The sequence below is a fragment of the Carettochelys insculpta genome, chromosome 12, assembly GCF_033958435.1.
Source record: "Carettochelys insculpta isolate YL-2023 chromosome 12, ASM3395843v1, whole genome shotgun sequence".
In the NCBI taxonomy this organism is placed as follows: Eukaryota; Metazoa; Chordata; order Testudines; family Carettochelyidae; genus Carettochelys; species Carettochelys insculpta.
The window spans coordinates 42,752,447-42,882,478 of NC_134148.1; the positions used below are offsets into that span (position 1 = coordinate 42,752,447).

The 130,032-nt window shown below is 45.9% G+C and overlaps 1 protein-coding gene across 3 annotated transcripts; it reads left to right on the plus strand.

Moving 5' to 3' along the window:
- Positions 1-1,938: 1,938 nt before the first annotated feature.
- CORO2B (coronin 2B) lies at positions 1,939-119,451 on the plus strand. Of its 3 annotated transcripts, XM_075006823.1 has the most exons (13): positions 1,939-2,145; positions 35,847-35,955; positions 60,989-61,189; positions 94,302-94,418; positions 104,925-105,074; positions 106,473-106,637; positions 107,570-107,686; positions 109,856-109,960; positions 111,917-112,013; positions 112,814-112,926; positions 115,113-115,203; positions 116,616-116,755; positions 117,920-119,451. In XM_075006823.1, the coding sequence occupies exons 3-13, from the start codon at positions 60,989-60,991 to the stop codon at positions 118,049-118,051; spliced, it is 1,428 nt and encodes a 475-aa protein (XP_074862924.1). In that variant the 5' UTR covers positions 1,939-2,145; positions 35,847-35,955; the 3' UTR covers positions 118,052-119,451. The 3 variants fall into 3 exon arrangements, with proteins under 3 accessions (XP_074862924.1, XP_074862923.1, XP_074862925.1); XM_075006822.1 differs by lacking the exon at positions 35,847-35,955; XM_075006824.1 differs by lacking the exons at positions 1,939-2,145; positions 35,847-35,955 and adding an exon at positions 26,914-27,027.
- Positions 119,452-130,032: the final 10,581 nt, after the last annotated feature.

Sequence of the window (130,032 nt, forward strand, 5' to 3'; positions counted from 1 at the left end):
GCACATGTTCCCGTTTAGTTGATGGAATCAGATGTTCAAACCCTGGTCCCAATTCTTCCTCTAGCTTTCTTGTGTTCTTAGTCTGCTGAAGCCTCCTGCTTTGCTGCAATAATTGTCTTAAATAACTCCAAGTACCTCATCATCTTGATCAACAACCGTGGGCTCAGCGCCTGTTGGTGTCCGATGCCTCTCTCACTATTTCCTTCCATCTTTCCATGTCCAATGCGGATTGGCTTAGTTTCTGCAGACCAGCTCCGCATCAGTCTGCTATATCATCTACCCATTCTCTGTGGGGTCTGCCTCTCCTATGTGAACTAAGTACACACAGGAATCTTACTCATCACATCAAGTGACTTTTTAGAACCCTGTACTCTTTTCTCCTTTATACCAACTGCTCCTTGCACTGGGTTGTACAGAGTCCGGACATGAACCACTTTGCTAACTTTTTTGGGGAGGAAAAAGCAGTAGTATGACTTCCCCATGATGTCTAAAATACCAGCTCACCCCAGCAAACAAGTGAGCTTGGTGCTTCAGAAAAATCAGGCCACGAAGCTTTACTTCCAAGGGACGCTTGGAGATGCACGTAATTTGCAGAAATCATCCGGGTTCTTGTCATTTTCCCCTTGGGTCTTATAGGTTCTAACTTGAGAGTCTCTTCATTTTACCACAGGAGCTGCTTTGTAAATCTTCCCAATTCTGGCACAAACGCCCACGCCAATGGAACGTAGGCACCTACATATCTAGGTCAACCTCTGCTTACACCTCATATCTGATGATTGGAAGGGAGAAAGCATAATGACCATCAACATAATGACCATCCAGAACTACTTTGCAGACTCTTGAAACGCTACTCATGAGAGGTCTGGCTCTGTGAAGGATGTTCATGAACAAGCATTTTTGTTGTCAGAGTGGTTGTAGCTTCAAACTATAAGCCTCTCTCTTATTGATTATTATGAGGTCTGCATAAATCATGAGCCGCCGTTTAAGGTGGCCATGTGAGAGTTGACTGTCATAATTCACTACATCTGGTCACAGACATTGTTTACTGCTTTCATTTGTGTTCGGAATCAAATCTAACGAGCAAAACAGGGATACCTAAATGGTAAGTTGGGCAGAATTCAGGTGTTTGTCTATCTAATTTTGAGGGACGACAGATTTTTTTTAAGCACGATTACATTTTTATTAATTTAAATGGGGTTGTGGGTTGTTATGGGGGCAAACAATCACTACTGAGTGACAGCAGATTGAGCTTCAAAAAGTTAAAGGTTGTGTTTTGATAGCTACAAAATTGTCAGCCTCCCACAGCAAAGCAGAGTAAATATCTTAAAGTCCAACGTCTCAACCAACATTTTTCTTACTTTGCCTCATTGTAACTTTTGATCAGTAAGGGATGAAAATACTCAGCTGGGTTTGTATGTGAGGGATGAAATAGACATTTGCCAATTAAAATGGAATCCTTCCAAGCCTACTGACAGGCCATAAGACACCCCTGCATGAATAATAAAACAGCCACATGACTTTCTTTGCATCACTTTAGTGAGTCTGCTGCATGGGCCTGAATTACCCTTGCATGGCATCTATTGTCCCCTTCTCTTAGTGACCCAGTGGTGGGACTGCCACAATGGACACAAGCTTTAAGAAGTTCAGCAGGTGGCTTCCCCCTTCCTGTCCCCTGGCCTTGGCCAGCCTGTGCTCTCCCAAGAGTTAAAGAAATGGCCTTTTTCTCCTTGCAGCTCCCTTCCGGGCTGCACCACCACAATCAATAGCTCTGCTGCGCTCCCCACCCGCTCCAGTTTCCTTGGTTATATCCTCCCCCCCCCCCCCCCACCGGCACCCCCCCTCCTACTCTCCCGTCCTGCCTGCAGAGCAGGCGGCTCGTGCATTATAAATGCACATGCTGACATCACCGCAGCCATCAGCGCTAGGACAGCTCAAGCAGCTCGCCCGGGAGGGAGGAGGCGCAGGAGGAGGAGGAGGAGGGGTGGTCCCCGGCTCTTCCTGTAACCACTGACGCCGATTCCTCTGCAGGGGGAGAGGGGAAAAACCAAGCCCGCAGCAGCCTTCGTGCAGCCCAGCTGCTGCCAGCCCCGTCTCTCCCGGGGAGCGGCTCGCGCGGCCCACGGCTCCTGCATGACTGTCACAAAGGTAAGGGGGAGAGCCGCGCGCCAGCTGCTCCCCCCGCGGGCTGCCGGCTCCCGGGAGAGCCGCCCGCGGCGGAGGGCGGGAGCCGCGCTGCACTTGCCCGCCTCAGTTGCTCCGTCCTCGGCTGCTGAGCGCCCGCGCGTGCTGCATTTTTAACCCTCTGCCAGCCGGCGGGGGCGGCGGCCGCTTCCCTCCCGGGGGAGAGAGGGGCCGAGCGCCCCCGTGCGGCGAGGCTTGTCTCGCCCCCCCCCCCCCGAGCTCGTCCTGGCCGCAGGTCGTTGCAGGGGGGAGCCGGGCTTCCTGGCATGGGACGTGGGCCATCATCCAGAGAGCATGTGGGGTGGCATGGGCCCGGCTGGGCAGGAGGGAGCAAAGCCGCCAGGGGAAAGGGCAGGGAAACGCCGCCTGCAGGAGGGTCGTTTTCTTTAATATAAAGCTGGTTCCTGATTAAAATCCCTTTACCTGTGGTCCTCTCTGGTCCAGCAGCAGGGTCCTGCCTTCCTGTTGCTTTCTAGCAGGGGCCAGCGTGGCTTTCGCTACCACAATTTCACCTCTATGGTGAAAGCATCTGCAGTGTCTAAGCCCAGGGATCCACGTACTTTAGGGTCACCGCCTGTGACCTTTCGAAATAGGGGACCCCCCTGAGAGGGAGTGTGTCTGGGTCAGTATCTCCCCACTCACCCAGTATTAATGCATTGCAGTATACTGAATGTGAATGCATGGTGAGTGGGGAGACACTGGTCCAGATACACTCCTTCACAGGGGTATCCCCTTTTTTATATGGTAACCCTAAAGTACTTCTATTTCCCCTTCCAATCCCCTTGGCCTGGGATTGAGGAAATCAGCCAAACTGAGTTTCTGGAGGGAGGATTCAAGTGAGAAGATCTAGCTGGCGTGGCTGCTTTGTGTCCGATCAGCTTTTGTGTCCAGCGGTGTCAGCACAGGTCACCTTGCCCTCAAAGGCCATGACTCGACAAGTGATCAGCTGTGCATCACACAAGGTAGCGACTGACAAACCTGCTTGGCCCAGCTGCGCCAGGTTACATCTTGTTTTTGGTCTCAGGGTTGCCTGTGCTGACGCACGGGGGTTGAAAGAAACAGAAATCCTGTGCAGTGAAAAGTTTGAGCAGCTACCCCAAAGCTAGAAGAATCGGTAGTATGGGGAGATGGTTTTTAGCCATTGGGAGGAAGGAAGTAGCTTGGAAAGTGCAGAGGCATGTTAAAGTGGTTGTCTCTACGGAGCATTGCCAGTTGGAATCAAGCTGCAGGGTTCTGCTACGTGTTTTGTTTCATGGTATTGGTTTGTGCTCCATTATTCAAAAAGCTGTAATAGAGCAGAGTTGTCCAGGGTATTCTCTTGTGACTGGCAAATCAGGATACAGTCAGAGCAAGGATTTACAGTCTGCAGGTACAGACGCACCACCGGGCTTCTAGGAACTGCTAATTCAGGCGGTGTTAACTTGAGCTTTGAGCTGCCCAACTACATAAAGACTCTAGGGAGTAAAGAGGCAACAGATGAACAGTTCAGAGCAACATTTGCTTAACAGCCGAGGAACGAGCTGACTTTTTGATGGTGTGTGGGCAGGGGTCAGAGGCCAAGCAAGGCTGTTACCCTTTGTTCCCTTGGCGCGATGCAGGTTAGTGGAGCATGGCTCTGAATTAATGAATGGCCCGGGTAGTGACCGAGCTTCTTGAAGGCTGCTGCTTTTCTGCCCATGGAACAGAAGCAATAGGGATGGAGTGATTTCTTTGTGGTGAGAGCCTTGCCTGGAAGATTCAGTGAGTTCTTATTGCTATACTGCCAGAATGGTGCAGAATGCCACTGGCCCTTCCCTACAGAGAGATGGCACTGCGGATGGGTTTTATTTCTACAGCATAGTTGTATTTGGAGACGCACAGCTCCTGTCTCCAGCAGCTTACACTGTAAATCAGAAACTAACCACAACTTCCAGGACTGATGTGGGCCTAGATGCACTAGGTTGGACAGGCCAAACCACTTTCTCCTAACATAACAGGGAAGTTATGTGCTGGGAACTAGCTATTCTTCCAGAGTCTGAGAGTGTTTCCAACTGTTGCATGAATTTCTTGTGAGTCTCACAGTGTGATTCTTCAGGTCTCTGCTCCTGGAGACAAATGAATATGTCAGCATCTTAACATTCATTTGGAACCAAAAAAAAAAAAAAGTAAAAAAAGAGTTCAGTTTTTAGCTCTCATGGCTGTAGAGGAAAATTTGGAAATATGTACCTATAAGTTAAGTAAAAGGAGCACTGAACTTATTTCTTAAATGTTGCCATTTTAAAGCCAAGGACTTTTTCTCCGTGCATGCGTGCATGTGTGTGTGTGTGGCTTGTATAATGCTTTTGCTTGAGTGGAGTTAGCAAAACAGGTTCGCTCACACCTGAGTGGAGTGAAGGCCTGGGCATACTTATGTTCCTCACAAGTACAGAAAACAAAACTTCCAGCTCCATAGGAGAAACACTCCCTTGTTCATTTCTGCTGAAACATAAATGGTGAACTAGAAGGAAAATACTTTATTGAAAGTATTGCCAGCACTACTGTATCATATTAGAATGTGCCATATTTAGTTTGAGATTTTGTTGTTTTTTCCCTTTCTGTATCTTGTGTCCCTGAAACATGAAGGGCTATAACTCAAGCAAAGGAAAATTCCCAGCTCTAGCTCCGAACCTGCCATCTGATCTACACATGGAACTTTCCATGCAGATCACGGTGCAGAAACATACTCCGGGATTAGGCAAAGCCGGCAGCTGTGATAACCTGCAGAAATTGTATTTGGACAAGAAGCTGAGCAAAAATTTGTAGCTGAAAATTTTTCATCAAAATATGCAGGCGTGGGTTGGCCAAAATATTTTGTGCCTTTTGTGTTTATTTTTGCCATAATGGTTCTAGTTTTAAAAATTCTAAAAAAAACACAAAATGTTTTGTTCTGACGTTTTCAAATCAACATTTCGGGATTTGTTTTTTCAGTTAAGATACTTTCATAAATCTACTTTTTAGATTTTTTTTTAAAGTTCAAAACCATAATATTATTTGTCCCAAAATTGATCATCTGCCCCCACTGTGATCCCAACAATTTCTTTTCAGAACAACCTGAACTGAAATAAATAAAAAAAGAAATCAATGATTTGCCCAGCTCTAGCGAGGAGTTGGATTTTGCCCAGGCTGTGGGCCATCAGTGCAGTATTGGTGCGTGTATGTCAATACTATGTGTGCACACTGCTGAGACAGTCCAGGAATAGCTAGAATAGTGGCGTGATGCTGGAGAACGCTCCTGTGTTTGATTTTTCAAAACCACTTGCTTTTTACTTAAAAAAAAATCAACACAAAAGACTAAGCATAGAGGAGATCCCCTGTAAATGTACACGCTCCTCCCCTTCGTGGGGGCATGTTGCCATCTAACAAAGATATAAAGTGTGTAACTCTTTACAGCATTTGCTGTAAGGATGTCCTCTAGGCCCTTGTCGTGCTTCTTGTAGGAAAGATCTACGACGGAAGGGTGCATGATGGTGGCTTTTCTCAAAGGCGATGAACACTTCAATCTAAGCTGTCAGGCATTTGCTGGGGCTCGTGCCCCTGGAAAAGGCGAGGGTTGTTTTCGTTCCCATGGCAAAGGCCTGTGTTCCACCATACAAGGAGAGGAGGGATTGTTCCAACACCTTGGCATGCTCTCCTACAGCCAGGCAGCCCCTGGATGAGAGTCATTTGCTGCATTCCTTGTACTTCAGTGGCTGCTGAGGGTGATCATCAGCTTTTAAAATCCATCCACTTTCAATAGAATGCCTAAACGTGAACCAAGGAACCAAATTTTCAAAGGCCTTCGGTGCCTGGATACCTTTGAAAATCTGACTTCAAGTACCTAACTCAGCATCTGTTTGAATGTGTCGGTGAGAGTGTCCCAAACCCAGGTGGAGAACAAACTATCCCAGTACTAGTGCGAGTTTTGGTGCATTGTGGTGTTTGTGACATCTTAAAGCCAAATACTGTTCAATGAATTAGTCTAGCATGAAAAGCTTTTGATACGATGCAGTGATGTGCGTGTGTCTATGCTGTGCCTGAAACAAACTGGAGATCAGTTTTCTCCAAAACAACCTTCTGGTCAATAAAAAAGAGCAGCATGGCATGTAACTAGTTCTGACAAAGGCTTTTGCGCTCATCCTGCATGCTGTCTCTCTAGCCAAGGGGAACGTGATCAAATTGTACCAAAGGAAAGAAAGAACTGACTGAATGTAGAAAAAAACCAAGAATCACAACCAGCTATCTACCCCAACTCCAAGGAAACCATTTTGGGGGTGAGGGCTTGGAAAGCCTTCCACCTCTCTCCCACTTCCATTATCTCTCCCCCTCAACCCTTTATCACCATACTGAAAATTCCAGCTGGCAATGTTTGTCTTGTTCTAACTGCCATTAAGGCTTTAGAACACAGAATTCTGGCCCTAATGGTTCCTGTTGCTCCAGTAGAAGCCACCAGAGATCAATAGAAATCCAGAGAGATCAGATTGTAGTGGAAACTACTGCTAGGGATGAATCTCTGTCCTACCTGCTCCAGCCAGACCAGGAAAATGGTTTGCAAGTATATCCATAGCAAGGCTTTGTTCCTGGTATTCTGCAGGCCAGTGCGAGAAACTCAAGGGCTTGGTAAAAGTTTTGAACCCAAATCTCTGAACCTTTGATGTTTGCCCATCTCTAAAGTGTGAATTTTAGACCCCCATTTCTGAAGGGCTTATAACTTCATGAATGTTTCATAGAAACAGCTGACCTGGAATCATTGCTTTTTGAAAATGCTGTTTCATGCCCCAGGAATAAGATTCAATGAAGGAAAATCAGGGTAAATTAAAATATGCTATACAAATTCTTCCCTGGAGTAACCCCGTGGTGCGCTGATGATAACACACAATCTTACAAATTAGGTTTGAGTATTCCTATCTTTTAGACATGGCACATTTCCTGCTTTGTATTTTTGCAAAGTCTGATACAGATATTAACTGGTCAGCTTTTATCAGAACGATACCTCAGTGCTTCTAAAGAAGATGGAACAGACTGCTGTGTAATGGATTCCTCCCTGAAGGTAACCCAGAGGATTCCATCCTCTACATGTGTAGGGGGAGCTTCCCTCACTTCACACATACATTGACAGTTGCAGTTTGTTTAAAGAACTTTATCTTTTTTAAAAAGAGACTGAAATAAGAACCTTAATCTGGCCTGGTCTGTCACTGTTGCTTTGAAGTCTGGCGTCTGAATATTAAACATTAAAACAAGTAATTAACATAAATATCCTTAGCTTCATTTAACAGTTAAAACTGTCTCCCCTCCCTCCCTAATATGTGGAATCACATGGGTCTGTGACTCGAGAATTACATCCCGATAAAACAAATGCGGTCATCTGCTCAGTTTATATCATTACTCTTTCCACACAGGCTCAGCCTACCTGGATTCAGTCATGCAGACAAGCATCCAGGTCACTTATCCCAGGAAGGAGGCTATATCCCCAGTGGAGGTTTGGCTCAGCCTGGTGGGGTTTTGATGACTCCTCCACAGCCAAACCACTGCGCACCAAGGAATAGGCAGAAAAATTATTCTTCTTGCTATGGGTCAGGATGAAGAGGCATACGCACAAAGCCATGTTGTCCAGTTATCCGTGCATGTATCACAAGTGCTCCCTACTTGTTCTCATAACCATTATTTTGGGCAAATCCTCCCTTGTGTGGAGTTGGCCATTTCCCCCAGATAATGCATTAGAAGAGTGAGCATGCGGCTGACTGCTCGTCTGTTTTAAGTCAGGAAGTACCTTTCAAATATATTGGGTAGGTTGAGCCATTGTTCATCGTCAGTCTTCTGCTGCTTGCCTAGGAACAAATTAGTAGCTTTGTATTAAAATGGAACTACCCCGATGTTCATTCCAATTGTGAACTTCGGAACATCCAGAGGATCTTGTCTATATTGGATCTTATCTTTACAGATAAATTGATACAGACCTAAAAGTTATTGGATGATGAGGTGCAGGACCAGATTATATTGATTGTGTGCAAGCAGGGTGAAGTTGAGATCACTAATACAGTAAACCCTCAGTTTAACAGACCCTGATACAACCAACTTCGGAAATAACGGACGTTGTCTGCCAGCCTCCCTGCCCCCACCCAAATAAATGTTGGAGTCTCACCAGAGCCACCGCTGGGTCTGGAAGAGCTGCCGGAGTGACCAGGGCTGCCGGGGCTACTGCAGCAGCTGAGGCCACTACAGTCATAGGCACCTGGGAGGGCTGCAGCAGGGTGCAGGAGCTCCCCTCCCCCAGCCCCATGTGTGTGGAGCATGTCGGTACCCAGCCACCACTGTCTGCAATGGCGCTGAGCAGCAGCCATGGTGTCGGAGGAAGGGAAGGCGAGGGCAGAGGACAGGAGTGAGAGATGGGTTGGAAGGTCAGTACATCATCATCCAGTATAACCCTTTGACTATAACGGACTTTCAGTGTTAACAGACACCTCTTCACCCCATGAGTCCATTAAACGGAGGGTTTACTGTACCGTAGTTGGTACTTTAAAAGAGCTGTTTTCCCAAAGATGAGAACAATTAGGCCAAATAAGGTGGGAGGAAACACTTGAATACACAAGAGGAATGACTGGGAACTGCTTAAGAACATTTTTAAGTGCTCCAAAATTGTCACATTTTCTAGAAGACTATAGCAGTTAAAAATGAACTGGGGTTGGGGGGGAAATGTAAAGAGCATTTCATATAATAAATATTTAAACAAATGGGGGAAAAGGAGAACTTGATAGCAATGAATATAAATTATAAGATAGGAATTGTAGAAAATTGATAAGGGAAGCAAAAAGAAAGGAAAAAGCGATCAATGGCCGGGAGAGTTAAGTAAGATAAGGCCTTTCAGTACATGGAGAACAATGGGAGCCCTAACAATAGTATTCATCCATTACTAGATGGAAATCGTAGAACTGTCAGTGCAGAAAAGGAAGTCAATGAATTGTTTCTGAATTTGGGGAGAGTGGCTGTATGGCAGGGTCAGGCTAGAGGTCCACATCAGAGTGGGAGAAAGGCAGCCCAAAAACGGGGAAGGACCTACTAAACAGAAGCAGAGAGCAGCAGGGCAATTAGAAGCAGCTGGCAGGGAGCTGGCTCAGGCAAATTGGGGCCAGCTGGCTCCACTGCTCCACTGCTGGCTTGCTGAAGGCCTATCAAACCCCCCACAGTTGGAAGGTGGGAGAGAGTGGGAGAGAGTGGGTGGACGGGAAGAGAGGTGTTGGAAAGACAGAGAGCATAAGTCTGAGAGGGAGTCATACTAGCTCTAGCACAGAAACAGCAGGGGAAGGAGTCCATAGAATCATAGAATCTATGGGCTAGATGGGACCTCAGGAAGACGTCTAATTCAGCTCCCTGCTTCAAGTAGGATCAACCCCAACTGAGTCATCCCAGCCAGGACCTTATCAAGCCGGGACTTAAGAACCTCTAGGGATGGAGAATCCATGACCTCTTTAGGCAACACATTTCAGTCCAGGAGGAGTGGCTGAGCTTTCTACCACAGATACTCTTTGCAAGGCCCAGCCTCGGAGAAAGCAGTGGCCTGTGTAAGAGGGGCCTTTGCCACAGCTGATAATGTATCCCTAGAAAATGATGATGAAGTATCAGAGGGGTAGCCAAGTTAGTCTGTATCTACAAAATCAAGAAGTCCTGTGGTAATTTATAGACTAACAGATTTTCTTGGAGCATAAGCTTGTGTGGACAAAGAAGCATCTGACAAAGTGGGTCTTTGCCCACAAAGCTTATGCTCCAAAAAATCTGTTAGTCTATAAGGTGCCTCAGGACTTCTCGTTGTTTTGGATGATGATAAAATACTTTCCGTTCTGACAGTAACTCAGGAGGATGTTTAATATCTGTTAACTTAGACACTTTAAAATCTTGTTTAATCCATACCCAAGAACCTCAAAAATGCTGGCCAGGATGTTCTCGGGACAATGAATACTGATTTTTTTTTTCAGTAAATCTTGGAACACTGGGGAAGCACCCGAAGATTGGAAGCAGACTAGTGTACTGCTATTTTAGCAGGGTAAACAGAATAACTCCTGTCACTATAGGCCTCTCACCCTGACATTGAACTCCAAGCAAAATGGAGTAATTAATATGGGTAATAGAATTGGACCAACATGGATTTATAGAAAATGGAACATGTCAAGCTAACTTGGGGAAATCACACCTTTGATAATGATGTAATATATTGAGACTTTCTGTAAGGCTTTTGACTTGGGTATCAGCTAACATTTTATTTAAGAAAACAGGACGGTGCAAATTTAGCATAGCACATATTAAATGTGGTAAACTTCAATCAACTGATACACCTCAAAATGAATTGTAAAAGAGAATCATTGATGAGGTTTGTTTCTAGTCTTGTCCCTCAGGGATCAGTTATTGGCCCTGTTACGTCACATTTTTTAACAATGAAAGCATGAAATCGCCATCAGTAAAGTTTGCAGGTGAGCAGGTCTTTGGGGGAAGTGGTGCCAAATCTCTGCTGCACAGTTCCATGGCTTGCCGGCTAGTTTGGGCACAAGCAATGTGCATCTTAACGTGGCCAAACGTAAAACCCTGTATCAGGGGACAAAGACTGTTAGCCATAAGCATGGGGTTGGGGGTGGAGGGAGCCTGATCTGGGAAGCAGGAGGTTGAGTAAAGGCTTACAGGTCATGTTAACTGGCTGGAAAGGGCTTACGTGAGCCTTGGGTGTTTAAATGAGGGACTCTTGAAAGAATAGGGGGTTAAGTGACCACTACATTTGGCACTGGCGCGACTCCTACTGGAATACCCTGTCCAGTTCTGGTGCCAGTGTTTCAAGAAGGATGGGAAGAGTTTGGAGAGGATTCATCAGGGAAGATCCAAGAGAATGATTAAGGATTGGAATAAAGGTAAAGCAGAGGAACAGTGTTGCACAGACTGTAGTGGATTCTCCCTCGTGGGAGAGCTTTAAAGCAAGCTGGCTGTCCTGTCAGCACCTCGCCCCCACCCCCTGCCCAGCTGCCAAATGTGCCCTCGTTCAAACAGGAATTAATTCAAGGAAGTCCATGTCCTGTGTCATGTAGGAGGTCAGATCAGAATGGTCCCTCAGGTATTATAAACTACAAATCAGTATTATTCACATTAAGCTCTGCTTTGCCTGAACTTCCTTTTAAATCTAGGCTACGTCTACACGTGAAGCCTACATCGAAGTAGCCTATTTTGATGTGGCGACATCAAAATAGGCTATTTCGATGAATAACGTCTACACGTCCTCCAGGGCTGGCAACGTCGATGTTCAACATCGACGTTGCGCAGCACCACATCGAAATAGGCGCAGCGAGGGAACGTCTACACGCCACAGTAGCACACATCGAAATAAGGGTGCCAGGCACAGCTGCAGACAGGGTCACAGGGCGGACTCAACAGCAAGCCGCTCCCTTAAAGGGCCCCTCCCAGACACACTTGCACTAAACAGCACAAGATACACAGAGCCGACAACGAGTTGCAGACCCTGTGCATGCAGCATGAATCGCCTGCTGCAGCAGCAGCAGCCAGAAGCCCTGGGCTAAGGGCTGCTGCACACGGTGACCATAGAGCCCCGCACGGGCTGGAGAGACAGCGTCTCTCAACCCCCCAGCTGATGGCTGCCATGGAGGACCCGGCAATTTCGACGTTGCGGGACGCGGATCGTCTACACTGTCCCTACTTCGACGTTGAACGTCGAAGTAGGGCGCTATTCCTATCTCCTCATGAGGTTAGCGACTTCGACGTCTCGCCGCCTAACGTCGAAGTTAACTTCGAAATAGCGCCCGACGTGTGTAGACGTGACGGGCGCTATTTCGAAGTTGGTGCCGCTACTTCGAAGTAGCGTGCACGTGTAGACGCAGCTCTAATGACTAAGCTTAAGAAGAAAAACAACCGAATCCAAGGTTTCTTAGTAACTCTTTATTTTATGTTAACATGAAGGAGTCAAACATGCAGAATAAAAGATACGAGAGAGTATCTCGCTGTAGTCTTATATGGTCAAATATTACTTCAACGGCACGTGGGATACAATGAAGTTACTCTGGTAGTAGGAGCAGGAAGAGGCATCTCTAAAAGAGAATTAATTATGCTGTAGTTTGTAATCAAGTCAAAAGCAGTTTTAGAGTGACCGGGACAAAGTACAGTCTTATGGAAAATATAAGGGTTCAAATCAGTGAAAAGAACACAACTAATGCCAGTCAACCTGGCTTTATGAAAAATAGGTCTTGTCAACTTGATTCCAGTCTTTAGGCGATAAAGATGTTTGGTTTAGTATCTGCAACATTCTGGTTATTGATAGTGTATGCTGCTGTTCTTTTAAAGCACGTTCTGAACTGGTCACAAACTGGCAGAGTAGTTGTGTACAGGAAATCCTCATGAAATGGATGTGTGATTTTTGTTGTCTAACTCCTTATAAAGGCAAGGTTACATTAAGCTCTAGTAAGAAATCGGCTACTAAGGACTTTCCTTCAAGAGTGTCTCCTGTAAATAAATCATACTAGGAAAACGCTCTCTTATCAGTGAGCTGAACACCTTTTTCCTTTTTGTTGGTTTGTTCATCTCATTTATGTTAATGGTCAGGACATTAATTAGCTCACACACAGGAACCGTAACTCTCACCCAGTATATCACCCTGAAGATCTCCCCAACCAAATCCCACGTCTCCAGTACATTTGTGCCTCTTCCTGAAATCAGATGTTTAGGACAGAGTTTTTGTCACACTCACATTCATTTTAGAACTCCCTTATCTACTGCTTTTCCTCCTTAGCAATAATATTGCTAAAGGCTGATGTAATGTATGCTGTTAAAGTCTAAGCCCTAGCATTTTAATATAATCCTTTCTACTAAAGCATATAGCAATATTTAACATATGGTCCCTTCTTTTATCCCTGTGTCCTCCCACTGCTTTCCCTCACTGCTCCCTTCACCATGGGAAGAGGGCTCTCCCTATTTCCATCAGATCCTTGTCTTAATTCCCTGTGGGAGGATACAGAGATAAAACCACCTGCAGGGATTATTTATGTGTAAACTAGACTTTCACATTTCACAGTTCTTGTGAGAGTCATTACAGAAGGGTCATGATAATGGAAAACTTGGAAAATAAATGAATTCAAAAACTATATAATAATTTCATAATGTTAGCTTCTAAAAAAGACAATAAGGTTTGGTTCTTGTGTACATTTTAATATGAGCACTGGTTAATTTCTTATGGTGTAGCATGAGCTGCTAGGTTTGGCCTGCTATTTTACGTCCGCTAGCTGCATAATCCTTCTTTGCTCTGTTTTCTTAAAAGTGGGGATTTTGTACAGCAGTTGAAGAGTTAGATATCTTGGAAATAACAGTAGTAACCAAATGGCCCCTCAGATGGAGCTGCACAATCAGGGACTAATTCCAGCAAGGAACAAATTGCAGGCTGTACATTAAGGTTTTCTTGCCTGAGTATCTTCTACTCCATTACCCTTCTCAAATTTCTGTTCAATCTTCTCAGATACTCAGAGGGTATTTCTATGGACTTTTGAAAAGTCTCTGGGAATTTCGTATGCTTCATCACTGCCGGAAACACAGTCATTCTTCTTTTCCAGCTTTGTCAAGCATACCTTGTGGTGCAGGGTAGATTTCCCTCAGCTGAAAGCTTCATTCAAGGATGGAGGTGACAAGCTTCCTATTAACTTGTTTTGCCTTCCCTTGGAAAACAACTCAGGATCATCAAGTAGTGTATTTCTAGCTTCAAGGTGTCAGTCTACCTCACATTCCTACTGGGTTGTGGCAAACTATAGTTTGTAGTATATACATGATGGTGTAGGTGGCAACGCCCTCTGTAGATCTGACGACATGTTCTACCGCTACTTTATTGACCCCTTCTGGAACAGAGAATGTGGTGACTGAATGTATTTTAATTTCAGGAAGCAGAATGTTTACTTCTCTCTAGAAGCATAATGGTGTGAAAACTATGTACAGTATTACCTGTCTGGTTAGTATTAATTGCATTGCCCTCTGGAATCACTCCTGCTCTAGCAAGTTGTTCTCTTTTGAATGCCCAGCATCACAAATATGAGGGGAATTTTTTTCAACAGAATGGGAATCAGGTTCCATTTACCATTTAGTTTAACTGGTCTGCATTCTTTTCTTACCATTTGAGCTGCATACTTCTTATTGCATTCCCAGATTGCTGTAACTTGTGGGTACCTTGTCTTCTCTTAAATCTGGTTACTCTCCCAAAACCATAGCTCAGTTATTCATTTGTAACAGTAGGGTGAATCCTGTACAAAATAACTGAGCTGTCTGGATCAAGCAGATAAAGCTGACCACTGGTTACAACTACATATAATCTTGAGCCAGAGAATGTTGCTGTCCCTGTTTGGCCACCACTGTTTTTAAATGTATGTAACCTACTGCACTTTGACTACCCTAGTACTTGGTATAATTCAGTTTTTCCGAAGGAAAAGTGAGAAAGTTGTCTGGTTTGACAGAAGAAATCCCACCTGTGAATAAAAATACACGATGATGAGTATGCATATGTATAAATGCCCAAACCCTGAGTTGCTTCATTTGGAATAAGGACATTCCAATGTAGCAAATCAGCTCAAACTAAAAACCAAACTTTTTTAGAAGAGAACAATTTGAGCATTATCTAAGACTCCTCTAATCTTCATGCAATCTTACCATTACATCATACTACAAAAATAAACAAAAGAAAGGGAAAGCAGGTTGCTTTCTTTGCATCAGAGGGTACATAAGCCACAAATCCTGTGCATTTGAAACATGCGCTGAAAATTTGGTGCTAGAGTCACCGCGTAGTCCTGGGCTGAGCAAGCAGCAGGCACTCATTTCTTATGGTTAGCTGCTTGCTGTGGTTAGTAGAAGCCAGCCTGTGAGTACCAGCCCTGTGGGCAAAGTTCACCATCTTCATCTCTATGGCTCTCCCTGTGAGCCTGCTGGAACTCAGGCCTTGCCTGCGCTTACCTTTATGGTTGGTCTATTTCAGCTATGCAAATTGTGTAGCAGAAGTCATCGTCCCTTCAGCAGTGTCTTCCACATGGTAAGGTCGATGGGGGCTGCTTTCCCAGATTTCTTGTTGTGCTAGAGTACTGACGTAGATGGGAACATGTTCAGAGATGGATTTATTGCATCTTCAATGGTGTGGTAAATCAACACCTGGTGGATTGATCCCTGCTGGAGTGATTCCTGGCATAGTGAAGATGTACTCTATGGAAGAGTTTGGCTCCTATTTTTTCTTTACACTTGGGAGTGGAAATGCTTCTTTCTCCCCACCTTTGGAGATGCCCTACTGAGCATGCTCCAAGAGTTCATGTCCTTTTCTTCCTCCCACCCCCTTTGGTTTCCTGCTTGTCCCCAGACTAGCTGGAGACAGTGGACAGCTGCTCTAATCTTCTGGGGAGGGTGAGGGGAAACAAAACTAAAACAGAAATGACTACTAGTGTTTAACAGGAGCAGCCACTAAAGCACAGTTTACACAAAGACTGAGTGTTAAGTCAGACAAATTCAGTGGTAGCAATAAGGCCATCATCTGAACAATGAGGGTGATTATCCAGTAGAACAGACCCTCAGGGGAACTGGTGAGCTCTTGGTGTCTAGATAGCTTCAAAGCAAGACAGGCTGCCTTTCAGGAAGACATGTTTCAGCCTCACAGAAGTTATGGGGCTCAATCCAAGTGTAACTGGGTGAAAGTTAATGGCCTGTTAAACAGGAGCTCAGAGTGGATGAGCTGATGGTCTCTTCAGGCATTGAACTAAGAGTTTGTCTACACTGCTGGCTGGATAGACGGTCAGCAATCAATTGACTGGGATTGATTTATCGAGTCTAGTATAGACAAGATAAATCAACTGCCCATAGCACTCAGTGTCGACTTCGATACTTCACCTCAGTGAGAAGCACAAGGGCAGTTGACTGGATTGTGTGTCCCAGTGACCTACTGCAGTGATGAGATTGCAGGAAGTTGATCTAAGTACATCGACTTCAGCTACATTATTCTCATAGCTGAAGCTGTGTAATTTGGATCAATCAATAAATGTCAGATCTGTCCAAGTCCTGTGTGGCTTCCAAGGAATTCTTAAGGCCTACAAGCATCCATGACACTGGTATATCAGCCTCTCCATTTTAATATTTGTCTGGCTAAGCTCTTCAGCATTGAATATGTATCACTTAACTTAGATTCCACTCCCTGTTTTGGCTGATAGAAACATAACATATGTTGAAGTGAATAGCCAGGTGTTCTCACACAATGAGCGTTATTTGCAAAATGGAGTGGGGAATAATACACTTGTCTTTATTTTGCAGGTGTGGGAGGGATCAGTTGTCGTCACCAGTGTTAGCAATGCTGGTAGCAGTTGTTGGGCTGTCTCTGGGTTATGACAAAGCACTAATGTGGACAGGGTACCAGACAGACTGGGATTTTTGCCAACATGACATCCAGACCTGTTCTGAGTAGGTGTTTTCAACACCACTGCGTAGGACTCCAGGCACCTGCTGGTGTTTTGTTTGTGCTAGCTCCAGCTTAGCTGCAACAGGAGGATTCTTTTCCAGTACAAATGTTACTGCAGACAGAGCCAAAGTTTCTGTTTCAAGAGTGGGCCAGTTCTGTGTGTATTTGCTGTGTGGTTCTGTTTGCAGAACAGCCAAGGGCAGAGGTAGAATTCAGTTGTGCTGCTGAATGGTTTAACTACTCTTGAATGAATTGATTGGGCTGTTGTTTGACCAGACTTTGGTCATAAATTGTGCAAAGTGGATTGATTGTCATATCGGAACTGGGAATGACAGATACTGTGCATTTTAGTTTTTTGACTAGTTGTTTTGAGGCATATGACCTGCAGAGATCATATGAAAGGACATGTTGTTCCCAAAGGAAGGAGAGAAACAGATTTCTTTACTGAGCAGAATTATCAAGATGAAAACCAGAGCTTCTCTTTCAACTAAGAAATAGAAAATAAGAGATCTTCTCCTAACAGGTAAGGGCATCTAGTGCTCTCTGTTGCTTTGAAGTGCTCACAATCTTTCCGGTTCAGAGAATCAAAAACATAGAAGTGCGGGGGTTCAGAATGTTTGTCAAACTTTTATCTTCCCTGTCTTTGTGTAATGGGCTGTATTTCTGAACCAGTGAGGCATTAATCCTGTGCTTTAATATTCTAGGTTTGTAGTCAGCAGGCTCTGTCTGTACTGGGTGCAGTGCAGAATGCAACAGAAGGTGGGATTTTGATTTTTTTGGATTTTTTTTAACACAAAAGTGTTTCTGAGTGAATAACAGTTCACTTCATTATGCAGTCAGAGAATGTGACATAGAATTATGGATTCCTATCTTTCTAGTCAGTGTGTAATTACTGCAATCTGGCAGCAGGAAGAATCTACGTGATGGAGCCAGCTGCTGCATTCCCCCACAAATCTGTGAATCGGATCTTTCACTTACTGGAAATGTGCTAGGAGGCTGCTTCGTTCCAAGAAACCTTTTACTCCTTTGTTCCTCACAACACCATTAGGAAGCTTTTTCAGTGCTGCTTTCAATCAACAGCAACGAAAATATTCAATAGCGGGTTACAATTCTGACTATAGAATCTAGATTACAATTGTGAAAGTCTTGATGCAAGCTCTTCGCAGGGAGAAGCACTGATGGAGAGATGACTCTCAAAGTCCAGGGGCCCAGTGTGTCAGAAAAGGACTTACTGAGGTGTCTGGCTACTCCTCTTTCAGGACTCCAAGGACCACAGGATTAAAATAGAAATTAGACATCAGGACAAGCACTACATTTCAGACCTGCACTCCATTGGAAGGAGAGGTGTGGTTTTGAATCAGGAAGCCCAGGCTGCATCCAGTCTGTGGGTTCTGGACCTAGACTGCAGATCAAGTGTAGCTAAACAATATTTTCTGGTACTTAGAAATCTCTCAGAGCTAGTGAGATTCTGGATCCAGGCAAGGCAACATTACCGTGGACAGCAATGGCTTTAGGGTGCAGATCTGAAACCCAACCCAACTGTCTCTGAATAGGGCTCAAATGGACAGGCTGAGAGAAGAAAGGATGTCTGCTCCATTTTTAGCCGTCACTAGGGACCAGCATAGATCATATAGAATGGAGAAGACTTTGTATTTCCCAGATTCCAGACTGGGGGCAGACAGAGGGCTCCAGCAGAATCCAGACTTCTAGATCACAGTGCTGAGCCCTTGAAAAAAAATCTGTCAGGGATGGTGATAAGTCCTGCTGTGAGATCAGGGGACTGGGCTCCATGACCTCTTGAAGTCCCTTCAGTTCTATGAGATATATGTATTAACACAATATTATGCTGGGTCTGTTTTATGCAATGCCCTAACTGATTGCAATTCTGAAAGTGAAACCCACATCAATATTCGTAACCATGTGGTTCATCTCATGTACCATAAGAACGCCCATATTGGGTCCATACCAGAACAGACTCAATATATAAAGCACAGAGGTCCAAAAGTTATCAAGGTTGGCAAATCAGAAGAGCAGAGGGCGGTGGGAGGAGTGTGTGGGGTGGGGAAGTTAAGAGTTAGATAAAACATCAAAGTATGTAAAAGAGTCCTCTGCTCTTCTGATTTGCCAACCTTGATAACATTTTTTCTGATTTGTCAAACTTGATAACAATTTTTGGACCTCTGTGCTTTAGATATTGAGTCTCTTCTGGTAAGGCTATGATCTGAAGAAGTGGGTCTGTCCCATGAAAGCTCATCACGTAATAAATTATTTTGTTAGTCTTTAAAGTGCTACTGGACTGCTTTTTTGTTTTTCTATTGGAATATAGTTCCCTCCAGGAAGAGTAGTAAGCCTGTTGTGCTGTGTGGAATCCCTCAGCTTCCATCATTACAGGGAAAGCTCCATCCCAACCTGTCTGTTCTGCAAAGATGGATAATGATGCAGCCAAACTGCACAGAGCCGCATCAAGCAAAATCTCATCCATCTTCCAGGCCAAGAGAATCCCTGATACCAGCCAGTGTGACACAGGGCCAATAGCGTGAACTGCCAGTACAGGTGGGAAAGCCCTTGATGGAGATAAGCAGTGGAAAAGCTCCCAAGCTTTCATCACCACTGGCAGCAGCTCGCCTGCTGTTACTTGTCGTACCTGACTGTGCTTTTAGAAGACTGTACCGACAGCCACTGCTGTGCTAAGATTGAGATGAGTGGGAATGACTGCACCTGACAGTTGGTCTTCTAGCCAAAGGCTGCTGAGGTGGCCAGAGCCTCGTTTGATACTCGCTCATGTGAGACCTGTTGCCAGTAGGGAGGATTTAGAATCTCAGAACAGTGTATGTGACTTCCTGGTTAGCAGAGAGACAATAACAACGCGTGGACCAGTTCAGACAGCACTCTCATCTGTCTGTTACAGAGAACAGCCTCTCTGCTGCTGAAGGCGTCCTTGCTACAAAACATCCCTTTCTCCCTGAGGCAGGAAGCACAGAAGCTTCCCTGAATTTCTCAGCTGGGGGACTTTGCCATCTAGTAGGCTCCAGATCCTTCCACAGCTTTTTCTGGGCAGGCCAAGACATGCCGGCTCACTCAGCCAGCCGCGGCACTGTTCTAGCTAGGTGACTGAGGAGGCTAGTGTAAGCGAGGTTCCTTGGGGGTGCCATGGCAGGCCACCAGGTAACTGTTTCTGGTTAAGAGTAGTATTTAGAGCAGTTGGGGCTGGAAGTCAATGATCATTCTAGTTGGTGCTTGTATTTCCTCCTCCTTCTCTGCCCCCAAAAGTTACAACTTTCTGCAAATGAGGAGCTGAATGAACCATTGCTTTGCTCAGAAGACAGAGTCTCTGACAGTGCCACAAACTGTCTGTGGGACACTGGGGTACACAAGTCATGCTAGCCAGAGATCCGAATTTGTGCCTCGCTGTCCCTAGATACTGTAAGGCAAAGGTGAGCAAACTTAAATAGGGCCCCATTTTTCATCCCTGAAATTAGCAGGGCCCACCAGCCTGTCTAATGCAATCCAAACCAATGAAAATTTTAGTTAGGTTCATATGGAAAAAAAACCCCAAACACCTTTCGGCAGGTGTAAGATAGTACGTAGAAAGTAAAAACGTTATTAATTGGTATATAAATTTGAATACACATGCATAAAAGCAGCAATGCATTTCAATATTTTTAATGAGCCAGAGACCCAGCAGCCGATCGTGCTGTTCCCCCTTTATGAAATTTCACTCTTGCCCCCGTACTTTGCAAACCCCTGCTGTAAGGCACAAACAGGGACAGGCAGCAGCCACAACGTGTGGTGTGGTTTTTATAGCTCTGCAGTACAGCTTGCGGAGGGGTATGCTGTGAGCTAGGTGGGGGGACTCTTCTGTAGGTTTGTGTCAGAGGGGTAGCCCTGTTAGTCTGTATCTTCGAAAACAACACAAAGTCCTGTGGCACCTTATAGACTAACAGATATTTTGCAGCATAAGCTTTCATGGGCAAAGACCCGCTTTGGTAGATGCATGAATGGGCACTCATGCATCTGACGAAGCAGGTCTTTGCCCATGAAAGCTTATGTTTCAAAATGCCTGTTAGTCTATAAGGTGCCACAGGACTTCTTGTTGTTTCAGTAGGTTTGGTGTCTAATGCCGTGGGCCAGCAGTACTGCATCTGAGCACCCCTGACTCATTCTTACACACCCCTATGAGGTAGGGGAGGTCCACTGCCCCACGCTAAGTGAGAGATGTGTTATGCCTATGTTTCAAGTTGGAGGCGTAAGTTCCCACGCAACGAGCCACCTAAGGTAATGTGGGAAGGCTGTGGCGGAGTAGAGAGTGCACGTGGGGCTCCCCAGGCTAGCTCCTAACCACACGATCTTCCTTCTTCAAATGGCAGTCAGACTTGGGCTGCTCTGAAATGATCTATTCCGGTTCCTACAGTTGGCTGTAGGATTTGGCGGGCTGTGTTTCAGCTGGTTTATCTAGGCAGTCTGCATAATATGCAGAGGGCTGAGAGCATGATTTTAAAAAGCTATGAACTTAGGAAGCCAGAAGGCAGAATTGTGAGCTTACTTTTACTATATTCCTCTCCCCCACTCCCCATTGTTTTGACTTACAGCACCATTGATCCACTAACTTTATTGCTTTGTTGAGTGAAACACTAAGTCCGATTTACGTACAGCACTCCTACCAGTTCTGTGAGTTAACTCCCTAAAGTGGAGGCTGTTCCAGCCCTTCCTGCTAGTGGCAAATTTACCATGTAATCTGTATCACTTTGGCAGATGCAGGTTAAGCATAGAGTAGTGGACAGGCTGTCTAGCAGTTGCCAGTTGGTGGCACTCAACTGGCCAAGGAGACGTGAATTAAAGGGGAGAAACATTTTGAGAAGTTACAAAATCGACTTAATACAGATGTGTTTTGCTGTAGGGCCTACAGGCCTCAGTCAGTGGTCAGAGCATCCTCGTCCTAGGCCCAAGGCAAACGCCTGACAGAAAGCCAGTTTCTGCCCTAGAGAGCTTTCAGGACCCGATGAGACACCAGAGGGGCAGCAGACAGAAGGTAACTGTTTGGTTATAGTAAAGAGGTGTAGTTTTGTTTTGGAAAAGGTGGGTCAAAAATTGAGCAGTGGAGGAGGCTGGTGTAATGGATTTCTACAGGGAACTCTTCTGAGCTAAATTAAGCACAAGTAAGGCTGCTTCCTTACAGTCCAAAGCTGCAGTGCCCCTAAAAGCTGGATTTGAGGACTAGGTTGTGAGGGGAGGGTGAAATGAGTTGCTCTTAGTGCTGTTGTTTAACAGTATTTATTTCTATGGTATGCAAACTGCTGTAGTCTGTGTAAGAAGAGATTCTGTGAGGGCTGAAGACCCAAATGCAAATGGCCATTGTCATAAGCTAACCAGGGTACAAAGCCCATGAAGGGCAGATGGCTTTGTCACTAAAGCATTTTGCCTCTGTAGTGGTTTAAACCTGGCCAAAACCATCATCTTAATTAAACTGAGCTTGGCCCTTGACCGTAGACTCCAGCTCCTTCTGTATCTGTCTTTGTCACTGAAGGGCAGCTAGAAGCAACGTGGGCTTGTGTGGCACAATTTAGGAGGGCATCCCTGGGAGCTGTGGTGCACGGGAGCAGAACAACTGTTTCCAGCGGCTGATTCGGGACTACCTCTGTGAGCTCAGGGATTCAATACTGGAGTTTTTCCTAGAAGCTTGGGAAGGAAGAGTCTCAACTTGCACAAGGCCTGCATTTCTAGGAGTAGGAACTTCCTGAAAAATTAAGCTCCAGGAAAATTGCTGTAATTTCCTTCCAACGGTGGAGCTCTTTTGCAGCCAACACGGCAAGTGTCTTAAAAAAGTAAAAATAAAATCCAACCTGTTGTGTTGTTTTAATCTCTTTGCCTAGGCAATGTTAACAAAACTGAGCACTGTCAATCCAGGGGCTATTTAAAGAATTTCATTAGAATGCTTTATGAAATTGGATAAATTTTAGGTTTTCCGTGTCTCAGTTTTCTTATCTGCAAAATGGGGACAAGTGACCAGGACCATGCAACATTTAAATGGCAAAGTCTGGAGGAGAAATAAGGTCTGCATCGGTCTTGTGTGCTCTCTTGGGCTGTTGTGTACCTTCCACCTCGTAACTACTTGGGATGATCATGTTGCCCCTTAGTCCTTGCCTGATTATTGTAGTTGTGTGGTACTCCATCCTCTCACTTGGCCTACTGAGAGGGTCAGGTTGATCTGGAGATGGTCTTTATGGTTCATGCCCATGTCCTGTAATGGACCAAACCAGTACACTGGATAAAGACCCCCTCTGAACTTTTGTGGGTGTTCAGTCTTGGATTTCGGTCTGTCCTTTGCCACTTGGGCCAATATCTAGTTTTGTGTCTGCTTGCATAGAAACTTCCTGACTAAACAATGCAATGAGTGGTATCAGTCAGAATACATGGGCACAGTGGGTCTTGATCTTTGTAAAATATTCTCTCAAGGACCCATCTTAACTCTCCACCCCCAAGAGCATCTCACCCCCTCCCATACCTTCTTCCCCAGCTTGGTTCTCACTGTTTAGTTTTGTAAAACATTAGGTCACAGTTCGGGGACCATTACTTATGTCAAAGCATTGGCCTTTAGATGGCAGTCCCACTTTCACCTGCCCCTGTGTTTCTACCCTGTGCCTTGTTAGTGCCTATGGTTACACCTGCTTAGTAGTATTGTTCCATCACATGAGGGATTCCAGTTTTTCCTTCCAATTATCGCATCAGCTCTGCTGTGCTGTTGTAATAAACTGGAAGCATCTTAAACCTACTTTGTCCCTCTTCCTCAACGCACTAATCCCCAATCCAAGAAACAGAGCCTCCTCCAACCTTGTTACCTTCATGTTTGGCAGACGCAGCATGAATTTTCCTTTTCTTCCATTTAAAAAGAACTCTTACATCAGTGCCTTCAATGCACTCGTGGTATTGATCTACTGTAGCTCAATCTGCAACCACTAGAATTGCCCCCTCCTGAGTGAGCAGAAATTACACTGCGGGGCTGTGCATGCTGACTCAACACAAGTGTTTCTGTGGCCAAGCCATACTGGGAGAAACCTCACCTTGGGTTCTCACAGCAGACTGTCTTGGGGCGCTGCTCCAGAGGACACTGCTCAGCTGAACTACAAAACACACTGCAATACTTCGTTTCCCCTGCAGTAGGGTAAGTTACCCAATCTTCTTTCCGTCGCTGACAGGAATAACTGACTTCAGCAGAAGCTGCATGTTTTGTTTTGTTTTTTCCAGAGGGGGGCACAGGGATATTGTGTAGCAGTGTGTGTGTGGGTGTGTTTGCAGGTAAAATATTCTTCCTTACCATCCACCTTGTTTCCTGATGGATCGGGCTGAACAGGGGCAGGGTTAGTGATACCTTCAGTCTAGCTATAACTGCTAAGAATTGCACCTGGGCTCATCCCAACAAACCCTATTTAGGAAATCATTGTGGAAGTGTCATCTAAGTGTCAGGATGCTCCTGCCGGGGGTGGGGAGGCTGTGATATGGGGGGCCTCATTATGCACCATGTGGCAAATGCATCCTGCGCTAACTGTGCTCTAAGGCAGGCTGACAGCAAAATTAATTCATTGTTAGCTGTACATCTGTTTTATAGCATAACCATGGAAACCAGACTTCAGAGCATCCTGATTCACTGTCATTAACCTAATACAATAGGGTTAATCTAGTCGCCAGCTTCTGAAGAGCTCTCTGATGCTGAAACTTACTTAAGCAACTGGCTGAGGGGGAGAAGATCAACCAAGTGTAGGGATTGCAGGCTTTAATGGGACCCTCTCAGGCCCCATTTTATAATGAGAAGGTCACTTCTCTTCCCCCTTACAGCTAACGCTCATCTGTTCATTTGGATCTTGGCTGAGACCTTTGAAGCTCAGAACAGCTCTTCTTCTCGGAGAAGTACAATTGCATTGTGGACACATTTGAATTTCCTTTTGAGAGAGGACTCTTCCAGCCCTGCTTTGTCCCTTGGGATCTTTGGGATTCACAAGGTGTAGCAAAGCTTGCAGCTTGCCTGGGCATCTCCTCCTTTTTTCCACCAGCTGTAAAGCAGTTATGTGTCTCTGAGCCGGGCATGTGGAAAGCGCTGAGGATGCTGAAGCACTAACGGGGAGATGTGCTTATGGTTTTTCATGTGATAGCTGAATGTGCCAGTCGTTTGAAGTCAGTGCCCAATAGAAAAGACAGGCCTAAACTAGGCTATTAATGACACTTTTCCTTCACAAGACAATGAAAATCTATAAGCACATCAAGTAATCTAAATTACAGCAAACAGGCAGAAACAAAATAGCTTTGGAACAACACAGCCCAGTGACTTCCAGTTCTGAAACCAAGGTTTATTTTCCAGGTATCACATTTGTCTGACTCTAAACAGGCTCTCCTCTGTTTAAATGCCAAGGCAGATGATACCACAAGATTATAAATACTATGTACTCCATTGTATCTGCAAGTCTGTGTCTGCTAGGTCTTCAATAGAATTTACAGCTTTCTCACAAACTCTGAACAGTGTCTTACAATCAAAGCTAGAGATTTAATGGCAGGTAGGAGCCAGTATCTAAGCTGCAGACTAGCTGAAACTCTCTAGTCTGGAACTCTCTTGTCCAGCAACGTCTGTAACCTGGTGTGATTTTAGTTAGCCAGATGACCACATTTCATAGGTGTGGCCAAGTTTCCTGTGGTCCCATAAAGTTTGTTTCCAGCCACCAGTCCTGGCTGTCAGTGTTCTGTGCTGTTCTTTAGCTGTAGTTTAACCCAAAATGTCTTCTAAGAACACAATAAGCAGTGGGAGTGTTGGTAATGCTGCTAGACAATATTGATCTCTCGTCCTCTGGCAAATTCTCTCATCCAGCACCGGTCAGGTCCAGAGGGTGCCTGATGAGAGAGGTTCAACCTGTAGCAAAAACAACAAGAAGTCCTGTGGCACCTTTTAGACTAATGGATATTTTGGAGCATAAGGGTTGGTGGGCAAAGGCCCACGTCATTAGTTGCATCTGACAAAGCAGGACTTTGCCCACGAAAACTCATGCTCCAAAATATCCGTTAGTCTATAAGGTGCCACAGGACTTCTTGTTTCTGAAGATACAGACGAACTCGGCTACCCCTCTGAAACCTGTAGCAAGAAATCCACTTACTATCAGCAGACTGGAGACAAAGTAGGGCTTGACTGCAGCATGCTGCCGGGTAGGTTCTGAGCCAAAAAATTGTGTGTGGGTTTTTGGCTCTTTTCTTAAATGTACATAACCTGGTTTAGACTTGCTCTCCTCTTGTGTTTGTTCAAAGCCCTTTGGAATCTGCTCAGGGAATATTAAAGTTGCTATTTCAGTAGGAATGCAAGAGAAGGCTCAGCATGATGGAAGGGCTTAAGGCGGGGCAGTAAAGGATATTTTATACTAATGTGTTTTTGTTGGTTTTGTTTTACACAAGATAAAATAAACGGAGTCCCATGCGAAAGGTGAGGACTGTTTTCCTGAGTAGAAGTTGGGATTCCTTAGGGGAGGCCAGAGTGGTCCAGGGAGGTGCATAGGGATGGGGAGAGAGGTGCTAGGATAATTATGCCTTGTAACAAAGGCCATCATGACCTCCAAGTGAATTTTTTAAAACAGCGGCTCACTAGCTACTTTGCTTTAAAAATAAGGTAGTTCCAGGGGAAAGTGTCTCAGAGCTGTGGGCAAAGATGGGTGGAGGAGCAATCAAGTTGACTATGAGTTGGGCATCTCTTTGATATTCCTTCAGACAATATACATGGAACGCCAACGCTGCTAGCAAGCTATCCTCTTCCCCTGCAACACTCACAGCTGTCTCGCTTAGTTGTTTTAGGGCATTGTGGCTGTGTCAGTTCAAAAGGTGTTTCCTGTTGCTGCACTGTGACTTAAAAGCATTCATTGACCCGCAGTGCGTGGCCTCAGCTGCTGTGCCATCAGCCTGGTCTATAAATAATAAGACAGTTATTTTGGGCATTTTACTGTTTTTAGGCACAGCTTGGTTTGTGCTTTTGGTAAGAAGCTGGATGTTGGGATAGTAGGAAGTGGACCGTGAGATGTAGGGCTGCCAACTCTCCAAGACTGGCTGGGAGTCTCTCAGAATTTGCATCAATCGCTGGGTGATCAGAGGCAGTTGGTGAGGGGAACCCCGGGGAGTACACTGGCCAGAGGCCCCCCACCCCCAGGCCAGGGAAGGGCCAGAACAACCCACCTCTGCCCAAGGCCTGCTCCTCCCTACCCTTGCTCCACCCCTGCCCCGCCTCTTCCTTTTGCAGCACCACACACCTCTGGGAGAGGGGCGGGACTTCCCCAGGACTCACAGGAAGAGACGCGGTGCTTCCAGAAGAAGAGGTAGAGTGGGAGTGGTTCTGTCCCTCCCGCGGATCAGCGCAAGCAGAGATCAACACCACGTTGCCGACGGTGAGCGGGGGTGGGGGGGGCAGGTGGGCGCTGGGTGTGCATGTGACCCCTTGTGCACTCATGCCTCCCCTCTGCCTGTGGCTAGTGAAAGCAAACCTGGAGATTTTAAGAGGCTGTTTTAGAAAATGATATTACATCATGCTTGGAGGAAACAGTCTCTTGGTATAGCTTCAGTCAGAGATGGCAGTGGGGAAAACGAGTTGGGGTGCATCGCGTTTTTGTGGGGGAGGTTAATTCTCAAAGACACTATCCAATGACCATGATCCTTGGAGCACCGTGGGCTGGCCTGACAGGGATACGCAGATGAGGGCTCAGGTGCTGACAAAGATGGCTGTCTAGGCCCAGGGTGGTCCAAACCTAGGCAATTAAATATTTAACCTACCTCTCAAACTAACATTAACCCCCCGACCTGAAGTGATGGGGTGACATTCAGGACTTTCTTTGAAAGCTTCCGTTGTCTCACGCTGCTGACTTCGCCACAGAGGCCTGTAGGCCGGTGTCTATCTGCTTTGTGACGAAGGTTGCAGGTTTTTTCCAGCGAGGTGCATGTGGGTTGGGAGCAGGTTTGGGGAGGGGAGGGGAGTGGTGGGAGATTGGCACCATACAGTGAAGGCCATCACGACCTCTACGCCAGTCAGTTTTCAAAATCTGCTCACTTGCCTTTTCGACTAAAAACAAGGTGGCTCCAGGGGGTGGATTTTGGATGTACTGGAAACACCAGCTAGGCAACCCTGTAGGTAAAGGAGAGATTATTTGTACTGCATGGCCCAATGCTTCCTTAGTTCAGATCTACACTCACCCTCTTGACTGGTCCCAGACTCCTGAGACCCCAGCTGAAAAACTCAGAGAGCGGAGACTGGGGGAAGATGGATCTTTGCGACGGACGGAGCAGAGGTATAACTATGACAGCTTCTCTAACCTGCCTGCCTGCGGAGCGCCATCCTTTCCCCATGACTTCAGTGTGCTAAGAATGGTAGAAAATAATATTGGGGCTTCAGGCCGAATGGCATCACTTCAGATTACATGAAAGGAGCAATAATTCTATGACATGCGTAATCTGTCTCTCCTCGAATTAGACACTACAAAGGCAGGGTGTGGTATAGAGACATTAAAACAAAGCATGGATGTTCTGCAACTAGCCTCCCCTGGATCTTTTCAAAACATTCAGGACACAAGTTAGTGCAACCCACAACGGTGATTTCGACACATCCCTTTACCACTCACCCCCACCCAAAGCGTACAAGTGTTGTAGAAATAAACACTGGAGCTGGCCGGGGAGTTTATTAAAATCAGAATTTATTGTGGAAACGTGATATTTTGACACAGCTTTCTCAGGCCCAAGGGCTACATGAAAGAGGCACTTGGTGGGGATGTAAAAAATGGTTAACTAGTTAAACAGAGTGCTTAGTGGGTTAACCATTTTAACTCAGCTCCTGCTGGCTGGATGGCCATACAGCCCTGCTGTGGCCGCAACCGTGGGGTCCTGCCATTGCTGTGAGGTCCCTCTGCCAGGCCCACCAGTCCTCCATGGCTGGGGCAGCTCCAGCTCAGCATGGCTAGCCACTACCAGCCTCCTCTGCCAAGGTTTGATTAGCTGGTAAGCCTCATGCTTCCCCATATGCTTACTGGTTAATGGCTTACCATCCCTAGTGCTTGGTCACTTGCCACGCCCTGCCTGATTCAGAGCCTGGGGCTCTCAGCCCTAGTGAGTCCTATAGTGCTAGGTGAATGGCTGTCTTAGGGTGAGTCTCTTCTCTCTTTTCACGGGAGAAATCTCCACCAGGCCTCTCCTGTTGTTGCACATCAGAATGTGAACAAAGGCTGAAGCATTGGGATTTTTTCACAGAACCAGAGATGTTTTCACACCAGCCCTACTGACTAGTATTTCCTGGGCGCATGACTGATTGCCTGCCTAGCCAATAGGATGGTCTAGGTTTTCTGGCTTGGGAACAGCTGCCTATTGACCTGTGGATCCAGGGGGAGCTCCCCTCTGACTCTGATTGTGAGTTCCCCTCTAGACTGGCACTGTGTGGTTTGTGTGTGTTGTCCTCCACCAACACCCAGTGTACGACACAGCAGCTGGCCTGGTCTCCTCCATAAGTGCTATGCTGCACAGTGAGTCTGTTTGATGACATGATTATACGGAGCAGGGGGAAGAGAGATTGTGTCTGACGTGGGAAGTAGCTTGTTGCTCCGTAGCGACCTGTCTCTCCATCTTAGCGTTGAGACAAGGTGGCAATGATCACACTTACATTTAAAAGCTCCTCCTCAGCTGTCAGCCGGGTTTAAAGCATTAACTGTCCCTCCTTAGTAAGGCAGGAAGCCGACCCATTGTTCGGCAGCCGCTCACGGCTAGGGAGAACGCTTCTCCTTCCTCCCTTTTCTCCTTTACATCCTCCACTTCCTTTGGCACTTCCTCCCTGGAGAGCCCCATGGCACCTCCCTCAGCGGAGGTCTGCCTGTCTTTGTGGCCCCAGGGGTTCCTGAAGCAGGAGGGGGGCCCCTCCCCATCTCACACTCCCAGGGAAGGAGTGAAGGTGCCATCTCGGCAGTACTGGGCCCAGGCACAAAGCGAGCTTCCACCTGGAAATCAGGCCTTGGCCTCCTGGGTGGTACTGAAGAGAGTCTCTCAGGCACTGGGCTGGCGGGCTGTGGGCGTTGCTGTGTTCACAGCTGTATTGGTGCCAGGACGTTAGAGAGACAAGGGAGGGGGGTGAGGTAATATCTCTTATCCGGCCAACTTCTGTTGGTGAGGGAGACAAGCTGTTGGAGCTACACGGAGCCCAGCTTGGGATCTGGGAAAAGCCCTCCGAGCCCACAGCTCAAGACAAGGTGGAGCAGATTGTTTAGCAGAAGTCAATAGTGTCCCAGGTGCTGACTTGGTTTTGCTAGTGGGGTTCCTCTCCGCCCCCTGGCCTCCCTGTGTGAGCTGCTGGTGAGCTGCCGGGGAAGAGGCGGCATGGGAAGAGGGGGGCTTTTGAGGAAGAGGCCAAGCAGGGGCAGGGCCTTAGGGTGGAGCGCCCCATCTTTTTCAGCGAGTGTTCGAGCCCTGGAGCACCCCAGGGTCGGTGCCTCTGGGTAACAAGTTACAAGAGACCAGTGGCCTCTTACCACTTCTCCAGTCCATAAAGGCTCTTAAAAACAAACAAACAAAAAAAACTTCTTTGAATTAGTGTCAAAGCCAAAGCCTCCAGGGCCAACATTGTGTGTGAATGGTGGGTGTCGGCAGCCCCGGTGGGCTGAGGAGCTGGGCTACGTCTGCTGAACAGCACAGACTAACTCTGTTCTGCGGCCAGGCCTTCCCTAGCCTGATGAGTCCTTGCAACTGCATTTCCCTCGCTACTGAGGACAGGCCTTGTGGGCAACTGCCTGCTGTCGGCACGGGTAACCACATCTGGTCGAGAGTCATGTATTGTTGGGTACTTGGAAGGTCTGTTTGCTCATAAGGGACCTACACCCTGTCAAAGGGAAAGGTGGGGAGATTGAATATCTGGCCAGCTCTGGAAAAAGGAAACCCCACACCCCTGTGCCCACAGGCCTGCGGGTACGACACGGGCTTGCCAGGGAAGGGTCGCTAGACCACTGCATTCTGCAAACCAGGGTCCATCTCTGTCTCTTCCATCGACTAGGATGGGGACTCCCCTGTCTACCCACCACCTCCATTCTTGGAATCCTTTAAACTGTGGCAGAAAGGTGACCCCCAAATGTCTCAGGTTCAATTCTTCCCCCCCATGGCTCCAGGGAACACCCTGTCCTCCTGTCATCCCCCAGTGCCACCATTCCTCAGCAGGCTTTCTGTCCTACTGCCCCTTACTGAGGCAAAGCATCCAGTCCTCACAGTGTCATTGGATCTGCCCTTCCTTTCAGCCTGTTGACTGACACTGCCCCACTCCTGTGCAGCGCGTGAGCCTGGGTTCTGCGTGTGCAAGTGAGGGATTGTAGCTCACAGGGGATCCAGAGAAGACCATCAGACTGGCAGTCAGAAGTGGCTGGTGAAGCACTGAGGGTCAGTTCAGGGCAGATTGTGACAGATTGTGACAGATCTTACATGTGCTTTGTCCATGAGATTATTCCACTGCATGAGGCTTGCGTGGAAGGTTGACTGGAGAATGTTTTAAACAAGGCAGCAGGCAGCTGCAAATTGAGATGTGTCCGTGCTCAGGAATGCTGAGAAAACTGTTGTCAAATGATCTGCAGGCAAATCAGTGCCGGGCTGGACCTAACTACAGTATTAGCGAGGAGGTGCAGCCATGCTGTAGAGGATGTCCTCAGTCCGGCTTCTGTCATTGGTGGGGATTGTTTGCAAGACCTATCCTGCCAGATTCTCTTCTGTTACAGATGGCAGCATTGAAGGACACATACAGATCTGTGGTGGAGAGCCTGGACAAAGAAATGTCTTTCTGAGTCCCCGTGATGGCTGGGAAACAGGGTTCCCTCCAATTTTTTTCCACCCAGGTGCAGAATAAATGTTGTTATCTGCACAGAGGCGCGTGCAGATGCGCACCAGCAGTGGAGACACCCGCTGCCAGCTATGGCACTCTGCTAATCAGCTGAGTGGCTTTCAGATCTCTCCTGGGTGGCCACCCAAGCCTCAGCTTACAGGGAAAGCTGCTGGGAGAGCCTTCTGTAGCTGCAGAGCAATAGTTGGTTTGGGATGAGCTGTAGCTCGGATGTGCTGGGGTTTAAACGGGGTGTCCCGGGCACAGATGTGTGCCCCTTGGCCCTGCTGAGAGTCACAGGAGAGAGGTTAAAGACGGGCCATTTTACTCTGACTCTGCTAGACTTCTCTCCCGGGAAGGCTGCTCAGAGAACCTGCACGCTGACTCTCCTACAACAGCACTGTCGTCGCATTATGTCACCTTCTGGATAATAACCAGCCATAAAAGTCTGCTACTTAAGTGCTCTGTGGGAACCTGTCTGATGCACCATCTCTCTCACCCATTCCCCCAGCTCCTTTCTACACGGCACTTGCTTGTATAAATGCAAATCTGAAAAAATGCTTTGGGGTGGCAGGTGGGGGAGTAGAGAGAGCACATGATACAGGAAAGAGAAGCCCAGGCTGGAAGTCATGGCAAGAGACACATGCCATCTTTTTTGCAAGGTATAGCTTCCAACGTGCAAGTCATTCTGTTGGAACTGATAGGTCTCATATTACCACCTCTCTACTGGCTGGGTAACGAGGCCCCTCTTCTCCCAGGGCCCCACCCCTGCTCCCCCTATTTCCTCCCCCAATCAGAAAAATGGAAATGAGGCTTGTCAAGTGGCACCCAGACACACAATTGGAAAACTGATGGGGGCAACCTTAGGGGAATCACCTGGTGAATCACGGCCACCGTAAGCTGCGCTTGTAAAGATGAAACCTGGCTGATGTTACAGTTAATTACAGAGCACATCTCTTTTATTCCTCGGCATGGTGGGGGTAGAATAGATGTTGGGTAAGGTTCTCCAGCTCTGCCAACTGTTATACTTTCAACCCCAAGAAGAGATCTCCCCTGCAGCCTTCTACAGATAAGGCCTTAAGCCTCGGTATCTGATGCAATGCAGCGTCTGCATCTCTGATTTCTCAAGAGTGAAAGTGTCAGATCCCAGAACTGTAGTTCAGTGACGGTGCAATTGTGAGGAATCAGCAGAAGCCCTGAGCCCTGTTCCTGGCGAGCCTGCCCTGAATGAGCCGGGTGAAAAGTGGCTGCCTTGCTAATTACATGAGCTGTCCTACAAATGTCCTAGTGAAAGGCCAGCTCCTCTCCTCAGGGAGAACCTGTCTTGCTGTCACACACTGAGCTGTGCCTTTTGTCAAGGCCTCTGGGAACTTCCACAGCTGGTGAAAATCGCAATTGTCATCTTTACTAAAAGAGGTCTTCCCTTCCCTTCCATCGCTAGTTAGCAGGGGCAGATCAGCAGTGCATGTGAATTGGCCTGGTTGTATTGACCACAATGGAATCATGCCAAGTTACTTTCTGCTGCTTACTTGACATGAGTGTCTTGGATAGCATACTGCTTAGTATATCTGTATAGGCAGAACCTCCTCTGCCCCCGCCGTAGTTTTCTTCTGGGTTCTGCTCCTGACCTTTCTCATGCACTCGCTTAGCTCCATGGTTGTATTAAATTGCAGCTCTGATACTGCATTTTTGGCAGATAAGCGACTTGGTTTGCACAAGCTTTTTCCAGCAGCAGCCTCTCCATACTGCTCCGGTGCTGACACGTTGGTGGGGAAATAATCTGTCTGTAATGGTCCACTGGCTGTGTCAAGCCAAGTGAAATTTCTGCCTCCCCAAAGATTTTTTTGATCTGCTTATAATATAAACATAGAACCAAGTCAGCCAGAAGTGGCTTTTCATGGTTTGTTTTGAATGCATTTCCAGTCCATGGCAAGCAGTGAAGCTGACAAGCTCTATGCCCACTTGGCATGTGGACAAGACTACTGACTTGCTTTAGGCTTGAATATGGTCTGATACAAGTAGGAAGGGAAGGGTTTTGTTCAGCCTGCCTGTGACAAAGATTGCGCTCCAGTGGCTTTTGGCAGGCTGCTTTTCTGGGCTCTGTATGGTAGACAAAGCTATTGTGTCAACCATGGCTTAGATTCAGTTTAATAAAATAAGCTTTTATATGAAACATGACTTGATTTCTTCTCGCACTCTGGCTTTAAATGGGGATTAAACCCTGTCAGGAACAGGAAAATACTCTTCTTTCCCAAGAGATTTATTTTTCTTTACACACTCACCCAAATCTCTATCAGTTCCCATGCCCGAGAGTCTAGTTCTTTGTCTCATGGTCTTTCAGACTGTCCTTTTTAAAGCAGTTCCAGCTTGTCTTCATCACTTCGCTGCTGAAGTTAATTGCAGAATGCAAAACACCCTCAGGGTACTTGTGTGGTGTGTTGCCTGACTTAGGAGCACAGGGACCAGAGCTTCTGCGTGCAAGATGGTGACCATCCCTGCCATCTAACAGGTCTGAGAACATTCTTGGAATTTGACTGTTTATTCTTCTCTATCTTGCTTTCCTATAAAGTTTGCCGTGTCCTCAGTGTGGTTATTTTGTACCGAATTCCCCATGTTATGACATGATGAGTCAGGCTCCCCATAAGTTAGCTTGAAAACCAGGAGGTTTTTTTTGTAAGAAATTTAGGTTTTTTACATTTGCTGTCTGTTGGCTGAGCCTTCGGGGTGCCCTTGGGTCATGTTTTCAAGCTGTTCCCCACAGTCATGAAGGCTAGAAACACTTTTTCTTTTAATTGGTCATTGAGTTTTTCATGTAACTGGCTACAGAGACTGGGGAACCAAGTGAAATATCAAATATTAGCCGTGTCTACACGTGCACGCTACTTCGAAGTAGCGGCACTAACTTCGAAATAGCGCCCGTCACAGCTACACGTGCCGGGCGCTATTTCGAAGTTAACTTCGACGTTAGGCGGCGAGACGTCGAAGTCGCTAACCCCATGAGGGGATGGGAATAGCGCCCTACTTCGACGTTCAACGTCGAAGTAGGGACCGTGTAGTCGTTGCACGTCCCGCAACTTCGAAATAGCGGGGTCCGCCATGGCGGCCATCAGCTGAGGGGTTGAGAGACGCTCTCTCTCCAGCCCCTGCGGGGCTCTATGGTCACTGTGGGCAGCAGCCCTTAGCCCAGGGCTTCTGGCTGCTGCTGCGGCAGCTGGGGATCCATGCTGCAGGCACAGGGTCTGCAACCAGTTGTCGGCTCTGTGGATCTCGTGTTGTTTAGTGCAACTGTGTCTGGGAGGGGCCCTTTAAGGGAGCGGCTTGCTGTTGAGTCCGCCCTGTGACCCTGTCTGCAGCTGTGCCTGGCACCCTTATTTCGATGTGTGCTACTTTGGCGTGTAGACGTTCCCTCGCAACGCCTATTTCGATGTGGTGCCGCGCAACGTCGATGTTGAACGTCGACGTTGCCGGCCCTGGAGGACGTGTAGACGTTATTCATCAAAATAGCCTATTTCGATGTTGGCTTCACGTGTAGACGTAGCCATTGTGAGCTGCAATAGAGTCAAAGCACCGACAATGCTGCATTTGTAACTTCAAAGCCTGTATAGCTTGTCAGCAGGGCTGACAGCTGCTGGGAGCCCCAGAGCACAGGAGCACTGTCAGAAGGGGTGGAAATGGGTGGGGTCAAGGGCAGTCAGCCCTTAGCACTGTTCAGACTGCGGCACCAGAGGCCCTCCTCCTACAACCCCACAGCCGCATGGAGATGCACAGCAGTGCTACCATGGCACTTCAAAGGGGTCCGGAGCTCCAGCTGCTGCCACTGCCGGAGTAAGGGCAACAGTGTTGGAAGCTCCGGGCCCCTTTGAAACTCCAGGCCCTGGGGCAACTGCCCCCTTTGCCCTCTCCTGCTGCCATCAGCAGGCCCGTAGCTTCCACGCCGAATTGAACTGAAGTGAGCATTTATAATCTTCCACAGACGGTAGGTTGGGAACATAGTGCTCCATCTGCAAAAACGCACTAGGCCCTGGCTTCTTTTGAGTTTGAGTGTTTTGATTTGTCTCCTGATTTCATAACCTCTCTAAACTGAACTAAAATAACAAGGTGCCTGCCTGGTATGTTGCTCAGCTGGTGATACTAGGTCAATACAAGCTGGTTCCATGTTAAAACGCCGAGGAATTTTGTCAGCTCTCAAGCTTTTTGGCTAGGTTGGATTCAACTACTTCTTTTTTTGGGCATGGTCGTCTGTGGGATAATTTTTTATGGAAAAAAACTTGAGATTTTATATATAAGATTAGGAGGGCATTAAAACTTTAGCACAAAGTCTCTCTTCTCATCTGACTTGTAGGAATCCAAAAGATTGTCAAACTTAAAACTTTCTTTCAGATGTGTCTGACTTTGTGATATGAAAACAAGTGTGCCAGAGTTTTAGTCGTTCCCTCCAGAATGCACTTCAGACAAGCTCCTCTTGCAAAGAATCTGCTTGGTGAAAAAGGTAATTTGTCTCGCTCTAAATTTGTACAGTGAGCAATGTACACATGGCAATTGTATATAAAATATGACTTCCTGCAGAAGAGTAGATTTCCCCTAATGTGGAAGAAGGAAAACTGGTCATTGACATGGAAACAAGATTTTAGTGGGAGAGACTGAAGCCAACTCTTAAAATATGTAAACTTCAATTCTTACTAAATCGTAATAGCCAAGTAGCCTTTTAAATAGTTTGTGAGCCTTCTAGTGGTGCTTCCTGCGGTTTCTGGTGGTTCTAAAAACAGAACAATTAGAGCAGTGGTGTGATGGTTGTGGATTTTTAGTGCATAAGGTTATGTGTGACCCTATTGTGCCTGGCCAGTTTCTGCACATCATTTTCTTATGTAATGAGCAAAGGTCTGGCTGTCATGTCTTGCATTCTGACCAGTAGTCACATGGCTAGAAATGTGCCCAGGAAAATGAACAAGTTTAATTTACGCAAACCAGTGTTTTTAACCACTTATTGCCCTTTATCTAAAGAGTTACAAAGTGTTTGGTATAGACAGAACTCTTCATGAACGCTACCCCAGTGGTTCTTCTCCTGCGAAAGAATCTGGTCTTTAAGATCCTTCCAGTTTTAAATGTCTCAGTTTAGAATTGAATGTGTGGAAATTTCACATTTTTTTAAAAGGATGTTCTGCTGTGACTGTCTTTACAGGGCGCCCCTTTTGTTTTTGGAGAATGACTCTCAAACTAAAATCCTCAGTGGAAAGGACAACTTTTACTGCAGTCTTAGACTTAATGGCTCGATCAGGGATGGGGAATTTAACAGGCAGTCGTCTGCCTATTCATAAGTATCTCATCTGTACGTCCATCTACTCCATCCTGCGTACCATTTAAAACCAGTGTAATGTGGCCTCACCACCTGAAAGCTTCACAGTGTTGCTGACCATGGAACTATATCAAAATTATACAGGAGAGCCACAAGCCTTTGCAAAAAGCTAACAGAGCACGTCAGTTTTAGGAGAGCACGTACACTTTAAAAGTTTAGAACCTGTGTAAGTCTTCCATTCCTTCCTGCTATCAGTCCAGTTACTCTCTGGACAGATCAATATGCATTTTAAGTGGATGCGCATGAGTCAGATAATAAGTACTGCACATAAGTGGTTCCATTTGCTGATGGTTAAAGGATGAAAGTTATTTGTTAGAACTACTTTGTTCTTTGAAGGAAGGTAGGTGGTAACGTAATTACAACAAAAAATAGTCATTTAAAAGCTGTCAGTCTCTGAGAATAACAATGCAGTGGGATTAGAGTGATTGCTCTTTGCTCATAGTTCTTGGGGAGGCTGATCCAATTTCAACTGTTCTGTAATAGCTTGCAAGCTTTTCCTTGAGTCCCCTGTTGATAGGAGTGATTCATCTAATGTAAAACTTCCCTGTGAATAACATTTATAAAGGGGTGCCATTCAGGTGCGATCCACAGAGGTTCTGTGTGTCTAGCGGTTCTGCTTGGTACCAATAGTATTTGCCGATGTTCCGGAGAGCCACTGAGCAGTACCGCAAGGCTGCATAATGCACTACTCAGAAATAACGTGTGCCCAGAACGTACATGCCACCTGCCAGAGTGGATTATAGAGGATTTTTTCATTCCCTTTCTGATTATTCTTAGTTTATTCCCTAACTCAAGGCCATGTCCTTTCTGTATCCAATATGCCAATTAAACTTACAATCAGTGTCTCTGCGTTTAACTCTTTGGGCTGAAAATGTGTTACTTAAATCAAAAAGCACAGGATTGGTCGAGTGTCTTAGTGCGGTACCAGTTTGTGACTGTGATGAATAAACTCCGCTTAGAAAAAGGGCAAAATTCTCTCCAATCTGTGCAGTGATCTTAATTTAAATATGTTGTTGCCCCTGTCTGCACAGCCTTCTTGTTGAGTCAATAAAAGACCTGTGCACTTAATCAGAATGTCTCGGGGAAGATCTCAGAGCCAGATGAGAGGGAAAGCCTCCTGCCTTTATAAATGAATATGAATGAAACCTACTGTGTCACCTTTAGATTTCTTAGGGGTTTCCCAGCTCTCTTCATTACAGTTCTGTGCAACATCTTCCTTCAGTGTGACATTTCCCCGGATCAGAATTGAAAGCAAAGTGGAATGAGAACCGGGTGGTAAAACTTTGGGCAATGTCTCAAATAAAAGCCTACCTGATGCACAGCTAGAACCCCACATTCCATGACCATCCTTGTACCTATGTCACTTGAGCCGTCGTTTCTCCTTTGACTTTCCTCTGATTGTCGGGGTGCATCTTTCGGGATGGCAGGAGGGAAAATGGTGCTTGTCTGTTTCTCACTTCTCATTAAAAGGTCCTGGTTAAAGGTTTCTGATGGATCAGCCCTGAATTGCACGCGCCTGATTTAGACAAGCAAATCCTTGATGCGTAAGTGGTGATTGTGCTGTGTGTCACCGTGTATACCTTATTATACTCTGGGCCCCATCTGTGTAGGTAGGATCACTAAACCATGCCATAATCATATACAGGTTGAACCCCTCTTGTCTGGCACCATCGGGATCTGACCGGTGCCGAATGAGAGAATTTGCTGAACCATTGGAGGTCAATATTGTCTAGCAGCATTACCAAAACTTCCACTGCTTACTGGGCTCTTAGAAGATATTTAGGGGTAAATTACAGCTAAAGAACAGCACAGAACCATGAGACCCAGGACTGGTGGCTGTAAACAAATTTATAGGACCATGGGAAACTTGGCCATGCCCATGATAAGTGGTCGTCCAGCTAACTGAAATGATGCCGGATTATGAATGTTGCCAGACAAGAGAATACCACATTAGAAAGGTTTAACCTGTAATGGGATCGTATCCTTGTAAAGGATCCTAAATGTTATTTTCAAAGAAGACTTTAACATGCCTAATTCCCACTGAGTTTCATTGAGACTTATGCTCTTAAGGGACAGTCTTTAAAAGTTTCCCTCCTTTCAAAGTACCTAGATGCCTAAAGATGAAAAATAAGCAGGTAATGGGTTTTTTAGAGGTGCTTAACTCCCATGAAAATCAACAAAAGTTAAAGTGCCTAAATTGCTCAGGTGCCACATGGTGTTTTCATTTTTCACATTTTAGGGACCTCGATACCTCTTTACATTTTTAGGGACCGAGAAACCATTGAAAATCTAGCTTTTAGAACCTTATGTCTCTTGAAATGGGGTTTTGACAGAAAATATAATGCCCCTATTATTAGTCCAGGGTGTCCCCACATCATGAATACCGTGTCCATTTCTGGTTGTCTGATCCCAAAAAGGATAGGGTGGAACTGGAAAAGGCTTGAGAAGGGCAACAAAGATCATCAGGGGTTGGGAATGGCTTCCAGATGAGGTGAGACTAAAACAGTTTCGGTGTTCAGTTTACAGAAAAGGGATGACTAAGCAGAGGGCTATGATAGCAGTCTATATAATCATGACTGGTGTGGAAATATTAGTAGTAAAATATGATTTCCCCTTTAAAGCAATATCACAAAGCGGTCACTCAATGAAATTGAGGCTGAGGGTTTAAGAACAGAAGAAATCATTTTTCACAGAATGAGCATCCAACCTGTGGAACTCATTTCCAAGGGATGTTGTGATGGCTAAAAGTATAAATGGATTGGAAAAAAAATCAGTAAGTTCATCGTGGATGAGTCCATTAATGGCTATTAGCCTAGTCAGGTGCACAACTCTAAACCTCTGACTGCCAAAAGCCAGGAGTGGAAGATGGGGTAGATGTCTCCAAAATTGCCTTATCTGTATCCTTTTCCTGAAGCATTGGAACTGGCTACCTCTAGAGGTGGGATGCTAGGCTAGATGAACTCAGTATGGCAACTCTTATGATTCCCAAGATCACAGCATGATCAGTTCACCACAAACCGCTGATATGATATATAGGCTGTAATTTATAACTACTTGATCGCTAGTTAATGAACTCCAGTGTCTTCAAAATTACTGTAAGGTGGCTTTGATCACTAGCAGACCTTTTAATAATAAAAATACACGAGCAGATCTTTAGAAACTTTAACTGCGATTAGTGAAGATAACAGCTTTAACTGACCAGGTCCATTTACTATCCCTTTCAACAAAAGAAGAGTGACTAGGAAATGCTGAGTTAAGGCTGGGTAGTAGATACGTGCCTTGGCTATCTTGATAGAGCTGGATGAACAACTAGCATTAGCTGTTTTTTCAGTTCATTGGCAACTTTGAAAAGTTTTTTTAAAAAAAAGTTTATCTCTGACTAGAAATTATAAGTTTTGTAATTGCTGCTGAGTCACTTTTTGGGATCAACAAAACGTTTCATTTACATTGTGAGACATTTTTAACATTGATTTCATTGTTTACATTGACAAAGGAAATCTCAAAAGTAATTTCAAACCAATACAATTGTAATATTTTGTTGGTAAATGTAAAAACAGAACATCTCAGGGTTTTTTGCTTCTGTGTTTTACTGTTGCTGAATTGGCACTTTCCACCAAAATATGGGTCAAAAAGATCTCCAGACTTTAGATAGCCTGTCTTTACACAGCACTATGAACTGCCACGTAATTGTGCATCTAGATTTTCTGAAACGTTCCATAACTTGATGGTGTTAAAGTTAAACACATAGACTATGTCTACACTGAGGATTTTGTTGACAAAACCTGTGGAGGATCTACATACAAATGCTGTTTTTTTTTTTGTTGACATATGCAGCACTTCCTCCAACAACCTTCTGCCTGTCTGTGATGAGAAACAATGCCTTTGTTGACAGTTTCTCTTGACAATAAAGCCATGTGGACACCTCGATGGGCCTTCTGTCAACAGACAGGGCTTCCTGGTCCCCAGGCAACCCTGTTTGCTGTGCTTACGGTTGGCTGTTCACTCGAGAGAGGGATGGGCAGTCCGGCTGCTTTCTGTCAGCAAAGGGAACAACAGAGTAATCTGCTTTTGTGTGTGGACGTGATTTGTCAACAGAAGTTCTGTTGGAAGATCTCTTCCAACAGTAACTTCTGTCAAGAGGTCTTTGTCGTGTAGACATAGCCATACAGTGCCAAAAAAAGTGGTTTTCTTTGCTGCTGAATTATAATAAAGATGAGGAATCAGATGTGCCTACATGTTAACTCTTTTTGAACTAATTTCATTGGCTCCAAAACACTTGACTATAAGCAAAAGGAATTTTCAAAGCTGGATTGTGAAGCATCAGACCATTAGGGTTCTGAACAGATTGAAGTCAGGTTTCCTGTTTGGTTCTAGCCTTACATGTATGGAAGAATAAACAGTTGATGGCTTATCAAATCAACACCTATATGTTGATGTTGTCTTTAGGGGGAAAGAATAGCTTTCTGATGCCATAACTCCACCAATAAATTCTCTTCTAAAGTATGAGGCACATGACTGCTACTGAACAGAACGTATCTTTCATGAATGTAGGACAGAAGCAGTGTTCTACTTGGCATTAAAAGGGCACATGGGTGCTTACAGTGCTATCTACTGAGTAGACATGGCTGCCTTTTAAAATCAGAAAGCTTTACGTCCGCAGCGCTTGGCTCTGCCTTGTAGAATTCCATCATGGCTGGCCTGTTTGCCTTCCAGCTCGGATGTGATTGCAGCTGGGAAGCCGTGTCACAGGAGAGCCTCTATACATGCGTCTCTGCCGCAATAAGGAGACAGTTCTAAAGCGTGGGATTCTGTGGTCTTATCGCTGTCCAGGTGATCATGCACACAGGTTCAGAACGTTAATATTCCCACAAAGTTTACTCTTTGACTGGTTGGAAGAGCAGGGGAAGATCTTGCTGCGTCTGTGGAGCATTTAACAGGTTCACTAGTGGCGATAAACATGTGGGTTGGGCCACCTTAATTTGTGCAGTTAGATCTGCAGCCCTGGGGGAGACCCGCCCTCCCAGGACAGATTGATGTTCTAGTGAAGTGTCAATTACTTGTGTTCCACAGCCATGTGGTATTGAGTGTGAGGTTCTCATGCTGACTGGGAACAATTTAGCAGCAACTAGAGCCTCTTGTGTATCAGGATGTGTCCACCATTATCTCAGCTGTCCAGGGTGCACACAGAAGACCAGCTTCAGAAGCTGCTGGATCGGTTCTCCAAAGCATTCAAGGATTTTGGGCTCTCCATCAGCCTAAAGAAGACAAATGTACTTGCTCAGGATGTTGCTGTTTCTCCATCAATCAGCATTGACAACTATACGTTAGAGGTCGTCCACGAGTTTGTTTACCTCAGGTCCACCATCACTGACACCCTGTCGTTGGACACTGAGCTAAATAGGAGGATCGGTAAAGCAGCCACAACTCTGTCCAGACTCAGCGAGAGAGTGCGGAACAACAAGAAGCTGTACACTCGCACCAAAATGCAAGTCTACAGAGCCTGCATCCTCAGCACCCTCCTTTACGGCAGCGAGACTTGGACACTGTACACCCGCCAGGAAAAGAGGATGAACGTCTTCAACTTACGCTGCCTCAGGCGCATCCTTGGAATATCGTGGAAGGACAGAGTGTCCAACACTACTGTCCTTGAGCAAGCTGGAATCCCAGCTATGTACACCCTCCTCAGGCAGCGGCGGCTCTGCTGGCTTGGCCATGTCCACAGGATGAATGATGGAAGGATCCCAAAAGACATCCTGTATGGCGAGCTAGCCTCTGGCAACAGACCTCCCGGACACCCCCAGCTGCGCTACAAAGATGTTTGCAAGAGAGAAGTAGACATCAAGGGAAGTAGACATCAGGGAAGTAGACATCAAGCCAGACAGCTGGGAGGAGCTGGCAGACGATCACAGCAGATGGAGGCAGGAACTATACAAGGGCCTTCAGAAGGGTGAGTTGAGGATCACACAGCTAGCAAAGGAGAAGCGAGTCCACAGAAAGCACAGCAAGGACCTGCCAGACACCCATTACATATGCAACAGATGCAGCAAGGACTGTCACTCTCATGTGGGTCTTCACAGTCACAGCCGACGCTGCAAATGAGGATGCCAAACGGAACTACGAAGGGCGCAGTCCATAGTCTACATAGACTGAAGGATGCTGCTACTACCAGGGCACACTGCAAATTTCTCTCTCTCAAGAAAACGTTACCTGCTAGTTCTGCACGTGATCCCTACTCTGCCTGTGTGAGTCTGCTCTCCTTTGCAGTGTGGGATATTAGCAGTGGGAGATCAACAGGAGAAACTCTCCCATTGACTTCCCTGACTCCTTGCGACCTTGTGAAGTAGTGGGGTTGATGGGAGAGAAACGAGTGTCAGTTTAGCGCATCCCTACTAGACCTGCTAATTAAACCTCCCAGGAGATGGGTTTCTGGAGCGTTGCTCTCCCATTAAGTGTAGACAAGCCTCCTGACATGTTTTTTGATGGGGAGAGATTTCCCTTTATTTGTCTGTAGTTTGCAGACAATACTACCTGTATGGTTCATGAAGTGGAAGCTGTTATTCCAGCAAGATGAACTTAAGCCTTCCAAGTTGCAATGGAAAGAGACAGTACTGAAACATTTCTCCAAATACATGTTGTCTTCATTATCTCCTTGATTTGGCTAATTAGAACAGCACCCATGTACATTTGTAATAGCACAATAAGTGTTAAGTATTTAACAGTTTCCTTGGTTGGAATGTTAAGAATAAATGTGACATAGCGTACACTCAACAAGTGACAGCTCTTCAAAGCTGTTATAACTCTAGGACTGTATGTCCTGTAGGGTTAATGTTTTCAAAGGTGCCAAGGGTCAAATGGGAGTTTGACTCTTAACTCACAGAGGCCTGGGCTTCATGGCTAAGAAGGTGTATTTTTCTGCCTCTGGAATATGGACACTCTCCTGCAGACATAAAAACTCAACAAACCTTGGGCACTTCAGTTTTAGTGTGAGGGCTTGTCTATACTAGGGAAATAAGTCAGTTTCAGAGACGCCATTTTAGTTATAGCATTTGTGCAGCTAGAATCGATGTATCGGAATCGACTTACTTCCTAGTGAAGACCGAGCCTCTATGGTCTCGTGTCGACCTCCCTTACTCCACGCAATAGCGTGGAGAACAGAGGTTGACAGCCTGGCCCAGAGAAGTCAGTTTTGCCACATCTTCACCAGGCATGCAAAATCAACTTCCAGAAGAGTGACCTCCAGCACGTTTATTTTCCTCTAAGTATAGCCAAGCCTGAGATAAACAGCCCTATGCCTCTTCCAGGGGTTGACTTTGGTGAGTTTATCTCATGATTTAAACTAAAGTGCCTTTTCTGCTCTGCGTTCGAATCTCAGATATGCACATGCCTGTTACTTACCCTAGGGTATAAAAACACACACACTGTTTTTTAAAGCAGTGAGCGACTGTTAAGCAATATAGGATCTAGTGCAGCATGGTGACTTAGAAGAGAGTATCTGTAATTTGAAAATGACCTTCTGGAGATCTATTTTGATTTTCAGTCCTGGCCTTAAAAAATACCCTGTCTGGCCCAGACCAGCTGATTCAGGTTTGTTGTCTCATCAAAAACTAGTAAAGACCTTCTTCTTTTTGCATGGTAGATTTGTCTTTGCCTTAATGGATGATCTATATTCTAAATGTCAGACACAGACAGTGCTGACCTTTCTGATGGAAAACTGCTCTGTGGAGTCAACACTTTAACTCTGTGCTGGCTAACCCCATGTGAACCTTTCTGGGGGAAACTCTCATCAACAAAGCCAGTTAGTTCCTCAGTTGCCTTGGGAATACCCTGGCATCAACAGAAACGCAGAGTTGTGTATCTAGTCGGCATCTGTCTGCAAGCTCTTGAGTTCGATGTATTAATAATTTAAAAGATATATAGATTCCTAAAGTGCTTTTGGGGAAAGTACAACTGTGTGTGGGCTTGGCTGAATCCCAGGAGCCTGAGGGCTTTCTGTAGAAAGTGTTTTTGGAATAGTTTAAAAACTGGCCAGTGGTGACAATGTGAGCTGAGATGTCTTGTTCCCCAGCCCTTGCTTTTTCTCTCACATAACCTCTGAGTTTAGAACATCCTCCGCAGAGCTTCCAGTTTTTGCGTAACTGTTTTCTGTTTAACATCTGCTAATTACAGTAAGGCCACAGTGAAAATTGCATAGCGTCCCAGAGGAAAAGTCAATATCTATCAATATGTTTCTAGGAATTAAGAAAACTTGTTGTCTGAACCACTGGAGACCAATATGTTAAAATGGATTTTATGTGGGTAGCGCATGGCTTTGACCAGTGATCCTAACATAAAGATGAATCAATAGGTACTGAGAGAAAGGGAGAATATTGGCAATAGAGCAGTGATGTATATCTAGTGCATTTATAAACAATGGGGCTTGGAGTATGTCCACTGGGCAGTACTGGATGTGTTTTTTTGAAAGGTTCCCTTTGCTAGATTCTTACTTAGGGAAAAGGTGTTCTGCTCTGTGTTCAGAGAGGTGTCCTGGTGGTAGGACTGTGTTTTAGGTGGCTTGAATTTGGGGTCTGGTGAGTAATGCATAGAGCAGGTTGACTTTATGTTTACTTTTCTTTCTACAATAGAACTTTCATTTTTTGGACAGGAAAATTAAAAACTAAAAATTTTAATTTTTAATTTTTGAAAATAGAACATTTGAACAAAAATGCTCTCTTTTGACATAGAGGGCTGCCAGGGCTTTTTTGCATTGTGTTTTCCTCCTTTTTCACTCTCCTCCCTCTTCTTCTGCCAAGAGGAAGAAAAGAATGGCCATCCTGGATCAGTAGACAGGCTTCCGACATTGGCCGGTGCTAGTAGCTTCAGAGCAATGAACAGAACACAGCAACTATCAAGCGATCCTTCTCTAGGTCATTCACTCGCAGCTTCTGAAAATCAAAGATTTAGGGACACCCAGATCATGAAGTTACATCCCTGAAGATCTTTGCTAATAGCCGTTGATGGACCTATCCTCCAAGAATTTATGTAATTCTTTGTTTAACCTAGTTTTACTTTTGGCCTTCATAATAACCCATGGCAAGGAGTTCCACAGGTTGACTGTGCAGAACGTGAAGATGTGTTTCCTTATGTTTGTTTTAAACTTGCTGCCTCTTCATTTCATTGGGTGCCCCCTGATTGTTGTGTTAAGTGAAGGGGTAGATAATACCTCTCTAGTCACTTTCTCCACATCATTTGTAATTTTAGAGAAATCCCGTTCCCTCTTTAGTAGTCTCCTTTGTAAGATGAACCTCTCCTTATATGGAGTCTGTTTCATCTTCCTTATCATTTTATTGTCCTTTTCTGACCTTTTCTGATTCTAACATCTTTTTTGAGATGGCTGTTGCGTGAACTACATGCTGTATTCGGTGTATGGGCAGACCAGGGATTTATATAGTAGTAGTAGTATATTTACTCTCTTGTCTATCCCTTTCCTAAGGGTTGCTAACATTCTTTCAGCAGTTTTGGGGGGTGCTGCTGCAGATGTTTTCAGGGAAGTATCCACAATGACTCCAAGATCTTTCTGAGTGGTAACAGCTAATTTAATTTGGTATGTGAGGTTGGGGTTATTTCTTCTAATGTGTATTTTGTTGCATTTATGAACACTGAATTTCATAAGAATTTTCATTTTATTTCCCAGACACTCAGTTTTGTGAGATATCTTTGTTTAAGACTTGGCAGTCATTTTTTGTAGACTCATAGGGTTGGAGGATACCTCAGGAGGTCATCAAATCCAACCCCCTGCTCAAACTAAATCATCCCAGCCAGGGCTTTGTCAAGCTGGTTCTTAGAAACCTCTAGGGATGGAGATTCTACCATCTCTGTGGGTAACGCATTCCAGTGGTTCACCACCTCAGCTTAACTCTCAAGTAATTATGTATCGTCTGCAGATTTGGCCACCTCATTGCTTGTTTACCCCTTTTCTAGATCATTTAAGAATATGTTGAACAGCATTGGTCCCAGGATGGATCACTGGCATACTCCTCCTATTCTCTTTACCTCTCCATGCAGAGAACTGAGCATTTATTTCTACCCTTTGGTTCCTATGTTTTAAAATATGTCTTTTTATCACTAGCTACTTTTTCAGTCTGGGTGTTTTTAGCCATAGTTACATTTTTGGGGTTGTTTTTTGCTTTAGGTTTTTCAAAAAATATATTTGGAGTATTCACACAGTTTGAGCCTCTAACTTTTTTTAAATTAGTTAAATGCAGGTTCCAGGCATTTCACCTGTTCCTTTTAATGTCTGTTTAGCTAAAATTCTCATTTTTGGTAGGGAAGAAAGAAATAGGAAAGTAATTTTAAAGAGAGAGAGGGAGGGAGGGGAGAAAAAAATGCCCAACCAGAAACCTTTTATTTAAAAAAATAATACTAATCAAAACAAAATGTCTTTGTGCTCTAGCGTGGAAGCACTGAAGAAATTTTAACATATTCTAAAAACAAAACAAAACAAAATCCAGACACTTTTTATGCATAAATTATCCAATGGAATAATTTGACTTTTTCCAAGCATCTCTAAAGCCTTATTTAGGACTTTGAAGCAACAAACAAGAGACAGCCAGGATAAAAGAACATGGTTTCATCAATTTAAGTAATTCTCTGTGGCACATTAGCTAAAACAGCTGCTTGGAAATGCCCTGTTCCCTTCTACGTTTCATCAGAGTGTTGTTTTGACTATGCCAAAAATAATTTTATTTTCTTTCAAAATGAGAGAAATTTGAGGAATAAAGAATTCTGTGTGCGCATTGGAAGAATGAGAAATTTACCACCAAAAAGCCTCTCTTGCCAAGAGCTGAAAATGACTATTTGACACAACCTGGGGACCTAAGAGTGAGAAAGAGGCTACTACAGCACAGTCTCTAAGAGCTTGTGTAGTTGAAGCAGATTAAAGAGCCTTTATATTGTCATGTGAAAGGATTACTGCACACTCTTCTGTGGCAATTGCATGTTCTAGCATCGCGGGGTTTTTGGCAAGTGCTCTCCTTAACGACTGTTGCCAAGGCTCCCGACTATTCAAACGATCCAATTATAATAAATAAAAATTGAGACACAGCGGTGCACCCTGCTGCTCCTGTTGGGGAAAAGCTGGACCTGCCGCGGACTGGACCATCTGAAAAGGGATGAAGCTTTATTTTTTAAAGCCGTTAAATGAGCCTGCACTGTAGTTATCAGGAGATGATTTAAGCCTCACTTGTCTCCTAGGATTTTCCGTATTCCGCCTTCTGCTCTTCTGTGACATACAGCTTTAATGTCTCCGCCCTGCTCTCTAGTGCTTTTCTGTTGATCTGATATATTGCAGCCACTGTTTGAGTTTTGTGTGACCTGTCGTTAATTCTGTGTAGCTCAGCACAAATAATTTCTTCACTAGTGGACTGGAGTTAAAAAACAACCAGAAAATAGAGTGTTTATGTTGTCTTAGTTACCTACAGAAGTAGATCAGGGCTCCAGCACATCCTTTAAAAGTAGGAATAGTGATTTATTCTCTTGCAAGCCAGGGAAATAAAGCATCTCTTCAAACACAAGATCCCACAGGACTCCTACTGAGAGAACTACATAGAATCTGGCCAGATACCCACTCCCATTTTGTTAGCTTTCTGCCCTGCTCACTTACTCGTCCTAGCCGCCTCTCCAGGCAGCCCTCAATGGACAGTTGTAACAGCATATGTCTTTGCGCATGAAGTGAGCAGAGAGAGAATCTTCATCCACCTTCACCTCTAACTCACAAACAACACATGGCAGGACTGATCCATGTGAGATCACCACTTTGAAGGGTCTCGTCCTGGCACAGTATGCCAGGTTCCTCATAAAAAGAGAACTCTGCCACTCTTCAGAAACATCCTGAGGCCTTCAGAATGTTTAGCAACACCAGGATGTAATTAGCTGGCAGTTCTTTTAAACTTCCACTGCAGGACATTTTGATCTAAAAAAACCAACAGCCTAGAATTCTACAAATGGGCAATCACGTGTTGCCAAGTATAAACATCAAGAAGTCCTGTGGCACCTTATTGATTAAAAGAGTTTTTGGAGCATAAGTTTTCATGGGCAAAGACTCACTTTGTCAGATGCATTGCATATTCTTTTGCTTATGCTCCAAAAAACCTGTTAGTCTGTAAGGTGCCACAGGACTTCTTGATATTTTTGCAGACACAGACTAGCATGGTTACCCCTCTGATACTTGTCACCAAGTATGATCATCTTCCATGAGAGCTGTGGCTCCTCAGGTGGCTGACAAGGCCTGTCCTTGAATTACATGTCCTATTACAGTGAGGACAGATGTTCAGAAGTATGTCAGGAAGCTGTTGGCCATGACTGGAAAAAAAAAATTGGAGCTATACATCTCCTAGAATGGGAAGGGACCTTTGGAGGTGATTTAGTCCAGTCCTCTGCCTTCTTGGCAGGACTAAGCACCATCCCTGACATCTATTTGCCCCAGTCCCTAAATGACCTTCTCAACAATTGAGCTCACACCCCTGGGTTTAGCAAGCTAATGCTCAAACCACTGACCTGCCCCTCCCCCATGGGATTAGAAAGCTGCCGCTACCTTCAGTTTGCTAAATAACGCCGAGGCAGTGCAGAGTCATTGACTTGAGAAAATTGACTTCCAGCCAGGGACTTAAATGTATGTTGATCAGTTAAGTACATCTGGGTTAGTGGTAGGTTCCAAAGGTTATGCATCAAAGAGCTTTTCTTTCCGTTGTGGTATATTAGGCCGAGTTCCGGGGCCAGACTGCTTCTTCCAGTTTGAACACTATCATACGCTGAACTAAGGGGGAGGGCAAACCAAGGCTGCGAAGTGAACCAAGGTCTTATCTGAGTCCAGCTTTCCAGGTAACTGATCTAGTGAGTGCAAAAGGACGAAAGGGTCAAGTACTCGGACGACACGGACAGCAAAAAGCGTTTGCTTAGTACTTACTCAGGCCTCAGTCCTCCCTTTTGTAGCGTAACATGACATCCCAAGATGAGAGACACATCTCATAGAGCTGGAAGGGACATTGGGAGGTCATTGAGTCCAGTCTCCTGCCCTCTTGGCAGGACCAAGCACCCTCCCTGACAGATTTTTTTTTTTAAATCTATTTGCCCCAGACCCCTAAACAGCCTCCTCAAGGTTTGAGCTCACAACCCTGCGTTTAGCAGACCAATGCTCAAACTGCTGAGGAGCCCTCCCAGTAGGGATTGAAATATCAAAAAGCAACCAAAATAGCAAGAAGAACTATTTTTTTTCAGTTCAGTAAACTCAGTAATTCAAGAGCTGCAGCACTCACGAATATGAGACGGTCCTTAATAAATAACATCAAACTATACTTTTTGTAACCCCTATTTTAAGAAGAGCGCACACACAGTGATTTGTAATGTGATACATCTTTACTGCAGGATGTTCACCATTTGTTGAAAATAATCAGGAGGGTATTTTTTTTAATTTTTAATTTTGCAATTATAGAGTCAGGAGCCACAAAGTAGTTTTTAAAGAGCCTCACTCAGCTCTGGAGCTGCAGGTTGCAGAGCCCCAGTCTAGGATGAAGATAACTTTGTGTTCCCAAAGCTAGTGACACACTCATGAACCACCAAGCCAGCCACTAAAGAAGGACAGGGCCACCCTGTAAGTGGGGTTAAAGACATCCAAACATGGGGCAGGAGAAGACCTACCTGGAAATATGTGCCCTCTCTGGGCTGTCTTTATATTTCATGGTGAGGAGCTGGGAGAAGATGGAAGCAGACCAGGGGACTGCAGAGAATCTGTGGAAGGGATTACTAGGTGAAACATGTACGGCCCACCCCATGGCTCTTGGATGTTAAAGAGCCAGAGGGATAGGGTGACCATCCGTCCCATATTGGGCAGGACAGTCCCGTATTTGGGACACCAAAAGAGCATCCCGACTTATTTTTAAAACGGGACTAATTGTCCCTTATTTGGGCCATACCCTCCCCCATCTTTTCCTCCAGCAGCTGCCAGGGGCTCCCAGGGAGGCTGGCAGCTGCCACTTCCCTGGGACTCCTGGGGAGCGCTGGAGGCTGCCGCCTCCTTCCCAGCTCCCGGGTGCTTGGAGGAGCCACCCCTCCCCCTTATATCTCCCTGTCCCATATTTGGGACAGGGAGGTATGCTCCCCCCCACAGAGGGAGGGTAATCTGAATGGGATGAGGGGGGAGGGAGAGTGGGCAGAGGAGAGGAAGAGGAAGCAGATGCATATAATCAAAATACTATTTATGCAGAACGCAGCTTAATACACTGTGCAGATGTCTGTAGAATATCAGAACTAGTTAGCACTCCCATTGTTCTCTTCTTGCTGCTCATCTGTGCACTACAAGGATGAAACGCATCTGTGCGCAAGAGGCAGCTTTTCTCAGGAGTCTGAGGCTGTGAAACACGCTTCCACAGGAGCTAAGAACAACTGCAAACCTCACTATCTTTTGTTCCGGGTGTGTAACGCGTTTCTGACCTTACTTTGGACACCACATGCACCTGGCAGAGGAGGCATGAATGAAAACCCTTCTTTTATCTCTTGCATAGGAAAAGAAAGCGTGTTACCCCACTCTAAATAAATAGTGGTAGCGCCAACAAATGAGAAACTGAGGTATATATTGAACTATGGCTACATTCTGGGACATCCCTGATTTACCTTCCCTGCTCCCATCCTGCCCCCAAAAGTCACCAATAGAGCTGAGAGGAGTCAGAATCTCTGTCCCACAGGAATCTTCAGTTTTTCCATTCCGAAACCAGATATTCTTTAGAAAGAAGAATTTGTGCAAAAATATCTGTGATGGGGACAAAGGGGCTGGAAAGCCAGTTGGCCTAGTTATTGGAGTACCTGGCTTTCAGACCCTGCTTCTGTGGTTGAGCTACCTCAGTCTTTAAGGCAGAGAAGGTAGGGGGGACCCAGGCCCTCCCACTCCACTGCATCCACTCCAGGGCCCTGCATAAGTAACCCCTGAATAGGGGATCTCCCCGTACAGTGTCTACGTCTGCTACACTTGGCTACTTCCTACCATAGCCCCTTCAGTACAGAGAGCATTTCCTATAGTCCAAGTTCCTGTGGTGGTTTATCTCTTAATAGTGCTCCTTTCGTGGACCAGGGTCTCCTGCTGCCTTCCCAGGATCTTCTGGATGAGCAGTTGTAAGTTTGGTGGCATCAGAACTCTTATAAGGTCTCCACATTCTGGTCACCCAACTTCCTCACAGGTCAGGTGCTCCTAGGTCTCTCTCTCTGTTTCCTTTTGGCTAGGAAGATAGCCAGGCTATTGTTCCTTCTTTCAGGTAGGACAGCTCTTGGCTGCTGCCTTGTCAGTTTTGAGTCCCATACTGAACCAGGCTCCCTCCTTTTCTACCCCGCTCAGGCCTGGGACTGGCTGGAAATATAATGGGGAGGAGCTAGGTGGGTCCAACGACTCTCCTTAACCCTTTCAGTGCTGGTGAGTTGTTTCTCTGCTTCACAGCGGTATTGAAAATGTCAACATTTTAGACTGTAATCATGCTGTTTGACATTTCACAATGACAACTTTCATTTTGAATTGTCAGACTTATGCAAAGCCATTTTTTTGTTAGATTTTCCTCATCAAATCACTGAAACTGACATTTTCCCCTCAGCAAATATTGTTTGACAAAACTCACGTTTTCTGATGAGAAAACTATTTATCATTTTGACCAGCTGTACTCAGCAGCCATTATATTTCTGGATGTGCAAATGGGTCTACATGACACATCCACTGAATTATGTGGGAAATATTCTGAGTTTTTTGAAATGCTGAGGAGTGGGGGAGAAGAAAGATTTTTTTGATTGTTGTGTTCATTACCTTATGCCTGCATGTCTTTTTCCTGGTTTTGGCCCAGATTAGGAAGTGGAAATGTACAGAGCTACTGTTTAGATCATTTCTAAAACGAGGACACACAGAATCATGAATAATTACTGCTAATTAGTCAAATGTCCAACAAATGCGTGAGTGAGATGGCTTAGCTCTTTGTGATTTTCAAAAGTACCCTTTTTGTACGTTATGCATATTTACTGAGTGCTAGCGTCATCACTCTATTGAAAGTTTGCCTCGGCGGTTTGTTCTATCTTAAATCCGATGGAGCTTAGTTCTCTCTGTAGATGCCTAAGTGCAGGTCCCAGTGGGAAACTGCATGGGGATTGTGCAGTACACATGGATGAAATAAGCCTCACTGTCTGTGTAGTTATCATGTTGTAGCTAGAACAACAATGAAGATGTATTTTGGCAGGCATTGTGTACTAGCATGTCTCCTTTATATGAAATACTCTTGTTACGGCCCACAGATATTTGTGCTTTTTCTTACTCTCTGTGCAGCTTAAGGAATTACGTCCTTTATCTCTTGAGCAATTGAATAAATGAGGCTGTCTGAAGACCATGTTCTGCTGGCAGTCTTTTGCGTTTTCATGTTTTCCCAGTTGCTATAAAAACAGTTTATTTCTGCACACTATAACCTGAGTAGAACTTGCCGCTGTCAAGGTTATAGCTTGGCTGTGACCATTGAGGCAGGCATGGGAGAGTCCAGAAGTAACACTCCTCATCCCCGGGGAACCGCAGGCAGGAAGAGTCAGGGATGTTTTCATGCTTTGCAGCTTAGTCATTGCCAGGGACAAGTTCCAAGCAAGTCTGCAGGGCTCTTGGTACCACCCGTGGTTATTACCATGGACCCCTGTGGAGTAGTTTATATAATTAGCTTCATACTGGACATTTTTAAGTCTGAAAATTTTTCCAAAACACTAGTTCAGGGTCACTTGGCATTGCTGTTGCACATAGTTGTTCAGCTGCTTGAGATTAGATTACTATAGAAGTCCATGGCCAAGCTAAATTTATTCACGTACTTCTGAGTTTTGTAGGGCACTCTTAGTGGATTCAGGGATTATGTAGCCCCAAAGGGTTATTGTGATCTAGTCTGATATCTGGTATAACACAGGCTTTGTGGCTGGTCTGACTTCCTATTTAAACTGGGAATATATTTCTTAGTTCTGATTCAGTGTGAAAGTTTTGTTTGTTATTTGGTGGCTGGTGACTGAGGACCAGGGGGTGGGGGGCACCAGCCACGTGACTCCTCTTCAGCCCAGGGAAGGGCTGGGATAACCCACTCTGCCCCAGGCTCCACCCCCTCTGTCCTTGCTCCGCCCTCCCCCGGCACTTACTCCGCCCCCCGCACTGCCTCTTCCCCCAACAAAGGTGGCCTGAGGTGAGTAGTGGGGCCAGCGGGCCAGCACCAGCAGTGGGGCTCCAGCTCCCCAACGCTCACCTGCAGTGGCAAGGGGAACCGGAGTGGCACATCCAGAGCTCGCTCTGCTCCTCTGCCCACGTCGTTCTGCCTCCTGCCTGCGAGTGTGAGATGGTCCTGCCCCCCCAAGTGATGCAGCTGGAAGAGCAGAGTGAACTGGGGCCACATTGGTCCGGTTCCCCCCATCGCTGCCCAGGGGTGTGCGTGTGGGGGGGGCCTCTGCCTCTGGCCAGCCCTTTGCCCCTTTGCCCATGGCGTTTGGGGGGACATGTGAGCCCTTTGTACCTTCCCCACATCGCCTCTGCTTCTAAGCCCCTTCACCCTTTTGAACATAATGCAGGCGGGATATAGGAATACCAGATAGGACGAAATACCTCCCCTGCTGCTCACCAGGGTATTGTCACATAGGATCACGTTTTTAGGGTCTTCTTCAGCAGTTTCTCTTTGGGCAGAAATTGGTGACGGGGAGTCAGGTAACTTCTTCGTGTAACTTGGTCTGTTGACAAAATGGGACAGGATCCTGTTTCCTGGAGCAAGGGTGGCAGCAGTGGTCTATGCACAGCTGGTTTCTTCCATCTGTTCCCAAGAGCAGCTGTTTGGTGCCTCTGTCTCTCTTCAAGGTCTCACTTACATCTCACTGGCTACGTCTACACGTGCACCCAACTTCGAAATAGCTTATTTCGATGTTGCGACATCGAAATAGGCTATTTCGATGAATAACGTCTACACGTCCTCCAGGGCCAGCAACGTCGATGTTCAACTTCGACGTTGCTCAGCCCAACATCGAAATAGGCACAGCGAGGGAACGTCTACACGCCAAAGTAGCACACATCGAAATAAGGGAGCCAGGCACAGCTGCAGACAGGGTCACGGGGCGGACTCAACAGCAAGTCGCTCCCTTAAAGGGCCCCTCCCAGACACACTTTCATTAAACAGTGCAAGATACACAGAGCCAACAACTAGTTGCAGACCCTGTATATGCAGCACGGACCCCCAGCTGCAGCAGCAGCAGCCAGAAGCCCTGGGCTAAGGGCTGCTGCCCACGGTGACCACAGAGCCCCGCAAGGGCTGGAGAGAGAGTATCTCTCAACCCCCCAGCTGATGGCCGCCATGGAGGACCCCGCTATTTCGATGTTGCGGGACGCGGATCGTCTACACGTCCCTACTTCGATGTTGAACGTCGAAGTAGGGCGCTATTCCCATCCGCTCATGGGGTTAGCGACTTCGACGTCTCGCCGCCTAACGTCGATTTCAACTTCGAAATAGCGCCCAACACGTGTAGACGTGACGGGCGCTATTTCGAAGTTACTGCCGCTACTTCGAAGTAGCGTGCACGTGTAGACGCAGCCACTGCCACACAAGCCCTGTGCCCTTTCCACTCCCGGCAAACACTTAAGCCAAGACTCCTGGGGCCCCACGGACTTTGTAAAGGAGACTTGGCCCCCAGCTGTCTTTGTGCGTGACTCTGTGTGTAAAGAAAAGAAAGCTTGGAAAGGTGTATGGCTTGGAGACAGTGCTTCAACTCACCTTCCCAACCCTCCCGTTGCATCTACTGTCTGACAGCTCGAATTTTCCCACCCTAAAAAATCTCCCAGGCATGGGTAGCTGGATGTACTCCATCAAGTGCTAGCAACGCCCCTCTGCCATGAATACTGGACAGACCAGACCATCTCTGTGCCAAAGGATAAATGGACACAAATCAAACATCAGGAATGGTAACACACATAAACCTGTAGGGAACCATTTTAACCTTCCAGGGCATTCAATAATGGATTTATAAGTAGCCGTTCTCCTACAAAAGAATTTTATCACCCGATAGCAGCGGGAGACATCTGAACTGGAATTCTTTTATAAATATAACACCATTAACTTAGGCCTGATTAAAGGTCTTAATTGGCTAACACAGGACAAGCGTAATTTCCCCACTTCTGATATTCTACATTCTGTGAATGAGACACATCCAGTTTTCCTAGTTTCAGTAACGTGTCCTACCGGTAATTTTTTTTTCTGCTATATGTAACCTGGATTCTGTAATTTCCACTCCATCCCATCTGAGGAGGTGGGTTTTACCCCTGAAAACTCATGACTTAATAAATGGTGTCCCAGGGCTGTTTGTTGTTTCCCATCCAGGGGGCTTATGTGTCACAGACCCCTAGTGGACAAGAGACAGTTGTTGGTTGCACTCTTCTCATCCCCCTGTGCTGCATCTATTCCTGTGTGCCGTCTGCGTGCAGGAGTGCAGCCAAGGCAGCAGGGGTGTCCGACCCTGCAGCACCTGTGAGGCAGCACAGGACTGGGCAGTGACCTGCCCAGGAGAGTCGCCAAGATTCTCCAGATGAATACGTTGCCGGTTCTCGTGGTGCCTTCAAGTCTGTTTACGAGAGCACGTAACTGACGAAAGGATGAGAGAATGGGTGGGACGCGGCCCAGCCTGCTGCTCACCCTCCGCTTTCTGCGCCATGTGGTGATTGTATGAGAGGAGGACGACTTAGATAATTAGAGAAGAAAGAGGGAGTGTCTCCTCACTCTGCAATGTATTATTTGTAACCAGGGAGACCGCATTATCCTGTTGAAATGAGAATAATTAAGGAGATTTCTCACTTCCAACATTTGCACTGCTGAATGTCGCCGTTCCTATGGGAAAGAAGGTCTGCAGGGCAAAAGCCTCGACATAGGAGCCAATCCAGGAGGGTGCTGAGCAACCTCTCTTCCCATTGCAATCCGAGTGAGAGCAGAATTCCCAACCAGCTGTGCCTTCCACCTTGCAACTTTCAGCACTAATAGTAAAGACAGGATTTTCTAAGGACTGACGGGAGAGGAGAACTCAATTGGCCAAGAGGATTTCTCCAGAACTAGAAGCAGACTTTGTGGTAGTCCCCAGTGTGATGCTGCATTTTGAATAGTCTTTCTGTTGGCTCAGGATCAACGGTCCCACCCTCTCAGCTGTGGGACTGGGTGGAGCTGGATTTTCATGACTTGTTCACCAGCTTTCTGTGTGCTTAGCATCTCGGTGAGGAAGATCAGGTCAGCCAGAGGGCAAGGGTCATGCCTGAGTAACTTCCTCCTTCCCTCCCGCAGGGTAAAAGAGGGCTGTGATGTGGTGACAAAATCCCAAGTATTCTAGTATTGCCTGGGACAGGGGGAAGCCCTGTTGGAGGGAAGGTGACCTGACTCTTTCCGCTTTTACAGGAAGTTCCTATTTAGTGACTAGTCGTTATTAAAGACAATGTCCCTGGTTAAAAGAAGCCTGCAGCAGTCTGGAGAAAATGTTGACAGTCTTTTGTTCGTTCGTATGAGTTCATGTAAGGTGGCCTTTGCACATTCCAATGTACATCCAGCATTAAATGTTCATTGGGAATTCATCTTTTTAAGGAAGAGAATACATGGAAATAAGGGAATATAAATGCTCCTTCTTCCTCTAAATCCTCCACTCTGGAAACTTCTAAGAGGATCAGAATTAAGCTCCAGCGCTGGCATCTCTTTGGAAAATACTGCTGGGTACCTGTAGGGGCTGCATGCGACTTATATGTGCCCTCTCTGCAGTTAGATGGCCACACCTGACCTGTGCCAGCTGACTGGGCTCATGGAGGTTGGACGCAGGAGCTGTTTAGTTCTGCTGTAGATGGTGGGCTCGGTCCAGACTCTGTGAGGTGGGCTCTAGCCCACTCCTGAACATGTGAATCACGATTTAATAGCCCCTTTGCCCAAGATCTGTGAGCCCACGCCAGTTGGCACAGGCCACCTCTGCATTTCCAATTGCTGTGTAAACACACGCCTAGTGACCTGGCAGTCCCAATGAGAGCAAGGGATGGTTTGTCGTTGCAGCACCTTCTAAGCAGGATGCTGTGGATGTGCAGTGATAGGACTACACAAACGGCATCCATGACCTGATCAATGTGGTCAGTGTGGGACAAGGGTAAAACTCACAAACTGATAGGATCAGGAGGCTTGTAAAATTAAGAGTTTTTAAATGTTAGGGAAAAAATTAAAAAAAAGACACCGTTTCATCTGTAGAGTGTTTTAGCTCCCTTCCACACCAGCAATGTCAAAGAACTGCTGACAAAATGATTTGCAGAGCTGTCCTCCTCCTTACGTTTTTTCTTCCCCTTTTGAGTTGGTAAAGCCAAGCACGCTGACCTGCTACAGGATACCCATCTCTTTCCCAAGGCAGAGGAAAGCAGTAGATCTGTGCTTTAGTCCAGATTCACATCCAAGATGTTCTCCACATTCTCAGGCAAGGACACCTGGGCAGACATGAAAGCAATATGGGGTGAAATCCAATGTAAAACTTCCACTGACTTCAGCAAGGCCAGGATTTTACCCAGGATGTTCCAGAATACTTTTCTGGGGCGCCTCTCCCCACGCATTCTGACTGTCACTCCTTACTAACACCCAGCTGCATCATTACCCGTGGGTTGGTGGCCTTTAAATCTCCGAGGTCTATTTGTGCTGGCTGTTTGGGATGCACTTCCTTCCTTCCAGACACTGAAAGCTGCATCTCCACAAGTCTCCCACTGTGTCGGCTTGATGTATGAGACTTGGTCTGGAGTCTCCCACGTGAAATGATTAGCTGTTTATCTCTGGCTCTCACAATGACCATTCATCCAAAAAAGAGTTCAGTCAAGTGAGCTCCCTGTGCCGGAGAGTTGGTAGTTGTTCTCGTTGCACCACACAATGCAGTTCTTCTCAACCAACCAGCGTGAAGCAATTCCCAGATATGTCCTGGCTCTGTGCAGCACAGAAGTGTTTGAGATACTTGACATTGTTTACAGGAAATACTTACAGAAGATGAAGGAGAGCAACCCTTGAACTGTGCAGTTGTAAGTGCTCCTGCTTTTTTAAATGTTTAAAATGCCTTAATTCCTTAGGCTACGTCTACACGTGCACCCAACTTCGAAATAGCTTATTTCGATGTTGCGACATCGAAATAGGCTATTTCGATGAATAACGTCTACACGTCCTCCAGGGCTGGCAACGTCGATGTTCAACTTCGACGTTGCTCAGCCCAACATCGAAATAGGCACAGCGAGGGAACGTCTACACGCCAAAGTAGCACACATCGAAATAAGGGAGCCAGGCACAGCTGCAGACAGGGTCACGGGGCGGACTCAACAGCAAGTCGCTCCCTTAAAGGGCCCCTCCCAGACACACTTTCATTAAACAGTGCAAGATACACAGAGCCAACAACTAGTTGCAGACCCTGTATATGCAGCACGGACCCCCAGCTGCAGCAGCAGCAGCCAGAAGCCCTGGGCTAAGGGCTGCTGCCCACGGTGACCACAGAGCCCCGCAAGGGCTGGAGAGAGAGTATCTCTCAACCCCCCAGCTGATGGCCGCCATGGAGGACCCCGCTATTTCGATGTTGCGGGACGCGGATCGTCTACACGTCCCTACTTCGATGTTGAACGTCAAAGTAGGGCGCTATTCCCATCCCCTCATGGGGTTAGCGACTTCGACGTCTCGCCGCCTAACGTCGATTTCAACTTCGAAATAGCGCCCGACGCGTGTAGACGTGACGGGCGCTATTTCGAAGTTAGTGCCGCTACTTCGAAGTAGCGTGCACGTGTAGACGCAGCTGTAGAGTGTAAGACAGGGGTCAGCAACCCCAGCATATGTGCCAAGAGTGGTGCACATGCTGATTTTCACTGGCATGTGAGGCAGGAGCTCAGCCTCACCCCTTCTCTTCCCTCCCAAGCATCCGGGAGCTTGCTCAAAGCCAGGCTGCCTGTGGTTTAGCAAAAGACCAGCTAATGCTACCAACCACCACCTAAACAGTAAAGTTCTGCATCTTAATTTATTTATTAATGAAGCTGTTGTAAGCAGGACTATTAGGGTATGTCTGCACAGCAGCCTTATTCCGAAATCAGATATTCTGTATTTGCTACTCCGAAATAACACTGCTACACACAGAAATGCATTTCGACATAGCACTTAGCTATTTCAAAATACGGTGTCTCCATGCATAGACCCTATTTTGAAATAGCTCCATTAGATGCACCATGGCTTATTTCAAAATAGGCTCTATTCCTTGTCTTAACAGCCCCCATTTCGAAGTAGCTATTTTGAAATAGGCACTCTTCCTCGTAGAATAAGGTTTAACAATTTCTAAACAAGTCAGCAGTTGGTTTCAAATTATTTTGAAGTAGTGGCTGCATTGTGTAGACTCTAGGATAGTTATTTTAAAATAACATTGCTGTGTAGACCTTAGCCACTTGGAAAAGTATCACCAGCACTAGGACTGTACGTAGAGGTCAAAAGGTCAAATTTCAGCAAAGGTTGCTGGCCCCAGCGTTAAGCCTTCATTGTCATCCCTCTCCTTTGTGCTATCTTAAGGACTTTTTCTTCAATAAACGTAGAAAAAATAACCACACCTACAAATCCAATTAATGTAACATTTGCACAGGTCGGATCATGTTTTATTTTTCTTCTTTTGTGCATATTATAAACTCTAAGCAACAGTGGGACCAAGCCAAAATGCCTGCACAGTCACACAGGTTTGCACCTGTACACATTTAGCATGATTGTCTGTACTCTTGGAAATGTGTATACAAATAGGTTTTTGGAATCTTCTCTGGTGCATACGGTTGTAGAACCTGTGTGAGTAAATGTTCCAGCAACACTAGTTGTTTTCCTAGATCTCTCTAGAAGGAGAGAGAGAAATTTCCTGACTGCGTTTCTAGATATAAATTTTTGCCTTTCACGGAGAGACGTGTTTGAGCTGTAAAGTTCATCAAAGAATCTGAATCTGTCTAAAGCGTTTGGTTATTTGTAACTAATGTCTGACTTAACCCACGTTATCTCCAGTGACAAGGAGGGAGGACTTAAACTACTCAGTTTGTTAAATGGAGAAGTCACTTGTGGCCTGTGTATCTCTTTCCTGGTGAGGACTGGATTGTCATAAAAATCTTCGTACATTTGCTCCACAGATGTCATGGCGTCCACAGTATCGCAGTTCAAAATTTCGAAACGTCTATGGGAAAGTGGCGAACCGAGAGCACTGCTTTGATGGGATTCCAATTACCAAGAATGTTCATGACAACCACTTCTGTGCTGTTAATGCCAAGTTCCTCGCCATAGTAACGGAGAGTGCTGGCGGAGGGTCCTTTCTTGTCATTCCGCTGGAACAAGTAAGTCATTTTTCTTTAACAAACCTGAATGCAGTTCAGTGGTAATCTTAAAACACAGCTGTTAAAACATACATCCTCTCCCAGGAATCTCTTTAATATCATTGTCACAGGCTGACGTTGCTGGTATTTTTTCATTTTAATTGTGGCTTTCTTGTTTAGGGAAGTAAAACTTTAAAGCTGGTTTAATGAATTTTATCTTTCTTGTAGATCTCCTAGGAATGAATAAAATAGTTGTACATAAGGAGGTCTTTGCTATACTGGTTCTTTGTGTCTTTAGTCCTCGTCTGCATTAAGATTGCAATGCTAAGGCCCTCATCAAGCATTACTAAGGGCTTACTAATAATGGGCAAATAACCCGCTGAAGTAGGCAGGAGATTGTCTCAGTAACTGCCCAACAACAACAAAGTGGCTGCTGCTAATGCTGCTACATAGGAGGCACACGAGGAAATGGTTCTTTCCAAAATCACAAATGTCAGTTGTCTCTTAGCTGCCTTGTGCCTGGTAACACGAAGTGGGGAATGAAACATTAGCCCCTGGAGTGGGTGTCCACTGATGTCACAAGTACACTCTTGACTTTGTCACTTTGACACAGACTGGGCCCAGCAAGTCGTGCTGTGTTTTACCATCACTGTTGGTTTAATCCCTTTTTTATGAAGGGTTTGGGGTGGGTACAGATCCAGGCTGCTCCTTTTTCACAGCCACATTCCCTTAATCTCATGTGGCTTGCAGTGCCTATGCCCAGTTTGCCAGGCTCCTTGGGTGCTGTCGGGCACATTAAGAAGTGCATATGTATCCCATGGGCCAGCATTTTGTTAGGTACCTCTGTCATTCTTCTCAGCTCAGTAGATTTCTTTGGGTTTGTTCTCCAAGGGGGCAGTAAAACTGAGAGTAAAGGTAAGAGTTACCGTGTGTTTTTACAGCTTTTCCTCTTCTGTATTAAATTCGGACAATAAAGCCTTTTCTGTGGGATGCTATAAGCGACATTTTGGAAAATCTAATGGGCTCTTTTAATCTGGCAACGTGGATCAATCACAGCTGGACAACAGGTTGGGTATCTATCTCCTTGGTCTCCCAACTCCACATGGACTCCCGTCCTATTCAGATAGGGCTGAATCCAACCTTCCTAGAAATACAGTGGAGGGCAGAAATTGACCCAGTCTGTATAGTGAAAGCTTTGGGTACAATTCTGAGTACATTTTGAACTCTCTCTAGATCTGTCACAAAGTCTTGATGACTTAACTTTTTGGTCTCGTTATTCCTTCTGCTAAATCTTCACAGCAGTGTTGGGTGGAGAGATTACTGTTTCTTTTTAACACTGTGTATGTCTACACTTACTGGGGCAATGCACTGATCTCCCAGAGTTCAGTTTTACACATCTGGTAAAGACATGCTCAATCAATCTCTTTGGGGTCTGCGGCCGACCCCCTATACTCCTGCTCCTGTTGACCTCCCTCAGTGAGAACAGACCTTACAGTTAACTGCAGATTGCCCTAGCTAGAATTTGAGTCTGGTGCCTTTATATCTGCAGTCAACTGTAAGGTCTAGTGGAGACCAAGCCACTCTGTCATCCTCCCAACAGCTTCTACTCGCCTTCTCCAACCTGTTTGACGTTCTGCTTGTCACTCTCACATCACCCTGGTTATACCTTTATTTTGTGCTCTGGCAGAAGCACAATTTAAACAGAAGATATATTTTAAGTGTTTATCACCTAGCCTTAGATCCCTATGAGCAATCAACCTGCAGTATTTATAGTGCACCATATGTTTGAATGTTCAGCTGATGGTGATCTGATGTACAATATGGCCTCTTTTGGTACTGACCTACCTAATACATGTTATAAACTACATCCTTCGCTGGCGCGCACATCTTCAATTCCTGCCAAGCTATGGCTTGGCTTGAAAGCAAATCCAGTCTATGTTTTTGTTTTCCCCCGAATTTCATTGCTATGCTGTCGATAACTGGCTGTTCCCTATGTAAAGGACTTTTATGTGTGTGAAATTGACACCTACATTTAATGAACAATACATCTTTTGGAGCATTCAACCTTCTGTGCAGGTAAATTTGCACTTTATCTTTTCCCCGCCAGCAGAGACCTGGGGCTGCTGTTCATGTGAATTTGGAAATAAACTAGTTTGTACAAAGTTAAACTCCTGGCAGTTCAGCAGATTTGATAGAAATGGACCCATGGGAATACCCTATGCTCTGGAAAAAGGAATATCTCTCACAAGTGAACACCCATTGCTTGTGGCTGACTCGGTGCTCTGAGATTTTGTTGTGCCTCTTGGAAGAATTTGTTGCGTGGCTCAAAAACAACAAGTCCTGTGGCACCTGATAGACTAACAGATATTTTGCAGCATAAGCTTTCGTGGGCAAAGACCTGCTTCATCAGATCTGTTTTCATCGTTTGATCTGATGAAGCGGGTCTTTGCCCACGAAAGCTTATGCTCCAAAATATCTGTTAGTCTATAAGGTGCCACAGGACTTCTTGTAGTTCTCGAAGATACAGATTAACACGGTGACCTCTCTGATACTTGTTGTATGGCTGCAAATTTGCAGATAAACTCACTAAATTCTCCTTTTGGCCAGAGGGCATTTTCTTATACCTTTGCATGTGCAACATTGACAAATACAGTAGTTTGCTAGTGACGTGAACAGCCCAGCTTACAATTACAGTGAAGAGACTTAGTCAATCTTCTGCTTTAGTCTTGTTTGTTTTGCTTCCATCAGAATAATGCTCAACCTTCGCCTACTCTACACCTGCCTACATCAAACGCCCACGGGAAGGAAACTTGGCGACATTCTTACCAGTGATAGTAGCACAGATAGTCTATTTTGTTAGTCTTTAAAGTGCAACTGGACTGCTTTTTTGTTTTTACCAGTGATAGGAATGGAATGAGGAATGGTAGAAGCCCATCAAGGTGCTGCCTCGCATGCTTTCCTCTCCAGCATATGCAGCCCACGAATATGTTTCTCTTTCCTAAGGAGAGATGATGGATGTGTTGCTGCTCATTGTGACTTGCCTAATTTGCAGCACTACAAGGCATCCACCTTATCTTCCATCCTTAGGTAGCTCTTGTGACAAACACGCTGCCAGTCCCCTATTCTGCTTTTCTCTCTCCAGCTCTTTGTGCAACTTCTACTGGAGAGATAGGATTTGCCTTTCGTATTCCTTAACAGACTTGTGAGAGATTGAACTGAAATGGGACCTATGTGAGGGGGGGAGATATTTATGCATAAGGTCTGTTTTTAAAAGCACCATTCTATGATGCTTGTAGTTCCTACACAGTCAAAAGATTCATTCAGAAATCCTATAGGACTCCTTGCTGCATGGTCAATAAACTTCAGACTGGACAGGTTGCAAAATCTACTTGTCTTTGTAACTGAGTATAGTTCAAGGTCATGTAGGTTGATTGAACACCTCATTAGCTTTATGCCAAGAGCTACTTTCAGACTTGGAGTGACTCAGTTGACGCACGTTTTACCTCGACTTTCCGTTTGTCCCAACCACTTGTGAACCATTCAGTTAAATAAATATAACGCTCAGAATTACATCTGGCTGTATATATTGTACAAGTATAGAAAGCTTCCTGGCTGGCCAGCCTTTGGGATGTATAGTCTTACCTGAATATTGCTGCCAGCCATTAGAACAGATCACATCTGAACTTATAATAATAAAATCAAAATAAAATAATATAATAAAATAAAATAAAATATTTTGTTAGTCTTTCAAGTGCTACTTGACTGCTTTTCTGTTTTGATAGTATATAGACTAGCACAGCTCCTTCTCTGTTACTATCTGAACTCATGTTGCTGCTTCCTAAGCCTGTCCATCTATTTTAATTTTTTTCCAGTAAACTTTCAAGATCTCCTACGAATTTGTCTTAAATTTCTTGAGTAGAATCAACTGCAGATGAAGAGAACTGCAATCATCATGTTAATTGCTGTGCACAGCTTGAACCTTATTAATATTCTAAAAACAAGTAGCTTTACCTAAACAGTGTTAAGCCAGGGATGGAGACTAACATATTTTTCCTGTTCTATTTAGTGTTTCAGCTATTTAGCTGACAATTATTATGACTATACCAACCCAAACTCCTAGTAATGTGAAGGAATGTAAACTTTTTTTGCCAATGAACCACATTTTTTATCCTGGTAAATCTAACATGGGATCAATGCATTAAAAACAGAAAGTACCGTAAATGTGTTGCATTCAATATCTGGATGAATCATCACCAAAGATTTAGAAGTCTTCATGAATATAATTATTAAGACAATCATTTAATTCCTTCTTATCACAACAGAGCTTGGTATATCATGAAACTTGAATATGGACTCCTTAATGCAATGTTATAATTTCATCAGTTTTAAAAATAGAATCTGATTAGTTCATTAAGAGAAAATCATTTTTTTCTGGAAATAAGCATCCTGCTAATTAATATGCATTCATATTAGCAAAACATAATCAAGGTAACCTAGATATTGCAGATCTACTCCAGGATATAATTTGCTCCTAACTTTCCCTTTTTTACGTTCTTGCTCACGGTTCTTCATTAGAAATTTAATTTTAAAGCTACAGTACTTGTATCCTTTGGGCCATATGTGTCTACTGTAGCACACCAGAAATCAGGAGCCAAACCTACCTGCTTTGTACTCACCAAATTGAGTTGAAACACAGAGAAAGGTCCCGTGTAGAATATCTGTGAAAGACTTGCCAGCTCCCTGAAGATCATAGAGTCATAGAACTCTAGAACTGGAAGGGACCTCAAGAGGTCTTCAAGTCCAGTCTCCTCCACTGAGGGCAGGACCAAGCACCATCCGGATCATCCCTGATAGATATTTATCTGGCCTGCTCTTAAATATCTCAAATGATGGAGATTCTACAACCACCCTAGGCAATTTATTCTAGTGTTTAACCACCCTGACAATTAACAATTTTTTCCTAATGTCCAACTTAAACCTCCCATGCTACAATTTAAGCCCATTGCTTCTTGTCCTATCATCAGAGGGTAAGAAGAATTTTTCCCCTTCTTCCCTCTAACACCCTTTTAGAGGGGCAGCAGTGTTTGTCTGTAGATTCACAAATAATAATCATTTAACCTTAGCTTGAACAGAGATCTTAACTGGCTTTATGCATTACAAGGGCAACTTTCTCACCTTTTGATATTCACAGGAATGAGACACATCCAACCTTATTTGCCTCCTTAACTTGTCCTACTAGTTGCAAGTAACTTCCCTCCACTCACTGCTATAGAAATCCTGGATTTCTTTTTTCCACTCCATTTTCATCAGAAGAAGTGGGTTTTGACCATGAATGCTCATGACCCAATAAGTTTGTTAGCCTCTAAGGAGCCACAGGAGTGCCTATTATTTGTAACACCCTTTTAGGTACTTGAAAGCAGTTCTCATTATCCCCTTTCAGTTTTCTCATTTCCAAACTAAACAAACCCAATTTTTTCAATCTTCCCTCGTAAGTCATCTTTTCTCAACCCTTCATCGTTTTTCTTGCCCTTCGCTGATGCCCTGCAAGGTGCAATGGTGCAAGACGGTGTCACTAGATGCATCACGGAAGTCAGGACAAGGGCAAATCAAAATCAAAACCCTGAAGACAAACACCGAAGTTGTTTACATTCTCTTTATACATTTGAATTTTTTCCTTTGGATGAAAAATCAACATGTTTGATGGCATATGGGGGGAGAGAATTGGATATTTTAAAACAAGTTCAGGAAGCACCATTTTTGACCAGCCTTGTCTTCGCTACAGATTGTGTTGTGTAGCAGCCTTGGTTTTGCTTTCAGTGGGAAGTTCTAGTCATGCCCCCAGGTGCTAAAACATCAGCCATAAAAAAAAAAAATAGAAGGGACTTTTGAAAGCTTTGAGCTTGACTTTTCTCAGCCTTACATAGACCCAGAAATGGAAGGTGGTATTCACGCCCTAGCCAGTGTTTCCCTAGTATTCAGCTGAAATTACCCTGACCACCCGTGTACTATCCTAGTTAGCTAGAATTGCTCTTTTCCCTTTGTGGACAGGGTGACAAAAAGATCTCAGCAAACTGAGTGATTGGGCAGCAAAATGGCAAATGAAATTTAATGTGGGTAAGTGTAAGGTAATGCATGTTGGAAAAAATAACCCAAATTACACGTACTACATGATGGGGTCAAATTTAGCTACGACAGATCAGGAAAGGGATCTTGGAGTTATAGTGGATAGTTCTCTGAAGACATCCACGCAGTGTGCAGCGGCAGTTAGTAAGGCAAATAGGATGTTAGGAATTATTAAAAAAGGGATCGATAATAAGACAAAAGATATCATACTTCCCCTATATAAAACTATGGTACGCCCACATCTTGAGTACTGCGTGCAGATGTGGTCTCCTCACCTCAAAAAAGATATATTGGCATTAGAAAAGGTTCTGAAAAGGGCGACTAAGATGATTAGGGGCTTGGAAAGGGTCCCATATGGGGAGAGGCTAGAGAGACTGGGACTTTTCAGTTTGGAAAAGAGGCGATTGAGGGGCGATATGATAGAGGTATATAAAATCATGAATGGTGTGGAGAAAGTGAATATAGAAAAATTATTTACCTTTTCCCATAATACAAGAACTAGGGGACACCAAATGAAATTGATGGGTAGTAGGTTCAAAACTAATAAAAGGAAATTTTTCTTCACACAGCGCACAGTCAACCTGTGGAACTCCTTGCCCGAGGAGGCTGTGAAGGCCAGGACTCTATTAGGGTTTAAAAAAGAGCTTGATAAATTTCTGCAGGTTAGGTCCATAAATGGCTATTAGCCAGGGATAAAGTATGGTGCCCTGGCCTTCAGAACAAGGGCAGGAGATGGATGGCAGGAGATAAATCACTTGATCATTATCTTCTGTTCTCCTTCTCTGGGGCACCTGGCATTGGCCACCGTCGGCAGATGGGATGCTGGGCTGGATGGACCTTTGGTCTGACCCAGTATGGCCATTCTTATGTTCTTATGGTGGTGCTATTTGTTGCCCCTCTAAACGGGGCTTGAACTACTGCATATTCAGTTAAAAATTGCACTTCAGCGTCTTATTTAGAACAAAATACGTGTTCCCCGAATCCTTCTATAGCTGCAACATCTCCTTCTATTGCCCTCCATCTGCTCCTGGGTAATCCTCAGTAGGTGTCCATGGCCCCTTTGCCTCTCCTCAGAAGGAATCTCCCACCCTAAGGGTTTCCCTGCATCAGGCTCTCTGCTTCCTTCCCACAATTTCCATCTCAAAAGCTCTGAGCAAACCCTTCTAGCAAATGGAAGAACAAGACCCAGACTTCCTTGTCAGACATTTGTGACCTCAGTAGTGACCAATTTCAAAATTTGCTGAGGCTTAAAATAAAAACTCTTACATCCTCTGACAGGACATAACGCCGAGTCGGGGGTAGCCTAATAGTTTTACTGTTGATTGAAGGCTAAGACCTCAGGGACCTTAATCAGTAAATTCAGGGAGTTTTTCATGGAGACTAGACAAATCTATTTGAACTCATGAGTGTTTGTGTCATAAGAATATGAAAGTTTAGCATTTCTAGAGGGCTGTTTATACTGGAAAGCTATAACACAGGATTACATTTTCTTTTGGTAGATGTCTCCTTCCTGCAGTCTATCTTCCTGTCGTGGTGCTGTGTCTTTCCATCTGTCTCTTAAATACAACCCCCACTCCCTCCTGCCCCACCACCCCCACCCCGCTCCCACATCCTATTTGGTATCCTCTGACTTCACACCTCTCCACATTGCTGCATCATCAAGCTAATTAGGATTGCAAATTCTACATAACCAGCCTTTCACACTATAAAAATTTGCACTGCCATTTTTGTGCTACTGCCCAGGCTCGCTGCAGCTAAAATGAAAGACAAAATGAATCCGAAAGGCTGTCTTCTCATCCACATTATCTAGGCACTGATATACGAACAGAGTCCAAACAGATTAATTCAGTTTAAGGGGAGAGACATGGAGAACATGTCTGCATATCCTGATTCAGCAAAAGCCCAATCACCATGTTTTGTTAACAAGAGCAGAGAAAACACAGGCAGACAAAGTTTATTTGAGTTGTCATTGTAAGCATGACTGCAGTCCAGAGGAATTGGGGTAGGGAACTCTACACATGAAAATAGTTTAGGAAAATGAGCCAGTGATTTGCTATCAAAAAGCAATGGGTAGAAATATACTTTGATTAATTTTCACTTCCAGGCACAGTCATCACAATAAATTGCCTCTTTGACCACAGTCTTTTTAATATAATAGACCTATTTTTCTCTGCACCAAGAAAACAGATGCACTGTTATATCATTTGCATCTCAGTATATTCACCACACTTACTTTCTGTTTATTTAATTTGGGAAACTATGCACATTCAGGTGCATCTTTGATACTTTCAAATACATTCTCTCTTATTAGATGGCATTCATATTAAAGTAATGTTAATTGTACCTTTTATTGCAGTGCATGCTAAAATTGTTGAAATCTTTCTTTTCAAAAACAATGAAACAACTCCCCCTTCCAGCACCCATTTTCTTGAACTCACCTTGTTTCTCTACATTGTGTAACATAATAGCTATCCTCCTTGCTTACTGTTTTTGGTTCTCTGTGCCTTAAATATTGAGTCTGTTCTGGTCTGGCTATGGTCTGAAGAAGTGGGTCTGTCCCACGAAAGCTCACCTAATAAACCATTTTGCTAGTCTTTAAAGTGCTACTTGACTGCTTTTTGTTTTGATAGTGTATAGACTAGCACGGCTTCCTCTCTATTACTATGCATAATAGCTGGTATTTGTGTGCACTGCCCTCTGCTGGAATGTCATACCTGATTATGAAGTATCAGAGCCATCATGTGCCAGCAATGCCCCTCTGCTATGTACATCGGACAAACTGGACGGTCTCAGTGGAAAAGAATAAACGCACACAAATCAGATATAAGAAATGGCAATATACAAAAACCCGTAGGAGAGCACTACAATCTCCCAGGCCACACAGTAGCAGACTTAAAAGTAGCTGTCCTACAGCAAAGAAATTTCAGGACCAGACTCCAAAGAGAAATTTCTGAGCTACAATTCAGCTGCAAATTCAACACCCTCAGCTCAGGCTTAAACAAAGACTGCGAATGGCTGGCAAAATACAAAAGCAGCTTCCCCTCCCTTGGTGTTCACACCTCCAGATCAACTGCTGGTAGTAATACTCACCCTGCTGACTGAGCTAACCTTGTTATCCACACCCTTGCTCTGGCTTATTTATACCTGGCCCTGCAGATTTCCAAGACCAGCATCTGATGAAGTGAGTCTGTGCTCACGAAAGCTCATGCTCAAAACTTTTCTGTTAGTCTATAAGGTGCCACAGGACCCTTTGTTGCTCTTATAGATCCAGACTAACACAGCTACCCCTCCGATACTTGAAACCTGATTATGTGTTTTGTGGCGGAGCTCATTTACATTATCTAACCTATAATGCTGCTAGTAACTTAAGGAGATTCTCCTTGATTTCATATGATAGCCTAGGACAGCCGTGTCTGTCCTTCAGAAAATGAATTTACAACCTTATAAATCAGACAAGTAATGGGGTGGAGATTAAATTGCTCAAATTATAGAAAACAGGGGGGTAAGTTTCATAGAATCGTAGGGCTAGAAGGGGCCTCATGAGGTCATTTAATCTAGCCCCCTGCTTCAAGCAGGATCAACCCCAACTAAGTCATCCCATCCTGGACTTTGTCAAGCTGGAACTTAACCTCTAGGGATGGAGATTCCACCACCTCTCCAGGCAACGCATTCCAGTGCTTCACCACCCGCCTGGTGAAATAGTATTTCCTAATATCCAACCTACACCTCTCCTTCTGTAACTTCAAACCATTGCTTCTTGTTCTGCTGTCTGACTCCACTGAGAACAGTTTCTCTTCATCCGCTTTAGAGCTCTCCTTCAGGACGTTGAAGGCTGCTATTAAATCACCCCTCAGTCTTCTCTTCTTCAAACTAAATAAGCCCAAATCCCTCACTCTCTCCTTATCAGGCAAGTGCTCCAGCCCCTTAATCATTTTCGTTGCCCTCCACTGAACCAGCTCCAGCACATACACATCCTTTCCATACTGGGGGGCCCAAAACTGGACACAGTACTCCAGATGTGGCCTCACCAGTGCCGAATAGATGGGAACAACAACTTCTCTCGAGCAGCTCAGAATGCTCCTCCTAATGCTCCCCAATATGCCGTTAGCCTCCTTGGCTACAAGGGCACACTGTTTACTCATATCCGGCCATAATTCCTAGGTCCCTTTCCTCTGTACTGCTGCTTAGCCAGTCCCCAGCCTAGAACTACACTTGGGATTCTTCCGTCCCAAGTGCAGGACTCTACGCTTCTTGTCTCTCATCCAGTAACAGCCCCACATCTTCCCTGATAACCCTCTTATTGTTAACATGCCTGTAGCAACCCTCCTTGTTACCCTTTGCACCCCTTGCCAGCTGCAGTTCCAGTTGTGCTTTTTCCATTTTTATGATCTATACAAAAACTGACAAATTGGAATTTGTGCTTTCTGGAGGGTTTTTTGGAGTGTGAGGTAGGGGTGAACTGAATTGTGTGATGTGTCAGCCTTTCCCACGGATATCTTGCAACTAAGGGTGTGTCTTTGCTATGGGCTGAATCGATAGTCAGTGATCGATCCCACAGGGGTTGATTTATCGTGTCTAGTATAGACACAATAAATTGACTGCCAAGCATTCACCCGTCATCTCCACCAGCACAACAATAAATGGAGTCGACAGGAGAGTGACAGCTGTTGACTTACCGAAGTGAAGAAGCTGCGGTAAGCAGACCTAAGTCCATCAACTTCAGCTACATTATTTTCATAGCTGAAGTTGTGTAATTTAGGTGGACAGCAATGTTGCCTCTAATTTTTTCCATCCATGTATGGAATAAATGTTATGTTGTGTGCCAAGGCTTGGGAACACTGGTTGATGGGCCACGGTAGTGTAAACAAAACCTAAAACGCCAGTATCTACACCAGTGACTTAGCCTATTTATTATAAGCGAAATACAGATGCTTTGGATATTAAGTAGGTTTAATGCTTACTTCCTCACATTCCACCAAGGACTAACTGTTTCAGGGGATAAGTTTACATTCTGGTTTAAGATAGGTCATTAATGGCCAACTTCTAATACAGATTCTGAATGAATGGTTTGGCTGTGACCTGCTTGGGCTTGACTCCTACAGATCTTTCTGGCAGTCTCAAGCTACCTTTGGCACATTGCTTTTTAGGACCATACGAGTGGTGTTTTCATTTTATCAAGATTAAAAAAATTTCTTGAGCCCCAGTTCCATAAGGCACTTAAGCATATGCTTGACTCCCGCTGGCTTGACTATTTACAGTTAAGCATGTGCTTACAGTCAGTATTGCTCGCGGATCAAGAATCAGGCTGTCATAATCACAGGATTAGCTTAAAAATCCCGTGACTTTGAAAATAATATAATTAGGGTTTCTTTGCCTTCTGGCTTTGTGAGTCTGTACAAGCACTTGGATCAAGTTTTCGAGCTTTTCTCAGCAACCCCAAGAGCTAGGAAAATGTTTTTAAAATGAAAGCTGAAATTCTCCTAATGCCCCAGAGGCTGGGGCGCTGATAGAAAAGCCAAACACCCTGAAACTAGTGACTGAAACAAGAGTGTTGGCAATATTTATAGTGCTTTACTGAATCAGGACCCACTGTTTCTGTCTGTTCCTGCTTTTGTTAGGAAAGGGTGGGAGAAACCTGTGAATTTTCAAGGTAAGGCCACAGAGCAACCCCTTTGTTCCAGTTTCCTAATTCTAGAGAATCTGAGGCCCAGTCAGTCTCCAGGCAGAGGTGGGTGGGTTTGAATTTTAGAGCTAGTTATGGCTCAGTCCTTCACGGTTGCTGCATTCAGGGCAGCCCCTCAGGTTAACTACTGTGTTTTCTCTGTCCAGTCCTGCAGCCACCTCAGGTTGTTTTGAGACCCTGAAGGCGCTCCGGTTTCAGACATCCCCTGGAATTTGCCTCAGATCAGGCAGGAGGGGGAAGTGACTCAGGCCAGGTCTCCTTGACACACCGATAGCAGTATAACTACATTGCTCAGAAGCACAGGTGACTGCTGGGAAGGCACACAAGGAGGGTGCTGGTGACTACCCCCCCACACAGCTCCTCACTGCACCACATCTAGCCTGGTGAGGCCCTGACCTTGTCCCAGCCCACTCTGTTCCCCTCCACCCCAAGTTCAGTCTCTTCCTACCCCCACTCTGCCCCCACTCCACCTCTTCCTCTGAGCCCGCTCCTCTGAGTGATGTAGCTGGGAGCCAGGAGAGCAGAGCAGGCTGGGGCTGAGTCGCTTTGTTTCCTGCCACTGCTGGTGAATGTGGAGATGGGTCTGATCCTTGTTGCCAGCAACAGGTCCCTCATTAAACCCTCAGGCCACCCCAGGATCCTCAAAGCATGGTGCCCAAAGCAGCTGCCCCTGAATGGGTCGGCTCTGCCAGTCGCTAACCCCTTGTTCCCCCACCCGATAGCATTGAGGGGGCACATGACCCTTCGTGCCCCCTCAACATATCGATGCTGCTCAGGCATGTGACAAACCCACAGCCCTGAGCGATGTCGTTATACCGCCCTAACGCCCAGTGTAGGCAGTATTACATCAACAGAATGGCTTCTCCCATCAACATAACTACCGCCTCCCACCGCCGTGGATTTCCCACGCCAGTGGGGAAGTTCTCCCCTCAGCGTAGGAGCAGCTTCACTTGAATGCCACCATGGTGCAGCTCTCACCAGTGACTTTTTAAGTGCAGACCTGGCCTCTGTGCTTCTGGAAGAACTGGTGCAGTTTTCTGACGCTCTGTGAAGAGCTGTTCAGAGAAACTCATTTGCAATGCACAGCAAGTGTTTTGCTGGTCCTTTTACAGCTGCACGCAATGCTGCATATTCACAAGCATCTTCTGTCATCCCCTTGTCTTATTAGAGAGACAAGGTGTGCCAGGTAATAATGGTCCAATAAAAGATATTACCCCTCCCACCTTGTCTCTCTAATATTCTGCGACTGACACAGCAATGTACAACCTGGTCTTATTAGCTGTTTACGTATCAGCAGATGCAGAGTACTAGAATAACACAGACATCATGAAAGAACCCAACTTTCCTCCATTTGCTAGCAAAAAAATATTTTGTGCATCTATAATTCTGCAGTAGCTGAAATAATCCATCTCAAGCTTGTCTGGTTTTGAAGAATTTCTTCAGAGCTGAGGCAGGAAACTGGTGCCCTCATTCTGAAGTTGGGAACAAAAATGTTGATGCACATGCAGGACAATTTCTCACAGAGGTTGTTTGTATCCCACTTAGATTTTTATACTCTGAAGCACTTCAGCTTGATCTAAACTGGCCAGGACTGTGGAAATCAACCAGGCGTTACAAAGAATAAGGGGAGACCCCAGACCCTAATTCCAAGAAAAGCAGGAGCTGATGATAAGGAGTTCTGGGAGATGTATAATACAGGCAGAACATGGACTGCTAGCCAAGTGGTCCTGAGTTCCGACCCTGTGATAGCACTGGCTGATCACTGCAAAATGTGGATGGTCCTTCACACACACACTATGGCAGACACATGGCAAAGGGAAATAAATCTCACCATGGGCATTTGCTGACTCAGAACAGGCTGAGAGAGTTTAAGGGCCAGATTTTTAAAAGTATTTAAGTACCTAAATCCCATTTAATTTGGGAGCAAAGTGTCTAAGCAACTTCAGAAACCTGGGCCTCCCTGAATAAGCTCTGGTCTACACTACAAACTTATGTCAGTGTAACTCCTGCACTCAGGGATGTGGCAAATCCTCAGCCCATAGCCACATAATTATGTTGACCTAACTCCCGGTGCAGACGGCACTTTGCCAACAGGAAGGCTTCTCCAATGACATAGCTACCACTTCCTGGGGAGCTGGAGTACTTCTGCCAATGGGAGACCTTCACCTGTCATCGTAGGCAGGAGCTTTGCTGAGCGTAGCTGTAAGAGTACATCTGCAGCCTGGTAAGTGTGCCCAAACCCTGAGTGCCGCACAGTAAACCATGCTGGCGCGTGACCCTGGGTCGCTGTTCTCCTGCTCTCGTGTCTAATCCACTAGATTCCCGTGACCCTGGCTGAAAAGAGTAACAAGAAACAAAATAAATTATTAAAACCCCAAGCTGCTTACAGCATGCAAAGTCTTGCATCTGGCCTACTGTAAAATCCATTGTTAAGGCCTATCACTGGCTGTGTACAAACAATGAAAGTGCAGCCAATGTATTTCTACTATAACCAGAGAAAAAACTGTCAGATGGAGAGAGACAAGAATGAAATGCGGCTGGTGCTTTGCCTGGCCCCTTTCTTCTCCCTATAAAAAGTAGCCCGTTGTGTGGAGGCAGAAGAATGGAAAATACCTTGCCTGCGGCTATTAACAGAAGCAGGAGGTGTCTCTATTCTTCTCTGTCTGCATGCACTTAACTCTTATTACTAATAATGAGCCCAGCACATGCATACAGAGAGGACTCTGTACCCCGTGTTAAACTCTCAGAAGGACAGATGGGGAGAATGGAAGCCAGGCATAATGTACGCCTCTGTAGCTTCCCCATGGAGAACAGTTGTTTCCAAAAGCTTTTTGTGTGAAACTCTGAAGTCTTAGGAATCAGCTCCCTGTGGTTGCTAGTCACATGGTGTTGTGACCACAAGGGTGGTCATGACACTGAATGGCATTTCCAATGACTTCGCCAGGCAAAGCAGAACAACGGGGTGTAGCAATGGGCATGACATTTCACGGGACTGGCCTGAGGATCATCTCAATGGTTCGTCTTTTTGCTCCCTTCCTGCGGCTAACAAGGGAGGCTTGTTTCGGCACAGCTGGTAAAGAATAAGCTCCGTCGGTACTGAGGCCTTTTGCTGTTGTGCTTTCTCTGACAGTGGACAGGCACAGGCATGCGTGTGCCGGTGTGAGCCCTGGCTCAACAGTTCAGCTGGAATCTTGTTCAGCGAGTGCCTTTCTGGGAGCCGGGGGAGATGGATTCTTACAGAGATCTCGGAAAGGCTTCATGGAAGGGTGGCACGATAGGTGGGCTTTTTTGCTTTGTCAGATCTTTGAAGGGTAGAAGTTTAGTTTGTGCTATTGGAAAATCATTTCGCTGGCAGAACTCTAATTCTGGGCGAAGGACTGAGAGCGTGAAACACAAAAACAATTGAACGCAAACCTAAAATCCAAAGGTCTTGTTGAAACCAACAAAAGGGAAGAATCCCAGTGGGTGTGTCGGGGAAACAGGCCAGGCTGTCTAGGCTAGACAAACTCCATCTTTGCTGGCACACATGCAGTCTCATCAGTGTCAGCCCGGGTGGGGGCTCCACCAGAGTTTTAACCGCAGTGGCTATAACACCAATGGCTAGTCTCCTCTCGTGCTCCCACCAGCTGAGTTGCAACACGTTGGCAATAGCAAAGAAATGTTATGAGACAAATCTCATGGAGACACTCCCATAAGCAGAGCTGCATGTGGCTTTTGGGGACAGGAATTGTCGGTCACGTTTGCACAGTGGAACCTCACATGCAGGGGCGTTGAGGCATTTACGAGTACAGTGTGAATGTTTAATAAGCAGTGCCAACGGCCTATCATTTTATCTGACCGTTACTAAGGTCTAGCTAAGTGTTAAGCAATTGTCTGAGGCGAACGTGGATTTTAACTGGAGCTGAGCAGCATCAACAGTGCGAGCAGTTGGCAGCCAGCTGGAATTCGTGCAGTCTGTACTGTTACTCAGTGGGCAGGCTAGCAGGAGACACGCACTGCAAACTGGCTGGGATTTGTGGGAACGGAAGTCCCAGTTCATCAGAGGACATCTGACACTTAGGCACCAGGAAGAAAGAGGGGCTCTGTTGGCTGGTTGATTGCAACAGCCGGTCAGTACAAAACTGGGGGGGGAAATTCTCTTCAGAAAGCCCCGTGGCAGATAGCCGTCTGGGCTGACTTGGGGCAGAAATGTTCCTCTGGCACTGCCCCCATTGTCAGCTCGCCTCTTCTCCCAGAGGCCGCGGGCCGCGGAGGGTAACACGTGTGATGTTCTGGTAAAGGCGAGGATGGTTGGGACAGGGTTTGTCCTGCTGTGAGCAGGGGGTTGGACATGGCGACCTCCTGAGGTCTCTTCCAGCCCTGGGATTCTAGGATTCTATGACCGAGCAGAAAGGCTGCTGTGCTCCTGGTTGTGTTTCGTGGTGCGCCCATTGAAACACAAGGCAAGCTGGGCATGGAGAAGAGAGCTGAAAGCACAGCTGGGCTGTAGCTACCGCCTGAATCAAGCCCTGCGTCCATCTCTAGTTCAGAGGCTTCCCAAAGGAGAATACAGGGGAGTCTGCCCTGGGACTGTGCCTCACAACGGGCAGGAGCAGATGCTGCGCATCAGAATGTGGCATAGAAGACCCTGATGACGCTGCTCTTGGCTCTGTGTCCAGCCGGGCCATGCAGTGGGGCCTCTTTCTAGGCAACAGCAGCTGCAAGCTGTTGAGGAGAGGAAGCAGCTGGGCTTAGGTTAACTGGCCCCACTACCGTGCGGTGTGAGAGGGAGCCGAGATCTGCAGCAAACCGAGCTGGGATCAGGACAGAGCAGTGAGGCCGAAATCACAGCTGACTGGCAATCCCAGGAGAGCTGGGGCGACTGAGAGTCTCTCTGGCTTGGGAAGGAGAGATGGATGAAAGGACCTTTACGAGAAGATGTCTCCCTCTCCACAGGGAGGGCCAGATGCAGCCCCCAGCAGGGGCGCCGTAGTGGTAGTCAGACCCCCACCAGCAAGGTCCCTCTAATTTTTTAGGGTTCCATTCCTGGATGGAATAAATATTTTGTACACCGAGGCACTGTCTGGCTGTGCACCACCGATAGAAACACAAGCTGCTGGTGCCGAGCGCTCTGCTGGTCAACTGGGCGGCACCTGACTCTCTCCTAGGTGGCCACCCAAGCGCTCAGCTTACAGGGAACGCTGCCCCCAGGCTCCAGGAGTTGAGCTCATAGGGCCAAGTGGCTGCTTATCTGAAACAAACCTCACAAGTCTGCAAAACTTGCCTGGGCCCCTCTGAGGAGCCGGCTTCCCTGCAAGTCTGTGAGGAACTGGCTTCAGTCCTGCTGGGGCACTGGTGCTTCCTCTGCAGTAATTATAATTCCTGGGAGAGCCCTGGACTGTGAGAACGTTCCTCTTCCAGCCACCTCGTGTCCTCTTTCTGTCCTGCAGTGCCCTTTCGACCTCCAGGCTTTCCAGCCTCTTCTGACTGCTTGTCATGCTGAGCGAAGAAGGGGAAGCCCCGGTGTTAATGTGCTTCCCCTTTCATGGGAACCCCATTGCACTAGGGTTTTCTATGGGTGGGAGCTGGACCCACAGAGTGGGTTGCTCTGTCACAGCGCAGCCATGCAGAGACCTGCCTTGCTCCGGACTTGGATCCTATTGAATTAACTGAGGAATTGGTATTAATTGGTACTATTGTCACACTTAGGAGCCCTAGTTCTTGGCCAGGACTCCTTTGTGCTAAACGCGATGCCAATATGGAACAAAAAGGCTGTCCCTGCCCCAAAGGACTTAAGTCAGAGCTCTCTGCAGATACACAGTTTATATTTGTGCTCGTAAAGCTGATCTCTGCTGCGTTGCAGGGCTCCAGGGACAACCAGGGAGACCAGCAGGGCCATGGCCAGCAACTGGGCCAGGGACTGCAGTGGCAAAAACGGCCACATGTCTGGCCACCGCTCGCAGGAGCCAGCACCCAACTTGGGCAGCTCCTCCTGTATGGCTGTACCTCTCTGGCCTTGCCCAGTGGGCCGGGCACCCGGCTCACCAGCCACTGTGATTGGCCATGCTGCTGTCACAGACCCCAGTGGAGTCCCTTCCCCACATCTCCTGTCCCGCCCAAAGCACTCACTCTTCTCTTCTGCACATTGATGAGACATGGGACGTGCCTAGGACCTGGCTGGTGGAAGGGAGTGCTAATGGGAGGAGCTCAGTTTGAAACACGCAGGTACTGAAGTTTAACATGGGAGGCAGCAGCTGCCAGGGAAGAGGTCGGGGTGAAAACATAACTCCTTGTGGGACCAGAAGCTTGGAAAAGAAACATCAAACATTGTGCCCAATACCTGTGTTGTATTTGCAGGTAAATGTGTCTGGGCTGAATGGGAAGAGGTGTTCAGACTGCACAGAACATAACTGGCAGGCTTGTATCACGCCAGCACTGGGAGAGTAAAATACCATTCAACGAAACAGTGTCCCATAGGAGCAAATAGTCAGTGGGCTGTCACTGTTTGTTTGATGCATCCCTCAGGCTCCAGTTGTCATCGCTCAAATACTTGCACCCTCTGCTGGTTGAAGTCCAGAATAAGCCAAGTCCCCTTTAGGGAAAAATGGCTTTTTCTTGCCAGTCAAGATGTTTTTTCTTTTTCTTTTTTTCCATTGTGCACATAATCCAATTTAATGGGAATTTCGTTTGGCCTTTTTGTCTATTTGAAATAACAGGGGTTGATCTTGGCTGTTGTTCTGGGATAAATGTAAATACCAATTCGGCGAAGCTTTGTAGTTTTAATTTGTGCAACTCAACTGTCTATGTAAAGCTCATGAGTTTGTTGCTGTATTTTAGATTAGACGTCTCTAATGCTTTGTAGACCTGTCCTGGAGAGGTTAGTAAGTTAGCAATGTCCTGCAGAGGGAGGTAAGTAAGAAAAAATAATTGCCCACTGGGATGGTCTTTCTTGCTAGTTACCCAGGGAAGTTCAGGTAATTAACATTTTAGACAAGGGCTAGGCAGAAGATGTCATGTCTGTGGCTAACCGGATTCTTCTTATAGCCATGCAGGTGTAGTGACTAGCACTTAAATCGTAAATATGTCCAGCAATGTCATGATATGTGTGTTTTCTTTCAGCTATTTATTGCTAATGTATTCTTACAGGGGACTAAGTTGTGTATATGTTGATGAAGTATTTTTATACATGGGATGTGAGGTGTGACTTAAAAATATTCAGGAGGACAAAACCCCACATAAAAACATGTGTAACTTTGCCCTATTGTAACTTAGAAATCTGGCGAAGGGGCCCTGCATGTTCTTATACAGGTTGAACCTCTGTAATCTGTAATTCTCTCATTCGCAACATCTGTAATCCGGCATGGTTTTAGTTAGTTGGATGTCCACTTGTCATGGGTGTGGCCAAGTTTCCCACAGTCCCATCAAGTTTCTTTGCAGCCACCAGTCCTGGCTCTCAGTTTTCTGGGCTGTTATTAGGATCAGAGAAGTATCCGTGTTAGTCTGTGTCTACGAGAACAAGAAGAAGTCCTGCGGCACCTTACAGACTACCATATTTTGGAGCATAAGCTTTCATGGGCAAAGACCCGCTTTTGCCCGTCAGGCCCCTGTGCTCCTGCATAGACCATGCTCCTGTCCATTTGCAGTAAGTAGATCAAATTAATGGGAACAATTTGATTGGTCTTCTAACATTCCCAATGTATATTTGAAAGGAGTCTGGGAGTCTTCTGGATTTAATTATAAGATGTTTGACCAGGTTGTCTGAGCACGGGGTCCTTACTCCTAACATGCTATCAAAGGCAGCAGCAGCAGGTAATGGGGACTATTCCTAGACAGTGTCTGTTAGCTGACCTAATGAGAGACATGAGCCTATGACATACAGAATGGCAAGGCACTGAGAGAGCTGGTCACAGGATTTAGCTACGGATGTCTTTTGTTGCTCAGGCACTCGTGGGAATTTTGCATGATCTCTTGCTAGGGCCAACTCTGACAGGGAGAGATGCGTAGGTGGCTGCTGGAAAGCTTGGACCCAGCGGGCAGAGTGTGGGCTCCAAAGCAGCTGCAGAGAGGCTAGCGCAGAGGAGCAATCTAAGGCAGGAATGGCGGGTGTGGTTTTCTCATGCGCTTCCCTGGTACCAGTGCCGGCACCCGCGTGCACGTGCTTGTGGAGATTCTTCATTTCCCTGCTATGACCAGTGTGTGCAGTTGGGCAGCTGCCATTCAGAGTGCGAGTTCACCATTGCCACGTTCCTGGGTCTGCGGAATTCTTGCCTGCCTGGAGGTTGACAGGGAGATGGGGAGGGGAGCGGAGGGGCAGATTTCTAAAACCTTGGCCTTGGGAGAAGTCTGTTTTGCTCAGTTGGCAAAGACAGGTAAAGTGAATGTTGTGCTTGACTTGTTGCCGCTCGTGTTTATTTTCCAGGAAGTCGATAACATGTGACATTCAGTTGCTGTAGTGATACTGTGTCATATACATGCGACTCCAAAAAGTACTTAGAATGCAACTGACAGCAACTAATTGATTAAAACCAAATGTCCATCTGCATTCATGCAGTGGATTCACTTTGTGTTTACTTCCATTGACAGTTGAACGGTGGGATAGATTTTGCTGTGTTTGGCATCAGAAAAGCACACTAGTAATCTCCTTTGTCTTTCTCTATTTAAATTTTTTAAGTCTGATTGAACAGAACTATGGTTATGCTTTTTTTTTCCAGGGTGACAGTTCTGATTTGTGCCATAGTTTGGGGTTGTTGGAACTGAAATTCCAGTTTGTCCCCTTTAACGTGGCAAAATAGCGATCCTCACTTCAAAATCATTTGAGAATGACTTTATTTCCTTTATTTTTAGGCTGCAAAGCCACCTTTGCTTGAGTACAAAAACTTTGCCTTGGGAATTTTTTTTTTAAATGAGTGATCACGTTCTAGAGGGAAAAATTAACAAAATTTGGCAAACTTTTGAAGAAAACAAGATGCAGTCTTGCATTTTAGCAGTCTTTGCGTGTACATATTTGCCAGTTTTATTGTGCCTGGTCTGCAAACCTCCCAATATTCACACACTGCAGAAATCCCTACAGAGCCTAGAATTGCTGCTGATAGAGATAGTGGTATGTTTGCAGTGCACAATGACATTTTCATTTGTTTGGCTTCCTGCAATTCAATACTTCTGCCTGGGTCACCTTCTAATTGGGTCAGGCAGATTGACCCAGATGGAGGAGCCAGTAGGGAGCACGCAGGTGCTCTGAATTACCTTGGCCTGGGTTGACTCTGTCGGAGTATGGTTCAGATCATGTGACTGACACACAACCACGATCGTTGGCTCTTAGAGGCTAAATGCGGAACATGCCAATATGTAATGAAGAAGCCGCCTTATTCACTTCCCCAGAGCACAAACGGTGGTGCAGCTTGCCATGATTTTGGTGTTAGGTGTTTTTAAAGAAAGCAAATGCTTCCTGTAGCCTTAGACACGCGAATCCACATTTCTCCTCATGTCACTTATTTACATAATGGACATTATGCAACAAACCCCAGGTTATGGAGAAGGTTTGGCAAAGATCTGCATAGGGTCTGCCCTCGAAGTGAAAAAGTCAAGACTCTTGCCAAGCTGTCACAACACAAAGCTGTCTTGTGTCCAGTGGGGGCTAACCCTTCATGCTTTAACGGAAAGATGTCAAACCCCTCCCCACACCACCCTATAATGCACCTAACAGGGCAGTAGAAACCCAGGGAGGGGGGAATATCTCCCTGACTCCCTTTGCTCCCGAAAAGGAGCAGAGAGTCCCAGTCCCTATAAGCTGAGTGCTTGGGCAGCCACCCAGGAGAGATTCAGGTGCCACCCAGCTGATTAGCAGAGCACCTGCAGCACCCACAGCTGGCAGCCTGTGTTTCTACTGGTGGTGCCCAGCCACACATGCCTTGGTGCATGTAACAAGTGGATGATATCCTAAGAATGTTTCTTGTTCTTTTCTAGTTACCAGTATAAAAAGTTACCTAAAATTATTATCCTATACCTGATTTTCTCTATTGTTTTTAAAATGTACTGTAAAATTTATTCCACTCACGGGTAGAAAGACTTAGAGGGAACATTGGTCCCATACAAGACTTGCTTCTCTCTCCCCACCTTCATTTACGGTCTATAGGAAGTTCTGGGGGGAGAAAGAGAGCCAGGACGGGTAGCTGCATCATCTCTGATGGGCTGCTCCTTTTTCTGCCAAATTTTAAATTCCCTTGGCCAAGAAAGTTGTGTGTGCCTATCAGCCTCAGTGGGATCCTCCAGAGATGAGGGGACTTGCCCCAAGCATCTCCCTTTTACGTAATCAAAGCTCATCTTGCCCTTGAAGGAAGCTTGTTTCCCTCCAAGCGAGAACAGCAGACATGTGAAGCAGGGAAGGAAGCTGATTCCTCGGCAGAAGAACCATTCTAGTCACAACTGCCAAATGCAGGGCCATTCATTTCCCTGCCTGTTAAGCGTCAGCTGGCCTCTTCACCTTGTCTGATGCCTCCTGTTTGGCTGGCACGAGGCATAGTGATGAACAGCTCTCTCAAGGGTCTAAGCACACACTGAATGCTCTTGGGCCGCTCAGCAAGGTATGGTCCTGCGGGAAGGATTGTGCCTGTCTGTTGCAAGAGTGCAAGTCCGTCTGGAAGAGGAGGGGACCCTTCCCCCCAAATGAATAGGGGTTAATTTCACTCTTTATAGATTGGCGCAATTCTTTAAAGCCTCAATAAAGCAATACCAAAATGGATTTCCTCTTTTTAACCCAGCCACTAGGCATTATATAGGTACTGAAACATTTTCATAGGAAAACTCATCATGTCCCATTGCCTCACTGGAACGTTACACGTCAAATGAAAATGACAAGGTAGAAATTATCAGCAATTAATGCGCAAATCACACTGAGGGGAGAAAGAAATTTGGAGCCATTCTCCATGGTGCTTTTTTATTCCTATTCCTAATCGTGCCTGGCTTCTCTTCTTGGATTGTGCACAAGCTTTAAATGTGTGGGCACTAATGCTGGACAGGCAGCACAAGGGTAGGAGTTGCTGGAGTTTTTAAAAACGGGGGAAAGTGGCCCGTCGGTTTTACTGACTCTTTACAGGAAGCAAATAGCAATTGGGATATGAGCAACTTGTCTTATTTGCAGGCATGTTGGTGGAAGGTAAAAGTCTCGTGAATATTCATGCCTTTTTATACCAGGAAAAACTTATTCAAGCCCCGATCCTCAAAAAATCGGTGCCCCTTTTGGAGAACAGGAACAGGGCTGTGCATGGCTAATCACAGACCACAGCAGGATGGTGTATTGGAGGAGTGCATAAATGCAGCATTTCTTTGCAAACACTAGAGGGCATGAGGAAGAGAAAAAGCTGTCAGTTTGCAGCCTGGCCTCGATAAAGCATGTTGTGGCAGACTTGAGAGGGCTTGCTTCCTGCAGTCAAAACAACAAATTCCCACCGTTGTGGGGTGGGCAGGAGAGGAGGAGTCTTTGTTAAAAGACCTTGTGAAACTTTGAAGCTCCCTTTTTAATCAGAGGATCTGAAGCCCTGACAAACTCCCTTCAAATGCGCCTGACACTCATAGTGCTGAAATAAGATTTCCAGGGCAGGCACGCAACTGAAAATTGCATGTAAGCCCCCAGCACTTCCAACAAATCTTTGAAGCCTGAGACTGCTGCAAGTGAAGCTTCAAAGGAAAAGAGCTTTGGGATGGGCCTGCTGCCTGTGTTGGAATACACCTACCTTCCTCTTCTCCCAGTACAGTAACACCAGACAGCTCTCGGCAGGCGACAGATATCTGTATGGTCCCTGCATAGTCAAGTTATTGCCTGTAGAAAGAAGTCTGTGAGCAGTACAAACTTGGCCCGTTAGCTAAGCATTTGATTGTAAAAGCCACATTTCAAAGAAGTGGGTCCGTCCCACAAAAGCTCACCCAATAAACTATTTTGCTAGTCTTTAAAGTGCTACTTGACTGCTCTTTGTTTTGATTTTAAAATACGTAGAGGAGCTGGAAATGGAGGAGATTTGACAATGCCTTTTAAAGCTGTTGTTGAAAGGGGACTGCTCAGAAAGGCTTGCGTGGGGAAGACATGTGCATCTGTCATTGGGCATCTTAACACAGGCACTGTCCATTGAAACTGTGCTTCTGGTACTGGAGTAATCGCCAAACCCTGCTTTGGCGCACTGACTAACCATTTCCAAAGCACAGATTCCTTCTCATTCACCAACTGGCAAAATGACTGACTTAACCATGCTAAAAAATTCATAGTCCTCTTCCCCCTCTCCCAAGACATCATAACATTAATTCCTTTGCTCCAGAATGATGCTGCTTAATTGCTCTGGTTCCCAGGCCAAAAAAGAAAAAATGCATTGAATGCTTAAATCTGCCGAAGAATTTACTCCTTCAAGTCCCTGTGACGACAAATGTCAAAACGGGCAGGAGCCTGCGGGCAAAAGCTTACTCGGTAGAGCACAGACCTTGTGCTCCCACACTTAAAGGAAAATTATATTTGGGTCACTGAGCTTTAACTAGCCCAGGGGTTATAGACACAGCTTCACCGAGTGATTAGAATTCCAGTGGGGCTTAAACTACTAATGCTGACAAGGTTTCCCTTAGAATGACGAGTGGGAAATTACAGTGCAGGAAATCGCCAATTTGTACTTATCAGCGTTAACCGCACAAGCTTCACTTACCCGTTATTTTCAAATGTTTCGGAACTTGTGCTCTGCATGTTTGTGCTCGGTGAAGAGGAGAGGCTGAGTGAGTACAACAGGGTTGCTACGTCAGGTTCTGCCTTTGTTAATATTTCATAAACGGACAACAGTTGTCAAACTGTCTCTGGGAATGGGGAAGAGGTGTGGATCTTTATGGGGAACGCAAAAGATCTGCACCAGTTCCAGATCCTGCCGTCTGCTTTCGGGAAATGCCAGCGTTCATTTGTCTTCATTAAAAAGAAAAAAAATCTTGCACCGTAGTGGTCTAGTGACTGAGCAGTGTCTGTGTGCTCCAGAAAGCCTAATGGATTGTGAGAAAGAATGGTACATCTACAGTGCACAAAACCTATTGTTCAGCTAGATGCTCAAAATTAGGGGTTGCTCATTACCAGACATGGTCAGAGGATCTGTTCTTTTGGAGTTCAGCAGCAGCCGCATGCATTTGTATTTCTGGTCAGCTTTGAAAGGGTGATCTCCAGGCCCTGCGGTGTTAATTGTCATGCTAATGCACCCATGAAAACAGGAAGTAAGTGAGGGCACATCTATATTTACCTAGGTGAATGCTCTGGAGGTCAATCTTCGGGAGTTTGATCTAGCACAGGGGTCAGCAACCCCTGGCACAGGCGCCAAGAGTGGCATGCAGGCTGATTTCCATCGGCACGTGAGGCGGGAACGCAGCTCCGCCCCTCCTCCCCTATGCAGCCAGGACCTTGCTCAAAGCCATGCCAGGCTGCCTGTGGATTAACAGAAGACCAGCTAATCCTGCCAACCACCACCTGAAACCAGGGTCTGCAACCTGCAGCTCTTTAAGAACTTCTTTGTGGCTCCCAACACTGTAACTGCAAAGTAAAAAAAAAGCTCTCCTGGTTATTTTCAATAAGAGGTGAATGTCTAAAAGCCCAACGGTGAACAGCTCAGATTTGAATAGCAAATGATACGTGATCTTAAAATGTTAGATAACTTCCCCTTTAATATGTGCAGTGAATTGTGGGATATGATATTTTAGCTGTGTTTAGATCGTGTTGCAAATAAAGTCTTGATTTTGAAAAGGAAAAGGAAGCTTGTGGCATTCCTGCTGTGAAAGGCAACACACATTTTAAGAAAGACAACTGAAATTAAAGGTGAAGTAGAATTGGCAGAATTAAAGTGGGGTTGGAATGGCTTCAATAAATAGGGAAACCGAAGGTGAAAACAGAATTTTAAACTGAGTGGACCCAATCCTTCGCATGTCTGTCCAGTTCAACTGGACTCCCTTTATGTCTCATTTCCAATAAGAAATTGGCCATCAACAAAAAATGCAGCCTGAAGAGGCATTGTCTCAAAAAACGCACTGCTTTTTCCAAACAGTGTCCAGCTGGAGATGCCCGAAAAAAGGCGAGAAAGAGCTGCTACGCAAAGCAGAGCCAAGTAAGAACACATTTGCTAAATGGATGAAATCACCAAGTAGCATCACTGTGGCTAGTTTTGTGGCAGCTCAAGAGCTAGTGAAACGAGGAAGGCTGGTGCATATATAAAAGAGGCTTTAGCACATTATCAGAGCAGCTGTACAGTGATTTGAAAAACAAAAATGAAATTGTTCAGAATCTAGCGTACTGGTACCTTCTCTCAGAGTGGGGCCAGCAGCCGGAGCCCCCACTGAGCCCACAGTCATGCAGGGGCCAAGAGGCTTCCATGGGGCTGGGAGACAGAGCCTCCACACCCCTCCGGTAGCCCCAGTCACAGGAACCCGGGGGGCGGGGGCGGGGCTCAGCGCAGCGAAGGAGCCATACTGGAGGTCAGACTAGGTGATGACAGTAGCCCCTTCTGTCCACCATAGCCAGTGAATGCATTCGTGGTATGGCCCAGTTTGCTGTAGCACTGTGAACTACGAGCCCAGGCCCTGTAAAGCAATTACCTTGTTCAGCAGTGGGGTGTCTCTCTCTCATCTTAGGCTGACTTGAGGGAGGTGACTCTGTGATGAATCACTGAAATAGTGTGGACGCACCCGAAAGGAAACGGGAAAGAAACATGTTCACAAAGAAGGTTCCTTTTCACAGAAAAGAAAAAGGCCATTTCTTCGTTGCCTTATGGCTCTTTGGCAACATTTCAGAGACTTGCAGGACACAAACAGTGGTCACACCAAGCAGCATAGGTGCTTGGATGGCAAAGACTGGGCTGTATTGGTGCTGTGCTGTTCCCCCTCAGCACCCATGGTAGGACTTTGCCAAAGGTTTGGCCAAGAGCACTGCTGAACTTGGGCTGTTCCCATCTGATGCAAAGAAACCCGGGGCTGTTTCACTCAAGCCCAAATTGGAGCACTGGGCAGATAATCCTAGGCTATAGGAGGCACAAAGTCACCTTCTGGCAACCTGCTCCATCCCCCTGTTCCAGCACTGAGCCTAGTGTGTCTGGAACAGCCTACTGGACCCAGAGAGAGAGAAAGCACAGAACAGCCGCCTGAAAAGGAACCTGTTCAAGCTGGTGCCAAGAATGTGATTGCGTATCCTGTATGTTTAAGTTCACCATCTCTGTCAACAGAAAAGCAAAGATTTGTGGGAAGATTCACTCATCTGTAATGACTTAACTCTCCAATCTTTGTCTTAAATTTTTGGGGCCTTTATATGCTTTTACTTATATACTTCTGACGGGTGACAGAACAAGGAGCAGTGGTCTCAAGTTACAATGGAAGAGGTCTAAGTTGGATATTAGGAATAAACTAACTCCTAATAATTCCTAACAGAGGGTGGTGAAGCTCTGGAATGCATTACCTAGAGAGGTGGTAGAATCTCCATCCCTAGAGGTTATTAAGTCCTGGCTTCACAAAGCCCTGGCTGGGATGATTTAGTTTGGATTGGTCCTGCTTTGAGCAAGGGATTGGACTGGATGACCTCCTGAGGTCTTTTCCAACCCTATGATTCTAATCTGTGGTGGGAAACAAAAATAAAAATATGAGCTGGATTCACACATGGAGTGTCTCTCCTGACACTGCTCGGGTTAGATTGGGAAGAGAATCAAGACCTTGATTTTTAGTATAACTGGGAAGACTGCTGAGGTAGAGGGTGCCACCAAGAAGTTCACTTTTTATGATACACCTAGAAGGCTCCAGCCAGTGCAAATGTTTGGAGCATTTATAACTCAGGTGGAGAGAGAACATTTAGGGAAACAAAGAGGCAGATTGGCTATTGTTCAGAGTCAGCACTTCTTGAATTCTCCCAACGCCCTTCTGGAGGACTGACAATGCCCTGGGGAAAATACCTAATGGTTTACTTGGTTTTGGTCCTAAACATCTAAACAAGATTTATAGTCGCACTGATGAACTCAGACCAGAGGTTTCTTGGGAATTCACCATCCTCAATTCTCCCAGTCATGTGTTAATCCCTAGGATATGCCTAGTACATTGATCATTATTGCTTAATTAAAGTGGAATTATTAGACAGTCATAATGGTAAGTAGAGGTATTGGCTTAAGAAAGCCCATTAGCTTAATAGATGAGGGGAGTCCACGAAATGGCTAAGTCTGACCCATTAGATCTGCTCTGGTAGTTCAGAGGCAGCAGCATAAAATTTAGACCTTTGGAGTCATCCAAAGTGACCCACAATGTGAAATACCTAATTGGAACCTGCCCTAAAGGAACAGGAGCTTGACCTGATATCTTTTAACGTTTCTAGCCTCCCTTTCTTTAAATCTTCACCTGACACAACTGGAATTGGGCCTGATGTAGGTCAAATTCACGCTGACTGCTATCAGTCACAGGGTGTAAACATGAAGTGTGTGCCATATGGTTAGGGAATTTGCCTAACATGCCCTAATTAGAAAGAGGCTCATAAATCAGAAATCAATGTAGCATTAAGTGCTCAATGCAGGCAGGCTAAAAAAAGGGGCGTAATCCTGTAGCTGTCATGTTCCCAGAAACAAATGAATGTTTCAAAAAAGATTTCATTAAAGGGCAAAGGGGAGCTGCTGAAAATGAGCCATTATTACGTCAGTGATGTACCTGAATGTGTCCGTTTGTTCATGTATTGAAAGTGATGAGCGGGTGCAGACATTTTTTTCTCTTCACGTTGGTAACTGAAAATGACGCAAATAATAAACGCCCTGTTTCGCAAGTAGGGCTTGGTTCTGGCCTGATATGCAGGCTTGGCAGAACTGAATTTTTATCATTTTGAGAAATAATATCAATGTTCAAACATTTTTTCTATGTTTATCGCATTTAAAATTTTCTCCGTTGCGAAGAATTGTGGAGGGAGTGTTAAGAAATAATTATTTAGCAACAGATGTTGAGATTCAAAAAGTTAAAGCTTTTGTAACCAGTAAAACACAAATGGTCAACAGTGCATGTTCAAATACATAAAGTAAATATGCTTAAATCAAGTTCTAACAAGTTCTCAGGCAGTGTTTTTCTAACTTGGCCGTGTTGCACATTTCAGTTATCACCAACAGAAATACTTTTTTCTTTGGCAGTGAAATTGAGGTTTACCAACATTTACAGATAAAAATCGAGCCCAGCCAAGCCTGCTGGTGGAACAATTGATTCATAGAAGCCACATTCTAGAATTCAGTTAAAACCTTCATTGAATGAAACAAACAGAACGTAAAGTATTAAAACAGCCTTTGGAAACAAGAAAGCAGATGCTGGAATTTAAGCTGATTGCAATGCACTAATCACTCTGGCTTTTAATTTGACCATTTCTGCTGTCCTAATCTCTGTTTTTGAAGAGCGATCTTTTCACAGGATGCAGGTTACCACCAGTGTTCCCTGTAAGATGAGCACTTGGGCTGCCACTGAGCAGAGATTCAGCTGCTGCCCAGCTGACTAGCAGAGTGCCCACAGCTTGCAGTATGTGTCTCTTTTGGTGGTGCACATACCCATGTGCCTCAGCGCACATAATAAAATTTATTCTGCGAGTGCATAGGGTTGTAAAAAATACAGGGAACATTGGTTATTACCGTTGCTTACTGAATTGTAATAAAATAAAATCTGAATTAAACTGGAACATTAGGCACTGGGTAGACAGAATAGGAGCCGGAATACCAGCTGGAAATTATTGCTGTAACGTATGGACATTGTATACCATTTTCTTTTTCCTACTTTCTCCTATGTTCTTCCTACATCTGCAGAGTTATTGTTGCAGCTAACTGCAAATGGTCTTTTCAAAATGCTTTTCCAGCAAAAATGGCTTTGTGATTCTAAGGAAACCTTTGCAAGCCTTTCTGCTTTCTGTTGAATTTTTTTGTGTTTCACCCCTGTAAGGGTATGTCTACACTAAGGAGAAAATTGACGCTGCTGCGGTCGATCTTCTGGGGTTCAACTTAGCATACCGAATGGGAATACACTGAATTGACCCATGAGGGCTCCCCCGTTAAAAGCAGTGCTCCTTGCAGCAGTGAGGAATAAGGGATGTTGATGGAAGAATAGCTCCTGTCAACCTTCCACAGTGGGGCCACGCCAGAAATTTGACCTAAGGTATATTAACTCCAGCTACGCCATTCTCAAAGCTGGAGTTGTGCACCTTAGGTTGAATTTCTTTTCTATTGTCTTACCTGCTGCATCTGTGCTCAAACATCCCCCTGATACATCACCAGGAAATGAGTAGAGTTTCATGGTTTCACAAATGACTTTGTGTGGCAAATTGGCCAAATTTCAGCTGTGGCGGTGCCGTGACCTTCTGCATGCCATGTCAATGCGGTATTTTCCTTCACCATGCTTCTGGCGAAGTAGGTCTTTGCCAACAGAAGCTTATGCTCCAATAAATCTGTCAGTCTATAAAGTGCCACAGGACTTTTTGTTATTTTTGTGGCCACAGACAACACAGCGACCTCTCTCATACTTTTCCGTTAGCTGCTCTGAATAATGCCCACTAGCAATTCCTTGTAGTGTTGCTGTGCATGTTATGTCCTTGGCTGTGGACTCTTACAAGCTCATGCAGCGATTGGTATCCTGTTCCTGTATTGAGGCTCTCTAGGCTCTGCTGCAACACATGATGAAACCTCCAGAATTGGCCATTCATATCCTCCATTGCCGCATCGTAAAGGGCCTATTCTGTGTATGACACAAAATTTCTCTTGGCTGGGGATGGCAGGACACCAATATATTAGCTGCCACTGCTTTTACTGGGCTTTGTTCCCAGAATAAAGCAAACATTCCAGTCCATCTCTTGGACCCTGTGCTAGACTTTGTTAACAACAGGTATCTGTGCTCCTTTCTGGGGCCACAGTGGCTGTGACGCAGAAGTGCAGCTGCCCTTAGGGAGCAGTGACACCCCCACAACCGGATACGAGGGTCCCTGGCAATTCACAGACTAGTTCAGTAGGGACAAATTCATTTACATAATCTCCCCAGGAGGCAGCGTCTGGCATCTGACCACTCCCAGGGAATTCAAGATGGCAGCCTTGGCAGAAACACTATATCCTTCTCCCCTCCCTTTGTGTTACAATAGATTACAAAATACCAGCTGCCTGCGTATTTGCTGAACTATTACAGTAGGAGGCTACAAGTCTGCCTCACAGATGGTTGCTTTACTGAGAGATTACAGAAAGCAAGGACTTACCCATGTGCGTTTCTTTGTTCACATTAAATGAAGCCAGGAGGTAAATACTTGAAGGTCAGTGCTGAAGATGCTATTAAATATTTAGTGCATATAGCATTCTGACTGGTCTTGCTTTCTAGCTTTTAAAAGGCCTGACACCACCTCCTAGTGGACATAAGAAGCCTGTGCATTAATATCTGACATTTCAGTGTGGCCTTACAAAAAGAAGAGAACAAAGGAAATAGCAATGTCTGCAAGTCTTGTGCCCTAATTAAGAGACTGAATAAACAGCCCCTTGGCTGCTGTATGCAGACAGTTTAAGACAGAGCAGAATGTAGAGTAGTCTTATAAATTCAGCCAGAGAAGACTGGGGAATATTTTATATTTCCACTGTGGAGAGGATACTAACACAAGAGATTGATGTGCATTAATAGAGCTGTGTGCTGTAGTCACCAGGTGAACTGTGCATTTTAAAAATCTTTCCGCTTTCTTTCTGCAAATAGAGGGGAAACATAAGAGTGTGTAAATAACTGACTTGGTGTAGTGGATGGAGCAAAACTTTGAAGAGGGGAAAAATCATTGGGTCACCCCAGAACAATAAGCGATTCATTTAAAAAATGTCCTTTAATTTTTGATGTTGTTTAAATCTTTTAGGAACAGCTTTTTTAAAAAAATAGAATTGAGCAAATTTCCAAAATTAAAAGTCAGATTTTCTTTGAGATGCTGAAATGAACTGTTCTGACATTTGTGAAACTTTTTGTTTGACCAGATATGGGTCCCTCTCCTTCCCCCACAAAAAAAATACAAAGTAAGCCCTTCCAAAATACTGGTTTGCAGTAGAAAATTGTGCCCATCTCTAGGAAAAACAGGCCATTCCTAAAAGTTTTCCTATGGAATTTTTACTCCTTGTATAGAAAAATCACATCTAAAGTGCTAAGTGCTCTTCACACTTTATAAAATCTGCAGGGTTCCTATGCTATAGGCGACTACATCTGGTTGGCTAGAATATTTTAAAAAACTGTCAGTGTGACTTTAGAGTTTGGAGAGAGGGAGGAAGCTATTTAGTAATGTCATTATTGTCGTGCTATTGTAAATGTTCCTGCCCAGAAAGTGTAAATTGTTTTCTTTCCCCTAAATTGTTTGGTAACTTCCACAAGTAGTTGAGAATTCAGACTCCAAATGAGTAGATTTTAGTTTTATTTATTTGCCACTTGGGATGCAATTTGCAGCCTACCTCTGTGAGCATTTACATTGATACAAATAAAAGTATGAGACCATCAAAATTCCCCCAAGAAATACAAACCCATCAGCTAAACAAACCCTGGAAACTCATCACACAAAATTCTGCTAGACACAGCCTGGCTGAAGCCTGGACAGAACATTACACTGCAGGATTGAAGTTAGTTGCATAACTAAGGGAAAGGAATATGGTTTGTTTCTATACTTATGAATAATTGCTAAGTGATAGTTGCAGGAAGTTCCTTGAATGGAAAGAATATGATGACTTCCTCTTGCTTTCTGGAGGAAAAGATAATATTGTGGCACCGACCTCAGCATGGTTAATATCTGTTCTGTGTCATCCAGCAAGCATCTCTTTTTGCACCTCAGATATCTATTTGTCCTTGTGGTGATGATGTTTGAATTGACCCTACCCAATCATGCATTTACTTTTTCAATTTGTCAAGCTGATTTCCAACGTCATCCCAACTAAATCAATCTAATGCATCAAATAGAAAATGTCAAACTCTTTCCTTACATATTTCACCGGGATGTAATGCATCTGCCTGTTGAGGGAGAATTTGAATGCAAAAAAAGCATTCTTTCTCTTCTAAGGCACCTCTTTGTTTCCAGCTAATTCTCTGTGGCACCTTTTGATCATTGTAGAGATGCCATGCTGTTAAATTGTTGTAATATCCGGAGGAAATCAACATAGTTTAGATTTGTTTTTCACAGTTAACCAGGCTCACTGGAATCACAGAGAAGAGGGAGACAATGAAATCTGATCTCTGAAACAGCCTAGAGAAAGAAAACTGAGCTGCTGATGTGGGAGTTATGCAAATGAGCTGCGCACTCTCTCTTACCATGAGTGTAATTCTAATGGTGACTAGAATTGTTACTGATCCTGTCTATCTCCCTTACAGACCGGGAGGATCGAACCAAACTACCCAAAAGTCTGTGGTCACCAAGGCAATGTGCTTGACATCAAGTGGAACCCTTTTATTGAAAACATCATAGCTTCTTGCTCAGAAGACACCTCGGTGAGTAAAAGTGATTTCAGCAGATGTCTCCTTTGAGATGAAAGCTTCAGCAGGAGCCACATGTGAGCACCCTGCATTCTTCTCAGAGGATGGTTAAAGCACTATGGCAGGCTGCTAGGGTTATCCGGAGTGAATCATTCCATGATCACTTAATTGTCATGTAATTTTGGCCCCTTTCATAGGGCTGAAGGAGAGTACAGTTTGAAGCTCTCTAGTCCAGCACTCTCTGGTCTGGGAACATCCATTGTCCAGTATGATTTTAGTTAGCCAGACATCCACTTATAGGTACAGCCAAGTTTCCTGTGGTCCCATAAAGTTTGTTTCCAGCCACCAGTCCTAACTCTCAGGGTTCTGTGCTGTTATTTAGCTCTCCTTTACCCCTAAATGTCTTCTGAGAGCCCAGTAAGCAGTGGAAGTGTTGGTAATGCTGCTAGGCAATATTGTCCTCCCATGGTCCAGCAAATTTTCTGGCTCAGCATTGGGCAAATCCTGAGGGTGGTGGGCTAGAGAAGGTCAGCCTGTACGAATAATGAAGCAATAGAAGAATTTGTGCTGCCAGAGGTCTAATACTAGAGGGTTGAGCCACTGGCTATGCTGCAAAGAGTGTGTGTGTGCGTGTGCGCGCATGTGCACACACAAAAGAGGGAGATTTGTTTTTAAAGGTTAAATAGTCACATATACGAAAATGTGAAGTGACTGGATGAGGTGACTAGCAATGTGCCCCAACCATAGCTTTTAGGAGGTGCTTTCTTAGTTCTGCCATCTTGACTTGGATTTTTCTAAGGGGTTTTTATCACTCTGGTTTCTTGTCCTTTCTCTGAGGGAAGAACCTGATTTCCTATCCTTGTAGAAGAAGGGTAACTTCTAGGAAGGTTGTTGATGGGAATGGGCTGTAATCCCGGGGGACCACATTGAAGAAGGCTCAGAAAGGAGAACTGGGGAGATATTTATGCAGTTTGGCTAGAGGGAGGAGGTAGGACAGGAGAGAGCAGAGACAGGTGAACAAAAAAGCAGTAGGTGACAAAGCAGCTTGAATTTGGTTTGGCAAAAGTACAGTGATGGTCTCTTCCCCCTCCCTTCATCCATGACAGGGAGTCATCTGTCACCCAGGTGACCTAGAGGGGGCAGGTCCTTCTTCTGCTCACAAACATCTGGTCTCATGCATTTTCCCCCACATGTGGCAGTGGTAATCATGTAGCACTTTAAAGACTAACAAAATGATTTATTCGGTGATGTGCTTTCGTGGGACAGACCCACTTCATCAGATCAATAGCATTTCCAGTACAGACTGACATCTGTAAGTACAGAGGTCCAAAAAAAAAATTGGAATAAAAACTGACAAATCAAGTACATAGGACTGAAGCAGGGGGCGGCGGGGGATGTTAAGTGTCTTGCCTGAGATAATTACGAGCATCAAAGGAAGGGAAGCAGTCCTTGTAATGCGTGAGGTAATTGGCGTCTTTGTTCATACCAAGTGTTAATGTGTTGAATTTGAATATGAACTCCAGTTCACAAATCTCCCGTGCAATCTGTTTTTAACATCTCTCTGTTGTAAGACGTATATTCTCAGGTCTTTAACAGAATGGCATTCTACACTGATATGCTCAATGACCGGTTTATGTGTATGGAGATTCCTGATGTCTTCTCTGTGTCTATTCATTCTTTAGCAAAGACTTTGTCCGGTTTGTCCACTGTACATAGTAGAGGGGCATTGCTGGCACATAATGCATATATAATATTGGTCGAGGTACACAAGAAAGAGCCCTTGATCTTGAAACTAATGTGGTTAGGTCCAGTGATGCTATACCCAGAATAAATATGTGGACAAAGTTGGCAACAGGGTTTGTTGCAAGGAGAAGTTCCAGGATTAGTGTTACTGTGGTGTAGCCTGTGATTGCTAGTGAGACTCTTTCTTAGGTTATCTGGTTGTCTATCTGAGAGGACAGGCCTGTCACCTAGGGCCTTCTGGAGCATAGCATTATGATCTAGAATAGGTTGTAGATCTTCAAATGATGCGTTGCAGGGGTTTGAGATGGGGCTATAGGTGATGACAAGTGGTGTTCTGTTATTGACCTTCTTGGGCCTATATTGAAGTAACTGGTTTCTGGGTATTCGTCTGGCCCTGGCAATCTGTTTTCTACTTCTCCCAGTGGGTAATTAAGTTTTGTTAATGCTTGATAAAGGCCTTGAAGTTTTAGGTCTCTGTCAGTAGGATCAGAGCAGATGCAATCGTATCTAAGGGCTTGACTATAAACAACAGATGATGTGGTGTGTGCTGAATGGAAGCTGGAGGCATGTAGGTAAGTGTAGCAGTCAGTGGGCTTCCATTAGAGAGTGGTGTCGATGTGGCCATCAGTAATTCGTACTTTGGTGTCCAGGAAATGTATCTCTAGTGTGGAATAGTCAAGGCTGAGATTGATGATAGGGTGCTGGTTGTCTACCAGAAACCCACTGACTTAGCAGACAGTAGCTGTCACTTTCTGTCCTCCCAGTTCTGGAAGCAGCATTGCAGAAGTCAAGGCGACACGGGTCAGCCGTAGTTCTACACCACTGCTTGAGGGGTGCTGCCTTCAGATATGGGCACCTGGTCAACCATACAACCACTGCTCTCCAGTCACCCAGCTCTGAAGGCAGTGCAGAAACAAGGGTGGCAATACCATGCCCCTCCTAAAATAATCTTGCGATCCCCCTGCAGTTCCTCTTTGGGTCAGGCCCCCCAGTTTGAGAAATGCTGCCCCCCCCAATGAAATCTGCATTGTCTAAGGTAAAAACACAGAAAAGATCAGACTTCCTGGTCCATGACATGTTTTGCATGGCAGTGAATTTGGTAGGGACCTGCTCCTAAGGTTCCCTGCGCTGAAGCATCCACATTCGTCACCCCTCGGTAGGTACCACAAAGGCTCATCTCCTGAGAGTAATGTGAAGGGGGAGTGGCATTGTCCTCTTTCAACCCTCTTGCCTGTGTTCCCCTTCTCAGCAGAGCTCCTCCTTCCCCAGGTTCTCTGCCTGTACACGGAGGTTCTTGAGCCCTCTGCTGGGGCTGGGTTTAACCCTTTCTCCTCCTGGAGCAGGTAACCACCTGCTACAACCCCCTCGAAAACAGATACACACCGACGCAAGCGTTCAAGTGCTTCTGACTTTAAGTGAGACATTTTAAATGACGTGGATGGAGCCAACGACGAGCTCTGACCTGGTGTCTTATGTAAATCTGTAGCTGGTGTCTGGCTGAATCCAGTTCCCGCTGCTGTACAGTGATGTCATTTCTTGTTGTAGTAGCGTGCTTTTTATAGCCCATGCTGCAGATAAGCAGTGGGGCTGTGAACAAGGATGTGTTGTTTCCACCCAATGGCTATTATTAATCCTTTTTAACTCCCGAAGACCGCAAGGGCTGCAACTTTTCTAGTGTCTAGAGCTACACAAGGTTAGAGGAGAGAAAGATCGTCTTACAAGCAGGTGAAGCCTGAGCCAGGCCATGTTTTTTTGCTGCAGTTCGCCTCCACCTCTTTTTTTTCTGGATACTAACATTTCCCTCCGGAATTGCGCGTTGCACTGAGAAGCTGCCTATGGACAGAGAAGTGTAGAACAGCTTAGTCCTTTCTACAGAGCAGACATGGGGGTTTGTGGTGACCCAGTTCTTGCTGGTGACAGTTCTGCAGCAGTAGGTCTTCTAACATCTTTCAATATTAGAGGGACAAGGGCAGTGAAGAAAACTCTTTTAATGGGCTAACTTCTGTTGGTGAGAAAGACAAGCTTTGAGGCTGCACTGCTCTCTTACTAGTTCTGGAAAATGGGGGATAAAATCAGTAGAACCAGAATTGAATTTTTATGGATTTTTTAATCAGAAAGTCTGGTCAAGTCACATGTTGATTTCAGGCATTTTTAGCCATTTTAATAAAAGAAGGAAATGAAGTGCTAGAGCCACAAAACTGAAAGGAGAAAGGTTCTGGTGTGTTTTAGACCAGTGTTTCTGAAACTTTTTGAGACCACGGAACACCAAACAACAATATTTTTTCATGCGGAATACCAATGAAAGTTTTCTTTTAAAAAAAAAAAAAAAAAGAAACAACCAAACAGCAACATATGTAGCAAAATCAAAGTGAAGTAATTTAATCAGGTATTATAGCAATGAAGAAGTACCATTGTATCTGGTTTTAATAACAGAAAATACGTAACATCAGTGTATTTTTCCAAACACACGGCACACTTGTGAGTTGTTCATGGAACATCAGTGTTCCGCAGAACATAGTTTAAGAAACAGTGTTGTAGACTTTCTCTCTCACTGTCTGTCCTGAGCTTGGGAGGAAATACCCCTAGCCCAGTGGTCAGGGTTCAAATCCTAGTTCCAGAGTAGGGCGTCAAACCCAGCTTTCCGGGTTTCCACTAGGCTACTGAAGCCTAAAGGGGCTATTGTCAGCACCCCCTCTTAATCCAACACTAACAAACCAAGATTTTCATAAGGTTGAATCACTTCATTCAGTCATTTCTGGGAAAATGCTTCATTTTGACCAAAACAATTTGACGAAAGTCACACAAAATGGTGAATCATTTTGATTGAGCCAAATCTGCATTTTTAGGGGGGCGGGTGGGGAGGGTGGGGAGGGGAGGGGTGCCAGCCTAAAATACCCACTCTGATTCAAAGTTTCAAATGTCCATTCATGCATTTGTCACCCATTTGTTGTTCTAGTTCATGAACTTCCTTTGTCACAGGACAGTTGTAATTAGCGTGCAGCGTTACACAGGCAAGATACACGGCTGATCCAAGTCAAACCTAATGTAAGATGGTGATAAGACTACCTACAGCAATTTCCTTGTGGCATGGCTCTCTATCCCCTCGGAGAAATATGTTGATGCTGCACCACTCCTACTTCTTAATTTGCTAATAAATTGTGTTTGTCCTCTGTTCAGTGTCTGAACTGCCAACTTTCACATCATAGTGACCTCATTCTGGGCTATGTTGGTGGCTAGGAAGCTGCCTAAAATAGGAACGTTATGAGCTGGCGACTGCAAAGATGTTAGTTGTAGGACTCTGTTACAATGCCATGAAAGGTGGCTTGCGTATACGATAAACAGAGTGGCAAACTCGCCGGACAGGTGCACACCTACTTCCCCACCTCTCAAGAGGCTAGTCATGACTAAACTAACCCCCCTTCCAGTAGACAGGTGCATGTTGTGCTGTGCAGAGTCACAGGCCGTTTTGGTTTCTTGCTCGTGAGTGAAGTCCTCTCCCAGGTTGACAGTGCTCAGGGTCTGCTGCGTGTCAGGGCTGCCAGTTGAATTCTTAGACCACTATTGTCATCCAGATTGCTAGCACAGGAAACGAGGAGGTGAATGGGTTTCTGTTTGTATCAGTACCTGACCAGCCATGCTGGGGTGGGGTTGGGGCGACGCTATTCATAGCTTATGTATTCTAGCAGCGGATTTCTTTAGTGCTCAGTAGCTTGGATGGCGGGAGCTATGCAGATGTCTCTCCATGCGCTCTTTCTCTGAACTGTGAATCTCCAGTGGTTCAGACAATCATCTACTTGATTCAGATTAGGGATTTTTCAAGTGTCCTATGTATCATCCTTATCTTTCAATTAATCGTTGATGCTGTGTGCACCATCTCATTTGATGCCGTCCAGAGATCGATGCTTTATTCATTTTAAAGTAGAAAACATATGGGTGAGGGCTGATAGCATATGGTTCTGCAGCTGTTTTTTTGTGGCTCTTCCACTGTGGCTCAGCAAACTAACAAGACCAAGGCTGCACTCCAGCCTCTTCTGTCCATGTTTGATCAGGAGGCCATGCTCCATTCTTTCCTCACACTACACTTGTGCCACCTTTGGAACTTCTTGTTTCCCACATATTAGCCCACCCCTGAGATGCACCAGATCTGTCCTATCAGAAATGACCATTTTTACAGCTCCCTCTTTCTCTCCTTGCACATAGGCTGAACTTTTTTTGTAACTGTCTCTCTGACCTGCATGTTAAGCATTCCATCAGGCACATAACTGATCTAGCGCATAGGGTCAGTTTGGTCAGTCGCACTCTGAAAAATTACCTCTTGAGGATTCAAACTGCTGTCTCATTGCCTCAACGCCAAACTCATTATCAAAGGGGCCCCGAAATTCTACTGTTTTCTCCCCTTCACTCCTCTACATGCCCAGTGCTCACTCTAAGTTAGCTCAAGTTGTACCAAATGCCAGAATTCTCTAAGTTGTAGCCAGTTCTCCTTTGAAAATAGCCATCAACTTGCTCTCGCTCCTGCTGTCTTTCACCATCACTGCCCTAGTCATCATCCTGTCGCTTCTCCAATTCGCTTCAGCTTCAGCTCCAGCTCCTACAACTGGTCCTGCTCTCTGCCAGCATTCCCTCTGGGCTTAAATCCAGCCACGAGTGAGACTCTTAGCCATTGATCTTTCCAAGTATATTAACTGGTCTTGCTGATCTGCAGCTAAACAAAGGGGATGCTCTGGGGTTCCTTGTGAGCCTTATCTCCTGGAGACATCACAGGGATGAAGGAAAATGCAGGGCTATTTGAGAAAGGTGTATTTTTTACTTTCATTCTTGCTTCATTTAAACCTTTAAAATTAAACAAAGATGGTTTGTTTCCTTGCTCTTTGTTTTTCTTTTCTGAATTCCTGTAATACCTTCCTGATGACTAAATTTAAGGGATGCAACAACTGCACCTCCTTAGCAAAGCTGGCTGTTGTGGAGAGCTTCCAGAAAAGAAACAGAACAAAATGTTCGTCTCTTGACTTCTGTGTTGATAACACCAGCTCTCAACTTTGCCATCCAGGCGGTATGTGTATCGTAAATGGCAGCTGTGTGTTGCAGCCTGTTGAATGAAGGAGTAAATATTTCTGCCTTGCCCTAAGGATGTGTCTGAGCTCCAGGGAACCGATACAGGGAGTGGTGAACAGTGTATTAAACAAAATGGCTCCAGGGCTGAGAGAGAAATGCAAGCCACATGACGCAGCAGTTTTCTGTGTGCTGTACACAAAGACTCGCAGTCTCCTTCTGTATCTTTCAAGACGCAACAAGGAGGAAAGCTGCCACCAGTGGTATTACCTAGGCGTGAAAACAATGGCAATACTTCTAGTGCCTTTTTTCCCCTCCAAAGGAGACCCAAAGCACCCAGCGGTTTTTAGGGGACAAACAAGCTCAAAGAATCCTTCTGGTGAAGCAGGAAAATCACCTCTGATGTCCTAACAAAACTTTACAATCGTTGATTTCTAATCTCTCTCCTGAGTTTGTTTTTGTGCCAGATCTTTCCTGCTCTGGTCCCCTCACATATGCTGGCTGTCTTATAGCTGGAGGCCAACTAAACTGGCTGCTTGTATTGGGGCTGCTCTTCCCACTCAAAAAACTGTCAAATTCACCGCGAAATCACTGAGAACAGGCTTGCTGAACAATTTGGCGTCAGTCAGAGAAGTTGCTTTGAAAGAAAATTACTCCTTTCCTCCAGCAAAACCTACCCAGGGCTAGAAAAGGAGACACCAGCCCGTGACCTTCTTTAGTTCTGGGATCTGCTCAGCATGTCTCTACTGCTTCCAGCTCAGATGAATAAGGCTTCATTGGTAGCAAGCAATACATGTGTTGGCAGAGTCTCAGGAAAAGGCAGGGGTGTCTGTCAGGAGCCAAGGCTACAAGTGATGTTTGGGGTTGATCAAGTGCCCAGTTATCATTCCTGTCCGTTCCGGATCTGCTGGTCACTTGTGTACTGTAGAAAGAAAAATGACATTGAAACGCTCTTCAAGTCCTTTCTCAAACTGCCTTCCTAGACTGTGACAGAAGAAGCAAAAAGCAAAGTCCCTTGATGGTACAACGTGTGTGATGTTACCTGGCTGCTTAAATGGGAACTACTTAATTTTTCTGTAAGGGGGAGTGGCAATGAGGAACACAGCTTTGCACATGGGACAGAAGCGTTCAAAGGCGCAGTGCGTAGTCACGTGGGGAAATAACTGGGCTGCTGTTCTGAACTGTGGAAGTGGACGTGCCCGAGCTCTTCTTGGACCCTGAAAATCCAGAGGTTTCAAGTGCTTGTACAAAGTGACGTGAACTGCAGTACATCTGTACCTTCAGATGCCAGGCGGAGGCTGCGTGGTGGCAATGAACGTGCAGATCTGAACTACCCAAAGGATCTAGGCCTGTGAATGTTGGTCCGTTGCCCACAGAAACATCAGTCCCGCTACCAGGTAGCAATCTCTCCACACTGATTTCCTTTGGAACAGAAGTTCAGTGAGCCAAACTGACCCTGCAGCTCCGCTGAAGTCCGTGGTGTTCATTCCAGTGCGTGAGCATTGCTCCTCTTCACAGTGAGAGGCGGCCTGGTGCATGCCTTGGTATTTTCATAAGATCACATAAAAAACAATAACTCTGTTCCTTTTCTTAAGTTAGGGATTAAAGGGCAGATTTAGTGAACTCTATAGTACCTAGGGGAGGTCAAGGACACCGCTCTGTTATATCTGACCAATATTGGCGGTGGCTTATGTATTTGAACCTCAGCAGTATGACCAGCAAGTGGCCTGTTAATTAAAACTGAGAGACAAATGTCAGGTGGCAAAACAAGCACACTACATAACAATCTGAGCCGGTTTGCTGCCATCATGTCTGGCGCCTACTACTGTGATATCCTTTGTCGTGCAACTGATTTTACCAAGATTTGCTGTCAGAGGAGGATGCTCAGCAGGAATGGTACGGTATACCTAAATGCTAGGCAAAACGCTCCTTGTATATGCCCATATTTCTTTCAAGTACAGTAAAATCTTTCATATCTGGCATTCTATTATCTGGAATTCTCATATAACCAACATTTTAAGCATAAGTCAACTTTAGTTACACTTCCATAAGTACAGTATAGTGAAAGGAAATACAAATAAATACAGCAAATGTAGCGTAAGTTCACTGTGTATAATACTGTTGTTGGTAAACAAAGTACTCTGCATACATTTGTTTGTTTGTTAATATCTAATCTTGTTTTTCTTTAGTGTTATGCATTGCTAAGTATCATCATCATCATCATCATCAACAGCTATGGTGTCAGTGCTTGTTGGTGCCTGAAGCCTCTCTCACTATTTCCTTCCATCTTTCCCTGCCCCGTGCGGAGTGGCTCAGTTTCTGTAGACTAGCTCTGCACCAATCTACTATATCATCTACCCATTCTCTCTGGGGCCTGCCTCTCCTATTTGAACCACCCATTATGCCGAACACCAGGGTCTTGATCTTTCGTTTGTTGTTCATTCTGCAGATATGCCCAAATAGCTGTAACTTACATTGTATAATCTTCTCCAGTAAGTTCTCTTTCATCTGTATCTTCCAATATAATACCTTGTTGGTGACCTTCTGCATCCATCCTATTCTCAGAATCTTTCTATAACAACTCCTCTTGAATGCCAATATTCTTCTCTTTGAGTCTTTCGTTATCACCCATGTCTCACATCCCTACAACATGCTGCTGAATACATGTTTTCAAGATGATCAGCTTTGTTCCTAAGCTAATTGCTTTGCTTTTCCAGATCTAACTGATGGCCTTCAAACTCGCTCTTGCTTTCTCTATTCTAGTTGCTATATCCTTCTTACAGTCTAGTTCATACATTATGTTGCTCCCCAGATCTGTGAACTTCTCTGTTTCTCTAGTTCAATCCCATCTACACTGATCGTCCTTCCTATTTCCTTGTCTCCGAATACCAGTGTTTTGTTTTTTTTGTCAAAGTTCATAATATGTCTGTACTGCTTCTCTTCCTCGTTTAGCACCTCCACCTTTCTTGCTAGCTTCTCCTCATCTTCCTCAATGGTAACTATATCATCCGTGAACCTCAAGTTGTTAATTCTATTATCCAGAAATTTGACTCTCTGGCAACCTCCCAGTCCCAGGGCTGCCAGAAATGAAAGAGTTTCCTGAAATTATTATTGTTGTGAGGGAACCAAATCTTAAAGTCCTTAGTTCTGATAAGAAAGTCACCTGAGGCAAATTTGATTTACTTTTCTTTCCAGATGTATGTGCTTTGTGCGGGTAAGTGCACAGGGTATATTTTAAATTGCTGGTTTTAGAGCATTCTGTTTCCTGCTTCTTTCAATAACTGGCTTGTCTTTTGCTTTGGAGTGCAGCACAGCTCTGAACATCTGGTGCAAGCAGTTCTTTGGTCACCCCCTTGGATCCAAGGGGATTCCTGCAGTCTCTCCCATCACTTTCAGGACTAGATATTGTACCCGGTCTTCACTGAAAAGAGTCTGGTATTGGCTGCTTCCCAGGCCAGCTAAACTGTTGGGGAGGGGCTGAAGTAGAAGGCCGGGGGGCGCAAAGATCCATCCAGACATGCACATGAAGGGGTGACACATTGGGCACATTCTGGTCTATTTTTAATTCCCTGGTGGCTTTGGAGACCAAGTTTATCAAGAAACCACAGATGGAAATGACTGCACATTCCCCACATGCCAAGTGGGGAGAACAAGACCCTGATACGTCTCTAAAATAAGCTCAGATGTTTTCCCTCCGTATAATCGGTGCTCCCCCTGTCCTTTCAGGTTCGGATATGGGAAATTCCAGAGGGCGGCTTGAAGCGGAACATGACCGAAGCTGTTCTAGAACTCTATGGGCACAGCCGACGGGTCGGTCTTGTGGAGTGGCACCCAACCACCAACAATATCTTGTTCAGTGCAGGCTACGACTACAAGGTGCACTGTTCTGGAGGGTTTCTAATAATTCCCTCAGCTGTAGTTGGAGATGAGCAGTGCCTTTTGGTTAAAAAATTAAATAGGTGCTGATACTCAGCCGACGCCTCACCCTCTCCTCCAGCCAATCCCACGGCTGGGGCTGCCAAAGTGCCAGTACTCAGTACCGGCAAGTACCGGCACAAAAAAAAAGCACTGGAGATGAGCATTTATTAAGACCATGCAAGACTTTAAAGGGTAGAGTCATGGATGGTCTCGCTTGTTTGGCTGCAGTTGCTCAAATAGTCACTATGTAGCCTCAGATCTTTCTTTCAGTTGCGCGCTCTCTCTCTCTCTGCTTTGAAGTGTCAACATATGAAATGGAAATGCATTTGAGATCACAAGTTCTTTTGCGGATGCTGATGAGTTAGAGTATCTCTCTGCATATACCTTACACTTAATGGGAATTCCCTACTGTCTGTGTAATTTTCTGCACTGTATCTGTGTCAGATTATACCTTCCCCAGTTCATGTTGTGTCCTGCCTAGTCTTAGTGACTTGTTTGCTTTATGATGGCTAGGTAAAACAAAAGCACAAAGCACTGGACTTGCACTGAAATCTTCAGGTTTTTCCTCTAATAGATTTCTGAAAGGATTCTCGTGTGTGTCCAGCTATCACAGATCTTTCCAGATCTTTCCAGTTTCAGACACTGGTGTGTGGCTCTGCTCTGAAAAGGGCCTCATCGGGTTCCATGTCTGTTTTCTATCTGACATTGCTCACTTCAAAGATAAGACTTGAGGAGAGGTGTCATTTGGATTGTAAACGGTTCACTCCTGGCACTCATACATCACAACTGAACCCAGGCTGAGTTTCCAGGGCTGGTCGTGAGAAAAACCATGTGGTTTTTTTTGGGGGGTGGGGAAGGGGGTTTCATTTATAAACTGAGCCAAGGTTGGGATGAAATTCACGGAGATAATAAACGTGGAACCCCATGGTGCTGTTTTCAGACATTTCTGAGAGTAGACTTGATCCAGAGAGCTTTTGTGTCTTCCTTTTGTGTAATGTGAAATATGTCAATAGGAAGCGGATAAAATTATCACAGTATGTCCTACAGATGTTCTTCAAACAGCAGGAAGTGCATGGAGTGCGAGACCCAGGCCTGCTTGTCATGGGCTGGGTTCCAATAGTTTTATTCACCATAAGGGAAAGCGACCCTGTGTGAAATGAGCTGGCATACGAGTGGGGAAACTGGAATTTGTCCCCAAATTAATACTACATTTAAAATGTCGAGCAAACGTTTGGAAATTGTGGTCTTACACGTGCATTTCCAGGCAGACTGTTCCCTGGAGTTATGAATATGAGGCTCTGCCCCGCAACTAGCAGTAGCATCAGTGTTAACTTAATCTTGCCCCATTTCCTGCAGGTTCTGATATGGAACCTGGACATTGGCGAGCCTGTGAAGATGATAGACTGTCACACGGATGTCATTCTTTGCATGTCCTTCAATACCGACGGGAGCCTGTTGTCTACCACGTGCAAAGACAAGAAGCTGCGCGTCATAGAGCCACGTTCTGGCAGAGTCCTTCAGGTGAAGCGCTGATTTCAAAACAGCTCTCAAGAGTCTGTCCTAAGCATCAGTCATAAGAAGTAAATCCATTATTTGTGACAAATACAAATTTGACCCTTGGCTTTAAACCAGGGCTTCTTTGGGGATTTCCCATCTGAGTGCATTCCTCTCCTAATGTGGAACCAGGGGCTGGGGGAAGAAGCACTTCAAGCCTAGCGCATGGTAAACACTTCTTAGAAGATACCGAATTGTCAGAGAACATGTCTGCTGCTCAGGAAGTGAAAACGAGTCACAACTGTCAGCCTCTGAATCTAGCTCTCCGCAGTCAGAGAAGGTTGCTTTTTGTTACCCTTGTTAAGCTGACACAAAAGGATCCAGCACTATGCTAGCCAGAGAAACAGGGCTTTTCATCTTTTATTAATCAAAGTTGTGTGGGAAGTAGTAGAGAGTTGAAGGATGCCACAGAGCTGGTTTTGGAAGAAAAGCTTGATTTTCTTTGCCAGTTGTGGATTATTCTAGAAAGCTCGGGGAGGCTAGGGTTTTACTTCTACAAAACAGCATGTTGCCTTTCCATTCTGGATATGACAAACACCTAGTTTTGCAGTGGCTGCTTAGCATGAAAGTTGCATTTTGCAGTAGAAGAGGGACTGTGGAGGTTGGAAGCTGAGTTAGACCAGCTTGCTGCAAAGTGGGTCTCTTGTGGGAAGCCTGGAACCTTTCCCTGGAGACAGTGTGAGATTATACAAAGAGGAAGGGATCTGTGTTTGGGATGTGGGAGCACAGATGCCAGGAACCGAGATCCTGACATGGGAGAGAAACCTCCCTTGAGTACAGCTCTGCGCGCAATCCTAGAGCTGGCATTGTCACTGCTTTATGCTAAGCCGCGTGCCTAGGGAGACATCTGAAATGTGTAGCTGTTCACTGCATGTAGCACAAACAGTGTCTTCTTCCAGGAAGCCAGCTGTAAGAATCATCGTGTGAACCGGGTGGTCTTTCTAGGTAATGTGAAGCGACTTCTCACGACCGGCGTCTCGAGGTGGAACACGAGGCAGATTGCACTCTGGGACCAGGTCAGCACATAGAGCGCCAGAAGCCGTTCCTTGCCGAGAAGGGAGCATGCTTGATGGGTAAAAAGAGAGGCCTAGAGCAGTGGTGTCCAATAGTAATTGAAGGATCACCACACTTGTGATTGTCGGCCTTCCCCATTTGCCACAGCCTCCACCCCCAGCTCTAACACTGCCCTCCGCCCCCCCCGAGACAGGCGCCCCCCATGCACATCGAATGTGGTGACTCACCAGAGCTGCGGCCGCCAGAGCTGCGCCGGAGCCCTAGCTGGGAGCCACATGCGGCTCTGTACCCCAGAATCTCCACGCGGCGAAGTCCAGGAGATAGGCAAGCTGGGTTCTGCTCCGACAGTGGGAGTGCGGTGTGAGTGGCTGTGCCCCAGTGAGCTCCAGTGGAGCTCCCTTCTGTGCAGGTGGCACGAGCCCTCCTGAAGCTTTCAGGGATAACGCACAGTGCCTCGTGCTAGATTAAAGCTCACACAGCTGCAATACAGCCTGATATAGACCCTATGTCTGAGGAGTTCAGAGACCCTAGGTCTCGCCCTCGCTCTCCTGCAAACGGAGGGTCAGGTACCTCCTCACTCCCTGCCCCATTGAGAACCCCTGCCCAGCTTGTAGCAGTTTGATGCAAATGCCATCATTACCAGTTGGGAGGGGACGTGAGAAGTGCTGTGGGAAGTGCTCTGGATCGGTCATTCGAGGCCGTCCAAGGGACCAACAGGGGTGGAGGCATCCAGCTCCTGAAGAGGAATCCAGCACCGAACGCCACTCTCCTTGACTTCCCCGTGAAGTCGGGCACCTGGCTCCGTCGGGTCTCTGCGCAGCCCAGCCCCTGGCAGTAAGACAGCGGGTTCAGTCCAGGCAGCGAAGCAGGTGCACAGGTAGCAGGTCCTTTATTCTGTCTGTTTCCTAGCAGACCCTACAAAGGTCTTTCTGGGACTTTTAAAAACTCTGCCAGTTGCTGTGGGGACCTGGGCAGACATGACAAGTTGGAGAATTGGAGTTCTGAACTCACAAGATAAATTCAAGTAGATGCTGATTCACCAGATTCATCCCAGGGGGCCTTGGTGCCCTCTCCTCTGGCTCCAGGTGCCCAGGTCTGGGCAGGCAGGTTTCAGCCTGCAGACACGCCTGGCCTGTTCACTCAGCTGGGAGAAGCTGCTGTCCCCTGATTCAGGCTGACCTGAGGGGAGATGACTGGTCTCTCAGCCAGTCAGTGAACTGCCCCAGGAGGCAGGGTGAGGTGACAGGTGGGGGAGCTGATTGGTTTAGGGGGAAGCTTGTATCAACTCAAGGACAAAGGGAGAAACCAGACCCATAGGGGCTTTGTGAGGTGTAAAACTGGAAACAAAGAGGTCTGACTTCCCTCTAAATCCAAGAGGCCGGTACGCGCTCCTTGGGCAGCTGTGCAGCCTCGCTAACGGGTTCTTCCACTCGCGCGGTGGGGACTGCGTTTCAAAACCGTGCTGAGCAGGGCCCCGGCTGCTGTCAGGGATGTACCTCATCTCATGAGAGCCTAAGAGCCCAGATCACAGCACTGGGTGTGGCAGGCTGCGGGTCAGAGCCCTGGAGAGGAGGCAGAATTCTTCCCCCACTGTGTCCAGCCAGCACCCTGGAGGGGATGGCTCAGTGAGCACATAGGCTGTGGCCGCTCCTGGCTGTAGGGGCAGGAAAGGAGAGAGAGAGCTCCTTGCACCCTCCTCTGTTTTCCTTTCTCTCTAGGCCCAGGCTCAATCTGCCCCGAACTGATCCTGAAAGTACACACCTGCCTGCAGGCTTCCTGAAATGCAGCCACACAGAAATGGCTCTGGGCTGAGGGGTGGGATGTGACTGGAAACCTATTTACAGCCTTTACCCGCAGAGCTCCAGAGGCCACTCAGCCCTACAGGGTGACCCACTGAGTGCCTTGAAGAGAGGTGACCTTCAGCTGGCAGCCTCCCTGTCTGTGTTTACATGCACCGGTTCAGCCAGCCTCTCTCCCTCCCGCCTCTGGCTCATGAGACACCAAAATCCCAGGACGTTCTTTGGGAGGGACGGTGGGTTTGCTTCAGGTTTCCTGGGACAAAACCTGTCCCTCACCGTGCTGCACCTGTCACTCCTTCCTGGGCCTCACTGTCACGTTCCATGCGACCTCTGCCCCTGGCTGATTCATAACCCGGCTTTCTCTTTCCTCAGGAAGACCTGGCCATGCCCCTCATAGAGGAGGAGATTGATGGGCTGTCGGGGCTCCTGTTTCCATTCTACGATGCTGACACGCACATGCTGTACTTGGCTGGAAAGGTGCGTGGGCTTTACTGAGGGTAAAAGGCAGCAGACTGTGTATCCTGCTGCTCTCAAGAGGGATGTCTTCCTTGCCAGCTTGAGAACAGACCATCTCCCAAATAACCCGTTTGAGAAGGCAAGCAAAGCGGCACCTCTCAGAGCATCTGGTTGTTTGGGGCTTGCAGTAAATAATTATTACAATAAAACACTTGGGGCTGGAGAGTGCTTTCACTCGTGCAGACCTGGAGCAATGCCATGGAAGACTTTGGATTTACACTAATGTAACAGGAATCAGCTGTTGGCCATTGACTTCCTTTTAAAGGTCTTTGATTATTTTGCACATCACTGTTGTTGCTTGTGTTGTAAGTACACCACTTACTGACCCTCTGTGACGTGGCAGGTTTCTCAGATGGCCCCTTCCTTGGCACCTGTCTTCTCTGCTGTCCTGCTAGCTTGTGCACAAAGCTCCACCCAAATGAAAGAAGCTACAGATACTGTTGTGTATGTAGGAGGCCCTTAAAAACATAAACACGTCTGTTTCCTATGTGCTGCAGGTAGGATGCCCTCGGAAGTCAGCTTATGGCCTTGAGTGAAGAAGCACCGGGTGTGCTTTGCCATCAGTGTTCATTAAGGCCACAATCATAGAAGAAGGCCACAGTGGTTGAGAAATTGGCCCGATTTAGCAGGGAAGTGAAGGCAGCTATAAAAAAAGTATATAACATAAATGGGGGACAAATATTTGCGAACAGTCTTTTCACTCTAGCAGAGAAAAATGTAACATGAACCAAAGGCTGGCAGCTGAAACCAGATTGCTTTAGATTGGAAATAAGGCGTAAATTTTTAACAGCAAGGATGTTTTAATGGTTGGATCACTGTACAGTACCAAGAGTTGTGGTGTATTCTCCATTGCTGAGGCTCTTGAAGTCAGTGTTGGATTTTTTAAAGCTATTCTCTGGCTCCAAAGGCATTATTTTGGAAAAATTCTATTGTCCGCAACCCAGGAGCTCAGACTAGATGTTCACAGCGATTCTTCTGGCCTTGGAATCTGTGAATCTGTTAGCATAGATACCGGTGCACGGCAGCCCTGTCCATTCAGTACAGCTCCATTGACTGCAGGTTTGTTCTAAAACAGGGTTATTTCTATACTGGAATATTTTCTTGTGCATTCCTGGGCAGCACAGAGCACTGGTTGAGGGCTGATGAAGTACATGTTTAATACGTTATCTTAAGAACATAAGAACAGCCATGCTGGGTCAGATCAAAGGTCCAAAACTTCCTTCTGTTGTGAGTGAATGAGGCTAGATACGCAGCTCTTCTTGATGTAGAACTCTTTGCCAGAGGGTGTTGTGAAGGTCAATGCTATAACAGCACTCCAAAAAAAAGAGACAAAAAAACCCCCTAGGTAAAGTTCTGCAGGACAGGTCCATCAGCGGCTATTAGCCAGGATGGGCAGGGATGTGTCACTTGCCTCTTTTTGCCAGAAAGTAGGAAAGGGCAACAGTGGATGGAGCACACGATGACCACCTATTCTGTTCATTCTCTCTGAAACATCTGGCATTGGCCAATGTCAGAAGACAGGATCCTGGGCTGGATGGACCTTTACTCCGACCCAGTGTGGCTGTTCTTTCTGTGTTCTTTAACCCAAGGGTAGAAAAACTAATTCCATAGAGTGGTGGGGATAAAATTGCTAGTTGTCTTATGAGTCTTCTTCCCCAAATGCCATTAGAGTCCACAGCTGTTCTTTCTACTGCTACTGCTCCAAGAACCCGGACGCAGTGTCTGGAGTGCTGCAGGTCTGGTTTTGGCCATTCTGCTCTACGATGGCTGGCTAGCATTGCGGCTGAGTATTCGATTCAGAGCGCGGCAGCGATGCACCAGATGGTGTTCTGTTTCGTTTTTTAACAAATCTTTCTATTTACCTGCAGCTTTTACGCTGAAATGTTAAACTGACCTGCCTTTCTCCCCCCGCCTCAGGGAGACGGGAACATCCGATACTACGAAATCACCACAGAAAAGCCCTACCTGAACTATCTCATGGAGTTTCGCTCTCCTGCCCCACAGAAAGGCCTGGGTAAGAGCTTTCAGCATGTTAATAGGCAACCTCTTTGGATGTTAATATTAAAAAAGACCAGCGGGCTGAAGGGGTGTAATTAAATGTTGCTGATAAACATGGTTTGCATAATAACTGCCCCCCACCCCTTCCGCTCTGCACTGTGCTGGCTCTCATTGTTCAAATATGTTCGGTGTCATTAGGTGGCTGATGATTTGCTGGAAAATTAATTCAGAAATCCTGTGATCTGTGTGTGGCATTTAAAAATATTTTTGTAGGTTTCTTCCTGAGTAATGGTGCAGCGTGATTCTAGTAACAGCAACGAAGGTCCTGTGGCACCTGACAGACTAACAGAAAAGTTTTGAGCATGAGCTTTCGTGAGCACAGACTCACTTCATCAGATGCTCACGAAAGCTCATGCTCAAAACTTTTCTGCTAGTCTGTCAGGTGCCACAGGACCCTTCGTTGCTGTTACAGATCCAGACTAACATGGCCACCCCTCCGATACGTGATTCTAGTGTATCTTATGGAGGGCCCAGTTCCAAGGACATGCTTGTGCAGTTTCACCTGATGGGCAGTGTCAGGCTGCCCAAATTTTAACAAGCGACCCCAGTCAGTGACTCATGGGACATTCCCTGGGTAAAATGCTCTTCCCTTCCCACCCTTACTGCAAAATCCATCTCAACAAGCCCCCGTGTCTGCTGTCCAGCACAGGCCTCTGCTCTGCACACCTGCCGTTTGTAGAACAAGTGCTTTTAGATCTTTAAATGCTTTGCAGCATGAAAGGCAAGACCCTCGCTCACGTGTGAACTCTCCAACAGGTGTGATGCCAAAGCATGGGCTGGATGTATCTGCCTGTGAGGTGTTCCGATTCTATAAACTGGTTACCTTGAAGGGTCTGATTGAGCCAATCTCTATGATCGTGCCAAGGAGGGTGAGTACATCTCAGCCCTGTTTCTGCCCAGCTTACGGGCAGCACAAATGCTCTGGTGCGTTATCTCTGGCTGAAACGTTGGAGCACAGAGCTGGAAAATGATTGGCGTGCCAAGGGAATACTAGTTCTGGGACTCGAGTATGCTGAAGGCTGCTGGGTTCTCTGTTGAAGTGACACGCAGGGAAGGCCCTGGGAGTCTCAGGCTCTTCCTGTTTGCCTTTTGAGACCACCGTAGGAATCCTGCTCTGATTTGCACAAAGTAGAACCAGTTGGGGGACATACAGCAAATGTCAAACAGCCCTTGGCAAACTGTGTGGATTGAATTAAGCCCTGATGGTTTCTATCACTGTCCGCAGCAATCACCCCTCATTGCTAGTTGTTACAAATGGAGAAGTGCCCTCTGACCAGGCTAGGTATTATTCTGACTTGAATCTCACAGCATCACAGGCTTCCTTTGTCCTGACCGGTGATAACAGCTACCCAGCCAAGTTGCTCCTTTGAGCTCCAAATGCACATCCTCCCAAAAACCACTTTTCTAATGCTGAGGGCTTGGAGCAATGCTAAGTCTGAACTGTGTGTGAGGCAGCTCTTGTCACTTGTGCTGTCACTATTCTGTGTGAAATTAACTGGGTCATTTGCACTGTGTGACAAATGCCTGTCCCACATCTAGGTGAGGAGACCCATTCCAGGTACCATCCCATCTCCCTGTGCAGGGAGCAGCATTCGATGCTGGCTTCACCTGCTCTGTCCAGCTTCATGAAATGTGAAACACAGCTGAGCCGTGTTCAGGGTTAGGGCTGGGTCACTACCTTTTCAAAGACAGGTGAGCCAATAGACCAGGATGGCAGGATAAGGCCCACAGACCAATTCTGGCCCTCCCGAGCTGCCAGATCCAGCCCAAGCATTGCCCCTGTTGGACCTCAGCCACTGAGCAGCCAGCCTCTTCAGAGCAGCCCCATACTGCTTTAAGCAGCTTTCTGCTACCTGTGGCGCTCTGCTCCAGACCCTTTGGAGAGGGGAAAGCTTTGTGCACTGCCCACAGCTCCTTGCAAAATCTCTCAGCTCCTCTTGGCCAATTTGCCTCCCAGGTCACAATTCCCTCCAGACCCTGTACCCCCTCCTACACCTACATGCCCTCCCAGACCCTTCCACCCAAGCCCCTGTCGCAGCTCACAACCCCTCCTTCCCCCAAAGGCCCTCCCAGACTCCACACCCTCACCTGCACCTGAATGTCCCTACACCAAGCTCTTGCCTGCCCCCAACCTCCATCCCAGACCCCCCATCCCCTCCATAAGAAAGTGCAGCCCTAGAGCACTTACCAAAACCGTCAGAAATGATTGCCCACCCCTGCAATAGACCTTCATCTGCATTGCCCTGAATTTGCTAGTCTACTGCAAACAGAAGCGAGGAGGGGAAAGGCACATTACCATAGTGGACAACTTCCCTTGGGGTTCTTCAAAGCTGGGCTATTCTTCGCGTGGCATGTGGCCAGTGTAGTTGCTCTGTGACTTACCTGTCTCATGCTTTGGAGATACAGAGATATACATAGAACTGGAAGGGACCTCAGGAGGTCAGCAAGTCCAGTTCCCTGCCCTGTTGGCAGGCCAAGCACCATCCCTTCCTTTAAGGAGAGAATTTATTTGCCCCAGACCCCTGAATAACCTCCTTCAGGATTGAGCTCACATCCCCAGGGGTAGCAGGCCAGTGCTCAAACCAGTAAGCTATCCCTCTGCCTGAAACATAGCTGTATCCTTTTGTGCACTTAGCATTCCCTGAACTGTCTCCGCAGCAGACAAACCAGAGCTGCTGCCCTGCTAGAACCTTCCCGTGCAGCTTTCACCCACCTGGATAATATTTATTTTTCTGTCTACAGCTCTTATGCATCTGTTGCTTTGGTGCTGATGAGGGACTTATGTGAGCATTGGAAGCACAGTACAGCTCAGGGCTGCTGGGGTGTAATTCTCTTTCAGAACATGAATTTGATAGGCAGAGGCTAGGACTCTTTCTTCCCACCTCAAGTTAATGGGGAAGGTGCAGTTAGCTGCTTTCGTGGGATGCTGTTGAAAAGCTACATTGCCACTGGCCAAACTTGTAAGGAAACGTGCATGTGGGCATTTACAACACATAAAATTTGTTCCTAGTTGTAACTCTGAAGCCAGCTGTTCTTCATTCTTCCCCACTTCTAGTCGGAAACGTACCAAGAGGATATTTACCCAATGACTCCAGGCACAGAACCAGCCCTGACACCGGAAGAATGGCTGAGCGGAATGAACAGAGGTAAAAGAATGTGTCCTGTGCGAAGAAGTTCCTGGACATAGAAACAGAACTGATCTCTGAGCCACACAGTGAAACTATCTAAATCCATATTCATTCTTCGGCACGTTCCAGATTTTCCGTTGGCCACCAGATGATGTGACAGTGGATGCATAGGTTCTGTGTGTCTACACATTTAACATACAAAATCTACACACACACACACACACACACACACACACACACACACACACACACACACCATGAGGTCATCTAGTCCAGTTCCCTGCCCTCTTGGCAGGACCAAGCACCATTGCTGACATCTATTTGCCCCAATCCCTAAATGGCCTCCTCAAGGACTGAGCTCATAACCCTGCATTTAGCAAGCCAGTGCTCAAACCACTACAGGGACCCTTTTTCAGCTAGTGAGCTGTGCATGGAGGTGAGGAGGAGAAAGTCAGTAAATATTTTTGAGCTCCATCTGTAAGTAAGTTTATTTGTGTTACAGTACAGGTTGAACCTCTCTGTTCTGGCATGCTCTCATCTGGCAACATCTGTAATCAGCATGATTTTAGTGAGCTGGATAACCACTTATCATGGGTGTGGCCAAGTTTCCCATGGTCCCTTAAAATTTGTTTCCAGCCCCCAGTCCTGGCTCTCAGTGTTCTGTGCTGTTATTTTGTTGTAATGTACCCCTAAATGTCTTCTAAGAGCTTAGTAAGATGTGGAAATGTCAGTAATGTGCTAGACAATAGTGACCTCCCATGTTCCAGCAAATTCTCTCGTCCGGCACTGGACAGGTCCTGAGAGTGCCAGACTAGAGAGATTCAACCTGTAATGCCTCAATGCTCCAACTGAAAATGTAAGTCTTGTGTAAGCATGGGAAAGAATGTGTGTGTGTGAGAGAGAGAGAGAGAGAAATCAAACTAGTTAACAAGATTTGATCTGTGTTTGCCCAGGTGCTGGTCTCTTTAGCGCTGCATAAGCTACTCAGTATCCCTTAGAGGTCCTTGAGATTATACCATGGCTGGCCAATATGATTTTAGTGGCGTGAAACTGCCTAGACTAAGTGCCAAGTGGTGTTTCAATCTTATTACCTAACCCAATTAAAAAAAAAAAAGCATCCAACTCTGCCATTTTTTCTAGTCTGGACAAGGCCATAGTGAGACAGTTCATGTTCCAGAAAGCTTAGCATCTATTTAGATAAGACAAACAGCATTCAATTGCCAAGTTTGTGCAGAGGATCACTGGAAAAGGCAGGATTAGAACCCAGATCTCATGATTGCTAGGCTGGTCACCATGATGTTAGATTACAGCTACCCTTGTAGCACCTGAACCACGTGAATATTAAGGAAGGATGTCCGGAAGGACTATGTACATACACACTGTAGCGGAACAAGTGTTAACCTTGTCCTTTATTTTATTTTCTTGCTTAGATCCCATATTGATGTCTCTGAAGGACGGCTATAAAAAAACCTCCCAAGTTGTCTTTAAGGCACCAATAAGGGAGAAAAAAAGTGTTGTTGTCAATGGAATAGACTTGCTAGAAAACGTGCCCCCCAGGACAGAGAATGAGGTAAGCACTCGGTGTTGACTCAGGCTTTGAATGGCTGGCCCCTTAGCACCCATCAATGTATCTCAGGCTCATCCAGTGCAAAACCTTTGTCTGGCATAGTAAGGAAACAAGTGAGAAGATCTGCCAAATATTCTCATCCTGCTGAATTGCACAGAGGTCTGATTCTGTGCCCCAGATGTTAATCTGTGTTGTAGTAACACCTAGCAGCCCTGTCCCGGACCAGGACTGGGCACTAAATAGACACAGAACGAAAAGATGGTCCTGCTCGAGAGGGTCTGCTATCTACATCTCCCCATTAATTTCAGTAGAGACTGTGTTTTACTACAGTCATCATCACTGTCACCATTTGTGGCCTCCCTTGACCTCAGAGTGGATTGAACTGTTCTGGGGCCCCTTCAAACAGCTTGGCTGCAGTGTGCCATCTAGCTTCTGACACCAATGGCTTTCACTATATTTTCCATGGAGATGCTGTAACAGCTCTTTGTACAGTGTTGTAACAAGTTGGGGTAATCTAGGTTGTTATTAAGAAGAGCACCATAGCCACATCACACCAATAGTGGGAATTGAACTCAGATCCACCTTCTCTGAAACCACCTTAACTACATAAAATTCTCTGTCTATTACCAGCATAGAGCATATGGCCCATAGATGAGGTTGTGACCTTCTCAGACAGAGAGCAACTGCACACCTTCAAGATGGTGGCATATAAACACACCAGTTTGTGCATCTCACCTTTGGTTCCCAAGCTGTGAAAATCCCTGTGTGTGTTTCCCAGGGTCAAATGTCAACCCACAGGACTTTGCTGAGGTTTAAGCAGAGAGCATACAAAGTGAACTACATTAATTTCCTAATAGATTGCAATAAACTATTGTTCTCCACACTATGCTTGAAGACTGGGAAAACATTTACACTGAATCCAATATTGAATTTCATTTCACAAATTGAGATGTTGTGCCAAAGCATGTGAGTTAACTGAGTTACCGTGATTATGGACAGGGAAAAATCAATGGAGTACTGCAGGCAAACTGTTATTTCAAAAGGAACAGTGTAATGACATGAATCAAAGGTAGATATTCTGAGAGATGGCAGGAAAGCCGGGGGAAAAGCAGATATTATAAACAGTACCACAATGGTGTACACCTGTTTTTTTCTCTTTCTTTTAAGCTCCTCCGAATGTTCTTTCGACAACAAGACGAGATCCGACGGTTGAAAGATGAGCTCTCGCAGAAAGATATAAGAATTCGACAACTACAGCTGGAATTGAAAAACTTACGTAACAGCCCGAAGAATAATTAAATAATTAACCTCAAGGGACATTTTATAAATAAAGTTTCTTTGTTTATTTGTGCTCTTTTATTTTACTGTATCCACTTACACAGAATATGAGCCAGAAGTCAAATGACCTGCCAAGAGACCATCTGCTAACTGGAAATATGTCCATGTAGTATTATCTAGCACTAAAAAGACAAAAAAAAAAATCAATAAAAAAAACCTGTACGCTATAACTGAAGATAACTGCATGAAAGGAAGCTGGGTTGGTATTTATATCCCAGCATTTTTCCTGGAGTAAATAGAAAGGCAATTTATTCTCAATAGCTAAAAGACAATGGGAACTAACCAACAGGGCACAGCTTAAATCTAACTTGAAATGGAGAGAGAATGAGAAGAGAATGTAGAGTGCCCTTAAAAAAAAGCAATATGGTTTATTGCTATTAACTTTTTCCTATGCAAAGCCTGACAAAGCATGCACACAGCCTACAAAACTGGAATTTTAATTCACTTAAATATCACTGAAAACGAAGGGCCTAATTCACAAATGTTCTCTCCAAAGCCTCTTGCCCTGGCCTTTGTTTAAAGGAGGTTCAGGAAAAAAATCTGTCCTTTGCCCTGGAACTTGTTGCAGAAGTTTCCTTGTTGGGGGGAAGATGGCAAAATTTGAAGTCAATGTCTCAGAAAGTGGCCTCATGATCAAATTTTACTTGGTCAATTGATCTATTCCTCTGTGACCTTGAGTTGTCACTTTCTTAGGTTTCTCTTTATGGAAGCAAGTTACTCTCCTTAGGGGGATGGGAACTGGTTGTATATATGGTTTGTTTTTTGTTTAAACTATTCTAGGTGGATCTGTCTTCCCCGATCTGCTAATAGAGACCTGAGCGTCCTACTTTCTCCTGGAAATGTAGTGGTAAGAATGCTGTCAGAATTGTATGCAAATGGCAGAAAACAAAGGAACCTACCATTGCTCCCTCCACTCCCCTGTCTTAGAACACACATTGTTCAGTAGTAAACATTGCCAAGTTAGCGGTAACCTCCCTCTCCTGCGGAATCCTGAATCAAAGGTGTCTGATGTCTGGGAACTCTGGGTCTGTCATCTGTGCATCCATTCTTCTGCCCACAGCACTGCAAAATGTTTAAACTGCACAATAACTTATATAGACACAATATGTACACAATGACGTTTTTGTGAATTACGCCCTTAATACAGGGAACGACACCAAACTACTGCTACTTTACTTATATATTTCACTTAATTCAAGTAGGACTATAACTGCCTAGCAGTGTCAATGCAACGAGTTTCTTTCCTGTTACTTTACATTGTGCTCTGCACCTACTGCTTTCCCTCCCCTTATAATAAAAGTGCTGTCGTTCGCTATTATTTATGTTACCACAAACGTGATGAAATAAAATGTTTTCAAGATACCAAACCTTGCAAGTGGCAAAGTCTCCTTTGAATTTTTCTCTGTAGCAAAAAGATGTCTGGAGCTGGTAATTAAGTATTTCAGAACTGAGAATGAGTCAGGTTTAGAGGAGCAAATTCCAGGTAGGCTATCAAATGCCACTGCAGGAGACAGAAGTGGAGTACCTTTTCCAGAATTGCCCTGGGAATTCAGGGAACTGACAGTTTATTAACTCATCAGTCCAAATTAGTGAAGTTTAATAAACCTGTAAGCTTTCCTCTCCAGAATTGTGCAGTCTCTAGAAAGGTGAAGGAGAAGGATTTTCAAAGGCACATAATGCAGTTAAGCACCCAATTCCACCTGTCTTGCACTAAAAAGAAGGGATTCAGGGGCTATCAAAATTTTATTTCAAGCCAATTAACCTGACCTCTGGTGAGCCACTGAGGAGAGCATTATCCTCCTATAGCTATTGATATGTTTATGGAAATGACTTGTGTGGGCTAGTTATGCCACTAACTGAAGGAACAGATGATAAAGTGTCTGCAAAACAGTCCAGCTTGCCACCACTTGCCAAACTAAACCCATGAATTTGTCCCAAGCTGGTCCTACCACACACATATGTTCTTCCTTCATGAAATGGCTGCCGAATGCTTCCAGAATCCCATCCAGGCCGCTCTCACCCTTTTTTTTCATTAGTAACGCCATTGACAACTCCGGTCCTTAATCTCATATTTATTCCAGAATAAACTAAAGGATTTGGACACATTGGAGAGAGTCCATTGGAGGGCAACAAAAGTGATCAGGAGGCTGAAGCAGGTGACATGCGGAGAGGCTGAGGGATCTGGGCTTGTTTGAGGAGGGTTTGAGAGCACCTTCAGCGACCTGACGGGATGTTCCAAAGAGGCTGTTCACAGTGGTGACAGTGACAGCGTGAGGCACAGTGGGCTCAAGTTGTGGGCAGGGAGGTCTAGGCTGGCTGTTAGGAAAACCTATTTCACTAGGAGGGAGGTGAAGCACTGAAATGAGTTACCTTGGGAGGTGGTAGAACCTCCTTCCCGAGCGGTCTTTAAGGCCCATCTTGACAAAGGCCCTCTCTGGGATGGTTTAGTTTGGATCGGTCCCGCTTTTAGCAGCAGGTTGGACTCGGTGACCTGAGGTCTCTCCCAAGCCTAGGAGTCCATTCTGAGCCAACACTAACATTGTACTGTGCCCCAGCTTACGCAAGCAGCTTGTGCAACCACGAGGGGTTCAAACCAGACAGACTGAATCAAGGGCAATAACTCTGTGGCAGCCCTGGCCTGGGCTGCTATTGGAAGACTACCTAGGGCCACAGCCAACTCATGCTATCCAGGCCTGTGGTGAGGCTACTGCTAGCACAGCTTGACACACACACTGGCTGAAGAATGCATCCATTACCCTTTACTGCCAGGCTTCTTGCATATTTTTTTACCCTTCAATTTTTTTACTCACTGGGCAATTTTAGGGGTCCCACTGGCTTTGTGTGGATGCAGTCCCTGGTTACTGGGACATTTCACACACCTCTGTGAGGGTGGAGGGAGAGGAGGCTTAGTTCACTTTTCCTTTTGGCTGACCTCAGCTGATTTGAAGCTTGTGGGAGTGGCTGTTGGGGAGCAGGAGGGCCAAAGCTGCTTAGCCAGCGTGAGGGCTGGAAACGTACCCCTTGGTACCCAGGCAAGCAACGCTTTGGTAACATGCTTGAAAATGCTTCATGCATGGCCAGAAATGACCAACGTGCCCACACAGACCACCCCCCCCCACACACATCCAAAGCACACCATGGAACATGTTGGGGGGCGGGGGGGGGCCTCCATTGCCTTCCCTTGCCACCTCAGGAAAGAAGATGGCCTGCAATCAAAAGCCCCTCGGTGCAAAGTCAGGCCCTGTTGAGTTTGGCCTGATCACATGCCCTGGGAAAGGAAAGGGACATGCGCCTCCCTCCTCCCTCACCCTTGATTCCTGTCAGTCGGCTGACAGGTTGGGCCCAGGTTGCGGTATCCCACCAACCCTGCCTGGTCAGTGAGTTTGGTGCACTGGGGCGCACCGACCTTGCCTCCCCTGTGGGCAGGTTCTGGCCCTTCCCTCACGGCTGGGCCCGGTGCAGAGCTGCCGAGCGAGGTAAGAAAATGTTGGTGTTGCCAGCTGCGGAGCACGTCAGTGTGGGGGCGTCTCCGCCAGGGGCCTGGGCTGCTGCAGGAAGGCTGAGGCATCTGCCTGTCCCTTGCTTTGGGGCACGAGGACCCAGGGCGGGCACAGAGAGTGAACGTGTGTCTCTGCATGGCCAGGCAGCGGTGGGGGGGAGCTGGGAGGCAGAGTGCTGAGGTAAACAGCAGCCAAACCTGACTCAAACTGTAGGAGGAAAGCACCTTGCTGAGCTGGTGCGAATCAGTGGCCACGGCAGCTCGGTCTGAGCTCTTCCGCCCTCAACTCACGACTTCTCCAGCTTCCCTGATACGGCTGCTGGCTTCCCATGCCCCACTCCCTGCTCCAGGGGCCCCTGCAGGCACTGTCCTGTGCTCGTCAGTGCTCAGTTCCTTCATGTCTCACCCCCCACCCCCACACCATCACCTCACCATCCCCACCTGGCCTCTGCGCCCTCACACTGCAGAAGCTACAAGGGCTCAGCTCCGTCGAGTGAGCCGGAGAGGCAGGCACACATCAAGGCCCTTCTCCAACTCAGTGTCACTCACTGCTGAGCTGTACCTGAATCATTTACACAGGGGGTTGCCATCTTGTTGGTACAGGAAACTATTTCTTACCCAGCAACCCTTCACCGGGAGGTTGCCAGATGTTCAACTATTCTGGTAATAGAGAGCAGCTGGCGGAGGGCCAGGTGGGCGTCAGTGGTCCCCCCAGTAAGAAAGTGCAGCTCCTGCTACTCCCCCTGCCCAGCACTGGCTCCTGCTTAGCCACTGCCCTGTTCACCTTGCTGGTGGGGATGGTGTGGAGCCACTTGTGGGGCTCGCACATGGCCGTGCCACGCGGGGAGCCGCTTGTGGGGCTCGCACATGGCTGTGCAAGGTGGGGAGCCGCTTGTAGGGCTGGCAAATGGCCATGGAGCAGGGGGAGCTGCCTGTGGGGTTTGCACACAGCCGTGATGCACGGGGAGCCACTGGTGGGGCTTGCACGTGACCGCACCATGCGGAGAGCCACTCTGGGTGGTGGACCCGCGGTAGGAGAGCCGAGGAAGCCGTCAGCTGCGCAGACGTGCAGTACAGAGAGACGCAGGGAGGGCACTGAGCAGGCCAGCCCCAAGGGGGGAGCGTTGCTCAAATGCTCGGTTCTGCTGTCCAGCGGAGTAAGCAAGGGAAGCAGTGTCCTGGCTGTGGGTTTGCTAGAGTTATAATGCCGGTTATTAGAGTGTTCTGGATGATCAAATGCCAGTTCAAACAGCATTCACTGTAAAATGTAGAGCTGGTTCAAGTCTTCAGCTACTGATTTTGCTGCTGTAGAAAAGGCTCCTTCCCCGAAAATGAAAGCAATGGGTAAATTTAGAACACTTCGGAAAGTTTTTTGCCAAGATGGTTATCAACTTGTTATTATTGGATTCTGCATTTATATCTGAAAAGTGGAGGTTTCTCAAACAAGAGTTAGAAGAACAGGGAACTTAAACAATTATGAAACAACTACAGGTTGAACCGCTCTTGTACAGCACCTTTGGGACCTGACCGGTGCCAAATCACAGAATTTGCCAGAGCATGGGAGGTCAATATTGTCTAGTAGCATTACCAACACTCCCACTGCTTACCGCGCTGTTAAAAGACATTTAGGGGTAAATTACAGCCAAATAACAGCACAGAACATAGAGAGCCAGAACTTTTGGCTAAAAACAAAGTGACCATGGGAAACTTGGTCACATTAGCCTACTAAACCCAGGATTGGAAGCTCAATTCTTGAGGATGCCATATGGTGGCCTGGGGCAAATACATGTAAAAAAATTATCAGGGATGGTGATAGGTCCTGCTGTGAGGGCAGGGAACTGGACTCGATGACCTCTCGAGATCCCTTCCAGTTCTATGAGATGTGTATGTATGATAAGTGGCCGTCCAGCTAGCTAAAATCATGCCACATTAATGAGTTTGCTGAATGAGAGAGGTTCAACCTGCATGTATTTTTGTGGGAAATTGTTTCCTGGGTTTTAGAGCTGCTCAAGTACAAGGCCACATCCATCTGCAGGGCTTTCGAATCTAACTGCTTAGTTCCTTCCAGTGGTGCTGATTTATACTTCAGTTATACTTTTCACTTCATGGCCAAAGATGGCGCATATTCAAGCTTCTGAAAATAAAACTCTTATTTATGCAAGTCTTAAATCACTTTAATCACTTCTGATTTTTTCTTGATTTCTTAACTATGCATAAAACATTCTACAGATCAGAAACTCTCCATCTTTTTAAGCAGCCATTTTTGTTTCAATATTAGTGTTGTGCAAAAGTAGGTGTTTTTTTTTTAATTCTCATCTGTAAGATGAGAGAGCAGTTCTCCAACGTCTCTGGCATCAACAAGTATTCAGCCCAATTACAGCTGGTGTTTAACTGATTATTAATGAGATGATTAGCATTTCTGCAAACATCAGCACAAATACTTTTGGTTTGCAACCATAAGCTTAGACTGAGATTGGCTGGAGATGGGCTCTCTAGTCTAGTGGCCTTTTACAATTATGAGACTGTGCAGGATTTATTTTTTGATGACTTGAAGTCCTAGACTGGGGGTTTTGTAAAAGTGCAGGACTAGAACGTTCTTGTACCTGTTTTTTTTTTTTTTTTTTTGAAAATCAGCAATTGCCCAGCAGGTGGCAGACTGTACAATATAACCATTCTACTTCTGCAAGACTATTCTGGCCAACGTTCCAGCCTGGATTTACGGCTCACACAGGAATACTGCACAATTTATTTTCTTTTCTATTATACATGATTATATAAATGCTTGAAACAAAGCAAGCTTCTCTGATACGCCCCCAAAGCTAATGCATTAGTTTATTGGCCTTGTCCTTTCATATAACCAAGACAACAGCTTTTATCGCAAGCTGCTAGAGCTTTAAGGTGCAGATAGGAGAGTTTTGGGTAGAAGCTAATTTGTGTCCAAGAAAGCACAACTAGGGGGGGTGAGGGAAGGGCAAGGGATAATGCAGGACAGTCTCTGAAAAGGCCATTCTAGCAGAATTTGCGACAAGCTTGTTATTCCTAAGACTCATTTGCAAAAATCATCTCACATGGCAAGAGGCGTGTGTGTGTGAGAATTAGAAATACGGCACTTCTGGCTGACTGTGAAGGTAACCAGCCAGTAAGGTGGGATCTCCATCAGCAAAGAATGCGGGTTATCTGATCTCACTCAACCATGAGACAGGGGCCAGGTGTTAGATGCAATTCTCTGGCCGGTATGATGCAGGCACCCAGACTGGATGATGACAATGGGCTGTGGAAGCTTTCAGTGCTGCACAGAAGGTTTTCACACGTCTAAGGGGTCTCAACTGTTGGCTTTTTGCATCTACAGTGAGGTTAAAGCACATACATCAAGAGGTGTGACTGTCCCCGAACTATCTAACTGGGAGACTTCTGAAAGTACAAAGGGGAGTTTTGTGGCCAAATACCACACGTCAAGAGGAATTGGGCATCTCCCCTGAGGTCCCAGCATGAAAGCTTTAATTATGACCACCAACAGCCAGCACTCCTTCCTGGTGCTGGAAACATCCAGCTGGTGAACTTACCTGGCTCAGCTGGATAGTCCATTCAGTTCCTGAGGCTCTCCAGGAGAGAGGACATTCAATAAGAAAGAAATGTTAAATATGAAGCACAGCTCTGTTGGCCCCATCTCAAAAAAAGATATACCGATTACACCTCCCTGGCCCAGCATAATTGGGACCTGATGGGAACCAGACAATAGAATTTCCCAGACCAGGGAATGTGCCTTGTCAGCAGCCCTCTACCCACAAACCCCTTCCTCACCCACCCTACTGGGCTGCTCACGCAGCCGGTGGTGTGTGGGAGCCCTGCTATAGGCTGCTGCTGGGACTCCTGCTCCTAGGGGACGCTGGCTCCAACCCCAGCCTGGCAAGGCTGCTGGGGATGTGGCTGCAGCCCTACAGGGCTGCCAGGAGAAGCCGGCTCCAGCCCAGCGCGACACAGCTGCTCCCGGCCCCAGCCTGGTGGAACTGCCGGGGCAGACCGGCTTCAGCAACAGCCATGTGGGGCTCCCAGGACGCGGCTCCGGCCCCACTGGACTGTGGCTCCAGCCAGCCTGGCTGCCAGGAGAGTTCACTGCTGGCTCTGGGCCTAGGCCCACAGGTCTGCCCAGGATATAGCTTTCCCCAGCCCTGACCCCCCAGTGCTGCTGGGGGACACTGGCCCAGGCCCTGTGCAGCTGTCCTCCTCCCCCCAGGTTGGTGGGGAGTCGGGGCTCTTGCTTGTGCAGCTGCCCCACCATAGAGGGCTGCCAGGGATGCTGGCTGCAGCCCCCCACACCCCCCAAGCTGTCTGAGCACATAGGCTTTAGCTTGCCTTCCTGGCCCGTGCCCTGGTCCAGGAACATCTGTAGCCAGACCAGGGAATGCTGCTTTTAGGAGGTGCAACCTATATTAGAACTGGGAGACGTCCAGAGAAGGGCAACGAACATGAAGCATCTTCTCACACAACATGCAGGCAACCTGCCACACTCGGTGCTGTCGAGAAGGGCACAAACATGACTAGATATTTAAAAAGAAAGAATCTGAAACGTTCTGGGAAGGTATGTCCACCAACGGCTATTAGCCGAGATAGCCAGGGATGCAACCCCTGCTCTGGCCGAGGCTGTGACTGCAAGAAGCTTGGCGTGGGTAACAGGGAATGGCTCACTCAATAAATTACCTTGTTCTTTTCATTCCTGCTGAAGCATCTGGCCCTAGCCCCTTTCAGGCAACAGGGTACTGAGGTAGATGGACCTTTGGCCTCAGCTCACATGGCCATTCGTATAGTCTGAGGACAATAACTGAGTTTCTATTGTTAAGCTAGAATGACGTTTACAGTAGAAGTAGCGAGTGCAGTAGTAGGGTGTTTTGTGGGTGTTTAGGAGTTTTCTATCCACTGTTACTGCTCATTTTTGTTGGTGTGTTTAGGAGCACTGCCTCTCTCTTCCTGTTATTTATAAACGGTATGGCTAAGTACACTAGAAAACAATTTACAACAGAAAGCATACGTCTTGCCAAAAGAGCACTCAGTTTTTATTGGCCCTGCACTATAAAGAATAAAAGAAAGTTGGTGAAACTACTGTTATTTTCCCTGTAACAAAATGTTTAGACAAAACACTTCTTAAGGGAAAGCAAAAAATGCCAAACTAAACAGAACAGTAGTCAAAATACGAGTAGGGAAACAAGAGACTTATTGAGAGGAGCAGAGAGAGAAAAAAAACAAATGTCAAGTTCACTAGGAAAAAGGGCACTGCACTCTAGTTTGCTAAATACGAACGTGATTGCACTTTGTTTCTAGGCACTTCTTTCTAACAGTGTGGTGCCCACTGACTAGCTCGTGACATTAGATGATAAGGGTTGGGACTCTGTTACCCTTGTCTGAAACACACCCTGTAACACATGACTGACCCCTCTCGTACAGAAGGGGCACACAGCGGGATTCTTTTTCTTTGCCTTCTGATCTTCAGGGCTTGAGGGTTCAAAGGAGGTGGGGAGCCACAAACTCACTTCCATGCACGCCTCTCACATGGAGCTGGTGACTGACTGACAAAGCTCTTCCTGCCCCCTGCTCGCCACCCTCCGCACCCCGTTGAGAGCCCCAGCTGAACCTGCCTCTGCAGGTACCTGGTGGGAGCAACATGTGGATGGGGGGAATGTAGTGTCCCAGGACCCCCTCCTCACATTTCAGCCAGAGCTCTCACCAGAGCACAGCCCGTGGCAGCCATTCAGTGCTAGGCGGGAGGAAAGGGAGGAGAGCTGCTTCCAGATACAGGGGAGGAGCAGGGAGGCGTGACCTGGTGGAGCTCATCTTCCCACTCCCGCATGGCTAAAAGCAGCTCATTCCTGCCTGAGCGCAGGGCCAAAAGGCAGCTAACATTCCAAGGCCCAGCTGCCTCTTGTCCCCAAGCAATAGCATGGGCAGGAAGGGGTTAAGCCCTAAGGAAGCCTTGTGCTCCAGGACCCAGCAGAGGAGCACGCTCCCAGGGCCGGAACAGGACCCAGGGCAGGGCATGGGTGAAGAGGGGGCTCAGCCTCTGCCCTGAGGGCTGCCCGGACCCTGCAGGTTCAGGGTGTGAACAGGCTGGAAACTGCTCCTCCGCTCCTGCCGCTCGGGAGCTTAGCTAAGGGGCAGAGGCTTTCCTGTGCCAGCGCAGGGCGGGGCTTCAGCACAGGCCGGGCTGGGCTCTCCCTGGAAGAGTTTGTGCTCCAGTACGTGGCTCCCGTCAAACCCGGGTGAGAGAAAACTGTTTGCAAGAGGCATGAGACCCCCGTTACTTCTCACACACCCCCCAGCACCCAGACAGCCTGCTGCGAAGCACTGAAGAGCTGATCATCCCCAGCCTCCCTCGAGTGGGATTGATTTCCATGGACTTACGCCCATATGCAGAGACTAGGCCCAGTCTTCCAAGGAGTTAGGACCAGGAAACTAAATTCTGTATCCTGAACTAACAAGCAGAATTTGGCTAGTTTGGTGTGCCTGAAAAGCAGACACAAGGTCTAGGGTTGGTGTGAAAGAACCTCCAAATAGTATCAGAGAGGTCGCCGTGTTAGTCTGTAGCTTTGAGAACTACAAGAAGTCCTGTGGCACCTTACAGACTAACAGATATTTTGCAGCATCAGCTTTCGTGGGCAAAGACCCGCATCTGATGAAGTGGATCTTTGCCCACGAAAGGTTCTGTTCCAAAATATCTGTTAGTCTATAAGGTGCCACAAGACTTCTCCAAATAGTGTGTCTAAAGGTACATATATGGAAAAAGCAAGCCCATTTTCACTCCGAGGACAGAAGATGCATCTGTAACATCCGATGACCATTCTGGAAAGTGTTAAGTGACAGTGAGTTAAACCTGCTCATCCTCATCTACCCCACAGTCGCTGAAACCCAAGAGAACTCAACCTTCTTCACAGGAACTGCAAGATCAAGCCCATCAAAGAGGTGTCAGGTTTTAGTAAGAAAGATTCAACACTTGAAAGATGTGAGCGACATGAAATTTCAGGTGTGTCCTCTCCCCCAGTAAAACTTCAAGTTCACAGAGTTTTTCCCCTGTGGAAATCCACTGTGGTAAACAGGTGTGGGGAGATTGGGGGTGGGAAGAGAAACCATCCTCCTAAAAAAGCCTGGTAAAAACCGATTTACTGTAATCCCATATACAATATATTCAGAAAACAAAATACCTAAATATTTTACCAAGTCTGCCAAGACTATACAATGGAAGCTGGCTAACAGATCCTCCACTCACTGGCCAGAGTGCTGTCTTTATAAGATAAGGACACTGCAAGATATAACACAGTGAATGCCAAGATCTCTCACACCACACACCTTAAAAGAGGTGCAAATCCAGACTTTAAGAAAGTGGTCAGGTCAACTCCCCCGCAATCCTGCTGTGGTGGAAAGCTTTTGTTTTTTTAATGGACCTTGACAATTAACAAGCAATTGGAAATGTAATGTTTGGTGCACAGGAACATTACTTCATGTGCCAAATCATAACTTTCGTTCACATTTGCTTTACAGGGGTGTAGAGGCAATGCATGTTCTCTGGCATCACAGATTGCTGCAGAGGTAAATTCCCAGTGATTCTTTTTAAAAATGAATGTACTTTACAATAGAAGAAAGTTTGGTCAGGGGACACACAGTACTAGTGGAACAAACAGAACCGTGACGTTAAGTCCTATTACACTTTATAAACCACGCTTCTGGATAACTCCCACAAGCTTGTTCCACTATAAAGTAGCTTAGAGGAAGGCAATTCGTTTTAGAAAATGGTAACAGACCGAATTCTGTTATATTGGTATAAGGCCAATGGAACAGGGAACTTGGCACAAAGTATCTCACTAATTGTCTTTATCTGGTATTAAAGACAGCAGCTCTAGTGCAGATAAGGCTCTCAAAGCATCTGGTGTTTGTTAGCCTATGTTTACACTAGCCCAAAAAGCTGACCTAAGGTGCACAGTTCCAGCTACGTGAATAATGTAGCTAGAGTCAACATACCTTACACCACATTACAACGGGGAGGGAACTGGAGAGGGAGTTGAGGTTGAGGGAAGAAACTCTTCCATTGACTTTGTTCTTCTCATCAGGGATTGCACACAAGGGTTGACTACAGAGCAACCTGCAGTTGATTTGATGAGTCTTCACTAGATTTACTAAGTTGACTGCCGATGGCTCGACCTCAGAGCCTGGATCCCCAAGGTCATGTAGATGTAGCCTTAGTACCTTCTAACAACCACTCTGTTTGGAAGAATATGGCCCTTAAGCGTCCCAATGTTAATTATGTATGTAGCTCACATTCACTTTTATTTTCACATACTTTAAGAAGCACCTTACAAGCAAATGCTATGAAGAGTACAGTTGCTTACCAGTATATATGCAAGTATGTAACAGAGCTGGCACATTCTTAAGGGTGACTACTCAGGGGCTGAGTGGGTGT

What these genes read in the sequence shown, in the direction of transcription:
- CORO2B (XM_075006822.1), top strand. An exon ending in GTGCAGGCTACGACTACAAG is followed by an intron (nt 105,075 to 106,472) that starts GTGCACTGTTCT and finishes CATTTCCTGCAG; the next exon opens with GTTCTGATATGGAACCTGGA. An exon ending in CTATGATCGTGCCAAGGAGG is followed by an intron (nt 112,927 to 115,112) that starts GTGAGTACATCT and finishes CCCCACTTCTAG; the next exon opens with TCGGAAACGTACCAAGAGGA.